The sequence below is a fragment of the Anarhichas minor genome, unplaced genomic scaffold, assembly GCF_050575085.1.
Source record: "Anarhichas minor isolate MPS153535 unplaced genomic scaffold, ASM5057508v1 ptg000026l, whole genome shotgun sequence".
NCBI lineage: Eukaryota > Metazoa > Chordata > Actinopteri > Perciformes > Anarhichadidae > Anarhichas > Anarhichas minor.
The window spans coordinates 4,664,409-4,795,748 of record NW_027466472.1 but is presented as its reverse complement, the minus strand read 5'-3'; the positions used below and the strand labels follow the sequence as shown (position 1 = coordinate 4,795,748).

Sequence of the window (131,340 nt, the reverse complement as noted above, 5' to 3'; positions counted from 1 at the left end):
GTCCCACCAGAGACCGTCGAGCAGGAACATCTCATTGAACAACTTTCGAGAGAAGAGAAGAGCCAGGCATTTGATATGATGATAATGTGAGGAATCAGAATCGACTCGTAGTTTGGATCCTTTCTCCATGCCCAGTGGGTTCCGAAACATCACACAGTTTGAAGTGTCGAGCAAAGTCATTTTAATCAAAGTAGAGCGGTGGAGGAAAACGAAGGGTGAGGAATTGGGGGAAATAATTTAATAATACTGTTCATTCGTTTCTGGGGTTATTTTAAGACTTGGCAGCTTGGCATAGTCCGAGAGTTCTCTGACGCACTCAATGGCCATTAAGAATTTAAAAAACCAGAAGTAGGCCACAGATGACTCGAGCAGAAAGAACATAAGGCCAAACTGCCTCTTCCTCTTTCTGTTCTTCAGGCGTGGGGCAGAGACGGATGAGTCGCTGGTCTTTAAAACACCAGCTCACGGATGTGTAACGGACCACATTGATCCATGATCCGTACGGGTTCCGCCCACGGTTCGGTACGCGTGTGAACACTGTATTAATTACTCAATTCAAGCGTCATAGTGTGGAATAAAGTTTCACCGCAGACAGTTATAGGCCAATATTCAGTCAAAAATGCTTTCTAGTCGCTCATCCCTAATAGTGCTACATTGTGAGCAATACATCTGTGTTGATATCACCGGAGCTACGAGCTAACGGTGGATCCATTCAGTTACATTATGATGCATTCATGCTCTCATTCATTCATGCATTCATGCTCTATTCAGTAAAGATCAGTATTGGGTTAAGGTAAATTATATGTTGTCATGATGTGTTCAAATGTGATCTTGTAAAATGGAGTTTTTGTTCAGAAACTTGACTACATACAGTTGTTTAAAAGAGATTCTTTCACAGCAGTATATAGATATAAGAGATAAAAGACTTCCTAGCACTAGCTCTAAGCAGCTTATAATACATAATTATAACTACAAATGCCCCAAAAAATAGAGAATATAGATGACTATAACAAAGTAAAAGTATAACATATAGAATAATATCGCTCCCTTTATTTTCTGCTAATCCGATCCGTCACTCAAAACCGTGATGCAGTATGAACTGTGAGTTCTGTGATCTCATACCAGCTCAGGATCATGAACAGACCATCAGGGGTTCACCATCAGACCGACTGCTCCAATTTTCCCTCCACCTTTTTCCTTATTTTTGGACTAATAAAGCTAACTGATCAAACCATCTAACACAATTTTTCCTCATAACCTCTCATGTTTAATAAATGTGGTCCTGAGGCGCCGCCTTATGAAACCGTTCCTCAAAAGCTGCTGTGAATTTCAAGTGACATCTGCAGAGGGCATGTGTTGGCTTCCAGCGCATGCCGGCTCAGACGAGCGGCGTTTGTGACAAGAGTTGCTTTGAGGAAACACGGCGATAGAAAAGACCCGTGGGGACATGAGCGTGCTGCAGGATTTATGAAAGAAGAAGAGTTTTTGCTGATACTTACCCTGAGCGTGTTTAATATTATCTCAACATCTGTCCAAAGACGCAGTTAAAGTTCAACTACCAATGAACTGATTTTTAAATTTCATCGTGTGTGTCTTGTCATCAACATCCAGGAGCATAAACAATAGCATATATGGATCTACTGGGCTCTCAGGTGGCGGGTCAATCCCAAATGAATCGAGATGCGATGACATACGTTCGCTGTCAGCTCATGATTTGTATCCGCTCCCTAAATCCATGTTTTACCGCCGTGCCAACTGCTACAAATCTCCGTCCACGTTGCCAGTTTGTCTCATCTTTGCCCCTTCCTGGAACATCCAAAGAGACACAATGTTTACTTTGAGCAGCAGGTTTTTTCCACATGAGCTCCTTTTAGAATCGAGCACAGATGTTAGGCTCCATTTAGTCCGTAATGGGAAGAGCACAGAACACCATCAATAAAACTACGGCTTTTTTTATCCTAACCAGCACAGTGCTGCAGAAAGCTGACGCAACTGTCCTGACCTGCTCTGTAAGTGGCCATATAATGAGATACACACTTATATTAAAATGAATTCTGTCGTATTTTCAAATTATGCTTTACATCCTACTCAAAATGGAGATGCATTAGTACAAGTCGGTGAACTCCAGCTCCTTCCTGTTACAGCTACTTCTACTTTGTGCACTGCAGCTCATAATAATCACCGACTGAATAAAGACACAGGAGATAAAGCGCCTAAATCTGCCAGCAGGAACGTTCACAATGTTCTGTGGAGTCGGAGGCAATTTGCTGATTTGACACAACAGTCCTGCCGAAGAACAAAGTCAACTGCAGCAGGTGTAAAATTGAGAATATAGACGTTTATTAACCTGCAATGCAACATTACCAAGGGGACCATACAACTATGCTGTTTTACATAAAAAATCAGCCAAGAGGAAAAGATTTATAATTCACAATCTATCATGAGTTGATGGAAAGCAAATGTTTCATCTGGATTTAATCAGACAGTATATTACCGTCTCACGAGGAACCTGGCTCCTCAACAGCAAGTCTAACCTTTGGTAGAGTCCCTTTATTCTTTATAGGTATTATACGGTATATGGCTGTGATTGTCAAAACTGAAGGAGCAAAGTCTTTATGACTTGAGCCTCAACATTACCAGAAAACCTCACTATTAAGCTCTGCATCTCAGCTGTGGTAATAAATCTCGACGAAGAAAGTGTTTTAAATTTCATTCTCCTTCTTGAACACAAGTATGAACACTACCTAACGTTGTGATTCACCCTCATTCAATGTCTTGTTCTGACGTCTTCTACCATCTCAGACTCTGTGATTACAGTCTAATTATTGACTAAAGAGAAAAAAAAGCTAATTTGTCAATCGTTGTTTTACAAGACATTAAAGCGGCTAAAATATAACTATATAAGCTCACGTCATGATATCTGACCCACTACTTTTGCAACATCTAATACCATCTATACCATTTGTAAAATCCAATATAATCAAAGCAAATCAACAATAACAGTCTGATTTAGAGCCTGAGGGAGTGGATGAGGAGGGCAAAGTTACACATTTTAACACTTTCTTTATAACTGAGGTTTCACATTAATAGTGATGACTGAGGGCACAAAACAGGCTGCACATTCATGTGCCTCTGCCACCATTTTTTTTTCCATTGGCGCAGATATCTAAACGGGGGAACCTGCAGTCACAAACCTGTCTCTGTAACCTGCTTACTTAATAAATTGGCCTGCAGAACCCCTGCAGTCCCTGAAGTGTTATTTTCAGCCTGGAACCCGTTTGAGAGTGACTCTGTAATGATTTTGTGGGAGGTAGATTTGCAGCGAGCAGCAGTAATGTCGCTCTGCTAATTCAGCCCTTCCCCACCGGCTCCACTCGTAAGGTGAATGACTGAAACACACACGCAGGGTGCACTGCTGCCGACGTTGCTGAAGTGCATGATTTTCATGACGGCAATGCACGCACCGAGCGCCGATGAGAAGACGGGTTAAACACCGAGATGCTGCCTCTTATCACATATTAACACATTTTATGGTTGTCAAACTGTACTTTCACATCCCAATCTGTTGTGTTACAATTTGGATGCGGATGTAGAATATTAATGTTCACCAATAACATATAATGTTTGACCATTTTTCATTTATTTCAGTATGAATTGCCATACTTTTTTGACCTGAAAAGCCGAAACAGAAACTTTAAAGAGGATTTCTTTCTTCTTTTTTTTCTTGCATACACGTAGTTTGATCTGACGTCCACTCATCCATCAACCACAGCATGAAAGGAGCTCGGTAAACACCCTTCCAAGCACTTCACTAAAGCAACATGTTGAAAGATGTCAATTAATTTTATTGATTCACTTTACATCGCTATCCATGAAACTGAGGAACAGGAACCCGTCATCCTCTTGTACACAGCTTGTGGCTGCATAATAATCAAGACAACAACCGCACATGCATTACAAAAACTGTTTTCATCGCAGTCACTTAACCACCCAGTGTGTGTGATGGTTTCACTGTGCGTTCGGCACCGATCCAAGTGATTTATGAGGCTGCCGTTGAGTAAATAGCCGTTCATATCTTCTTTGCTGTTGATAAAGATCGTGTTGGTTGATGGAGTGTTTGTTAATTAGATTATTTGTTGAAAGGTTTTTATTCAATTGTCTTCTTAACGAGACTAAGAGTCTACAGGTTGTTTGAATGCTTACGTCGGCAGGTATAATGTTGAACAAGATCACCACATAAGTTTAACGTGTTGGCATGCTAACAAGTGCAGCTCCTTATCCAATGCGAGGCTCCCAGGGTGCCGTATGCTGTACAGATTGTAAAGCCCTCAGAAGTAAAATTGTAATTTGTGATATTGGGCTTTGCAAGAAAATTTAATTAAATTGAATGTCTGTACACAGTTTCATGGCAGTTCATCCAACAGTTGTGGAGATATTGTAATCCGGCCTAAAGTGGTGGAACATCCAAACGGATGTAACTGTCCATCACACTAAAAGTACTTTTACAGGACAAACATCCGTAGATGCGTAATCCCATCAAAATGGCATTATTGCTAGTGCAGACAGTCCATTACAACAGCAGCGACGGACTAACTGCAATAACTCACAACTGAGTATTGGTGAGTATTTATTTTTGCAAGTTTTACTCCACTTACAAAGCTGAGCCAATTTAACCCCGTGTGCCATTGGGATGAAAAACAATCCCTCCAAGAGAGGTCCATCTGCCTTTTGGACAGCTAACAAGAATCTGGCCTCGACAACATTGGAGGCTGCGATACAGCAGATCAACACAATCCACAAAAGTCCCCTAATCCAGCAGTACATGCTCTAAAGCTGCTTAATGCTTGATTTGAACGTAGGGACAAACCACTTCCTGTTCTGTGGAGACCAGGACAGATTTATCAATTGGCTTCTGCAGCAAAAAATGCTGATTTCTACCCTCGGACACAAGGTACATTTCAGGGATTGAGCATTTTATGATAAAACCTGCTGAAGTCAGCTTTTAAATGACGTGGAGAACAAACTGAACTGTTCAGAGCACAACAGAGAAGAAAAATAACTTTCTCTGAAGTAGATTCTCATGTCTACCCCACATAATGACCCCGGATGAAAATGTTTGCCAACTGCTTTTTTCAACATGATGCATCCAGCTGCAGTGGAGAATGCATCCAATGTGGCTGAAGACATTAAGATGGTAAATTTTACTACAACTCCTCATGCAGTTCCTACCTAGTCTCATATAGCCAAACCCTTTCTTTAGCGCTGTGTCAGCGGTAAAGGAAGGTCTGGCTCCACACATTATTATTCTGCTATAGGGGGGAGAAACGCTCTGGCTCGTTTGTATTTCTTTAAAGCACTCACAATCGTCTTGGGCGGCGCGAAGCACAGGATGCAGCGAGGAGGAGAACGTCTGATGAAAAGGCGGCTAAAGCAGTTCAGACTTCCCAAAGCTTAGTGTTGAGTAGCATCAAACAAGAAGATGTCTGGTCTGAAGATGTCAGACCAGCATAAAATATATAGACACACTGGGAGGACAGATGGTCACTGCCTCAAAACATCATTTGGTGAAGAACAATAAACCCAAAGGGTGATCTGCTGTTGACGAGTTCACGAATTTAAGTAAAATTAGACTTTGCTAAGTAAGCAAAGCTCTTTTGAAGCTATTCCGAGTTGCCTGATTTGTGCTGACTATTAATGTGGTGATGTCATCATCACATCCCTGGTGGGGGTTATTTCAGTCTAAGCGCTTGGAGAAATTTCAATCTCTGCTTTAAAGAAGATTAACGGCTCTTTTTTTTTTCTGTCAAATTTATGTTTCCTGTCCATGGGCTGTTGAATTTCAAAGTAAGGCGGGTCTAATTCAGAGTAGCTTGAATACTGCATATGATGTCTCACTGCAGCTACTGACATAACCAAAGGCTTCTTCTTTTTTTTTTTGTATATATTATCATTAAAAAGCATCCAAAGAAGCTGGTACTTGTTATGATCTGGCAGACCATCAAGGCTTTATGCAAATGTTTTAATTAAGCTAATTAGCATTCCTGTCCATTCCCAGCTGGGGAAACTTGTTCAAAAATGTTGCAGGCCATAAAAATTAATGGTGGGGAAAGAACTCCCATCAGTTCTCAAATGCACATACACGTGCATTCAACTTTCTATATACTTGCTTAAAAAGACAACCACCACATCTGTGTTGGTGCATTGAGTGACAACAGTACGTGAAAATGCTTTTTTAACGTTAATTAGCACAGAGCAGAGTATGGATAGGTGTCGAGCTAAGATCAATACTGTCTGAGGATATCTTTGACTTCATTTAGACACCGTCTTCAAAGTCTGAACTGCTTCTTCTCCCACTCGGCAACAAACACAGAGGTGATGTGACAGAAAAGTAATTCTTACAAGAAACTGCAGAAATTATGAGTCGGTGACTGCAGGAAAATAACAGCCGGGTGCAATTTTGTAGTCCGAAATTACCTGCGGCTCCACAGGAGTTCAAGCGTCCTTGGAAAATGTCCCATGAAATGTGCAGTAACTCTTGAGAGTGGCTTTTTCACTGCAAACCTACCTAACCTTTTATAAAACCCACTGACCTCCTCCAGACAACTGTGAAAACTTCCAATGATTCGTGGACGTCTCCTTGTTCACTGGGAAATGTAATCCTTGCATCCATCTTTGGTGTTTTGAACAAATGACAGAATTTTATACAATTGATTCAGCTAAATGAAAGAGTTTTTTTTTTTTTTTTACCTGACCTAGGGGGCGCTTCTGCATTGCATCATTTTGTAATCTTACTTCCGTTTTAGAGTGGAAGTGCGATTACTTTGATTAGCGCTGTCAGCTTAATTATCCTTTACCTGCCAAAACAATGTTTCTAAGCTTTTAGAAAAACATCTTTTCCTGCAAAAAGTAACCATTTAGATTCCCAATATGTGATCAGTTTATCCAAATACCGCCTATTTGAAAATTCACGGCGATGTTCTTGGAGCTGCTGGATGTATGAACCCGGCCAGTTGGCGTATACAAAAAGCGCATGTGACAGTCTTTCTGTATTTACTCTCACTAACATAAGGGATAGACACAGGTCCAAACTGCATGTTTAAACATCAGGGGTATTAAGAATAATTAGAAATCAAATCAAGAACCACCAATTTGGCAATAGTTAGATGGCTAGCCAGCTAGTAGCTAGATAGCTAGATCCTAGCTAGCAGACAGACAGACAGACAGGTTGGCTTAAATAGCTCTCTAGTTGATTTAAATGATGTGACCACACAAGGCTAACAGTGGGGGTAGCCATCTTGGAACCTGGGGGTTTTCTGGTGACTCTTTCTCAATAGGACAAAGTCGAACTGTTTGCTGTGACTCTGGGAAGGTCTTTTGTTGCTTAGAGAATCAAAAACATGTCAAATACGTGAACGCAACACCACCGAGAAGGAGTGAAGACAAACGGCAAACTATGAGACCTCAAAGATGTGAAGGCTGACTGTCATGACGGTTAGTAATCTCTACCGAGTGGTACAAAACACGATACCGTGTCTGAGTCAGCCATTTTCCACCATCTGGAGCACTTGGTAGTTTTTTGTTTTTTTCAGTCTCTCTGGTGCGCTTGTTCATTCCTCCTTGACATGAACACACTGACAGCAATCTAAAGCTTTAGGGACTTTGATTGTTTCTTTGGATTTTTTTAAAGCCTTGGTTCATTTGCCAAAAGACCGATAGAGAAGCAGCAAAAGGTAAAAAAGGTAAGATTAAGGGGTAGAACTATATTACCTTGGAGTGTTGTACTTGTTCCGGGCAGGTTTTTGTAGATAAGGAGGGGGAGAAAGAGGGAGGAGGAGAGAACAAGGGCAGAGGGTGTGGTGTGGAGGAGAGGCAGCGCTGCAGTGCTGACCACTGCGAGACTCATCCATCCAGAACGTGCTGAGCTGCTCTGCTTCGGGTAACTGGCTTCAACTCAAGTTTGGCGCCCGAATTCTTTGATTGAGAACACCTCCACTCTGCAACATTACTCAACGCAACATAAACTAAGCAGAAAAATCACTGCACATCCTCTCCACTGCCTCCTCTTCCTCCTCCTCTTCACATTCGCACAGGGGCCCTGCTCTCCTTAAAATGACACCTCTTTTAATCAACAGGAGTTGGCAGCTTATCTTTGCTTTGCACATTATTACCAAACAAAAAGGACCAGGTGTTTTGCTGCCAGCAAGGGATTCAATTATTTAAAAGCTGTTCTAGCTCCTGTTGTGTGTATGTGTGTGTGTGTGTGTGTGTGTGTGCACCCTGACTTCATCTTTTATTGAGGCAGCCGGTGAATGACTTGTTACAAACAGCTCACAGGGAAGTACGCTGATGTCTGCCACCGATCCATTTGAGGGAATGACAGACCGTATACCCACCAGACTGCAGGATTGAACTCGAATAACTCTGCCTTCTTAACCTGAAGGCATTTGGACAATTTTCTTAAACCTGAGTACCTGAGTTTGAAGTGCAAGGTCTGAGGAGGTTTACTGCTGCTGTTACACAAATGTGCCTGTAAGCACATACTCTCAAAAAGCAAATATATACCCGCATACATACGTGCGCAAACAAGAATACTCCGACAACTGCAACTGCATCTTACTGTTTTAACGTGCAGCAGAATATACTCGAAACTGCTTGTTGGATAAAGTGTCAAAGCAGAATTTAAAGGCAAAGTAATTCACGTTCAATCTCCATTCTTTTCAAGAAGCACAGTAAAGAGTCACAGCCAGTGAAAAGCTCAATTTATCAGATTATTTTTTTGTTTTTCAAAAATAGACAACATTTGCTTTAAGTACCGTTTTGGTATTAGTTTCGTTCATACTATAAAACGTAAAGTTAATAATTGAGATTGGACGTGAACTGAATTTTAATTCACTCGCATTAACTGACGATGTCTTACAATCTGCTGACACGTCGCAAATATTTCAAACACTGACAACTAGTTGTCAATTGGGTGCAGATAAGTCTTATGACAGTGTCACTCAACTGGCAATCAAAAAACAATCAAACGTTCCAACGTCTGTTGAGAAAAAAGATCAGAGCACCAGCTCTTTAGAACACATGATAATCTCTTTGGGTACTCATGTCAGTCAGTCCTGCTATTTAGTAAAAATATAACCCATACTGACATGTTTATAGCATGCATGATATTTCCTAAAATGATGCCCAACCACCCACCCCCCCCCAAAAAAACTAGTTATATTAGCAGGGTATTGAATTTAATGGTGTCTGCAGATTAAAAACTACCCATTAAAAAGAGTTATTAATGTCCTTCTCTATGCACTTTCAAACGCATGGAGCTGTAACATCTGTGACTGTGCGGCATCAGAGGGGCGCGAGCTGTGGGAAAACCTCACAGCAGTTTTCCATTGCAAGCTGAAACCCCCCTGTGGATTATATGTATACTAAGAGATAAACCTATACGTCTACTATCATCCACAAACAGGTCCACTGTATCCTTACTTTAAATCACTGTTTTTATGACCGACAAAGTAAAAAAAACTGTTCTCTTCTGGCACAATACGCTTCTCAACCTGTTCACGGTGCGCTCAATTTTTGGCACATTGGTGTCAAACCACGAAGATTAAAATCCCGATTGATCGTGAAGTAGGTCTGAAACATCGTAGTGAAAAATAAACACCGTTATCTGTCGTAAATCCACTCTAGTGCCGCTTCGGGAGGGAGCAGCCCGCGGCACATTGATGCGCCCTGGGGTTCCCTCCACTTTGACCGAGCAGCTGTGCAACAACTGACACTCCGTAATGATTTATATCCGCGCTGCAACAGTAAATGTCGGATCAGAAATCTCATCAGTTAGCACAAAATCCGTCGACAACAGCAGCTTGCCGTGGTCGTTAAATCTCTCATAAACGACGGTTCCCCCTGTGCGCGTAAGCGCGCGCGTCGCGCGTAATTGGGTTAAACCCGACCGTTTCTTTGTTTTAATAAAAACATAAAGTAGTCCTACCTCGCTCATGATGGACGGTAAAGTGGAGGTTTTCTCGGCTGCTTCCAGTACGCGAGTTGCGGAGCGAGAAGTTTCAGCAACAGTGGTCTTTACAAGAGTGGCTCGCCGCGGACAGAGGAGCTTTATAAAGTGTTAAGCCCAGCTCCTCCGTGTCATCGCGTCACCAATAAACCAATAGGAGTGCCGTGGGCAAATGTGTCTCCCAAGTTACCACCCAACTCTTTAAAATATTCATACGCTGGGTAAGCCCCTTTTCATCAGAATCAGCCAAACGGAGCTCGTCTCCTCCTGTTGACGGGAGCGCCAGTAGGCATTTCATGCACCAGTCATCATGTCATCAGTAGAAATTGTTATTTCACTAAATTTACCATTGTGAATCCCACCTGAGTGCGTGCACTAGTGCGTGGGTGTGAGCTTCATAACAAAAGCTCTCAAGTAAAATGATGTTCTGCCTTTGTGTCTTTTATTTCAAAAATAGGGATTGCGTTTTACCATTATTACATTTCTTACTTGAAAGAAAAAGTGCTTGTGATTTTCTCAGAAAGAACAGTGTCTATTTCCAGCAGCCTTGTGTAATCCCTTTGCTTCAATCTAACTGCATCCAGCTCTATCCATTCCCTCCTTTTCATCCCCTTCAACATCAATTTGAGACGGCTAATTATCATTTGTCCTAAATCCATACGTCCATTTGTAAAAATTCAATACAGGCGGTGGTGCATTCAGATAGCAAACAGCAACTTGACTCAAGCCAGAGAAACCTCCATCTGGTTCCTGCACATCTAAACGGAAATGGTTTCAGACAAAGACAATCGGCACCGATATTCAAAGCTCTGATGTGGATGTAACATGAAGGCTGTGCAGCTTCCTTATGGAGCTTCGGTGAAGTCCCAATGGAGTCTTGATGGATGGGAGAATTGGAACCCGATTACAAATGAAGCCTAACATCTCTGCTGCTCCGGTCTGACCTGTGTGTCTCTTGGGTGTCTGTCAATGCGCCTGACAAGCTGGAGAGGATTTGCACTGAAGAATAGCTTCGGGGTCCTTGTTCTGCAAAAACAAATAGTCCTCATATCGCTCTGCTCAAGACAGTTTGCGGGAAGGGAGTCGTGTTGGTAGATGCAGCACAATATGTGATGCCTGCAGCGTAGCCGAGCTCGTGTTGTCCTTCACAGCGTATCAGGACGCCTGCGGGACATGATGAAGTTAGAGACGCCGGTCAGATCACGCGTGAGGAAGTGGCTTGAACTCAGTAGTGTGTGGCGTTGGGTTGTTGTACGTCTATCTTCGCAGAAGTATCATTGCACGAGTTCAGACATTTGGACAGCGTAGTAGGGAGACCTCTATGAATTTGGAAACTTCTTTAGTGGAGGGATATTGTGCAGCGATGAGTCCATTCCCAGGACCGACCTTCATAAAGTTGTAGCTTCAGGGTGTTGATCAAGTATGCTCGGTGACGTAACCAAACGCAACTAACAGATACATTGATCAGAGATGAAAAGGAACACAGCTGCTTTTTGTCTTCGAGGTATAGAACTCAGTGAAATATTTCAAGCAGGATGCCACCTGCAGGCAAGACGTGATGTTTAAGTCAGAGGAACAAATGATTGCACATTGTGATAGAGGGGGCACGTGAAGGGAAATGTATGCCGACAGTGTTCGCATTCTATTATCGCTGAATAAAACAATCTGTGATGAGATGAGCGTATAGTGTAAACCAGCAGGGCTCTGGATCCATGATTGATAAGCACAACTCTGCAGTCACTCATGTCAGGTTTGTCCATCATTCATGTGGGACCTGAATTGATTCGCTTCGGGCTCAGTGGATTGTTACATTGCAGTCTCTTTAATGGGAAATGTTGCACTTGCTTATGGATTTCTTTCCCTGTAGAGCACTCGTTATCTTTTTGTGATTTTGCACTTAACAGTCTAAAAAAAGACTCTGCAATGCATGTACAGACCGCAGTTCTTACTCCTGTGGTGTTACAGCCAAACCTCACTCCACACTGTGTAAATGCATCGTGACTGAAAGCTGAATTTGTTATTATGTTGACTGATTATAGCGCATTGTTCTCTGCTCCTTTGATCTCTCTGTGAGGTCTTTTCTATGTGTCTTATGTCACATTCCACCGCGTATGTCCGCTTTGTTGTATTTCCATCAGGGTTTTGCCTCATGAATTATTCTGAAGAAACACCTTTATTCTGCTTTGTTGTGTAGCTTGAGCTGGAGATACTCCTCCCTCGGAGAGTTGCACGGCATCTTCCGTGTGTGTTTGTGCTGACGTGCTGCACACATGTATGTAAATGTTTGTTAACTAGGCCTTTTGGAGACGTTTGGATATCATTTTTCCAAGACTGAAAGTATTTTGCTGTTTCGTTGGGAAGCTCCAAGTACAGAGAGAGAGTCCATGCTCTGTCATTTTAAATGTCACTATAAAAATATCCATAGTTTGTCAGCCGCCATATGTGATGTAATACTGTCTATTGCTTCTGCTCTTTTGTGCTCAGCCAAGGCCTGGAGCCAAAACTGCTTTTTACTATTATTTATTTAAAATGATATATATTATATCAGCAGAAACCCTTTGATATGTACCACCTCGTTTTCAAGCCGGTCCCAAATTTCAAGCTGCACTGAATAAAATGTAACAAGTACAAAAGCGTTGCTGCTGATCATAAAGATTCTGGTATTAATAATTTTGATTCAACCTAATCTCTTCCACCTGAAAAACGAAATGCAAAGGCAATAGTGGATAACAATTGAACTGCTCGGACATATGTTGTTACAGTGGCTTTGTTTTGTGATTGTTTTTCCGCTTCGGTGTAATAACCAGGCGGAAACCTCCAGTCCTGGAAAGTGAAGCCAATGCCGAAGTGCCTTAAACTTGTATTGTCCCTAATGGCCAGCAGGGGGCGACTCCTCTGGTTGCAAAAAGAAGTCTGATTGTATAGAAGTTTATGAGAAAATTACCAGACTTCTCACTTGATTTATTACCTCAGTAAACATTATAAACATGAGTTTATGGTCTCAAACGCAATGCAGCATGATGATCATTTAGTAAATTATGGTCCATTTAGAGTAAAGCAGAGTGTGCTTTAGGCCAGGCTACCTTGTGATTGACAGGTCGCTATCAGAGCTGATTACAGCATCTCTGTCACTTCTCCGCAGTCCAACTATGGTCACTTCCATCTTTTTGCAAAAAAACAAGATGACGACGGCCAAAATCTACGATAACAATGGACATATTGAGGCTTCAAAACCTTAGTCCACAAACCAATGGGTGACGTCTCTGTGACTAAGTCCACTTCTTATACACAGTCTATGGTAATATCGCGAGAGGAGAGACTGAGACAGATCCTGAAAGTGTGTTATCTGACGGCCAACGCATGACAGTTAACAATGTTACTCTTCCATATCTCCTCAGTAAAGTATCTTTATCAAAGGAGAACCAGAGAGCATTTCAGCCACAGATCGTTCTTCCTTTCATCTCTCTCTCCGTCTGAAGAAGCCGCCAGGTTGATTCGCATGAACACAGAGAGGACTTCTCACCGCAGGGCAATGTGGATGGAAATAAAAGCCTCCACTGACCCAGTTGAAACTGTATGAACTGTATATATATCTATCTATCTATCTATCTATACTATATATACTATATATATATATAAATTAAATTGTAATAAATTAACTACAGTATGATATGATCTCAAGAGCCGACTGAGATGGTCCGTTCATGCAGCTATTCTATAAAATAGTGACTATAATGACAGAAATGCATGTGTTTTCACTAGATTAGTCCAAATCTTTCTAAAATAGTTGTACTGGAAAAGTTTCAGAACCTGTTTTTTTGCATTCACATGCGGTCGGATTCGCCGACCCCTTGAATCATCGAGTACAATAGCTGCACCAACATTTGTCTTGGTGACACTGGTGCAGACTCAGTGACAGCTCGCACAGTTTGAACAACGGGAGCTAAGTGTACAGTATAATTCACACTCAGTGAGCACTGCAAGGGACAGATACGTGATGCACAGTCGATGCGCTCGGTACAAAAAAACAGTCCACGCGTACACTTCCACCCTGCAGGATTACATAGTGTATGTGTTCTCACGCACTGTTCCACACAGTTTGATTGTATCTGCAGAGGGAAGTGATTTATCTTTATCGTCATGTTATTTCAGACTCCACACAAGGAAGCTGAGCAGCAATTGCAGACCGCTACCCGCAGTTAACATGACCCCAGATATGTATCACACGACGAAGAACATGCCGGTGGCTTTCAATTACACACAGATAATAGTGTTTGCTTTGACTGGCAACAATAAATAACATCCTTCCACATTGGCTCTATGTGTTGCTGGACGTTCTCTCCAACGCATCTTCGTTTTCCAGTGCTGTAAATGTTGCCTTTGGGATTGGAGTGAGCCACATGTGATCTTGGGGAGGAGGAGATACTTTTCAGCCTGGTTTCATTTGTGCAGTTAATTAACTGATGAATAAATAAAAGTAAGAAATCTGCGAAAGACGTTGAGGAGCGACAGACTTTCAGCTCGGTGCAATATAATGACTTAATGTTTACAAAAAAAATTAAAAAGAAGGGAATATATGGTGCAAAAAAGATGCCACTGAATGCACTGAGATATAAAGGAAAGCAGCTTCCTCCAGGGAAGTTTATGCGCTCAGAAGGAGGAGAACAAACAGATCAGAGCTGCCAGAAGGAAGAAGAAGAGTGAGAGGATCAAAGGTGCCTTTGAGTGAAAAGAAGTCCAGGTAGACTAGGACAGCTGGTGATGGGGAGAAGATAGATAGTGAGCTATAGATCCTACAGAAAAGAGGGACAGAAGAAAGTAAATAGGAGAACTAGAGAGGCCAGGCTATGAAGAAATGGGAGTATTGTGCAAAGGTGCACTGATCTTAGTCAAACTGAGAAAGTGATCTGATTTAGAGTGGTGAAATGAATGTGATGGTATGAGAGCTGCAGGTGGGGAGCTAACTGAGGACGAGGAAAGTGATAGAGGTGCAGAAAGAGAAGAGTAAACTGGAGATGATGAGGAGGATGAGAAGGTGATCACGCTCAGCTACGCTGCCTCGGCTGATCATTTTGTTCCTGAAAGTGAAATAAAAAATATTGTCTTTCTCTCTTTTCAAGAGCAAGAACTTCTGCAGCTCTTTCTGTTGAAAGGCAAAGAGCAACAGTGATGGTGGTTGTGGGTTGTAGGTGGTGTTGTTGTGCAGCTCAGACTGAACAACAGAACATCTTTCTTCCCACAAACAACCCAGCATCCCTACAAATGACGTACAATGTAGGTGTGCCAATGCTGGTAGTAGTGCGGTTAAGATAAAGGTGTGGAGATCGTGGTGGTTGATCAGTACGTTTGTATTGAACGTAAAGATTGTCATTGAACAAAATCTGTGGTGCTGAAGAATTGTCAACAGTAGTTTGTAGAAAGTTCTCAGAGTTTAATTCATCACGTTCTATGAAAATGAAACATGAAAACTGTGTTTTCTGTCCAAATTCTAAGCTAAAGATATATTTACTAATACAAAGGTGCCATATTTCTAGGACCACATCATTTTAAGATGGATGTTGATCAGTTACTCCTTAACTTTCAGTCTGTTAGTTTGTCTGTGATTCAGGGGCCACGACAGAAGAGAGGCCGCCTCATTCCTCTTGTATCGGATTGTTCTGTTTGTAAGCCTTGATCCATTTCAGCACGTCTGATTAAAGTACAACCACACGGCCGGCCAAGTGCAGCTCTTATTATTCTGCTCAGGGCTGCCTGGATGTGTGAGTGCAATGTTAAAATTGCAGGCTGCGTCTGCTGGATTTGCACAAAGGGGTTTATATGGCTCACATATAATTAATATACAGAGCAGTCGAGGCATAAGTCCTTACTACGCCGCCTCTATCATCACATCGTCACACATTGCGTCTCCGTGTTCTTTCAACATTAGAGATTAACAAATGTATGCAGTAATGGAATTTCAAATGGGCAAATGTGCAGGTTTGTCAGTAATTGAGGGATGTTCTATGATGCCGTCTAATTATGTGACACGGGCTGGTGAGCAGGATGTGTTATGAAGATAAAACTACTGCAAAGCAGTGATAAATGGTAAATGGGCTGCATTTATATACCTAAAGTGCTTTACAGTTCACCCGTTCATCCACCGATAATGGCGGGGGCCGCCACGGCAAGCGCTGGCCCGCCCATCGGGAGCAACTTTGGGTTCAGCGTCTTGCTCAAGGACACGTTGACATCCAGACAGGAAGTTAACCGTTTGCCCTTTCAGCTGCCTCCTTTGTACATCCTAGCATTACTACATATCACTGATTTGTGTGTGTGTGTGTGTGTGTGTGTTTCCGCACCTCGCACTCTCCAAACAAACGTTGTGTCAAAAAAAGCCCCGGGACATTCTCCTTGTTTTTCAAAGCTGTGGTTGGCAACTTAATCTAATCCTGTGAGCACGGCCACCTCTGGAGAGCCGGAGACAGCGGCATAATGACATCTCACGCAGGGAAGACCTGACAGCTCCGCCTGCCTGGGATCCTCTTCTTCATGATCTACAGATGTTGTCTCTCTCCCTCCTTCCTCACTCCTCCTTTTGTCTTCTTCTTTATGTCCTTGCTTTATAATCCCCTCCTTCGCGGGACTCCCAACTGCTGTCACACTCCTTCGTCACTGTCCGTTCCTGTGATGCTCCCCGTGTTGGAGTAGAGTTGGCGTCTTGCCGAGGCCGGGTCCCGGAAACGCTGCTCCTCGTCAGAGTGTGCCGAGCCATTTTTATAATAAGTGCTATAGCTGCTGGGCACTGAAAGCCACAGAGCCAATCAGCCTCTGGACACACAGCTCACTGAAGACAAGCTAGGGTCGAGCTAACGAGATGCATACTGTGTGTTTGTGAGAGGAGAAGAAAACACATACGCTACATCAGTACTGGAGGACATAAGAGTGTTCTGTTACAGTAGATCGCATCATTATTTTATCCTATATGTGTTCAAGATCAGAGAGAACAAAAGAAAGTCGGACTATTGAGTTATATCTGACTATTAAATGCCAAAGAAAAGCAAAGAGCTGGATGAGAATATTGATGCCGCTCTCATGTTTGTACAGTGGATATGAAGCTACAACCAGCAGCCCATTAGCTTAGCTTAGCATTAACAGTACTGTCCAAAAGTGACATCTATGTCTCACTAATTAATGCATTATAACCTGTTTGTTTAATTCACAAAAAGACAAACTGGGGTTAGTATGTGTTGGACTTTTTCTTGGTCGGACACAGTGGCTTCCTGGAGTCCTGTCGTCACTGTGAGGTGAGACATAATGGGAATTATTTTATTTTTTTTATCTCCTCAGCCATTGTCGCAAAGATAACCGGATTGCCTATCGTTTTCCTCAGAGCCGAGCAACACAGGACACACAGCATTATGTTTTCCACAGTTACTTAAGTTGATTTCCGCTACACGGGCATAGTTACTGCATAGAAGTTACATTGATACTCTTTGGTAACTGGGGATAGCTACCGGCGGCGCTACCCTCTTCCTGTTTTGGACATTGCACAACCCGTTTTGGTTGTGCAATGGTTCTTTTGTGCCGTAATTGGATCCTTCATTTTCCGGGAGATTGTACCCGGTGGCAGATAGAATTGCATAGTGAAAGCGAGGCTCATAAGGGAACCAATCCAAACATAAATGGGGTCATTATTCAATAGCTATTACATTGTGCAATCAACATTTGCTTAATAATGATAACGTCAAGGCAAAAACGTGTCCATTGCCACTTTAAGAAAAATAGGCAAAAGCACTCCCTGATTATGAAAGTCTATTCTTATCTGACCCTACAATGCTCACGCATGCTGCATATACAGCATGTGCACACAGGCTCATCTTGCTCGCCTCTACACACTATAGGCCGGCACCTTCCTCACCCCTCTACACATGCGTTTCCCCGGCTGTGCAGCTCTCCAGGTCTCCAGCTGCCATGCCCATTGGGGATCTCCAGCAGAGCACAGCCAGTTCATTTCATGTCTCAGCTCTGCACACTGCAGTTATTAGTGCCTAATTACTAGGACTGTTGCCAGTCAGAGGAAAGTGATGTGCTGTGTTCGCGTCAGTCGGCCTGACTGAGAGAGACGGGGACTGAACTGGAACCCGCTGACTTGATGTCGTGAGAGGGAATTTAACGATATTTTGCGTACTGGTGAGGTCTGGATTCAATTTGTCTTGCCTTGTCTGTGCTGCTGATCAATACCAACTGTATTACACGGGCAGCGGGGCCAAACCAATGTGCACCGTCAGCACCTGCACGTAGATGGATCGGTCGGGGGAATATTGGCATCACCGCTTTTTATTCATATTAGGGAAAACACATTAATGGTAATTGAATCCATCTTTAACCAATCCTTCTCATCATGTATATCAGCAGCAAATTAAGGACATTTGCATTGTCATTTGATCACAAAGTCGATGTGAGGGTCGCAGGGTGCCTCAGCTACGCGGAGTCTAGAGAAGCCTCATGTGAAGGACTATGAAAATAAAATGAACAAAGCATTGAAGCTCAGAACAATGCAAAAACTCAGCTACTTCGAGGAAAAGGTCTTGGCAGCTGAGTGGTTCCAGGAAGTTCTAAATTAAACCAGATATAATGTGGTAATTAGTGAGCTTTAGAGGTGTTTGTTGGCTGTTTAGCTTCGAACATATTAGCCAGGCTTTCCCCCTGTTTCCAGTCTTTATGCTAAGCTAAGCTAACCATCTCCTGTCGCTTCATTATTAACAGAAGTGAGGGTGGTATCGATCTTCTCATCTAACTGTCAGCAAGAAAGAATATTTCTACACAATTAAGAATTATCTACCAGATAAACCTGTCTATTTTTTATGTGTGTTGCCGTTCTCAGTTATTGCTTTTGTTTGCTCCATGGCTGTTGATTATTTATATATATTATAATTCCAGTGTCGTTGAGTTATTTGCACAAAGTCAGATGGGAGAAGAGGCTGGTGGCTTTTAAAAGAGACAAGAGAAACTTAAGGGTTATTTACGCCATCATCCTGTACATGAATTACATAAAAATATCAAAGAGAGATTTGTGTCACAATATAGAGCAGTAACAATGTCAATTTCTACAAAATAATTAGTGGAGCACTTTAATGTCAGGAACGTCTATACGCCTTTTACATTACCAGGACCACATTTATGGAGCTGTTAAAAGCAGCTGTTCCATTATGCGAAAGTGTTTTTATCGCCTTGTCAGGCTGCACACCAAACAGCAACTCTTTAAAAACTAAAAACAACCAGAAACAGGCAGACAATCTGTATACTGGAAGAGCTCCATGTTAAAAAAAAACTCAAAATGTCAGGTTGAATCTGAAAGTACAGCGACACATCAGAGAGTTTCATTTGGAGGCAAACACTCTGTTTGGTTTACTGCAGCTTTTATGTCGCTTGAGAGGACAGAGAACAACAGTCTGCTAGCTCAGTGTTCCTTGGATAAAGGGGGATTCTCTGTTTACTCGTATTTCCTCAACAGAGAGTGTAAAAATCAAGCATGCACCAAAAAATAAATAAAAAATCCACTCTGGAGGAGGTGTGCAATTACGTTGTTTCACACCGTCCTCGGCTCAGCTGGGAAAGACAGAGAAGCTGTTCTCTCATTAACTGAATAACGATGTATTTTAGCCAAAGAGCAGAGAGAGAGAGAGAAGCAGTCAACTCAGCAGCCGCGATGAGTCAGTGCTTAATTACCACACAGCCAGAAGACCTTTGTTTCCTCCAACTTCCCAATGACATTATTGTAAACTGGTTCTGAAGATTACTTCAAGCTGTATTTTATGAGACATGAAATTGCTGAACGAAGCAGAAGACCTCGCGAGCAGGACTTCAAAGGGCTCTGGCAGAGCACGAGGGTACATTACTGATGGCCTATCAATACCCATTAGCTCGGAAACCTATTCATCATTCCTCATTCACCCAACAGAGAGACCAAGACAGATGTGGGACGCTGAGACCATCTTTAACACTCTCAAAAAATATGACCTACCTATGACAAAAAGTTATGTTAAATGGATGTTAACCGGTAGGAAACCTAAATATATACAACAAGGATTTTAGTGGTTTATCCTGCAGCAAAGATGCAATTAGTGCAAAGAGACCCGAAAAACACATCACTGCCTGTGTGGTAATGTAGCGTTAATGAGGGCTAGTGTCTCGATAGTCTTGTAAAGAATATAGAGAAATATATTTTAAAGCAAAATAGTAGAATATGAAATACAAGTCCAGCTATATCGGAGAGAAGAAGGCAGGGCTCTCTAGCAGAATAGATTTCCCAGGTCTCTGATTTGTTTGTTTTCGATGTTTGAACTAGAATGCCACCAGTGTGTAATTTCCCTGAATTTACAGCTAAACTTACCACTGCTGAGATTTCCAAATGTTTTGGCCAGGAACCTCATGTTTCCACCCAATTCTTCATGTTGGTCCAGGTCTCTGATTTAGCTGCAGCTTTGATGGATTAGTGTCACCAGATCTCAGGGTGCATAACTAGATCAACGCATTTCAATCTCAGTGGGTAATCCCAATCATCAGTCAACCTCAGAAATCAGGCTACAGTATTATTATTAAGCACTCGGTACTTTAAATCAGCAAGTCACATGATTGTTCATTTTCACATTTATAAAATGTGGTGCATTGCATTGTGGGCAGGAGGTAGTGTAGGATATGATTTTGGACAGAAGTTGTCTTTATTATGTAGCAACGGTCTCTCCTGGTTGAACTGTGAATATTTAGGGATGGTGATACAGTAATGATGGCCAAGTCCTGCAGTTACAAATCTATTTAGTAGTACGTGAACTGGATATTGTGGGTTTATCCCTTCACCAGTCAAATGCACCTTCATCATCTCTCTGCGCTCACCTGCAGCTTCTGTGGCAACATCTGTGCTTCTTCGTTTGGTCTTTGCAGGCTCATGCTGTGGTGTTAGATCTGCAACGATTAGTCGATTTAATCGATCGTACCGAAAATTTATCAGCAACTATTTTGACAATCGATTAAGTTTTTAAAGGAATATGATGGTTATCAAATATGGAATTCTGCTGCTTTTTCTTTGACATTTTAATAAATTGAATAAATATATAAGGTATTGTTGCGGTTATATTTCTATTTTCCGAAGTATTGATCGCTTAAAATAATCTGCAGATTAAATGATGATGAAACGAAGCGAACATTCTCAACAAGTGTTTCAAAAGAATGCAAATATTTGAAACACCTTCATTCATTTCTATGGAGTGTCATTAGCAATATTAACATATGAGTTTGTTAACATCCTCATAGCTTTATTGTAAAGGAAATAAAGTTTGGTCTGCATCTAAAGAGGGAAATGAATACAACTGGTGCCCTTGAGTGCATAAACCTAAAATACAATATCCTATGAGAACATTTTAATAATAAAAGAATGGCGCTCGCCCTCGAGCAAGTGCTTTCCAGATTTCAGCAAGTTTGTCAAACAAGTGCACGATGCATGTCAAAAGCTGTTGGAGTGAAAAATTAGCTGACTTTAAACAAATAAGGCTGCCACTGCAATATTCCAAAATACCATCAGTTATGCAGTGAATACATTTGTCATGTTGCCGCCATTGAACGGTGTGTTTAAACAGATGAACCGCTCAATTGCCTCCTAATAGCCCACATGGTAGTCATTGCACAACTTCATTTGATCATTTAAGAGAAAACAAGAATACCACATTCATGCAGAGAAGAAAGGAGGAAAATGTCTCCTTGATTTCAATGAAAAGAAAAGAATATGTTCATTCATCAGGCCCTGTGGGGCCGGTGGTCAGTATTATTAGTCCAAATCTAAAGGTCTAAAGGTTTCACGTCTTTGGTAAAAAGAGAAAAACGAGATTTGCCTGCCAGAAGAAAATGAGTATGTCAGAAGTGAGAATAAAATGGATGAAACTATTAACAAATGTAATGAAATTCTGTTAAACTACTTTTCAAATCACATATGTCACACATCTTGAATGGCAATCTCAGTTTTATGGCTTACTAAAGGTTCCAGTCCTCACACAGTAGAAAAAAACAGGCCTTCATGCCGAGCACTACCAGCACTCCAGAGCTATAAGTCTGCGGGTGTTTAGAAACGGTTTAAACTTATCTGTGTGTTGCGGAAACATTGAATTTTAGGATGTGGTATCCAGGCAGAGGGCATACAAGGGGATCATCCAGAAATGACTGCTGTGCCGTTTGATAAAACACTGCAGTGGACTAAGCTGTGCTAGCATGTTGTGATGAACTGAAAGCCTCTTAGGGGACCAACTACATTCTCCACTAGCCCTTTTTTTTCTCCACCTGACAGCCGTTCAGGAGCCAAACACACAACCGGTCTGTGCAATAAACTTCAACCCCATCCTCACACTGTAGACATGCAGTAGAAGATAATTGCATAGTTTGTTTAAAAACACTTCCAGGAATTATTCCTAAATTTATGGCATAGAAATAGAAACTCCCAACCTCTTTCCCATACCCACTCCAACACACACACACACACACACACACACACACACACACACACACACACACTTCCTGCAAGGTGCCATGTTCTTGTTGTGATGGCCGCTGATCAGTTACATCATCATGTTGCTCTGCAGAATTTCTGCAGGAAAAATTGGCCTTCACCTTCTGTGTGTGTGTGTGTGTGTGCATGTTAGACACCATTGATTTTTTTTTTTTTCCATCTACTATTTTGGGCGTAAGGCAGATGAAGTGTGGGCGGCTTTCCTCCCTCAGCCTGAGGTGGATTTCTCTCAGAGTAGTAAAATACCCTTCATCTTCCCCTGCCCTCCCCAAGACCTCGCCAAGCAATCGAAAACTACCGAAACTACCTACTAACATAACAATAAAACAAAAGTTGAGCGACAAAGAAAGAGGGCGAGAGATAGAGAGAGAGACATGTTGGAAGCTTTAATTCAAGAAGCAAGATTGTATGTAATGGCTCTTTGGGAGAAGTCCTTTGAATATTTAAGAAGCTCTTAAATTTAGTCTTAATGCTCTGACGGGTGTTTCAGGCAAGTAAAAAAAACATTTTTATCTTCGTATAATCAACGGTATCATAATATTTAGCAGTTTTCACGAGTCGGCACATGGCAGAGAAGACGCCCCTGTGTATCTGTGGGAATTGCTTTACCAGCCAACTGTACAGGTTGTCACATTGAGCAACGAGTCAGTGCTGGACTTCAGGAGAAGTGCTTTCTGTTACCAGAGAGTTGGTACGTAAATCTTTTTGGGTGCCCCGCTCAATGACAGCTGGGTATCATTCATCGGGACAGCACTATCAGGGGATGTGGTCTCGCAGAAGCGCTGACGTGCTGAACTGCTAGACCCTCACCGCCAACGTTGTTGCCATCCGAGCACGGCCATGACAGATGGGCGGGTCGGGACGGGCGGAGAAAAAAAAGTGCCAGAAGAGTTTCATCAGTCGATGTCCCTCTGGGAGAAACTCAAGGACTCTGTGTTCATTAGAGCTTGATCGGGACTGGTATCAGTTCACCTTCCCACCTTGCTAGAAACATAATTTATTCAGCACCTCTCGGTTAACAGTTTAACCATTGTTCTAAATCAGCTATATCAAACTGCAGGTTGAAGATGAGCTAATTGTTACTCCAATTAACCAAGGGTTAAAATGACAACAAACACATTTTTTAAAATGGATGACTATCTGAACACAGGTTCTCCTTTTACCTGTGGTTAGTATAGCTATACTGAAAGTGCAATAGTGCACTTTACGGTGTGCTGATATAGCAATGCTATGAAGCTGTTCAGACATGCCAGTTCAACCTGCTCAAGTTGCACCAAATTAATTAAATAAATGAATGCGGTTTTAGCATTTTAATTAAGGTAATGTACCTGAGACAGGAGTCGAGATCTACCTTTTCAAGTTCAAGCCACATTTTAGGAGAACATCACGGCAACACTTTATTGCTAATCATTCTCATATTTGTTTAGTGGCCATTTAACCAGCAAAATCTGTTACGGGTCAGCAAACTAAACCGCAAGAGTTTTTTATTAGAGAGACTGCATGGGATTGGAAATACCTCTGATAGCTCTACTCAGCCACGCGGCACCACCGACACCCGCTGCACCGAGGCCAGTCAACCGGCCGCGGGGACCCGCATGCAAAAGACAAGCAACTCAATTATTTTCCTTTCTTTTGAATACCGATCGCTGAATAGCTAATCACGCTGGTGATTAGTCTGCAAAATACTTTGCTGAGTTGCATTAAACGGCTAATAAAGAGTACCCTACGCTAACAAGGTTGTGTCAAGGATTTTAGCCTCAATTGCTGCTAATGGCCCTCGACACGTAATACAGTGGCACGGAGTTACTATAGAAGGCCCTTTAATTTAGTAGGAGCCCTGTGGAACGATGCTCTTGAAAGCATCGCCTTTCAATGATGAGAGGACGTGTTAAGTTATTCATCAGTGGGGTTCTACCAGTGCCGGACAAAGCACGGACCTCTTAATTTGCCCTGACCAGTGCCGAGAGGGCCCGTTTAATTCAAGTCAATCAACGCGGTGACGTTCTGAAGCGGCTGAGCTTTTTCATGTGTCGCCGAGGTCTGCTGTGCATTAATGCATATTTATAAAGCTGATGATCAAGTGCTCTCTTATGTTCAATTATCGTATTCATGTTGGAGGAGGAACTGGAGAAGTCCTTGTGGCCCTGCGTATTTAGAAGTCAATGACGAGGGAGAACTGTGTCTTCACCTTTGGCCCACTTGAGTCTTTAAGGTTATACCGTATAGTGCTTAGTGCCCACCCTCCAGTTATCCCCCTCAAATTAACACCGTTAGTTGCGGTCCGTTGGCTCAGCCGTCTCCATGTTGAGAGCCGCACGGAGGCAAAAGATATGCTATGAAGTCCGTATTGGGCACCTTTAATCTATAGGAAGCCTTGTTTGTCTTCACCCATCACAAAATGTAGCCTATTTTTGGAACCAGTGAGCTTGTAGCTACGAGCAACAGACAAAGTACGGAAGTATAAAAAGACGTTTTGGTCTTTTCATGGTGTTTTTTGACAAGAACAAAAATATTGAATATTGCTACCTGTATGCTTTAAAATCGTCTGATAAAGAATGAATTGCAAAGAGGAGGCCATATTAACATATTTATAAATGTGTGGTTTTAATGTCCTTTCTCTGCTCCTCTCTAGCAGTTCAGTTACTGGACTGCTAATGGACCTTAACTAACGGGAAGTTGAAAGCAGAATAACAAGCCACTGGAGACATCATGCTGTACTCCGGAGGGCCATTAGCCAAAGTTTCCATTTATTTATCCATACACCAAAAAAAAAAAAAAGAGTGCAGTGGCTTCTTGCTAATTGCCAACAGAAAACTGTTGAGGATGCTGGGGAGCTGCACCCAAGCAGCAGACTCTCTCGTTGTCCCCAATGGGTTGCGTTCCACTCTGTAATTTTCTGCGATGCGCGCAGTGAGGTAGGAGATACCCGCTGTACTGACAGCCGGTCCCTTGCAGACGGAAGAAGTTTGCGCGTCGACGTAAGAGATCCTGAGTTCCAGAGTGGCGCTGGAGACCGGGCATGTGCAGAGCAACTGCAGTGTCACACGGTGACGCCAGGAGGAGATCGGCTTGTGATGGGGCAGGAGAGGAGCAGAGAAGACAGCGACTGAGTGACAGTGACTCCTGGAGATGGCTACAGCTGTGAAGGGTGAAAGCGAGGGAGCTTGTTACAGTCTCGCTGTTGGAAAGGCAGACACTGACCGGCCCTGGCTGGCTCTCTGAGCTTTAGATGCCTCCAAACGATACGAGCACACCATTTTGTGGAGCGTAACTGACACCCACGGGGTGCCCTAAGTAAGCCCCAGGGAAGGCTATGGTAAAGCTGAAAAACAAAACACTGAAGCAGGTCATGTAATGGGCCTCTCATTTTGCGCCTGTCTTTGTCAGGCCCACTGGAGGAAACCTAATTTATTTAATAGCCCGCTGCTTCAATGCCAGGCGTTTGGTGCACGAAAAACAGAAGGCGGCAACGATGAAAGCGTAGCGGGAGAGAGATAGAGGACAAACACTTTCCTCACATTCGCTGGCGAGATGTGATTTCCAAAGTGAAGATCTGTGTCAGCCATCTGGTGATGGAGAATAGCAGGAAACCATGTCAGCGTGCTATTTTCAATAATGCAGGCGTACATGCTGTCACCACATAACTGACAATTCCAGGGAAGATTTCTGTGAAACGTCAACTTTTTGTTGTGTATTCCATTTGCTTTCTTTTCAGTTCCTATCAATCCATTTATTTTGCTGGAAAGCCAAGATGGAACTGGCTTCGACACAATGTCAGAACAAAACAGAGCTTCACATTTGAAGGGTGCTGTGGTGAGTATTCAGCGTTAAAGCCCTGTGAACAGCGGCACTAGTGTGGCGCTCAAATGTGTCTTTTGGCACATCAGGCTTCAGCCTGGTTCGCAGCGTCTATGGCATCTATCAATCCACTTTGTTTCAGAATGAAAATATCTCAACAACTATTGCATGGATTGCCATGCAGTTATGTCCTCTAGCCCCACCACGAGGTTCACATGTGAGGTTTTGAGTGAAATCTTTCACCAACTATTGGATCCGCTTTCATGAAATTTGATACTGATTCATGTCCTTTAAGGATGAATTTGACTGATGTTAGCATTTGGCTCAAAGCACTGTTGCATCAAAAACAGCCTCGCAGAACTGCCAGCATGGCAGTAGACCTGGGGTGTCAAATTTGGCCGTAATTCATTTTATCTTCTTTGTTCTCAGTTGTCCTTGCAAGTTCTTGTATTTGTCTGATTCAGAGTCTGATTAGTGGCTCTGAATATTATATTCCTTGAGCAAGCTGGCTTCCCATTTACCTCTGTGAAGAAATAGAAAACTTGTCCTTTTTTCTTTCAAAACCTGATACACTGTCCACTTTACTCCTTTTTGACAAAGACATTTTGTTTTTACTGGTGGCTTCTGCATTGACAGTAGGCTTCACCGTGTTGTGTCACATAGCATGTATCTATGCATGTGGGATCTATACTAACGTATCCAGCATAGGGCCCGTTACTCTTATTGGGCTCTAGAGAGGGGTGGCTAGTTTGCTTTGTAGCTCGTCCATCTCTGGAAGTCTCAGACTGAGCGTTGATCCAGGTCGTCCGCTAGTTAGCTAGCTAGCTTGCTAAGTCTACCATGCATTAATGCTACACTGGTTACAGAAAATGAGCCGAACAAAGCTGCCACTCATCTGGCGATAGCGTTGTGCTTTCAAACGTTGTGACAAGAAGAAGTTGATGAAGCAAGTTGTTAAATTTGACTCATTTAATCTCTCTCTACGCTTCGTAACGTTACTCTACTGCTCGTTTTAGTCGTTACTGCGAAACCTCCCCTCATTGAGCCCGCTGCTTGCAGTAAGTCGGACGAATTTACACAGATATACTTCTTTTCTATTTTTATGATTGGACCTTTTGACACCCCTGCAGTAGACTGGTTTATTCCTGACCTCTGGCTCTGACCCCCCCCCCCCCCCTGTTGAAAGGGTTAAGACAATTTCTCCTTCATACGTGATTCCTTATTATATGAAAATATACAACTTCACAGTTGAGTCCACTGCAGACGGCTGCATTTGTTTTCAGCATTGTTTGTATTTGCAGAGATTTAACCGCCATGCCATTCTCGTATGGGCTCAGCTCATCAAGGTTGCCGGCAGCGGTGATATATCACATCTAACGCTGAAAGGGCGAATCAGAATGTGCATTGGCTTTCAGTGAAATGAAAGAGCATTTCCCATTCAACGAAGCATAAGCTGCCGATTGCGTGATTTGGCATTTCTTTCACAGCCGTTGTGGGAGGGGACAAACAATACGAAGATACAGCATCATCCAGAAAAAGCTAGTTTTTGTCAGATATTGTGTATTGTATTATCATTATATGACAATAACCCCAATTTAATAAACTCGCATGGCAGCAGCAGTTTGTAAAAAAAAAAATAATAATCTGGACATATTTTTTCCCCCCAGACACCAGCAATAGGCATGTCATCTTTTTAATGCTCGCCAACTCCTTTTAATAACAGCAATGCTGGTGAAATTATAGAGCGTCTGGCAGATTCATATACCTCCATCTCCACCGCTCTACTCCCCTCCATCCTTTACTATTATTAAATGCAAATGTTATGTCACCCACTTCACACGGAGATACATCTGTTATTTCATGCATTACTGCGGAGAGCCTCACCACCACATCGTTCTCATTGCAGCACCAGTCACATTGTGTTAATTTACACCCCATCCTTTCCTCATTGATACGTTATCTTAAAACCATTTCCTTTCCTTGACTGGGAAATTGATTGAGTTTGAGATGCTACCACGTATGAAACAGAAAAAGAGGCATACCTTGCATGGCTTTCCTGAAAACAGGATTATATGTAAATGATGTAATATGGATATCAATCAACATGCAACAGCTTAGAGAGTCCCTTTAAATCATGCAAGACGAAACCAAGAGTGCAGTCGTTAACCGTAGGATTAAAACAGTTTAAAGCTTTCACACTTTCAAAAGAATACGTTAGATGATCATTCTGGTGTATTACAACTTTTATCTTGTTTACTTATTGGGTAATATGTTATCTTACAGCCAAAGCTGCAAAAAGTTGTAATAAACTGGAATTTTTTGAATGAAAGTACACACTGTAGTTTATATCCTGTTTTGGTCCAAATTACCATGGCCTGCTCAAACTATATAGATGTAAGGCAAGAACATAAAGGAGCACAAAAATGTATTGAAAATTTAAAAAACTTTTTCTTTGTTTATTCTAAAAACAGTTTAAGGATACATTAAAGTTAAAGGCATCACAATATATTTTAGAAATAATGTGCTGCACACATTTAGCTAAAGATTACATAACGATTAGCTTACAACTTTACAAAAATGTCAAACATTATGGTGAGTGGCCCACCTGTAAATACTGTCCTGTACAATAGTGTACATCATTGACACCACATTCTTTTTATATTTCATATCATAATTCAAACTGTGGTAATTCTCCTGACATTCTTGGAGTTTTCCTCTGATAGACACACCTGCGGTGGTGCCATATTGTGTAGAGACAAGCTGCTGGAGGACACCACATCAGGGACCTGGGACACACACACCATTAAATTTAGGTTTTAGTGACAATACATCAGCACTGTAGAATGACAACAAACAGATATTCCTGTCCTGAAACCTGTCTCCTACAGCAGCAGTGACACTGGGGATACGCAGACGTATCTGAGGACGACTGGAGGACAACTATTGCCTTAAAGTCCTCAAACTGTCTTCCACCCTTAGTCCCTCCAGATACGGCAATCCTATTACCGAACTCAAACTCATTACTTCAAAGACAGTGAATCAGAACTGAACTTGTGAACTCAACACAGAGCTCAGAACTGAACTTGTGAACTCAGCACAGAGCCGCTCTACATCAGACGTAATTGGGAAAGAAGGCCACATGCACCAGCACTGAAGGGGAACACTTGTCCCTCCTTCCTCCATTGTTAGATACCAGGACAAAGCACAAGATATCAATACAGAATATATTCATAGCGATATCTATTAAATATAAATCTATAAATCTATTCCTCGATTACAAGAAAGGTTGAAAAAAGTTCAGTTTAGTCCATGCCAGCATGTACAACATGATGATGTCGATGATGATGATGGCGCCACATTAGTGCCCTGTAAACTGAAAAATATAGTGCTGATGACATTGTGTGGCGCTGTGCCAGAAAGCACGTTATTCCACATCCCTGCCTAACATCTAGCTGTCTACTGGGAGAACAGGGGAGGTGCAACAGCACAGCAGTTTGTTCTTGTTCCCATCAACATGGGAGGATGTGGCAGAAACTCCAGCTGCAGAATGAATGGCTGCATTATTCAGTTTCTCTCTCTCTCTCTCTCTCTCTCTCTCTCTCTCTTACCTTGTGAAAGATGACAAAGTCCTCCTGCCTACGAGTTTCCCCGATTAGCTCATTGTTAACTGCATCTGCAGGGTGAAAAACATCAATTTAGCCTGATCTAACCTCGCAGTCCCTCTGACCGGCTATACGGACCACTTTGTACTTAAAGCTGACCTCGGCAAAAATAGAAAGAATCGGGTGATTTAGTGGCTCGTTTGTCTGTTATGTTTACCAAATTGACACAGCGTCCCGAGTTAAACTCTATCTTTTGTTTCTGTCTCAATTTAAAACATATAAATAAGTACAACAGCCAGCTCTGACTGAAATGATTCGTCTTGCATGTGTACTTAATATTTACAGCTAACCATTTTGCAAACCATGCTGAAGGGCTTAAGGAATTTCAGTCGATCTATTTCTATTACTCCAGACATCCGTTGGCTTCTTTACATTTCAATAGAGCATGAATACCCATTAACAGACTCTTGAATCGTGCTTAAATTGCGTAATCCATCACAGTGAACATCAAGCGTTACTGTTTTTTGTCAAAGTATCATTATTATTATTATGGAGAATCAATCTGCGATAAAATGTCATTACAGGGCAATCATAATCTAACTTTGACAAAAGAATGAACACAGACTTTATGTTAAATGTGATGAATTACACAACTCGTGCAACTTTTAAGAACAGACGTAAACATACTGAAAATGTTTTTTAAAGTGACTGGAGCGATATTTAATCATTTATAACATGTATTGACCTGTATCAGAGATCTTTGAAAGTGCAAACTGTCAAATTTGTCTTTTCGAAAGAAGAAGTAAAAAAAAACAGAAGCCCCAGCAGAAAACCTGTGCAGTAATTAAAGTTATTGTTATTGTGTTATTGCCCCAGCTGAACTATTTGTACGCTCAGATGTTCTTCTGTCAACCCTCTCATTGTGATTCAACAGTTGCAGTAGAGTCGTACAGTTATCATGGTGAACTGTGTGTCGCTCTCTCACCTGTGGGGCCCTCGCTCGAATATCCCAGGTTCACGTTCCCTCCCGTCTGCTCAGCAACCGAGCGTCTCCCGCTCACCGATTGGTCGGACCTGCAAATGCCCAAATGAATGTCCAATGGAAAAAGATAACCTTTAGAGAGGCTGTGCAGTTGTGAACAGACAATCTTTCCTTTCTCACAAAGCTGCAGTATATATCAGGGGCCTCTGCATTGTTTTCATCATAAAATGCTTTGACAGATTAAAAAATGAGCGTCATCATCTTTCAGTGCATTTTATGAGACCTCGCCGACGTGCTCCACTCTCACTGCAATGTGCTCAATGGGGAAGTTATAACGCGTGTTTCAGCCGCATGGAAGATCCTGACAACAGTAATGCTTCTTAAATGAGCCAACAACAATTTAAATCTTAATTAAGTTGTTGCAAAATGTAATGACTATTTAATGCATCTAATTCATGTCTCCAATTTTCTTTTATAATGAGAAACAATAAAAGCCCATTCATTCTCAGAAATAAGTTGCCCGTATTAATAGAGATTGCTGAGTCTTCATATTAGTATAAATGGAGCTCAATACAGCCGGGACTCCTTCACAGATTATTGGCAGCTACTTTCTCCTCAAGTCAATCACTTTTACATTATCTTAAAGTTGTGTTTGTTGGTTTGGAAAGTGGAGAAAATCCAAGGTTTTCATTGTTTGAAAATAGCCTCATAAAGCAAAAGGTGTCGAGAAAAAAATAGCTCTTAAATCTTACCTTATTGCCTCCTGTGGGCTCGGTTCTGAAAGAGAATGAGTCATTATGTTTACAGAATTATTATGAGCTGTCAGCCAATAACTGTATTATTCTCACTGCCTTGACCACAGAACCATTGTGCTTGCTCACCACAACAGTGTGAAAGCTGTAAATGTCCCGTTGTTTATTAGCTCTGGATTCCGCACTAATATCATAGCCTCCAGTCAGTTTGCTGTTCAACGGTGAAAGCTGCAGCTGAGTGTTAATGAGTTTTGTAATACCGCTTCATGGTTGTCTTTGCCAAAGGTCCTCCTGGCCACGGCGAAAACACAACAATATAACAGTGGTGCAGATGGCGCTTGCCTCAGGAGACGTATAAACTGCTCCTTTATACAGGGAAAGAAATTGCCTTCGTCATTATATTTTGAATCCCTGCTGTCACGCTGGCCAAAGTCTTTGAGGGTGACTACATTAGATCCCTTCTATTTTCCCCCAAATTACAAAGCATACATTACTCCCCATTGAGGTGGATTACTCAAAGAAGAGCTTAGTGGCTTGGAGCCATGCCACATCCTCACCAAGTTAATTCAACTTATTTTGCTTCATAGAAGCCGTGAAGACGACGGCGAAGACGGTACCATGCGTTTCAGGTACAGAATCGGCTGCCGGAGGAGAAAGGTCACACCTGCTTCGTGATAATCCCTTAGCTCTAAACCATAGCCGTGATTTGCAACAGTTCACAATCAGTCAGGGGGATTACGCTGACTTCTAAATGAGTGACTTAGGGCCTCTTTTTGTTATCGCGCACAAACAGGCCTCCTCCGGCTCCGCGTGCTATAGAACAACGATCCCCTCGGCGATGGCACTCCAGAAGCATCTCTGCAACATCCCTCTTTCCCGGCCAGACTTTTTACAACATCACACCACTTTACCTCCACCAACTTGCCAAGGCATCGACGTCTCTGAGGTGACACAGATTCTAGGCCGGGGTTTTGAGCTCTAAAAGAGTTGCAGTGAAACCGTCTCACTGTGTGGGGGTTTAAAGCCCTTATTACTGAGCCATGCAATTCAGTAATGCCTTAGTCACCTTTAGACTTTACAAACAAACAAAAAAATCAACATGTTTTGTCTTCAAGGAGTAGTTCAACATTTTGGAAATTATGTTCAGGGGCTTTTTTGCAGAGAGTTAAATGAGAAGAGTAACGCCACTCTAGCAATTATTTAGCTTAGCAGTTAGCCTGGTTTTATCTGAAGGAAACAAGATACGCCTAACGCCCCTTAAGCTTACTGACTAACATTTATTGTTTAATCGGTACAAAAACCTCAGTGTAAAAAAGGACAAATGAGTTACAATATGTTAAATAGTGAGTTTTGGAGGTGCTAGTATTCTAAACCACATTTCCCACTGGACAAACAAAAAAAAACACCTAACATCTGGCTTTTGTCTTTAGCGGGAAAGGTTTCAATCTGTATTCATTCCCGGGATAAATGACTCTGCAGTAATCGCAGGTATTCATCAGCTCCAGTTTAGATCGACAGTGATGCAAACATGACACCTGGGAGGATAAGCTAATTTTCACCCCTTTTCCGGCGCAATGCTTTTCGCCCCCGTCGGAAACTTTCGCGACTCGTTTTCATCTCAGCCACAAAATTCCGTAGCTGTTTGGGGCCCTTTTCATTTGGGGCCCGGGTTGTCTACCTCGCCTGATATTAAATTCTGCCCCTGGTGTTTTTTCCTGAACCAGAGTTTATTTCACTGGTGTTTCTGACCGCGAGTAGCTGTGACTTGGGTGTGCGACTCAACTACGTCATGGCAGGAGTATTGCCGAGGCATTCGGTCCGTTTCTGAACGGGCATGTTTTGAACAGGCGCCTCACTTGTTTATTTAACTCTACAGAACAAGCTGTGTCCAAAAGCTTCATGTCAAACATACTGACTCATTTGGCAGGAACTAGGTGTGAGTCAGGACCTTATGTTCCCCAAGGTACGATCTCTGCCAGTGTACCAACAGCCGTAATCCTCTTCACACGCAGGTTGATAGCTTGTCCAGAGTCGCCACATTAAACAACTGTCAACTCATCTGCATGTCTCAACTGACAGGGTTATGATATAAACCCAGGACTGGAACATGGTCCCTTTATTTACCCAAGGGAGACTCAATGCAGTTACCTATTTTTTTGTAACCTATTTTCCTGCAACATCCTGTAACACGTTCATTAAATCATGCGCCAGTAGAGTAAAGACCACCAGTCCATTAAAGGGGAAATACTGTTTCCTGGCTGGTGTTTGATAGAAGACATTATTGAAAGTGCAATAGCACAAAGTTGAAACTTGATGATTATAATTCCTCCACGTCGGTGACAGCCGTGGCCGGAGGCATTATGTTTTTGGGTTGTCCATCTAGTTGTACGTCCATCCTATTTGTGCAAATGCAATATCTCCGGAAAGTCTTGAGGGAAGGTGTTACGTTACGTCTAACAGACATTAGAATTTGGTGGTCAAAGGCCACTGTTAGCACATAAAACACTTTTCGGCCATAATTCAAGAATTCATATGCCAATTATGAAAATTTCCACACACTGGCTTACAGGATAAAATTATGAAGTGATGACATTTTGGACAGACGCAGATGTAAAGTGCAAATTCTAGTTTTATCCCCAAAGAAGGGGAGGACAGATATGTACGTTAAAGCAGAAAGAAACATGCTACTTAATTTCAGTTGGACTCGGTAAAGTGACTGTAATTGGGGCGACAGATGTATCGTCGCACTGTTTAGCTGGTGAAACGTCTCGCTCAGGCTCACCCCTGCAGTGTTTATTCAGGGTGAGCATTAATAGTCCTTCCTCCTGACGATTTGCAGTCATACAGTCCACATACTTATCTAACATTCCTGCTGTTGCTGTCTTCTGAGAAGAAAAGCTTTTTGCGCTGACAACTAATGTTCTGCCTTTGTCACAAAATATAAGCCGTGTCCTTGGTGAAGGCCAGCGTGGGGCAGTGCCGAGTCACAGCGTGCAACCGCCCATCTTCTCCATTATCCTTTAATCACAGTTTCTGGACTGGAAAAGTGTAGGGGGAGGTGACGTTTTTTTTTCTTCTCACCTAAAGCAATTCAAGACAGACAAAAGTGCATACTTGCTTGTCTCCTTCGCCTGTGCCAGAGGACGGTGCAGGTGCAGAGCAGGAGGAGCAGCAGAAGAGCAGAGAGGGAGGCCGTGAGTGCCAGAGGGAGCGTGCAGTCATCTTCCTCCTCCTGCAGCACCTCTGCAACTGAGGAGGAAAAGGTCTCATCGGTGTTTCACTAAAGAAGCGTCGAAGCGGTGTTGTTACCTTGCAATTCAATTACAGATTTGCAGACACAGTGTAATGAACGCTGTGTTCAATCTCCTGTTTTAATATGCGGTGGGGGAATCTGCTCTTCGTGGATTTTAAGAAAATGTTACAACTACAAATGGAACATTACTAAGATAATGATGTAGTATTTGTATTCTGGGCCTAGAGAGGTTTGCTCTTGTGATGCAAACTCATGCAGTGTTGATCTGGCGGCTCTTTTCTCTTTCCTCTCTCCTCTTCAATATTAATGCCCAGTGATGATTCACAGGCGTCCCAAAAAGAGAAAGGAACAGGGGAAAAAAAAGAAAGGACAAAGAGAGAGAAGGAATGTAAAGACAGAGAACTACACTAGGACAGAACAAAGCGCGACGGCGGCGTCCTCTCACCCACTGTCAGACGGACGCTGCTCTTCAGTGGTGTGAGGAGGGCAGACACGGAGGCCAGACAAGCCACATGAGAGCTCTTCACTGCCGTAACGCTGAGGTTGCTGGTTACAGTGAAGAGGCTCTTCCCTGACTCTTCACTGCTGATGTTGTATTCATCCTGGTTCACCTCCACGCCAATCCCCAGAGAGAGAGATAATTAGTTTTGCAGTTATTATGTAAATAATCAAAACAGAGCTGTATTTAAAGAAACAGTACAAATGTTAAAGTATTTTTTTTTTCTCTTCTTGTGATGCAGCCGACGCTGTGACCATGTCTGTTTTTAAACGCCTAACTCTTTGGAGATGACGGATCTGTTTTAGATTTGTTCAGCCAGTAAAATGCTCTATTCAGTGGCAGATCAGTGTGACTGTAGTTCACATTAACACCAATGTGTAATGAAGCTCATTTGGTTTTTGGTACTTAGCACCAAAAAATGTAACTTGAGACAATTATCGTTCCAGATACGATGACAGGATAATCTGTAGGCTTTGTTGGACCCTTTTAAAAGCAGTGCAGTTGTCACTATGACAAACTGACACTCTGACAACGATCTGGAAGAGTTTTTAAGTTATTTTCTCCCAAAAGAAAGCCTAAAAATAATAATTCGCCTGCAAATACACCTCCTCTGCAGAGCCACTCCATTAGAGACTCTACTGATTTTGAATGGATACTTGTGGTTTTGAGCTCAAATGATTACAAAGAGGTCTGTGAATTTTGTCAGAAACAAAAAATCCCTTCTTTGCCTATTGTATTGCCATAAACCAAAATGAGTGCATTATACTGTATTGGGATTACACCTGATAAAACAGTTTTTTCTTGTGTTTTGAGTGCCCAGTCACTTCATTCCTCTGTGTGTGTGTGTGTGTGTGTCTAAATGAAGAGTTGCAACGCTACACCTTGAGCTTGATGAGTGTTCTGTAATATAAAATCCTTTCGTCATTTCTAAATATTACCGTAGTGAGAAGGTTATATGCACTTACCTTTTTGTCATTCACCTGCCATTGCAAAGTGGGTGGAGGGTACCATCCGGCTGCTTGGCATTCAAACGGGACCGACTGCCCCTTAAAAGCCAACTTGTCTTCCCCAACGACTTTCACGCTGCCTTTTTCTGCAATCACAATCACAAACCTATTTCTTCTTCTTCTTATTCATGTAGCCTACTTATGTATATTGCTGTACATGCATGAGTGTGAGTAAGTTTATGAATATCAACGCCGGGCAGGAATCCATGAATCTCTGTTGAAATGCACGTTTTTGCATCCATGCATCTGCACCCAAAGGTGAGCATCACCTCTCCAGTTCTCCCGCTCATATACAAAAGACGGATTTTATTCGTCCCGGGCGAATGATCGCGTGTCTCAAAGTCTCAATTGCCTGACGGATCCATCTCCTCTTTTCCCCTTCATCTCCTTCCCTGCCAGCCAAATAAGCCACTTAAGGCCCTGGGAGATATACAGTATCTCATACGTGAAGTCCATTGTCTGGCAGAATGAAAGGCGCCGAATGCAACAGACGATTGCCACAGACAGAAAGATAATTACAGAAGCTTCGATGCTTTGTGTATGCGAATGACACGTCTGTGTTGATTTAAATTCAAATCCTCAGCTGGTTTGGTACGCTTTATTGGCTCTCCCTTTTCCCCTGCAGGCTTTCATTTGATGCCTGATTTTGTGTCATAAACATCGTACCGTCCCATTCTCAAAGAGTGGACTACGGCTGCTCTTTCAGAATCTCTGCGCCGTTGAATAAAGGTTGGCGAGGAACCAGCAGCCTCATTTGCACTGACTGATGAGGGGCTCCGGGTGATCACGGCAGGTTGATACATCTGAATAGAGAAAGGGACGATATCAGCACTCTCTCCCAAAGCTCCAATTTAAGTGATCCCTGAAATAAGGTGTCATAAGGTTGATTAATCACTGTAGGGGAACTCTGAAGACGTTGTGTGAGGCAGGGAGCCGTCAGCTAACTCTAATTCCAGTGATTTTTCAGCAGGGGTCCTCAGAGAGTAAATTACTGAGGGCAGCATTTAAACACTTGTACATGTCTGTCTGCAGGATTGCTGTGTATGCGCATGAATTTTGTCTTACATTTTAAAAAAATCATGTATGTGTGGGTGTGACTTTATTCCAATGAGGACGGCACTTCTACTCTTCTACTGTTCACTCTCCTCCTCTGATCTACATAGAAGACTTTTCTGCAGCTCTAGCCTTCACTGCAGACGCTTTCTTACTCAACAGTGCATGCAACTGTATTGATTTGCTCAAGTGAGAGGCGTGTGTGTGTGTGTGTGTGTGTGCGTGTGCGTGTGTGTGTGTGTGTGTGTAAGCAGAGAAGGAGCAGCAGGAGGAAGGAAGCAGGAGTGTGTTGTCATATTTACATCATCTTCATGCTGGACAATTAAAGCAGGGGGGGGGGGGGGGAGTGCGGATGATAGTATACAGAGTCGTCCAGGCCGCGGTGGATTTGTGGCTCCTGTCCAACAGTATGTTTGAAGCTGCAGTACACAAATCACGGGCAGAGTTGCTGACTGTTAACTGGGCGTGCCAGGATGCACAATTAATTCAAAGGCTGTGTCAGGCCATAGTGATCCTCTGCATCCAGACCAGAGGGTCTGATTCACCATGCACTACTGTTAATGGCTGCATGTGTCAGTGGGGATTTGTGGCACTGGCAGCAATGGAGGCTCTCTCCGTAATATATCGGAGGCAATGGGTCATTGGTTTTGTATCCTCTCGCCTGTTTACAGAGAGGATGTTTCCGTGCTGATTTTTTATTTTTTTAGCTGAGCTCTCAGTTCAGTTTGTGCGTACTGCAGATGCAAATAAGCTGAATGATAAGGTCAAGAGAAACGCAGGTCCAAGCAGGTCTTGAGGCTTTGTATTGCGTTATAAGTTGTCGTCTAGTTTGAGGTGTGCCACCTCCGTGTGAGCTCAAACTGTGAATAGCATCGAGTGGTCAATATCTTCCCAGAGATGCGTGTGTCAATAATCTTCTGAAATGTGTCATTTTTCATCAAGCAGTCTTTGAACTTGAAACAGCCGTACAAAACTTTGATCCTTCTTTTGAATTAAGTGTCAAAATTGAAATATCCTTCTTTGCCCTCCCCCCCCAAAAAAACCCGGCTGTCCTCCCTCCAGCAAAAAGGAAAAACTGCTTAACCTTTCCTGACCTCCCCACAAATCCTAATCATTTTTTTTTACTGTCCCTAATTTGTGTGGAAATGAAACTGTTCGTGAATGGTACGGCCAATTTAAGTGAATCTGCTCTAACTTGCTTGTTTAGACCTTTTTTGTCTTTCAATCAGGTCAAAATGCTGCAGTGCTCTTCAGCGTGAGTCATCAACCTCATCAGAACTGCAGAGAACTACTGATTCTTACAAAGTCCTGACTCTCAGGAGAGGAGGGGAGATCGGCCTGTAAATCCTGCTCTGCTGCCGGGTCTGACTGGCATGGAGTCCGGCGCTTTTCCGCCTGGTATTTATATCTGAGGGCCAATCAATTCCCATCAACCGACACCATCCACACTGTCATCAACAATGTCACGGAGACCATCAAACATGCCTGGGCACCTGTACCCCACCACACAGGCCTAAATGATATTGACACACACCGTGATTGATCACTGAGGCGCTTGTTCAGCTGCTTTTACAGAAAACTTTCATCCTTAAATCCCCACTTCAAGAAATTTAAAACAAAAGCACTGAATCAGGATGAGCGCCTTGAATGCTGAGGCAAAATACAACATTATTCGTCTCTGACTCTTTGTGTTCTGTCGGCAGAATCAATCAGCTATACAACTTGTAGTCCCTTCATTTACCTCCTTTTTACATGGTGCTTTTTGCCTCGTCAAGGTTAAATTCAGTGTGTTTCTGCACTCTCTCGCGCTGCAATAGTTGTATTTGAGACTTGCCATCTGCTTCGTTTCCTTCACTGCTTTGCGTGTGTGTGTGTGGACAAGACTCTAGTTTGCAAGAATGTGAGTTCTGGCTGCACAGAAAGCCTTTGAAATTCTCTGCAGCTGAAATAAACAGTTCCTTGCTGCCTTCCTGCTACAGTGAATCACACACACATGCGTACACATGCACATAGCACCTCCTCTGAGTCTCTCTCTCTCTCTCTCTCACACTCACACTCACACTCACACACACACACACACACACACACACACACACACACACACACATACGGACATACAGACCTTGTACAAACAGGCTTGCTGTTTTCCTATCGATGCCCTGGAGGTCACAGGTCACTGGTCCCTGGTCGTGCCTCTCTGTGAACTTCAGGACAAACACCCAGCTGTCTCCATGTGAGACGGGGCTTGTCTCGGCCGTCACATTCGGGTTGACGGAGGGCAGGACACCACCATCCTTTGCGATGGTGAGAACCGCTGTGCCGTTCAGCAGCCACACCATAACAGTCCACCGGCTGTTGGAGGCACTGCAGGTAAAACGGACCTCCTCTCCTCGCAGGACAGTTAGTGTTTCAGGCGACAGCTTCATCCGACCTGCGACTACTGAAAACCAAAGAGAGACAGAAATAAAACACATTAGTCCTTCCATGTTGAGCTGAGTATGAAACATATCGATCACCAGAGCAACACTGACTAACACTGCTGCTAACGTACTTGAACGAAGTAGTCTGGCATGTTGGGAAATGCGCTTATTCGCTTTCTTGTTGAGAGTTAGATGAAAAGATGGATACCACTCTCAAGTATGTAGCTATGGAGCAAGTAGCCAGTTAGCTTAGCTTAGCAAAACGTGACAAAGTCCCAAAAGTGACAACGTCTAAAGCTCACTACTTAATGCATGACATCGTTTTTGTTTAATCCATACAACAACAAAAAATATCCAGGCTATGAGACTATTTCATGGACGGACGCTGTGGCTTCCTGGAGTCCAGTGGTATTAAAAAGCAATGTTCGGCCATTCAGTATTAAGCTGGCTTTGCAAACTCACTACTGACCTCATCAGAAAATCACTCGTAGTAGGGAAACACAGATCTATATTCTGAACATAAACAGTTTAACAACAGTCAAATGCTACAGTTCTCTTGAGTGACATTAGCACGTGAATGCAATTTTAGCAAGATAGGAAACATTATTATACTACATTATTTTTGCAATGCACACTGATTACTTCAAAAATGATCTCAAACCACATAAAATGAATGCAATGCGCACATACAGTTAGATTACATTTGTACAGAAATAATAAGTAACACGTTATTGGAGAAGTTGTCACAGATTATCTGAGAAGAGACTTTGCCTTTTATAGTCGGGGATGAATTGAAGGTTGGTGCAGTAAAGGAAACCCATAAATATGGTGGAGAATCAGTGAGCCGTAAGTAGAGGCAATCGCTCAGTTTGCTCAAAGAACACAAGAACTATAGAGGAGCCAGTGTGTCACTTTCAAACACATTTCCCATAACAATTAGGACATGGAGAGAGCGAGTAAAAAAGAAAGAGAGAAAGCCTTTGAGGCATAAAGAGACAAAGAAAGAGAATGAAACAACTCCTTAAAACTGTTTCTTCTTTCTCGGTGATTTGGACGGGTGCATGAATGAGGGCAAGTAGGATTTAGGGAAGAATTACGAACAAAAGTAGGAGAGTGTAAATGAATCTGTAGCTGTTGGCAAAAGGCCACTGCATCATTCTGCAGGCTGAACATTTTAACATGCAGGGAAACCTACAGAGTTTGATAAAGCCTGCAGAATCCTAAATTAAGCATCCGTTCAGGACATTAGGGCTGAGAAATATCGAGGCCAGCCTTTATGGCTTTTTCTTTTCATCGCAATCAGAGAATGGCAGTCTAATGAGCGTCATGTATGCGTGCTCCTATTGGGACCATGAACCAGTAACTCTGAAGCCCCCTGACCACGGTCTTCATCTTACTAAGATAGGCAGCTGTGGACAGAGGTGTTGTAAATTAGCATTTCGTTAGAAACACTATACACAGCGCGTCTGGTCTGTGGCGTTAATGTGTGTTACAATTCTAATGTCCATATCAAATTAACTGAACACATTTTTTTTTGAAGAAAAGTAATTATAAAGGAAAGATAATTAGGCCTTCTAATTAGATTGTGGGTTTAATCTGAACAATGCTGCTACTAAGCACACCACAGCACTGAATGTGGCCGGTAGTACAACCACATCACTGGCCCTTTGTGACACAGCTCCAATCAAACAAGCTGCTGTGTTTGTTTGGAGCTGCACTGAACTCTCACCTTGAATCCTGCACGAAAGCAGGAGCACGAACAGATAGAAGATGTCCATGTTTAATCCGTCGATCCAGTTAATCCATTGTTCGATGCTGAACGGACCGGAGACAAAAGGAATTTAATTATTTCCCAACAGAGGAAGACGGTTGATCATAATCTCAAGTCTTGAGCCATGCTAGCAACAAGGCGTCAGGAGTGGGTTTGTCTTTCTGTTAGTCCACAACTCTGGTCCAGACTGAAATATCTGAACTACTGGATGGATTGCCATGAAATTTGGTCACATATCCATGTAACTCAGGGGGTGAATGGTTCTTTCACATCAGCTTCAGCTGTACTCGTGTTTACTGCTAATTAGTATCTCTTTGAGCTGCTAGCATGTCTGTAGTCTTGTTTAAAAAAAGCCTTTAAAATATAAAACATATATACATATCCTACATCCTCTATAAAAGACAAGAGGACTTTTCCATTGCAATCAAATCCTTTAAGTTCTTCCTGGAAATAAAATTAAATACAATTCAAAAAAATTTGTTTCTATTTTGTTAAATTTAAATTATTTATTATTTTATTCATTCTTAGCTTAACTCATCCTTGTGCATTCATGTCATTTAAACATTAAACTCAGTATTATAAAGTTAATTAAACAATACTTTACATAGATATTTACATAAAATATTTCAGCATTGGGCCGATGTGATCTTGTCTTCTAGTATTCGTTAAAAGCCGAGCAGCTGTATTTTGTACTAGCTGAAGGCGTGACATAGTTTTTGGCTTAACCCTGAATACAACTAATTAATTAATTAATTAAGTTGGACATTTGTAGACAGAGAGACTTTGGAGGATGAAAAAGAATGATTTGAGATTTCTTTCCATTTAATCAATAATCAATAATCGTTTTGAGGTATCCATCACTTTATCTCTGACAGAAAAGATAATAAAAATAAGAAAGTTACCTGAATAGGACTGTAAAGTTACTCCATGGAATGAACTCTCTGATCATTTTACAACAAATCATATTTTAGTAAAAGTAAGAGTTTCAGTTAAATTTAATTCAGGTCAGAGTATGATTACTTATTTAGACACAAAGTTAACCAGTAAAATCACTGAGATCTTGTACATAACAAACTTGCAACGCTGCACCTGTGTCTCAACCATTTATTTCCCACACAGCATAAAGCAGCACCGACTGAGCGAAGTTCAAGTTGAACAGTAAATAACAATAAACACCGCAGTGTTTATCTGACCCACCTCAGTTTGGTGTCTCTGTGGATCAGCGGCAAGTGTCCCACGCGATGGAAACATGTCAACAATGCTGCACCTTCCTCACTCTTGGTGCTCAGCCATGTCACCCAAAACCTGTGCTGTTAAATATTACCAAACTCAGTGCGAACTTTGCCCCGTGCTGCACACTGATGTAAATATAGAGTGACTCAGAGTGCAAACAATACCCCCTTGTAAGTCCCCAGTTCCCAGGGGGCCGTAGACCTCCGCCCTCTTCAAATGAATGGCTGTGGACACGCTGGATGATGTAGCCGTATGGTAAACATGAGAGATGTACACTATGAAGTTCTCAGTGTGCTTTGAGAACTGTTAGCCATGCTAGCGCTGTGGCATTGGATGGCAATGTCAGTCTGTCAGGTTGGTCCACCTCTTTGGTCTAGACTGAAATATCTCAACAACATTCATGTTCCCCAGGAGATGAATCCTAATGACTTTATTGCCTCTAATGCAACTACGAGTTTCCATTTTTGGCTTTTAGTGAAATATTCCAACGAGCCGGAATGTTTTCTGATCCAGTCTTTTTTTACAGTTTATGAGTTGGTAGGCACTCCAGATACCCAAATGGATGTGCACACGCACTGAAAAGTGAGTTTTTTATGATATGTCCCCTTTAAGCCTCAACTACTTTTTGGTTAGGGCTAATTTTAGCAAATGTTAGCATGCTATCAGCTGAAATAAGATGTTAAACATGCTAACCATTATACCTGCTACACATCAGCACGTTAGCGTTAGCATGCAGCCTCACACGGTTGCTAGCATGGCTGTAGACCCTTTGTCTTGTTTTAAGAACTTTTGGCTGGTTAGGCCTTTTAATGTGTTTTCTTTATTTTGGAAATGAGGAACACAGATTTGTCAACACCAGTGATCTGCTTGTTTCTTTAATTAAACATAGTAAATTCCTTCGTACTGAAGTGGTTAGATGACAGCCTATTGTACCCTGTTGACAGCTCTTACATTGTATTGTAAAGTACTTACAATGCCTTGCCAAATATATATTTCTTTGTTATCGTATGCTTCCCTCCTCATTTTCCCGGGACCTCTTTGGACGAGGCATTTGCTTCATCTTCCTGTTTGCCCCTGCGCTGCTCAACATGCACAATGGTCCATTGATCTATAAATATGTCAACAAAAGAAATGGAACCACTGGGGTTTCTTTCTATACCAGTCTACTTTATTGCATTTTCCATTGCATCCAAGACTTAGTCACATGTTTCCCTCTTCATTCAACAAAGTGCATTGATTAGACAGCAGTATTGGCAGAAGTAATTATAGTGGTGGTGGAGTAGTTTGCGGTATGTGCGTAGTCTTTTCTCATGTGGCCATTAGAAGTCTTAGTTTGCATTCATACATTCACTTGGTGGAGGGAGTCAACAAGGCACGACATTGGTAAAACTGCTGAACACACTAGAGAGTAAGAACCTTTGAATCTGAAGTAGGCCACAAGCTGAAGTATGCCACAGTAATGTTTTTTGAAAAGGTCACTGTCTGTGTTAGAAAACTCGACTTTCTAAAAGTAAAACATGAGAAATATGTTTGAGTCTAACAAAATAACTGTTTTGCATTTTACAAAAGCTACTCATTAAAAACAAACTGACACCACTAGGCTACTCATTTTCAGTACAGTCTCTAAATGCAAAATATAAAAATTAAGTCAACATTGCAGTCAAAAGAGAAGAGGGTGGGGGGGGGGGGGCAAATGTGGGTTCGGACTCTTCATTTCGGATGGCGCCTTCAAGCACATGACCGACAGTTTCCAGTGGAGTCCAGTGTGGCCTCGGGGAGAGGTGGAGGGGTTCAAGCGTCATGGGGTCAGGGAGAGACGTAACGGGAGGCTCCTTCAGGCTGAAACACAAGGCGAACAGGAAACAAACATAAAAATAAAAAAAACGAGGTCACACATTTCCCAGTAGACAGTCTGCGGTGGCTGAGACAGCCACCACCACCGCTACGCCTGTGCCACCCAGCGTGCCCGCTCCTCCGGAGGCACATCTGAAGCTCACTTAGCAGCTACCTCTAACAAGGCATGACAGGGGCTCGCAGGGGTTGGGAGACAGCTGAGGGACACGAGCGTCGCCCATTCCTGCAAAAGCTTGCTCTGTGGCCCATAATGCAGCGGGGTCATAGATGCCTGACATGCGCAGAGGGACTAAAAGACATGCTTTGAAGATTAGGATTATTATTATCATCATTAACATCCTCATCATCATCGCTGCCTCAGAGGAACAAAAAAAAAAAAAAAAAGGATGTTTTTGTTGTGGCTCCAGATGATCCCCAGGCATTCTGTGTGCTCACTGAAGCTGTCTGCAGATGGAGCCAGTAGTGGCAGTCCCTTGTAAATAAGCTGCTGCATTATTTAGTTTCCTCTGACTGAACACCTCAAAGTGCAAGTCAACGGAAAAACCAAAAGACAACACAATGCAAACACCAAGGTGAAGCAAGGGGAACGTCAGCATTAGCATGAGATTTATGCATCCCATATGTGAAAGGCAAGAACATTATACGTCGTACTGAATGCTACAGCGCTGCTTCATGGGCACAGTATACAATGTAGATAAAGCAGAGAGGTTTGCGTAATCGCCTGCTATTATTCGGCGGCCTTTGATTTGATAGCGGGGTCAAAGAGGCACATAAAAGCAAAACACAGTTTAATTAATCTGGTTACATAAAATGCCAAATATCAAAGCAACACCAAGGGGACCTATTCATGCTGTGGTGTAACGTTTGCTATTAATTCACATAATGTGTTACTGCCCTCCAGTGGTAAAGCACAAGCACTGACACAAAGCAGTGGAGAAAGTGTCGCGTTTCACCTGGAGAGTAGCAAGTCAGCATCAACAAGGTCATCTGGCTTCAACTACTCGGCCTCTTCCTCCTGTGAAAAAGAAATAATCACGTAAGAATAACAAATAGGAAGAAGTGAAAGATGACAGAAGTAGAAAATTCTCAAGAATGTGTCAAAATCTGTGTTTTGAATTACTTTCTGTAGAATTGTTATGTGATTATAGCATCTGAAGGTTTTGAAAAATCTAATAATTTAGTACAAATTGGTGCAGTCTAGGTTGCTTGTTGTGTCCGCAATTTGTCTCAGTGACCCGAGTCGGATCCAGTGAGTGAGTGCGGCTTTAAGCCTAGTGGATTTAAGCTTAGTTTGTTGCACAAATAAAAGCAACGCTGATTCCTCCGACAGATGGTATAAAAAAAAAGCCAAAAGCTTCTCTTTTCCCTTATTGCTCTCCTAAAATCAGTGATGACTGGGTCTGAATAATCAAGATGCCCGATTAAAGTGTATTTGTGTCCCACACAGATCCACCCTTTTAATAAGAGCGAAACAAGACTTTCTGCAGGCATTTCAAGCACAGGCAGCAGTTCAGATGTAAAAAAAAAAAAAAAAGAATGGATTGAACTCGTTTCTGTGATACTACCTGTGTTTCTTCCAAGTCTTCTTCTTCTTCTTCCTTTGACGTGTTGAAAAAAAGAAAGACAGAAGACAGGGGTTGTGTGAAGCCACGGTCCCGAATGACAGCGAGGTGAGAGGACTTCACGTGTTAGTGTTTGTAGGGATGGTGGGTTATAAATGGAGGAGTAACCCGAGAGAGGTGCGGCCGGTGGCAACGACGGCGGGGACGAGAGAGAAAGAGAGCTAATGACCCACAGAGTTCAGTTTATCCTGGGATGACCTAAGTGAGACAAGAGTGGTGCTTAAGACGGCGCACCATAAAAGATGAGTGCCAAACGCCATCACACAAACAGATCTATGACACCTGAAAACAAAGTAGGCAGCAGTTTATAGCCCAGTGGGTCATCTGATGTAACTAAATATATTTATGTGCTTTTGTTCTCCTAGTGTTGCAAAAACAACAAGAAGTGCTCCATCTCATCCATCCTCTTTGGAACTTGTCGCATCCACTTTGTTTCAAAGCGCTCTTGGCAAAAAGAAACAAAAGGTATGACTTCTTCTTCAAAAAAAAAAAAAAAAAAAGAGAATAAGACATGTCCCCCTGTCAGGTCAGAGTGTCCCCTCTCCGTGCAACACAACATGTCCACGTTATGCTCGTGTGCAAACAGGCAGGGTTGAACAACACATCAAAACTTTCCACCTGTTCTCAAGGCATCAAAACAAAAAGAAGTAAAGATGTCTTGGCAGACTCCGAGAAAAATGGCTGAGTAAATGTTCTTTAATGCAACACTGAACTAACAACAGCTACTGTGTGGTCAGATGCCATCTTGAAGCAAAGCTCATCTGTGAAAATCACAGCTGAGTCACTTGTGTGCACTTGACTTCGCGACACAAAGTTGCCTTGGATGGAAACAGTAGAAATGTTTGCATACACCTGTGTTGTCTTTGTATGCGGTCAGATCATGCATCAAAATCCAAATATGATTCACACGATGCAGAACAGAATATGTACCTCTTGTACTTCAGCCTCTTCTTCTTCCTACGGAAGATAAAACCGTGTTGTGTTTAGTAATTAAATGTCACACAGAAGGAAAGAAGATCAACGTAATTCATGGTCTGTATATGGACTCGCATTTTTGTCACCACACTAAATCCACCTTCCGTTTAATTAACATTTTGTCATATTTCTCATGCTGCACACCATCAGGCATCTCCATGTAAGATAACCGGCAAATCCATGCAGCAACACAGAGAGAGAGAGACTAAATAAAGAGGGAGGACAGTTTAAACCCTACATTTTATACAGCCTTAAAAAAAAAAAACAGGACGCCACAAACAACAACAGAAAGCCTTGTTTGTCTTGCTCCTGCAAGAGAAGTGGGACAACAACACAATAGATGGAGAGGTAGAGAGGAAAGAAGGCGAAGCAAAGCAGTGAAGCATACGTGACAGAAGATCAGGCAGAGGCTGGAATGTTTCAGAGAGGCGGAGCTCTTTTCACACAGCACATCAAACAAAGGGACATTTTAGGATCTGGACTTTTGTTGTTTTGTTGTTGTTTTTTTAATCCTGGGATCTGGTTAAGTCCGAATTCTCTAGGGAATACTGTCAGTGTGAGATACAATGTGTGATCGAACACATAGGTCTGGTTTCATGAGTGTGTGGTGCTCAATGTAGCCGGAGGTCTTCCTATATGTCCAACAAAAAAGATAACTGAATCAATATTCTCTCATCTGGAGAGCATGAGGACGCTTTTTAGAGAGTTTTTTTAGTGAGTCAATCATACTGAAACTGTAAAAGTGTGTGGGTCAAAAACAAGACTTTAAAAAGGGAGCGAGACACTAGTCTCCACCAGCCCCAAGAAGAGATGACACCCCTGTGTGTAAGTGCATGCTGAGATGTGTGTATGTGCTTGAGCTCGTGTGAATGCAAACAGGGATGTAGAAGAACTTTGAGAACATACTGTAAATTCATTGCACACATACTAGAATGCAGTATCAAACTAATGACATATATAAGTAAAGGGACTTTAAATTAGTCAGTATATTGCAGTATTACCTTTCTAAAAAATGATTCTTGTATTGGATATGTTCTTATGACAAGCACTGGAGGTCATGCTTTCAATCGTCACTGCATTTGTGAGTGGAGACGATACACACGCAAAACCTCTTAGTATGGCCAACAGTGTTGTCCTGAATCTTATTCTGAGTCTACTAGTTATCTAGTGAAAGAGAAAATTTGAAGGAATGCTTGATAGTCTGGGAAGTGATGAAGGAAACTGAGGAAGGATTGGGGCGGGTTAAAGAAACATCACGTGAATCTACCTCAAGCTGCCGAAGCTCTTCTTCCTCCTAGAAGTAAATAACAGATAGCAGGTCAGACGGCTGTGTGGGGGAGCAAAAGAGCACCACAGGCATGCGCTATAGAAAAGTCCTCTGACTTAAAATGGAAACTACGTGGGGATGGTTGAGGTTGTCAGGAGGCAGCTACAGAAACTGGGAAGAAATGAGGAACAGGATGTTAGCAGAAAGGAGATGGGAAACAAATGGGAGTAGAGTGATGGAGAGAGAGAGAAGATAGAAGGGGAAAGAAAGAAAGGTGAAGTGAGCACATTAAAGAGTGTACAGATGAGTGGGAACAGCACCCAAGCCCATCCCAACCCAACCGGAGCAGCCTTCCCTGATCTGTGCACCATCAAACCCACACTGCTGATGACTATACGGAGGAGCCGCAGACAGAGATGATCGCCGACGCACAGTTACCTCTGACTGCAAATCATCTTCCTCCTGGAGGGAGCAAACCAAGAGATGGACAAAAGGGCAAAGAGGGGGTCAAAGGCCGTACGGTGCGTGCACGAGGAACAAGACTGCTGCAGGACCTCTGAAACTGATGCATCTAAGTGAATGTGAGTCAGTTGATTTCCATGGACCGGAACACAAGCTGAAGAGACGTGCCAGTTCTTACATGCAGCTACCTGAAGAAGAAGGTGGGGAGACTGTGTGTAGCTTTAATTAAAAATGGCAATAAGAACTGAATAAACCTCACATTACCAGGGCATATAAATGTGTCACGGTAAAAGACCAAACTGTGTAGTTAAAGTGGAATGTAGCATTTTTTAACTGCGGACATGCCGCATAATAGTAGGTAAATGTTGAGTTAAATCAACTATCACTGCCAGAATGTCTTCTTTGTATAGTTTTCCTAGTGGTGTGAGGCTGTTAAATGTGTTTGATGATCATGACATGCATTCTCAACACCAGAGTCTGGCAAACAGCGGCTGAACTGAAGATATTAAGTTTCAGGCATTCAAATGCTTGTGCACAGTCCAAGTGGTGCGTCAATTAAAAAAAGAAATACCCACTACCCTGGTACAGAGAATGGGAGAGTATCCACTAAAACCTGAGTGTTGTACAGTAATTTACAGTCAGAGTGGGTTTGAACCTCTGAATGAGAGTCTTCTATCTAACATACTGGACATTAGAGGTTTGCATTGGATCAACTGAGACTAGCTCACATCATTAAGGAAAGAGGATTATATATTATAACAGATTTCACATGGATACTGATTAAAAACAACAGAAACGTTGTTGTAAATAAGTCGTGTGTGAAATAATACAACTCATTTTAAAAGGGGAGTAGAAACTCTCACTAATAGAAATTCTATTTGAGGTTCTTAAAACCGCCGGCAAACAAAAAATCTGCCCAATTTTTTTTTTTACAATATCATAAATCCAGCTCTGGCGTGAGAATTAAAACAGATTAATTTACAATTCAATAGACACTCGACAAGTGCAGCTCATGTTAGTAATCATTATTTTCAGATCTCCAGAAGCAGACATCGGTGTGTGTTTGTAAACTCCTGATAAACCTACCTGTTCCTCTTCCTCCTCCTCCTCTTCTGCTTGGGCCTGCTGACAGAAGAGATAAGACAGTATTAGAGATGTCAGACTGTGCTTACATGTACGGACTGATCCCCCACACACAGAACTTATACTGCACATTATTCACACTAAAACACAACAGCATCCACAGAGCAGGCTCATTGAACCAGAGACGTGGGGTGTTTGTGGGACCCTACTGACAGACTTGGAACAGGGCGGTTAATAGTGATCGGAGAAGTGCAGTGAAATGCGGGATGGAAGACAAGTGGAAACAACGTCGTCAGCAAAATACAAAGACACATGGAGGAAAATAAAAAAAGAAACTGGACAAAAGGTTGCAGAAATACAACAGTGAAATGGTTAAATGTACAGTGGTGCTGAACAAGAACGGTGAAGAGGAACATTTTTGGTTAATAAACGACTGAATCCTGAAGAGAGAATTGACAAGGAGATGCAGTACGAGGATGACAGGCACTCAAAAAGGAGGCAAACCCTTAATATGGAAGAAAGGGACATTAAAGGGACAGTAGAGATGCTGAGGGAAGGAAAAACAGAGCATTCCAGGAATGATGGGAAGGTGGAGGAGAAGACATTACATTCAAACATTAAAGGGACGGAGGGAGAGGCAAAACTACGGGAGGTTGGATTGCAGTTGAGTGGCAATTACTGTGTCTTCTGTGACCTCGTCTGTTTCTTCCACTGCCTCCTCCTCCTCGTCTGCGGGGGCCTCGTCTCCTTCCGTGACTTCCTCCTCTGCAGTTTCTCCTTCTGCTACCTCCTCCTCATTCCCATTTCGCGCCTCCACCGGAACCTCCTTTTTTTGTGAGGTGAGAACAACAACAAACTGGTGATGGAGGAAAACAAGCGACTTGGAATATTAATGGCATAGTTGTTCAGGCACTGGTTCATCAGCTGGAGAGGTTCAGAGGCTCAAATGGTCGGAGTTAGTCAATCCTGGGAATAAAGCAGAGGAGGGGTAGAAGCGGCGGCGGTTAAAAGAACCAAAAGTTGGCTATGATGCATCATGAATTGAAGAAGACAACAGTTTATGTGCCAGACTATTACAGAATAAACTAACGAGGTATAACGAGTTAATCTGAGAGCTTTTTAGGTCTTTGGACAGAGCCAGGCTAGCTGTTTTCACCTCTCCAGTCTTTGTGCTAAGCTAACATTTACCTTACAGACATGAGAGTGGGCCTTACTTTTCTCAACTCAGTCTCAGCGAATAAGTGCATTTTTCCCAAAATGTTGACCGGTAAAAGCACAACCCGCACTCCTGCTAGAAAGAAAATGCACCTAAAATGACATTGCAGATACTGTGGGGAAACAGAGGTCCAGCAGGGATTTTCATTTGGGAGGAAAGTGACTGGAAGTATGAAAAACACAACATGCTTGTTTTACGTATTGAACAAAACCACAATAATGAAACAAAACATCACATTTTACAATGCAAATCAAACATACTCCACTCTGTTATATACTAGTTGCAGACAGGATTGTAGGAACATGATGCTTCACACCTCTGTGGCAGTCCGGACACAGTGACACAGCGATATGACAACTCAAGTGTGTTGTGTTATTAATTCTCTCTCATGCAGAACTCCAGAAGATTAGTCAGTGGTGATGACTGGGACAGAGAGGAAGTTAAGAGTCTGTTCGAGTCGACGGGTATGGAGAGAAGTTACGCTGGGTGGAGAGGAAAAGTTGAGACACGGGGAAAAAGGAAACACGACGGGGGGAGAACAAAAGTATCGACGGCATTACTATTGATTCCTCAAGGCTCTCCTCGGCATTGGTTTCCTCAGCGTGGGTCCCGTTCTCCACAATGAGCGCCTTGTCAGCCTGCTCTGCTTCCTGGGTCAATAAAAAATTATCAACTTTAACAAAAGTGTGTCAAACAAAAGCAGGGCTTGAACTGTTTAGATCACCAGTCAATATGTCCTCTCTGTATCAATTTCAACAAGTTTAAGGTTAGATATATGCTTCATCAGTTACAGTCCCTATGAGTTTTGTTATAGGCATCAAGATCTGACAACATGATTAAGTACGTTGCGTTGTTCTTCACAGTATTTTTGGACTCTGTAGTATTGCTTTAAAATGCTTGTGCAGCATTCTGGATCTGGTTTAAATGAGTTCTGCTGCCTTGTAATCCCATGTGGGCTGTATGCAGGATGTATGCATGACATGGTAATAAAGAAACATCATCATATATAGTGGTGTTTGATGTTCATTTCAAGCCCTGTGCACGCTTTACAGTTGTTTAATTAGAAACGTATTTTGATATTCCGTGATTTATCAAGCACAAATGCCAAATATATCACCGCAGATTCAATATGTTTCTGTCTTGGACTGTTAGTTTGACAGGAAATGTAATATAAAGGCATCATTATGGGCTCTGGGATACAGTGATGTTGTCTATTTTTCACAATTTTCTAACAAATTATGCTAAACTTGTTGTTTAATAACCTGATGACTGCTTGATTAATTCTGTTGATCGCACAGGTTTAATGGTTCTCGTGAGATTTTTGCCAAATTGCCTAAATTGTATCGTTCTAGTACTTAAAATCCTAAAGGAACATCTTTCTCTGACAGATGTCACATACTGTCTACTACAAACAGCTGGTGATGTATTGCACAAAGACTAATTGTGTTCCACTAACTTTAAACCTGCTATTAAAAAAACAATAAGCTCTTCGGTTAAATACAAAAAACACTATCGCTGCTGTCCCAATACAGCAGATCTGGCGTAGGGGCGAATTCAATTATTTTATTTAGAAGAAAATAGTTCCAACCTTTGACCCAGGAGGAGGAGGCAGCCCCAGGAAGGCATACACCATGTTGTCCTCCTTGGCGTCGAAGAACGTCTCGTAATCCTGCATTCAAAACAAAAGAGAACGTTCTTTAACAACTCACTGCATCTTCCATTCCCACTTCCTCATCATGCAGGTATGTGCAGTGTAGTAGTTACAAATCCAGTAAATCCCTGTTTCTGCGTACATACCCCACAGTAGCCCTCCTCGTTGAAGATCTGAGGGGGCAGCGGGATGCCGTTGGAGGGCTTCTTCTCCTCGGGGACGTTCTGCCTCATCCACATGCGGTTCTCCTCGTTGCAGGCGATGTCCAGCGGAGCGTACTCCACTTTGAGAGCCTCCAGGAAGCCGACCACATCTTGCTGCTTCTTCTTGATCTGGGAGGCAGGAGAACAAATAGTAATACGCGTTATGAAAATTAGCACTGATTGCACAGCGTGTGGGGAAAAGGGCTGTAATATTTAACTTTAAAGATTGTAAATACCAGCGTTTTTTTGTGTTTAATAAGTGTGCACCACCTTTCCCCGTTCCTGTGTCCTACCAAACATATAAACTACGACTTGAGCAATTACTAACTATTTTGATATTTGATTAGTTGTTGAAGTTTTTAATCGAGCACAAATGCCAAATATATCGCTTCAGATTGGATATATTTATATTTTGGACTGTTAGCTTGACAGGAACTGTAACATGAATATATCATTTTAGGGTCCTGGGATAAAGTGAGGGTCTATTTTTCACTATTTTCTAACAAATTAGAATGAGATCTGAATTGTGTAAGACACAAAGTGGACTAGATTCAGTCGTAACATTTCTAAACACAGTGTGGGGCCCCTGCACCTCTCCCAGTATACACTGCATGGAAGACAAACAAACAAACAAAAATCTACTCAAGAGGACAAAACCAAACTTTTACTGCTGCGAGACAAACACTGTTGGCCAGCTGGGCCACCAGGCCGTCAAACTGCTTATTTAGCTTTGCCAAAAGTAGACCCAGAAGATATATTCAGCCCTGCTGTGGTCATCACACATAGTGTTTAAACAAGGTACATCTGATCACAAATACTACGATAAAGGGTTTCTGTGGGCTGAAAGCGTCTCGAGACATGAAGAACGTTCGGAGCCCCCTGTTCTAGAAAGATCTGCATGTGAATCACATCGACCTGCGAGATAATGAAAGTATTGAACCGCTGCAGAGGGGTAAAAAACTAAGCGTCCATCATCTACGTATATGCCAAAACCGCAAGCAAGTGACATTCATGTCGAAGGTTTAGCGCTCAGTGTGTGAGAGAAAGTCCTGCTCGGTTTTAAGAAGTATCTTCAACCGGAGGAAAGTTGATAAGAACACTTACCGCGGTGGATCCCGACGAAGAGGCGAGGAATACTTTGATAACCATGTTTGTTACAATGTGTTGTAGTGGAGTAGGCTATTCAACAAGTAGGCTCTTAAAGGAGCAGGCGGCCTCCTCTATTATTAGAGCTCACCCAGGACGGGGGACATAGCAGCGAGATCACACACACACACACACACACAGACACACACAAAGACACACACTGCTGCTGCTATTTTTGGTCTCCGGGCTCCATTAACGCTGGATTGGCCGGTTGGCCCCTAGGGGCGCAGCGCCACAATGATTGGCAACTTCAGCTGTCTGTCGGCGCAGGGGACAGTGAAGCTGGTCCTCAGCTCGTTACTGAGTGCATATATGGACAGAAATAGCTCTGACCAGCACTATAGGCTGTCCGGCTTTGGTTTCCAAACGCACCAACTCGGGCCCGTGTAGGGGGCCCCAATGAGGGACAAACATAAAGCCTCTATATTTTTTAATACATATATATATATATTGAATATTATTTTATATTGCAACTTTTCTGCAAGAAGTGTTACTCTTACTTTTGAGTTTTTTTAACCATTATTTCCGCCGGTTACGGTGACATCCGTGACAGTTTTCAGTCATTTAAAAAAAGGCCCCGAGCGAACTGTTGGTGAAATAATGTACCGTCAGCCTCATTAGCTACTAGCTAGCTAGCTATCTTAAATATAACCGTCGGGAGAGAAAACGACGAGATTATTTGCAGGTAAAGGTTTTTTTCTCATCAAAATCTAAACAGGGGTAAAACGTTTTTATTGAACTCAGAAAAAACTATTTAAGTTGGTTTATTTACCCCTAAAGCTTTGCTTGTTGTTTATTAAACTGGTAAAATGGTCTTTTTCGTCTTTTCTCAGAGTGGAGAAGCCTATAAAAGAAGTGATGCAGAGCCTGAGGCAGCAGGCCTTTGCTCCCAAAGAGGAGGAGGGTGACGGTGATGCTGTGAGATCCAGCACCGACACCTCCAGGTGGTCCAGTCCCTCCAGGCTGCAATGTGACTCTAACAGATCATACCACACATCTGACTTTGAAGACCAGGATGACCCGCTTACAGACAAGGCCCCAGAAGTCAAGACATCAGACAAGTGGCCAAGATCGAACACACGGGGACGAGAAAAAGGCATTTTTATTTAACATGATTCACTACCTGTGTAATAGAACTTGTGTTGTCCATGTGTAAAACAATATATTGGATGCAATTCACACTATCGTGACTTTTCTCTTCCTTCAGGTAAAAAAGCAGAAGGGCCCAGCAAGCAAAAGACAGACCACACTGCCAGCCACCATTTGCCCAAGTTGCCTCCAATCAAGCCCCTGCAGGTTTCAAAGCCGGGGATCCCGTCTGCCGACTTGAACCGCATCAAGGATCTGAAGAGCCAGGTGTGGGATCTGCAGCAGCAGCTGAGCGAAGCCAGGACCGAGAACAAGCTGCTGAGGAGGCTCCAGCATCGCCACACGGTGGCACTGCAGCACTTCCAAGACTCCGGGGGCTGCCTCTCCCAGGTCGGTTGGTTTGTCTCCCTTTAGTATCACTGCTCAGATTTCTATCATTGCCACAGAAACATGGCCTGTGGTGGGTACTCATCCTTTAAACGAAGAGTTAAATTATCTGTATGAACCACCTACATCTACTCCCATTTAAGACCCAAATAAAAGCTGCTCATTGGTTCCTCTCATCCAGTCAGAAAATCCTTTTTTTCCCCGTATTTCCAATTAATGTTTGTATATTTTTTCAGCTCTACAGCCATTTTCTAATCATTCCCCTTGACGGCGTCCCTATTCCCAGATCCTCGCAACCCACAGCAACGAGGCCCGAGTCCTGCAGGGGTCGCTCCGTGAGACTCGTGCCTGCCGCGACAATCTGGCAAGGCAGCTAAAAACCACAGAAAAAAAGTTGCTGAGCACAAAGGCCAGTCTCCAGCACCTACAGCTGCTCAATGAGGACCACCGCCTGCTGGACAGGGAGGAACTCACCTTCAGGCTGACCCAGGCCTCTGCAGAGCTGGAGGGCAAGGACAAGAGGATACTGGTATGGAGGAGCAGGAGGGTGGGACAGTGGTGGCTGATACTGTAGATCTCCTAGCATCACCCATGGTCACGGCTTAGAAATATAGATTAGACCTCAGCACTAATACACAGGGCATATAAATAGGAACGGGAATGTTTTATGATTTCAGTCACTTTGCGTCTCTTTTAACGCAATATTTTAGGACTTGGAGAAGAATCTTGAATTGTGCCGATCCTCATTCAATCGTCAAATAGTCACTGAACAAAGAAAGATCAGCAAGGCGAGAAAGATGTCCTGCTATCTGCAAGAGCAAATATATCAGCTAAACAAGGAAATTCAAGTAAGTTTAAAAGAGCTTGGGCGATTTTCTTTATTAGACATATCCTAGTCCTTGTTAATGTACAGTATTGTTTATTGTGCAAGCTCCTGTCTTCAGTGATGGGAGCAGCTCAGCATCCCATAAAGACAACCAAACATTCTAAATTGAATTTTCCCGGTGTAGATTTGCAACGGTCACACGGTTGCATTAGCTGCACATGTTAGAGAGGTATTTAATAACAAACTATATTTATATTGTGTCTTTTGTTTCCCCTTTACAGGATAGAGAGAGAGAACTGGAAACACACAATATTTACTCCCACAGGTTCCTAAAAGCACCGTCCAAAAAAGGTGAACAAACACAACAAGCTACTCTAGCTCAGTTTGGTCATGTCACATTTGTTGTGTCTCAGTTTTTTGTTCTGATTTTTAGTCACTGAAAGCAAGATGGTTCAAACAGATGGATTAGTCCTTCTCCCCACTGCGGCTGTGAGTCTTTTTTTACATCAGACCATTTTACTCGTTTGCCTACGTTTACTCAAGTTTAATTGTTGGCAAAGAACCGTGGGGTAACTTTTGATGGCCACTTACCCTTTGAGCAGCATACCAGAAATATCATACATGCTTTTATATCATCACGCCTGGATTACTGTAACTCTCTTTTTACTTGTTTTGACTCCCACACAGTCTCACAATTGAAATTTATCAAGAACTCCGATTTTAGCATCATTGCACTGCCCACTAACTTTATAAAACTATTTAACTTTGTATTAATTATCTACAAGGCCATCCATGTTCTGGCAACATATTCTATTTAAGAGCTTTTAACTCCTTGCAGCCCAAACAGGCACCTAAGATCAGCTGACCAAAACCTTTAAGTTGTTCCACCGGTCAGACTGATAACCAATGGTGACGTTTTCATTTACGGCCGATCGGCTTTGGAACTGACTTTTTTCTCAGTGAGATCAGAAGACTCCACTGCAGCTTAAATCTCACTTTTACAACATAGTCTACACTTAACAATGTTTAGTTTTCCCTTATTGCATCACTTCATAGTTCCTCTTCATACTACTATTTTATGGTGTTTTATTTTATCTTAATTGTCGTTACATGTTTCAATTTTGCTTGTTTTAGTATTATTTGATATGCACTTCCATATATTTAGTTTTGAAGAATTCTTTCTTTTATTTTCATTGTTTTTTGAGTTAATTCTGATATTTGCATCTTAATTTTTTGTACTTAATTAAATATGGACTTATTTATTTTTCTTTGCATTTGCACCTCCATTTGTTATGGGCTCAGTGCATATATTTTTGTTATTTATTATCCAAGTAGTTCAGGATTTTGCTCTCATATTAACAAAGCCTGTATATCATTTCAGTGTTACAATCCAGTGCAGGAGTCTTTGGTACTAGAAGATCCAGAGAAAGACATTTCTTCAAATGTCTCATTAGAAGAGGAAACTGAGACGTGTTCAGGTGAGCACTTATTAATGTTACAGTATAATAAAAGAAACTGACACCACAAGCAATGCACACAGACAAAGTTGTTGGAAGATAAAATACCATAGTGGTACACATCCACCAACAACTCTCTCACACACAAGACGGCAAACACCATTAAGAGCCCACTTAGTATGAGGTCTTTGTAATATGGAGCTAAACATGTGTTTTATTTTAGAGTCATACAGTATTTATTCAAAGAAACTATAAAAAACAAATGTTTTCAGACACCAGTGAGCAGAGTAGTTGTTCAGAAGAGAGCCCAGAATATCAAACAGAGGAAGCAGAGGCCCCACAGGTGACACACCTATACTCTCACACACCTATACTCTCCAGCTGCCACACACAGAGGGAAAGTGGATGAGGAGATTTTGTCTGTAGTGGCAGAAGATTTTCTAATATTTAAGTATTTCTCCGAATAAATGATTGTTTGACCAAAAGCTACACACGGTCCATTGTGATCCATCTACTTTGTTTTAGTCTTTTACAATTTTACTTAAAGGACAACTACCCTATTTGTGAATTACCAAATTATAACATTACAATCTTTTCTTGACGTTTTATTTTCTTTAAAAAAGGCATTTCAAAACCATTGTTTTTGGTCCAATTCAGTCAAAACATTTTCACAATTAACTTAACATCCTCAGAACAAAAAGAACAAAATTCAACATCACCAAAAAAACTATGTTGCAACATGAATCAGCCAAAATGCACCGCATTTTTACACGTTGACCTGAAGCAGCTGAAAATAAAATAACACAAAATAAGGCTTTCATCAACTGAACGTTGAGCAATAAGTTAGAGAACCAGTGTGTTTGACTCAGCAGCCATCTCTAGCTGACGGCATGGAGACCCAGAGAAACCACTTTGTTACAAACCACCAGCCAGCAGGTGATTCCTACTCCACCTGAGGGGAAAGAACAGCCCCGTCAGTGAATTAATGGAGTAGGGAAAGTACAGCATACTGCAACTTACACACACACACACACACACACACACACACACACACACACACACACACACACACACACACACACACACACACACACACACACACACACACACACACACACACACACACACACACACACACACATACATACATACATACATACATACACACACACACACACACACACACACACATACATATCAGTACTGTGTCTGAATCAGTACAAAAACCCAACAACATCTAAACTAAAGTCGTTTTATACTCAATGTATGTTGTATTACAAAAGAAAAACTGTTCCGTCTGTATTTTATAGCTATAGATGAGTTGTTCTGCGTATATGGAATATGAAAAACAAATTGATTACCTGCAACTCCTGTTGGGAAGGCCACAAGGCGCTCCACTGGGGCAATCCATTTACTCGGGACCACCGTGACTGGATCAGAGTAATACTTCCATATCATGGAGACCATCAGAGCAGCCTGGCAAATAAAAGAAACAAAAGTATAAATACCTAAAGGCTGTTTTGTTAGCTTCACTAAACGCATTTGTGCTTCTTCTTACAATCTCCACCTACCTGCAGTATATAAAAGACGATGTTCACCACCCATTTCATCTTGGCTTGTTGCGCTGTTCTGGATTTCACTGCAGAAGTGAGGAAGTACACAGCTGTTAGACACAGATCTTTGTGATGATGCGTCCTTCTTTATAAGAGACGAGAGAGAGGAGGAACAAACACCAGTGTTGGGAGAGGTGCTGACAACAAAGTTTTCGACACAACAGTCTTCTTTAACACTAACCCGGTGCCTTATCACCTGTTAACCGGATTGAATAGCCAGTTTGTTGTACTTCATCGGCGAGTTCCTCTTGATGAACACAAGTAGAGACTACAAGTCTACTACTGTTTTGAGAGCCATAATCAGAGTTAAACTAGTGATTGTTGGTATTCAACATGGAATATATAGCTTGGTACTGGGAGATTTAAAACTGCCAATGTGCAGTTAAGAGAAATAAAATATAAAATCAGAAACGATCTAACATCCTTTTGCTCTGCTGTGCATGTGTATCATATTGACATTCTGATTGAAGCCACTTCCTGTCTGTGCACAAGATAATCCCGAGGCTGTGTGTGAAGGACAGTAACAGGCAGCAGCTGTTCCCACTGAACACTCTGTATGTCATCCTAAACCTCCAGTGGCCGGTGGTTTTGGGTGATCTGTGAACCTTTATAGGGGTGGACTAAATAACAGGAAGACCGATACGAAATGGCCCTGCAATTAACACTCATGTTCTATTTTGTGTTGAGACTGTCACAGAAATGTTGATTTAATAAGAGGTCATAATTTCTAGTGTCGCTGTATGTAGAGGTTATGAATGTTTTTACTTTTTTTTTACTTTTGTCTCTCACCATGTGTTTTCAGCTTGTCTGTCATCTTGTTGATTTTGCGCTCCAACCTGGCATATCTAGCAAACTCATCCATCATGCTGATCGAGGCCTGCTCCTTCTTCATCTGCTGGACTTCAGCCCTCATCTCACTCTCCTGCTCAGCATCTTTCTGCACCATCTTTGTGAGCTTGAAAGAAGAAAAAAAAAAAAGAGTTAAAGAGTTAACAGAAGTAGTTTAACTGCAGTGTGGGCTTTTATGGATGCAGGGGCTCAGACACAGTTCCTCAATAGTCCTGCTGGACAATAAAATGTGGTTATTATTACCCATGTATGTTTAACGACTGGCATGCAGATTTCTACTTTTGGTAAGCTGTTTTTTTTGCAGTTAACGTTACACAGTTTCCCAACGTCACAATCACCTTCCGACATTTGAAGAATTATGCAGCACAAAATGTTCCCCACTTATGTGTAGCAAGTACAGCGGGATCCTGATTAAACCCCACCCTCTGACTGTAGCTAACAGCTATGCTGTTTAAAGCCACCTAACAGCTAGCTATACGTGTAGCTAAAAGCTAAGCTAGTCAACAGTAGTCTGGTGACTGTGAGACGAAGCTAACAGCTAGCTATACGTGTAGATAAAAGCTAAGCTAGTCAACAATAGTCTGCTGACTGTAAGACGAAGCTATCAGCTAGCTATACATGTAGCTAAAAGCTAAGCTAGTCAACAATAGTGTGCTGGCTGTGAGAGGAAGCTACACGAATCAGCCTACACTAACACTCACGATATTGGTTGTCGCTTTAGCATGTGCCTTCAATGCACACACACTTAATATATTCAAGAATCCTACTTACGAAAGAGGATATGGTCGGCAGGAGGCTTTTCATGAGATTGCACAGAAAAACCGACCCCAGCACAAGGAACCACGCATAGCCCGACGCCATGTTTGTTCCTCCTTGTTGCAGCTGTGGAGCTGCAGGACGAGGTTACACAGTGAATGTTGCATAATAATTAGGCCGTTCGGGTTATTCTGGTAATGGCGTTTTTTTAAAAAGCACGTCGTCTTTACAACAGCAACGAACTCCTTTATTTAACATGTTTGTTGTGTAGCATTATGGATTGCAACGGCCAAAAAGGGGTTGATTATTCCAAAATAAGTTGCAGTAAAACATGATTTGGTGAGGTGTGATTTATCTTCAGCGTATATACAACTTTTATATGATATCAGTATGCATGAAGACTTAAAACAGAACAAGAAAAGACAGCACACACAAGGGCTCGGCATGCTTCTTTAGATATATGTTTTTGTTTGTGTCTGTACACTCTTACTTAATATCTCATAACATGTACGTGGTTGTTGTCGGGCATTTCTTGCACGCACAGTGTGATTAAAAAGTGAGAGCTGGCTTGGGCCGACTGATTGGCACACAATCCTGCCCACACAGGTAAGATGTTGTGGTTCAAAAATGTATTGCCTTGGCCCCAAAGCCAATCACTGGAAGCAAGGGGCGGGGGATTACTCGCCCTGCTAGGTTGGTAGGATAAGGGATAAAATATACAGAGAGGGTGATCCAATCCGGTTTGAGCTAGTTCTAGTACTGGTCGGACGTTAATGTGGAGTTACAGACGACTCTGAAGGTGTATGCTGAGGTGTATACAGCTGACCCACATTTCATTTAGTTTCCCAAACGGTGAAAAGGCTGCGTTGTTCTTTTTTTATTTATATACATCTGTCCTACAATCTCAGCAACAATGGGAAGGAAAACTAAAGTAAGTTCAAACGTGTACATTGTGTGACATGTAATATATACCGTATAATTTAGCTTTTTTTATGAATGCATTTCCTTTTTAGCAAACTAATCTTTTTCACAGTGCATGCGCTTTAATGTAACGTTGTAAGGACTCGCGACACCATGTGCATGCATGAGGTCTGCCTTTGCTGTGGTCACGTCTGTCGTGTCGACGCTGTTGATACAGGGAAGTGGCGCCTTTTTACTTAGTGCAGTGCAACGTGCTTTTTCGTCGTCTCCTCGAAAGCGACTACACTTGGCGGTATATTTGCAAAAAAAAAAACTAATCTGGCTGTGGTTAAATAATATGTTGTCTTCACTGTGTACTGACATCAAACAAAGGGGTGCAACCACCGTCGATGAACAGGTTGCCATTTCAAGGAAATGTCTTCCGTAGTTGCCTCTGGCTGTAACTTAAACGTGGGCTGTACGCGTTACTATTTAGGCGGTTATTTGCCCTCGGTACATGTCGAGGTGTTGTCTTAGTATTTACAGCCCACGCTGTTTTTTTACTCCTTTCACAAAGAGTACTGTAAAAGCTGCTGCGCGTCACCATTCGAGATGTCTTTTTCTTTTCTGAGTGTCATGGCAGCTGAAATATCCTCGAAAAGACAGCGACACATCTGGTCGCTTTTTTAAAACCAAAGCCCTTTATTATCGTCGTGTCGGATACGTTTTATTGAAGGTTTGGTCGTTTCTGTAACATAACGCTTCCATACATCAATTCAATGGATCCGCTATCCATTGAATTGATGCATGGCAGCGCGTGTGGAGGTAGAGGAAGGGGGCTCTTCTTCTTCTCTTACCTATAAAGTAGCTACAGACCACCATGCTTACTTAACAAAAACATGTCGATCTCAACGAATGATGCTGTGCTTGGCGGGAAGAAACCAAGAAGTGGCTAAATATCCAAGTTAGAAAACGTGTTATTGCTCCCCTCCCCACTTTAAGGTTGCATAATGTCTTTGTGACTAGGGGGAGGGATAGGTGCCCATCCCCCCCCCATGCGTTACACGCCCACATTAGCTCCATCATGAATGGCTGTTGTTCATGTTTTTTAAATTTCCTTCTCCTTCTCTTTCTCTCTTTCTTTCAGACTACCAGCTCCGAAGCAAGCGACGAGGTTAGTATCCGAGTAATAACTCACAAAACTGGCCGTGGCCCCCCCACTTGCACCCAAATGAACATTTTGTTCTAGTTTCTGTCAAGACAAAGAGACCGTCTTTGTTGGTACTGGATGGCTTTTGATGCGATCTAGTGCAACACAGTTTCAATCGTGCAAGCAAGAAACTCAGGTTCAAAGGACGACAACGTCAATTAGTCTGTTTTAATGTACATTTTATATTCCAAACCTGGTCAGCCTATTGGGTTCAAGGAGCTGCACAGCCTCTAGGGGGCGCTGGTTATTCTAGAGCCCCCAATTGATCTGCCACTTGGAGTGCCCAGATGCTTAGTGGAAATTGCTCGTGTGTGTGTGTGTGTGTGTGTGTGTGTGTGTGTGTGTGTGTGTGTGTGTGTGTGTGTGACTATGGATCCAATGTGAATTTTTGCCTTGTGGGGGCACAAGACAAAAATTCACATTGGATCCATAGTATTTTGCTACAAAATCCCTCATTGCAATATTTCACATTTGCCCCCAAGACGCCAGTAGACAGTTATATATTATTACTGGTGATTTCTCACCATCTGAAATGTCAGACAGCCATTCACTGTAGAGAGCCTCTTATGTATGCATGAAACTAATTTGGCAAATAATACAATTTTGATTTACATGTGCTAGTATTTACATTTTTACGAGGACAAAACTTGAGTTGGAGGGATTATTAAACTAAATTTATTCCCCCACATTCTCTGTCCTCATGTGTCATAACTTCCCTCCTGTGCACATTGAGAAACATTAGTTTCATCAAACATTTTGTAACAGGATGTGTATATTATGTATTAATACTTTCAAATGACTGAACTATTGTGTTTTTATATGTTCTTCAGCAGCCACAGAGAAAATCTTTACGGTTGTCAGGGGTAAGTTCTACAAAGACTGTTCAATAATAACTGTGCATATTCTGCTATTAATATGCTTATTTTGTTGGCGTAATATGTAAATAATTGTATGGTGTGTTTGTGTTACAGAAGGCACAGCCAGAAGCTTTGCCAGAAAAGAAAAAGGTAAAAAAGAGATTTTTATTTAGTGGACAAGAGCACTGTATCCATTTAAAATAGTTTATATCTGTGTTGCGAGCATTTGACCGTGCGTTTTACACTGCCTGCTTGGTTGTTGACATGGTAGGTGGCTCCCAAGATCAAAAAAGCAGCCAAACCAGCAGCAAAGGCCAAGGCTGCTGAGGAGAAGAAAGACGAACCTGAGGTTGAGAAAGAAGAGACTCCTGCAGAAAACGGCGAGGGAAAAGCTGAGGAGGTATTACACGCTTTTGTGTCTTCATGACTCTTGCCATGTGAAATCTGCACCGCAGCAATATTCCAAGAGAACCGAAATAATAAAGCAACGTTTTCTCCATCCTTCAGAAGGCTGCAGCAGCAGAGGACAAAGCTGATGATGATGATGAGGATGAGGAAGAAGACGACAAAGAAGCAGAGTAGTTGTGACACCCCAAGACTCACTTGCCAGGACTCCCTGTACCTCGTTTCTTGTACAATGCAGAGAATATTTTTATCTACTATTTTCATACGACAGTAATGTTTTTAGGCACCCGATTGCAGAAATGCATTTTTAAAAATACTACAAATTCCACTCAGTTTCATGGCCTCTCGGTCATCATGTTGGTTTTTTTTTTTTTTTTCTCGTTTCTCTGGCTTCTTACTTTGCCTTGTTTAGGTCGTAGTATTCTGCATGACATGAAGTTGTGCCTATATCAGGAATTAAATGTTCAACTTCGGGGGAGTTTACCTGAGACATTCCCGAGACGTCTTGAGGGATTTTTGTAACCTGTACTGTTTTGGAATCTAATGCATCGTAATACTATGTGTTTGATAGGGAATAGGATGTTTGAGAGTTGTGAGCTATGCTAAGAAAGTCTTGTTCACAATGTTCACTTTAATCCCGTTCACTAGTACTGGACATGTTTTTGATTTTATATGCTGTCAGTGATGGTACATTTGAGGATGGTTAGACTAATCCGTACTCTCTGTGCTCAAAACAAAATGCCAGACAGAGCTCATTACTCTTGTCATGGTTTGTCCTTTTTTTTTTTTTTTAATTACTGTATTTTCACCTCAGTCTACAAAAATGTATCCCACATATTTGTGGGTATATACATTGCGGTTTTGGGATTTCTCTTCCAATGTACAGTTTCCTTGGTTTTTAAAAAAAGAAGAAAAAATAAATAAAAAATGTTTTGTTTATGAATATAAAATGCCAATTAAAATGGGAATTCCTCTGAAGTGTTACTCATCGATTATGTACTTAATTACATCCTGTGTCCAGTGATTGAGGAAAAGTACTATTTCAGATGTGTTTTTGGTACCTGAAATTAGTCATTGTTGCTGTTTACCACCAGTGAGAGGAAAATAATACAAACTGGGTTCAATTCCAGCTTTGGGGTCATTGTCTTGTTAATATTACACTCTGTCCCCCAAGTTCCAGTCTGGAACGAAAAAATGCTCATGCATAAAAGGACACTAAATGTTTCATTTACATTACAGACCCTTTTTTCCAGTATTCTTTATAAGATAACTACTTGATACTGCTGTGAATGAGGTCAATATATGTAGATAAAAAAAGCTTGGGCATAAACTCAATAGGTGGACCAATTTGAAAATGCCTAATTGGTAATTAATTACATCATACAGTTTTACTGGTCGGTAAAGTTAGAAAAGCAAAGTGAATTGCTAGTTAACAAATAGCATGGGGTTTTACTTATGTAGTTTCCAAAATAAGGTGTTAAATGCATGTTATAATGCAGTGATATCGCACAGTATAAACCATTCGGAAAAATGTTAGCATCATTAAAGCCAGGAATTTGGGGGAAAGTATGTTGCATAAAACCTTGTTCAGCATCAATAGCATGGCTGAAATTAATGTGTGTAGGGCGCCATATAAAATGTGTTCAGCTTGGTCCTGAGGAACCTTCCACTATCTATATTGTGCACAGTATTTCTTTGCTTGATTAAATACATTTAAAATTACTTAATTTAAGAGTATGCATCATGTAAGTAAATGATATACCTACGTGCTCTGGGGCAGGTTGACCTGCAGGATATCTGATAACCAGTGGTAGAAGAAGTATTCAGCAAACCTGCAGTCTAAAAAATACTCTATTAAAAGTACAAGTACTCATTTTATATTACTGGATTATTGATGCATTAGTCTACATCACTTAAATATTACATCTGGTAAAGTTGGGGTTAATTTTACTTTGTTTATATAGTGCAAGCAAGGTGGCTTAATGTAAAAATATACAGCAGGATTCTTTAGTTGTTTTACATGTATTAATAATCTGAATCTACAGAGTACCTACAAAAGCGATTAAATAAATGTTGTAGATTCGAACTATAAAGTAGCATTAAAAAGGTAATCAAGTAAAGTACTTAACTTGAGTATATACTTAGTTACATTGCACCATTGCCAAAAAAAAAAAAAGGATTTATGCACTATAAACTCACGTCTTATTATTGTGCCTTTCGCCCATTAAGGACTGGTTTGATGATTTAAATCAATCAATAAATTGGTACAGCAAATTGGCAGACATTGCGTATGACGTCATGTGCAGAGCTCGCGATCCTGGTATAAAAAATAAAAAAAAGAGGCGGCTGTTCGATCTCTGCGCTGTGTGTAATTAAAAAAAATATATATATATTTTTTAAATTTAATTAAATTTATCAATACTTGACTTGACCATAAAATAATGCTAATGTTGCTAGCCGTCGGGCTAACGTACACGTTCGTCTTTTGTTGAGCGCGCTCCTCCCCACCCCCTTGTTCCTGTGTGTTACTCCGCTGTGGCGGAAGTAAGTCGTATCGCTAGGGCCTCATCCTTCCAATGGCGACTGCAAACAGGCTGAATAGAAAGCGGGAGCAACCGTGGAGGGGGGTCAGAGCTGTGTAACCGAAATTAAATAAATATATATCCTATTCTCTGTAGTCACAAAGTTAAGCCTTGCAAAATTGTTCCACCTCTCCAAAATCACGGCCGATTCAATGGCCAAAAATCGGAACATTTCGCTCCTTGAGTCGGGTAAGCCGCAGAAGTAAAAAACCCAACTGATAGCTTGATTTACATACGATATCGCTCGCGCTAATTGACATCCTAACTGCTGTTTTTTCTCACGCTTTAATGTCTCCGCTGTTTCAATTTCAGAGCTCTATTACTTGATTTCTCGTTTTCTAACAACGGGTCCGTGTCGGAGAGCGGCTGAGGTGAGCTTGGTGGTGCTTTTGACTAGTACCAGTGTGTAGTATTTCAAAATAGTTTGACTAGCTAGTTTATAATGAAGTTAATAGAATCTAATCGGTATCTCTTTTAATCCTACTGCAGGTCCTCGCGAGCGAACTAGAGGAGTATCAGGTGTGTATCCTCTGCTGCTGGTTAACAGCTAACGTTCGCTAACCGTCGGTTTTGGACTTGAGTTGCATGAAACTTGTCTACTTTTTTTTTTTTTTAATACTTCTGGACGTCTCACTCGTTTGACATCACCCGGCTTTTTCGTATTAGCTAGCTGTGTACATGGTGCTTTTCTGTGGTGACTCCGCTTTTACCCCAAAACTTGTGTTTTCGACAGCTCTTACCCGGCAGATTGGACTGGCTGGGAAACGAGCACCCGAGAACATATGAAGATTTGGTGAGATTAAATTTAATATATGTGTTATTAAAGCTCATTGTCTCATTGTTTTTGTCTTGTGACAGACGGGACTCGGTGTCCATGCTTCTTGTTTACGGTCTTTGTTCTTTTTCCTTGCTACTACTGTTGGATTATCTGGAGGTGGGACGGTCGACCTGGTCGCAAGTCGTTCCCACTGTCTTAATTCGTCGGCGTGAACTGTATGGTCGCTCAGAAAACTGTATTTGGATAGAGAGAGGGTTTAATATTATTTAGCCCCGACTGTTGTACCGCAGAAAGGGTGGGTAGTTCGGCTTCTTTGCAACGTCGAGACGGCTCCGCTGGCCAATCAGAGACCGAGATGCGCTGTCTCTGCGTTATTTAGCTGGTGACCTGCGCTGTGATTGGTCCATTAAAAAGAGAAGCCACGCCTCTCGGGATATGAGTTGAGAAGCACATGAAACCACCAACTATACCCTGTCCCACATTTATTCTGACTAAACTGTTCAGGCTACAGTCCCTGGAATATTACACACAACTAAAGACCACACAATGTCATGAATATAGTAGAAGTTAAATAGACAATGTCTCAAATCAAGATGGGTTTCTTGGTTGCTAGTTTTCATATGAAACAAACTTAACCAGACTGATCAGTACAGAATCCTACATTACATACAATTCTACAAAAACTAACATCTGCGTTAGGAAAGCCAACAAACATTGTCATTATTGATACAGCTGTTGTTCCGATTGTTTACAAACACAACAGAAAGTAGTGAGATATGTCGATCACAAGTTCTGACATCCGCAGGTGACTACTTAAAATTACTTGAATTTACCGGTTGTTATTTATTGGTTGTTTGACATTTTAGTGACCTAATTGATTGTCAAAATTGTTGTTTATTCGAACAATTGTTGTCTTCTGTGTTTGGTCACTACTCATGTCACTACTCTGTGTTTTTGTGACCCGTCAGGTTGCAGCCAACAGACATATTGCACCTGACCATTTGCTACAGATATGTAAGCAGATTGGACCCATTCTTGACAAAGACGTGCCATCATGTGTCCCAGGTGTACACTCTCTCCTGGGGTCTGGAAAGCAGTCGATGCTGAGGACAGCAAAAGGTACATCATCTTCAAGTATTTCTGCAAAATGTATAAATGGCTTTTTTTCCCCTTATCCATGTATTGGTGATTCTACGTGCCTCGTACACTGACACACTATTTGTTTTGTTTGTCAGACTGCGACGGTGTGCGGTTCAATGCTTCATCATATGCAGCCCTTCACCGGGGCAGACCCCCGGAGAAGCCTTTCAACTGCAAGAAACCTCCACACCTAGGTACGTCTGGCCTCGCTCAATAAGCATCAAAATACATGAAATAGACAAATAGATATGCTGGACATTGGTACATGTACTTGCTCCCGTCTCCCCATTAACCCTGCATGTTATGTATGTATGTTATGTGTACTGTATACATACTGTGTATTCCTCTTTACCCTGACCGTAGAATTTTGGGTAGAAGGCATTTCGTTAGGCTATTGTTGTCAAATAACAATTTGGTGCGTTGCCACGACTTCGCCAGATTGTTCGCCTTGATGCAGTCTGTTACCCCGCAGTGCTAGTTGCTATTAACATGACAATTGTCTTGATCATAAGTCATCATTTCATCTACAGATTTGCAATCATTGGTGTGTTTTTAATGCTTTACTCCCTCGATTCCCATTTGCTGTGACAGTTATCTACTACAAGAAATGCTGTTGAAGTTATTAAACTGTTGATTAAGCCACCTTTAAGAGGACATGCTCTCCAAAAAAGGCCTCGTAAAATGCTTAAAACAGCTTCATGTTGAGGCAGTGAGAACTTGAAGCAGATGAGAACAGTACGGACCAGATGCATCAGACTTCAGCAGTGATATTGTTGTTGTTTTTTTTAGAGATGGGGATGGCAGTTTTGTTTCATGCAGTTGATGTTTAAATCAAATTGATGTAACCCGGGTTCGATTCCAATCTATGACCCTCTGCTGCGTGTCATACCATCTGTCTCTCTCCCTGTTCTCCTGACATTGTCCTGTTGCTCTAAAGAGGCAATAAATAAAAAATATTCTTTAAACTTAAAAAGGTTTATTGGAAGACGATCCATTTACATGCTTGGTTCAAGCCCAACAATAACAGCTTCTTATATTTAATTTCACCCTGTGACAGTGCCCTTCCACTCCTGATCACATTAGAGTAAATGTATCCCATGCCCACATATTTGTGTTAATCCCAGTCTTGTTTCGTCACTGTTTTCTGATGATTGGCGTCTTTTAATCAACAGTGAAGGTCCATCGAGGGAGAGAGCTGACGGGAGCGCAGCGCTTCAGCTCCGTCAACCCCGTCAGCAACTATGAGCACATGCGGCTGCACAGGCGGATCCTGGGGCATCTGTCTGCAGTGTATTGTATCGCATTCGATCGCACCGGTCTCAGGATCTTCACAGTAAGATGGAGCTTGTCAACATATCGCCCTATTTAGAAATATTCCTCTACTTAATGTGCGGGGATAACCGTGTCGAGTAGAATATTAAAGTAGAAGTTGGTATTTGTCTTTGTCAGGGCTCAGATGACTGTTTGGTGAAGATCTGGTCTTCGTTTGACGGAAGGCTTCATTCGACGTTACGAGGACACTCTGCAGAGATCACAGACTTGGCGGTTAATTACGAGAACACACTGATTGCTGCGGGAAGCTGTGACAAGTCCATCCGTGTGTGGTGCCTTCGTACCTGTGCCCCTGTGGCTGTGCTGCAGGGGCACAGTGGATCCATTACCTCCCTACAGGTAAATGGATCTCTGTCGGGAAAAAGGATCCTTTTTCTATACGAATGTGATTTTATCATCTGAATTAGTTATTATATTTAAAAAATAATTGTATTTATTGGACCATACTTTTGTGATGCGCTTTAAAGATTGGGTAACAGTAACTGTTTTTTTAATAATTCCTAAAATAAAACAACAACAAGAAGAGGAGGTGGTAGCAGGACTGGCAAAGATATGTTTCCGTCAGCCTTTCATTCAATCTTGTCTTTATCGCGATGACAACTTCCCTCAGCCAAGTGTAAAGTCTTTACTGCAAGTGGATAAAAACATACTTCCTGTTACCATTGTTGTCTGTGGTCTGGTCAGGGGGCGTGTTAATATTTAACCCTCCATGTAGGATCCATGTCTTTATTTTAATATAATGTGAGTGGTTTCAGATGGCTCACCTGTGAATGTCTTGTGTTCTCAGTTCTCACCGTTTGCCAAGGGCTCCAAACGCTTCATGCTGTCCACTGGAACTGATGCCACCGTCTGCTTCTGGCAGTGGGACGTCAACAACATCAACTTCAGGTGAGAGCTGCTTTAAATGGGATTTAAAATGGTGACTTAGTGATATTCAGTTGTAGTAATTAAGAAAATAAACACCTGTGAGAAACATACACATCTGCACAAATAAATGGTCAATTAATTTTGATTTAAAGTGTTTTGCTCTTTTTAAAGGAGCAAAGATTGAGAATGGTGTTTTATGGATACATAAAGGAAACATTGACATTGCTGAGCAAACAGTTTAACATGGTAAACTGCAGGCTGTTGGATGTATATAGTAGTTGGATATGACTGTTCTTTTCATGGAAATCAGCAGTAGACATGCAGCAAATGTTGGAAGACAAGTCAAATTGGGTTGACAGTCTTTGTGTCCCAACACTGGCTACTATATTAGTAAAATAAGTGCATTCAAAGAGCCTGCTTTACTTTGACTTTCCATCATTTAGTTGTATAGCAAGCAATCAGGTAAAAGTATAAAACAAATAGAATATTGACTTGAACTAAATGGGTTTTAAGTAATCTTCAATTCCCTCAAAGTGTGTTAATGAGTCTCACCTGACGAAGGAATGTGAGATCAGCACCTTACCCGACTGTTGATCACATCAGTCATCCTGAAGTGGAAATGCCAGTTAGATTGGATGAAACTTGCACTTACTTCTTTGTTGAAGGATATGCCAACAAGTCAATACTAGATGTAAACGTGAGCACTGGTGCTAGGTCTGTAAATGAATTAAACTGCTGGCTGCCAGTAGTCATGTGTAGGACAAGACAATTCTTTAAATCCATCTAAATATCCACTGCAACCAAATATTGTGTATTTTATTGTGCATGTTATTCAGTTAAATGCACTTTTCCTGTTCTGAATAAAATCAGTAAAACATTTTCTTTCTATATTTTCAAGCGATCGGCCACACAAATTCATAGAGCGGCCGAGACCCGGAGTTCAGACTGTGTGCTCCTCATTCAGTCCAGGTATTAGTCACTTTAGGTAGACGCTTATGTTGCATGTTTGTACTGTTTATATTTAATTAATTAATTTATGACAGACAAACTTTTATTTTTTCAGGTGGGATGTTCTTAGCAACAGGAAGTACTGATGACGTCATCCGAATATATTACTTGGGTGGCGGAAGTCCAGAAAAGATATCTGAGCTCCACGAGCACACGGTAAGAACAAAACATAAAGCTTCAGCTGTAGTATCTAGCTTAAGTTATTAAACATTCCACAGTCACTCATGAGTACTATTCTGCTCTCCGTTCAGGACAAAGTCGATAGCATCCAATTCTGCCACTCGGGTGAAAGGTACAGTAGAATCCTTGTACTTAACTCGCCATTGTTTTGTGTTTAATAGTAGATATACTGAATGAAATGTAACGGTGTGTGAAGTGATGGTTCACGGTTTGGTGTCGTCCTGTCTCAGGTTTGTGAGCGGAAGCCGAGACGGAACAGCACGGATCTGGAAGCTCCATCTGCGTCAGCAGTGGAGGTCCGTCCTGCTCAACATGTCCGCCACTCTCCCCGGGTAAGCAGCACTGTGCTGTCGTACAGCAGCGCTTATTCTGAGTGTAGATTCCTTTTGATGTGTCCTCAATATTTGTGTCTCTCAAGAAGAAATAGTGAGACAAGGACTCACACTTTTATAAGCATCAGGAGAAGAGTCTCTGTAGAGAAGTATTTGGAAGATTTGCTTTGTTAGGCACAGTCTTTTGCTCCATTGGTCGCCTCAGAGAGCTGTTGGAGTGTGTACAAGTAAACCAGCTGCTGATGTAAGCTGAGGAATTCTTTTTCCCAATGTTTTATTTATGCGCTTGTCAGATTGTATTAGCCTTAGCACAGCCTTCTCGCCTGTCTGTAAAGCAGTGGTTAACAGATTGCGAAGACATTTCTTCCCGCTATGGTCTGAATGACGTCATTATTCTGATAGCTGAACATCTTTGCCTGCTGATGTAAATGATTTTTTTAAATACTACATTTGTTGCCCAATTTTTACTTTGTTTCTGAATTGTAGGTTAATGAAGGCGTTAATGACGCCCGCTGAAACATGAAACTAACTAAATACGTTTAATCTGAGGAGGGTGAAAACATTGAGTTGGTGCTCCCTGTTGTCATGCTTTGCCTGCTGATGTAAAGCCATCAAACAAAGCCGAGCTGCATAAAGTCACCCAACAGCAATGTGAAGGACGCATGAAAGCTGTGACTGTAAATCAAGGTTATTCCACCAAATATGGATTTCTGAACTCTTCCTAAGTTAAAACAGGAGTATTGTGTTGTTTAAAAATGAATATGAACTTTCTTTGAATTATTCGAGATCTGAAAACACTGCATCTTTTTTGTTATTTTGACCAGTTGTCATTTTCTGCAAATAAATGCTCTAAATTACTATTTTTATTTTAAATTTGGGAGAAATATTGTCGGTAGTTTAAAGAATAAAGGAGATGGATCTTACGGGATGTCAAGCACCTTCTAGTTGTTGCTAAACAGTTGGAGCCTGAACTACACGACATCTGCGACATGAGGACAGGCTACACAAAAAAACAAGCAGCAATGTCATGCAGAAGGAGTGAGAGTCATGGGGAGAGACTGAATCTCCTGGAGGACGAGAACCAGTTTCAACATGTGGAATGAGGCCGCAACGGGAGGGAGGGAGGGAGGGAGGGAGAGAAAGAGAAAACCAAGGGGAAATGAATGGACAACTTCATTTTTATAGCATCAAATACAAGCAACTAATTTTTTTTATTCTCATTTGTGTTCAGTATTGAATCAACTGTATCTCCATTACATAGTATGCTTTGAGAGTTGCATCATGTAGTGTGTGTGTGTGTAATATCTAATTAGATTTTTTTCTCTCTCAGTGTTGAACCAATGAGTGAAGAGGAAAGCTACTTCAAACCCAAAGTCACCATGGTAGCGTGGGATCGCCACGATATTACAGTCATCACGGCTGTGAACAACCATCTCCTCAAAGTGTGGAACTCCTACACAGGACAGCTGCTACATATCCTTAAAGTTCGTGTTTCTCCTCGTAAAATATAGAGCAACGTGGATATCACAACCACCTAATTTAACCTCTTATTTTCAGACCAGAGAGACTAACTTGAACATTGTTTTCAGGGCCATGAGGCTGAGGTGTTTGTCCTAGAGCCGCACCCTTTTGACCCCAGGATCATCCTGTCTGCCGGCCATGACGGGAACGTCTTCATCTGGGATCTGCTGCGAGGGACGAACACACAGCACTACTTCAACATGGTACACTGACACTGAGCACTATCAGGCATTTACATGATGGTCAACACAACAGTTCTGTAACACGATGAACGGACAGTTACAGACCCACCATAACACACACAACATGACAAAGACGGCAATAAGCAAACCAGTAATAAAACAGACCTAGTTCAATGTTTGTCATCAGCTTACCTCGGTCTCACAGTTTGCCTTCAAGGGTTTTTCATCCTCTAACTCTCATTGTTCCTTTCCTTTCTATTTCTGTGCTGTACGACGAGTTTGACTGCCTTATTATTGTGCATTTTTGGTTTTCTCTCCAAAAAGTGTGTTTTAAGAAAAACGTAAGGTCCTGCAGGATCTGAAAAGGGAAAAAAAGCATGTAAGAAAGTTGGTTTCCCTCGCTAACGGGTTTCTGTACCTGGGGTGGTTTTGTTTGTCTTCCAGATTGAGGGCCAGGGTCATGGAGCCGTTTTTGACTGCAAATTTACCCCTGATGGGCATCGTTTTGCTTGCACAGACTCCCATGGCCACCTGCTCATCTTTGGCTTCGGCAGTTCCAAGCCGTATGAGAAGGCAAGGATACCACTCGTTTAAATGTTCACACAAACAATTGTAGTCTGATGAAATCTGTTGTAATGCTGTTTTTAGGGATACTTGTTTTCACTTGATAAATACACTACAGCATTTTCCAGATGTTGTTATAGCCCTTGAAATTTAACACTTTCAAATCTTACTGTATAGTATAAAAATCTGACATTGGACATCTCAAAATAAGTGTCCAAGAAAACATGAACATAACAAAAACCTTAAACTTCCTCTTTCTCCTGGTCGTCACACAGCTTCCAGACCAGGTGTTCTTCCACACGGACTACCGACCGCTGATCCGGGACACCAACGGCTTCGTGCTGGATGAACAGACGCAGCAGGCACCCCATCTCATGCCCCCGCCTTTCTTGGTGGATGTGGATGGAAACCCCCATCCACCAAGGTAGACACGATGACCTTCTATCAGTTACACACCAGTTATTACCTGTGGGATCAGTTGTTTGAATGTTTGTCTCATGCAAATTCTCGATGCCCGAGGCCATTATGAAAAGCAATACTAAGCCGGGTTCAAAATGTTGGCACAAACATTTGTGTTCTATGTAAATGCATGCAATGTTTTTAACAGTTCACATTTTTTAAATGTCTTGACTTGATTTTCAGGTACCAGCGCCTCGTCCCGGGCCGGGAGAACATTGCTGCTGAACACCTGGTTCCTCAGCTGGGATACGTAGCCACCAGTAAGCAACCAGCCAGAAGCACGCCTTAAATTCACTATAATTAGCTAGTTTACAAAAACATAAATTCACTTTTTGATATATACAGTAAGTGACAAATCTCGATTTAAGAACATCTGAACCATATCTTTGATGTCTTCAGTGTTTGACCAGCGTTGACCTCTGCTACCATCCCACTCATGCTCTCTGTTTCCCTGTTTGATGGCGTCTTCAGGTGATGGCGAGGTCGTGGAGCAGGTGATCAGCCAGCAGACTGCAGAGCACGACGAAGTTGCGATAAGACGCAGCAGCCTTCTGGACGAGGCCATCCGAAATCTCCAGCAACAACAAGACCGGCATAGCCAGCCTGGGACAGAGTTGGCTCTGCCGGCGATACCAGAAGGGCCAGCTGAGGCACAGGGCCACGCCTTGGCACCGAGCACGCCACGTAGAGGTATCGATGCGCCACCCGTGTTTTATCGGATATTGATCCAGTGAGCTGTTGGATGCTAGGTATGTGATCCTTCGTTGCAGTGTCTGTGAATGATCGAGCAGACGTGCAGTCACCCCCCAATGTGGGTCTGCGCCGCAGCGGACAGGTGGAGGGCGTCCGGCAGATGCACCAGAATGCTCCTCGCAGCCAGATGGCCACAGAGAGAGACCTGCAGGCCTGGAGGCGCAGGGTGGTGGTGCCCGAAGTGGCACCCAGCAGCTACAGGTACCAGAGATAGCAATGTTAGCTTCACCGTCAACAGCTGGCGTGTGTGACTGGCAATGTCTGTACTGTTGTGGTGTTTTGTATTAGTTTATGTTTCTAAGTGGAAATGGATACTTCTCCCATTTTAGATTACATCAATATTTTAATAATACTCAAAAGAATTCAACACAAACATCCATGTCAAACGTACCCATCAAGCAACAGAGTGGTTTACAAACCTCATGAGATTTTACAGCGTTTATTTTACATGACATTTTGTGTTTGTTCTACTTAAGTTTCATTCATAGTGGATTTTGTTTTTTTAGGATCCAGGAGCGCCTGCGAGCAGCCAGAGGAGATGAGGAGATGGTTCTGTATAATGCAAAGAAGAGACGCATTATCTACAGCAGCTGTCGAGTAGGTTTCAATGTAGGAAGTCTTCAATGGCAATTTGAAACTATGGCTTGTGTACCCGTGTATTGTGAATAATTATCACACAGTCTGTACTGTAATTGGCAGGAAAACGGCATATTCATTAAAGGTGTTGTGTTGGAATGTGTCATTCATATATACTGTCGATAAAATGTATCGTCACTATGCTTCTGTTGGATTGTTAATTTATTTATATATATTGAAATAATTGTCAGCATTTTTTCCCTCTGTTCACAACTTATTTCTGTAAGAATCTTTGCACTGGTTTTGAGTTGGCCCGTCTGTCCCCTCAGGATGATTCAGATGATGATCCTCACACAGCGAAGCGAGCACACGGCCGCAGTGATGCGCTGGAATACATGGACTTGTCCTGCGAAGAGGGAGAGGAGACCGTAAGTTCAGAGGTACACACCGAGCTATCACTTTCTCCGCTCTCCTGTGACTTTGCGGGGGGGAAAAAATGTCATTTACAAGCACCTGTGGTCTTTTTTGGGGGGAGTTCACGCAACTTCCTGTTTTTCATTATTGAATCTGTTCAGGACAATGAATTGGACGGCAGTGAAATGAATTCCTCCAATGATGAGGAGTGGAACAGTGACAGCTCAAGGTATAACGTTTTATAGGCTTAGAATTTGTTTTAACTTGTTTAGAGTGCCAGATAAAAGGGTTTTCCTGAATCACAAGAATGATCATATAGACAGAAGAGTTTTGTCTTTCACGTTAAAATCTTGTATTACTCCTTTGTGTTGTCTTAGGTGGCAATCCCCACCCATCTGGTACCCCAAGCAGGTTAAAACAAATAATTTAACTACGTTTTTCTGCCTGTTTTCATATGTAATTTAGAATTATAATCGTAACTGCTTTTGATTTGACAGCCACACGTCCAGCGAGTACTCGGACTGGACGGCAGACGCCGGCATCAACCTGCAGCCCTCCACCCCCTTGTCCTCACGGAAACGAGTGCAGCGCAGACTCAGCAGCTCTGAAGAGGAGGAGGAAGAGAATGATAATGAGGAGGATGAGGAGAAGCAGCAGCAGAGTGACGAGGAGGAAAAAGCTGGCAAGAAAAGCAAAGAGAAGTCCAAGAAAGAAAAGTACAAGTCGCCCAGGGTGAGTTATCGAACACAGCGCAGTATACGCAGCAGCCAACCGAATGTCTCGCTGTCTGAATCCTAACCGGTTGACTATTGCCCGGACTCTGCGTCTGTCAGGGAGGAAATATAAAGATGAATTTAAAACAGGCTCATATTTACCCTCGTTTTACATCTTCAGCGTCCAAAGGTCCGACCGTCCATCAACAGAGAAGTGTCCAATGAGTTCAGACCCTCACCGTGGATCACCGACGTCATTCCCAGGAAGTCTCCTTTTGTTCCCCAAATGGGCGATGAGGTATTTAAACGAGGCAATTTACAAGAGCATGAGGAAAAAAGCACTCAGTACAGTACAGATTGTTCTTTAATAAACAGCAGCTGTATTGATCTTTTGGTGGTTTAACAGGACGTCATGATCACAATCCTGTTTCTCATCTTGTAAAAAAGTTTACTGTCTAAGCTCTGAATCTCTTGTCTCGTCAGGTGATCTACTTTCGGCAGGGACACGAGGCCTACGTAGAGGCAGTGAACCGAAATGAACTGTACCCCATAAACCTAGACAAACAGCCCTGGAAGAAAATGGAGCTACGGGTAAGACTACGGCAAATAAGAAGATTTGAACATAAAAATGTTCTTGGTAGAATACACAGAACTCTGAAGAACATCATGTACAAAATCTTCACGGATATCATAACAAAAAAAACTTTCTGTTTTTTTTTGTTATTTAAATGTAGGCACATTCCCCCCCTCCCTCCCAATATATTGTGTTTGTTTTTCAAATGTGTTCTAGGACCAAGAGTTTGTGAAGATCACCGGGATCAAATACGAAGTCTGCCCTCCAACCCTTTGCTGTCTGAAGCTGACTCTTATTGACCACGGCACCGGCAAAATATCAGACAAGTCCTTTTCTGTCAAGTAAGCAGTAACTCAACGTGAAGGCGGCATTTAAACTGAATGTATATAACATGGAGGTTATGATTCTAAAATATGTTCTAGTGAAAGCCTACATTTTGGTTGTGGGTTAGTGTCATGATCAGGACAAAACTTTGAGGATAAAAAATCTGTTTTTGGCTCGACATGTTGGCTGTAATGTGTTGGTTCAAATCAATATAATTCAGCTTCAGCTCCACAAAGACAAAGTCTTGAAAGTTTATTGCAGTGTTCTCAGAGTGGGGTCCGGGCACTCTGCCAGGGGGTTCGTGAAAAGTTTTCAGATTCATTAATTTAAATTTATTTCTACATCACATCTGGAATCTATCTATTAGAATCTGCAAATATGTTTAATAGTATCATCAAAGGACGTCATGTAATTAGAAATTATCCACCACGTCTGCGTTTCATGCAGCATATTTGCGCGGGATGAGCAAAGTCTGTATTTACTTGAATTTACTGACATTATTCCTCCGATATGATATCAGGGCTCTGTGTAACACCCAAAAACGCCAATCCAAATCCCAAAATTATGGTCGGTACATAACAAATTAACGACATGGCAGATTTAAACAGGATTAAGATCGAAGACGACATTCGCAATTATTCAAAATGACTAGAGGTCCCAGGTAATTCTGGTCCTGTGCGAATAGGGGTAAAGACCAAATTATTGAGGTCCTAGGTAAATTCTCTATCTTGTAAGGGATCCTCAGCTGAAAAACAACTTGAGAACCTCTGGTTTATTGTACTTCGGCATTAAAGTGACGTATATTTCTCCGACAGGTATCACGACATGCCAGATGTGATCGATTTCCTCGTGTTGAGGCAAAGTTATGACGAGGCGCTCCGTAGAAACTGGCAACCAAGTAAGTCTGTGCATCGTGTTAAAGAAGTTGAATCTTAGTTTTGAGGCCAAGTAGCATCGTCTTCGTATCGGTTTCATCAATTTCAAATATAGAAGAAAGGTGCTCCCAAGTAGTTTATAACTTTGTCTACATTTCAGACTAATAAGTACTGTCTACTCTACAGATTATTCTGAGTTTCTGTGTAGATATAGATAATGTGGATTTTTCCTCCTCCTCCTAAATTGGTTCACATCTTCTCTTGTGCAGACGACCGGTTTCGCTCAGTGATAGATGATGCCTGGTGGTTTGGTAGCATTGTGTGTCAGGAGCCGTACCAGCCCGAGTACCCTGACAGTCTCTTCCAGTGCTTCAAAGTCAGGTGGGCCAACACACGTTATCGTGATACGGGGAGCTGGAGATATGGTGGTTGTGGCGTCGCCATCATTTCCGAATATCAGCTAGTTTCTAGGACACACTGCTTTTGATATTGTCAGTCTAGGACAAGTCTGTCTGCCCCCTAGTGGTTATTAAGAGGCATGACGGTGTCATGTCTGTATCATATTAAAGAGTAATTGCACACTTAAACATGCTTTTTTTTTTTAAGCTATAAACTCAATGATACGACTGTACTTAAATGCATCAATGCTGGTCTAAACATACAAATCTACATTTCATGGTAGAAAATGGCTCAAAACGCCATCTGCACTTTTAAATCAGCTTTCATATTGCAAGGCAAATTCTGGGATGGAGTCGACCGTTTAGGACTAACCTACCTCATGAAATAAAGTAAGTAGGTGTGGTTGCAGTGGGTGGACTATTTAAGGCTCAGACCAGGGGGTGCAATTACACTTTATTCTGAACTAAAACCTAAAAAGGGTATCAGTCAATGTTGTTGGAAGTGTGATGGTTGACTTCGGCAACACTTTTTTGTGTTTTCACCAGATGGGACAACGGGGAAACGGAGAAACTGAGTCCTTGGGATATCGAACCTATTCCAGATGGTGGTAATTCAGACTTTTTACTCGTTTATTTCTGTCACATCCACACACAAACACTGATGTCCGCTCACAAAGTGGGGTCAGTGGGGTTAATGCATATTGAATAAGTTCGTCTCTGCCGTGCAGCCCAGCAGCCAGAGACAGAAGGAGGTGGTATCCCCGTGACTGCAGATGAGATGAATGAACTGATGTACAAGCCTCTGCCTGAAGAGTGGGGGGAGAGGAGCAGAGACACCGAGTGTGAGCGCATCGTCGCCGGCATCGACCAGCTCATCACCGTCGGTGTGTATGCGTGAACACGCTCTCTGTTGTTTGCTCTCAATCGCACACTTCTACTTTCACATGTCTGGTCCCAATCCACTCACGTCAGCGTATCTATAGGTTCCTTTTAACTGCGAAATCATTTCTTCCCATTCGTACTTACCCACCTGCCACTGTGTTTCTGCTATAGCGATTGCAGCTCCCTTCTCTGGTCCTGTGGACTTAGTCCAGTATCCCACCTACTGCACTGTAATCGCCTATCCCACTGACCTGGGCACCATCAGACTGCGACTCAGGAACAGGTTCTACAGGTCAGTCCTTCCTCCTCCCTCCTCCCACCAAAGCAACGGCATGGACGTATTTGCCCAGTTGACTGTCGACCCAGCTCTGTCCTTGAAATTCAAATAATTGATGTTTTGTTTGTGAAGACGCTGTGTATTTACTCCCCTCTGGTGATCCACAGGCACCTCTCAGCATTAATTTGGGATGCCAGGTATATTGCACACAACGCCCGCACTTTCAATGAGCCAAGGAGCAAGATTGCCCACTCTGCAAAACTCATCACAAATGTCCTCCAGAAGTTTGTCAAGTAAGTCAAAATTAAGATGATGTAATGATACTGTAATAACAGGCACAGTGTCATTCACACTAAATTGACACATTCTTCCTACTTTCCCAGTAATCCCAGCTGCACGGATATCATGGAGATTTACAATGCTGTAGAGGAAATGGATGATGATGATGAGGTGAGTCTGATTCCGTCAGCTTGAGTCATTAGTGTTATATTTTTTTGCTCTAACATGCGCTGCTGTGAAAGTTACAATTGGTTGTTCATAGATGAATTACTAAAAATGGAAAACAATCTTTGGGTCACCTTTGCAACTGAAAAAAGTAATCTGGTTGATAACAATAATGTGGTTACTGCCTACAGGAAGAGGATGCAGAAGCACCAGGAACCTCCTCTGGACACAGACTGCGTCAGGTGAATACACGAGATGGGATAGAATAGATAACAAAGGCCTTTGACATTCTATTGATTAACATTGTTTGTTATTAAATCATCAGTCTGAAACACATGATTATCTTGGTAGAATGTTGTAGCAGCTGTAGCATTCATTGCACGTCATGATGATTTCCTCTCTTCCTCTATGGCAGCGCTCTGTCGAGGTGGTGCTTGACAGAGACGCCTGGAAGGAGCAGTGCAAGTCCCTGCTCACCTACATATTTGACTGCGAGGACTCCGAACCGTTCCGACAGCCTGTGGATCCTCAGAACTATCCAGTGCGTTAACGCAACAGACTAAGGGCAAGCGTTCAACATGTTTTGTGTTCCAGTGTTTTGATGAAGTCTAAATGGTGTTTTGTTTGCCTGTCCAGGACTACCACAACATCATTGATACACCAATGGACTTTCACACGGTGAAAAGGACTTTGTTCGAAGACCGCTATGAAAACCCTGTAGAGCTTTGCAAAGACACCCGGCTAATATTTGCAAACGCTAAAGCCTACACACCCAATAAACGCTCCAAGGTAAGTGGAAGAAATGCCACGAGAACTGCTCTTTAATGCAGGACATAATCATATAGTTGTAATGTTTGGAGTTCATTTGGTATAATCTTCTTTGGGTCCATCATTTTGTTTGAGCTTATTTTACTGACCTTTTCTGTTCTATTCTAGATTTACAGTATGACTTTGAGGATCTCTGCCTTCTTCGAGGAGCAAATCAGAACAATCATATCAGAGTACAAAACTGCCATCAAAAGCAGCGATAGGCTCCGCCGCAGTCAGAGGTTCCGCAAGAAAATGCAGCAGCAGGATCAGTCCAACGCCTCATCAAGGTCTGTTTGAGTTATGCATTCCTACAATAATCTGATGGGAAACGGTTCAGGTGTTCCATGTCTGGTGAAAAGTTGCATTCATTTTTATTTATTTTTTTACTCAAGTCAAAAGAAAGCTGCTGTAAAAACTCAGGAAAAAGTGGAGTCGACATCAGTGACCAAATCTACCTCAGCCAAAGTGTCTGTTCCTGAGAGAGCCAGGAGGAGTCGACGCAACAGATCAGGTCACAGCTCCTCGGACGACGACTCCGGCTCCAAAGCTGCTTCGACACCAGGTACAGAAGAGACTCTTAGTAGGTTCCCTAACAGTAGTCTCATCGTTGGTTTCTCTGAACTATTGTCAGCGACGTGGGTGTATGATAAGGAGTAATTCATTCCTCATAACTTTAGTGAAGGCCCAACACCCAACCAGATAAGCCCAAACCAACTTCTCCTCGCTCTCCCTGTTTCTCTCCTCTCCCCTTTCTTAAGCCGATAACATCCAGCTGCCTGAACAGCGCAGACTAGTGGCGACATCTGCTCCCAGATCCTCAACTTAACATTACTGGCGACACTGAATATGTGTAAACAAGATGACTGATAGCAATTCACATACCTGCAAACTTGTCACTTTTCGGTGAAATTCACCGTTTTGAATCAAAATATATCATCCACGTGAATCGTGTAGATCCGTAGAGTTTTTTTTTTTTGGGTGGGGGGGGGGGGGGGGGGGGTCAACTGGCCAACTGGCCAACCAGCGTTTCTCAGATTGGAGTCATACGAGGAGAAAATGTGATGTCGTGATCTTCACAATAAAACATCTTTGATATGACGAGTCTTGGCCAATCAGCGTTCAGATGTCTACAGCGTCTTCATTTCCCTCCGTTGCAGTTTAAGTTACGTTACCGTTCAGACTTGCTGGGTTAAGTTAACGTTCGTCATTATCGCGATTTAGGAGGGAAAAAAAGTAACGTTATGAAACATGCAGCCTCCCCGTGTTCCGGTTCAGTTCACACGGTCACTCATTAACGTTAAACCGGAACACCGGCGCATCTGCTGGCAGGTTGTTTTTTTTAACTCAAAGTAGAATGAGGCGATTTCGTGGTCAGAATAACTTTTAAGATAACGAAACATGAGGCCCAGATACTGATGAGATGATGAGATCAAAGAGCTTCAGGGAGAGGAGGCTGTCTGTAGCGCAGCTTGACGCTGAGCTGTGAGTGGAGCTGGGCCTGGATAAAGGTGGAGGTCTAAACAGACGTGAGTACAGCTTCCTGCTGTCACAGTATTTTAAATACATTGATAAGGCAGGGTATGCTAAATGCAGCCTCTGCTCCAAGGAGATGAACTACAGCTGCTAATGCAGAGGTGTATATAGATCACAGCTATTATTTTACTCTTGATAAGCTACCTTAGCCAGAGTAGATTACCATTTTCATTTAAATAATTTAACTGGATTGAATGCATATTAATTGCAAATAGAAGATGGGCCACAATTCTAACAGCTTTACAGTAACAGTTAATATGAAGCCATACAGTAACAGGGTTCAATGAAAACGAATCACTTTATTTTGTACAGGCGATGGTTCTCGCTACTCTTGCATATCTTTGTTTTTATGACTAAAACTTTTGAAAATGAGACCTCGGTCTCAATTGATTTTGTCTAAATAAAGGTTAATAATAATAATATTGATTTAAAAGAAAAAAAAAAAAAAGAAGCTAACTAGCCAGCTGTTCAACTAGAGCTGAAATACTGATTAATCACTGATTACTTGTCACCTTTTTCACCTCATGAGTTTGCAGGTATGAATTCAATAACATACAAAACTTAACATGCACAACTATGTCCAAACTTCACTCTTCCTCTTATGAAACTAGTTGGATGTTGTGCAGCAAAAACAAACGCAATCATTTGTGAAGTCTGATATTGTAGCTAACGGGTATAGACAAGTAGTGTCATTGTAGGAATCACTTTGACTCTTGACACTTCTGATGGACGTGCTCTTCTTAGTTCTGGTGGTGGAATGAACTCTTAACTGAAGTCAGGACAGCAAAGTCGCTGCACACTTTTCACCAACTCTGTAGTTCTCCAACACGCTTCTAGCAGTTTATTTGGGATGGTTACATTTCCAATTATCTGGCTCTGGTTCCTTCACTTATTGTAAGTCGCCTTGGACAAAGGCAAAGACAAATAAATGTATAAAATGTATATTTTTAAATGTATTTCAGAGTCTGACAGTGAGAGCGAGCTGAGTGAGGTGGAGAAACGTCGTGGCTCGTCAAGGCACCATCAACTCAGACAGAAAGCAAGAGTTACTAGAAGCAACCGTGCCAAGCAGAGGAAAAAAGGTCAGGAGTCAAATCCAGGTTTCAATCATGCCGCCTGTTAGTGGGGCATTCTTAAGTTGTCTGCTAACTGTGGTTGTTGTTGTTGCAGAGAGCGATAGTGAAGAAGAGGACAGTGAAGGTGAGGATGGAGAGATGTCCTCCCAGTCTTCACGTCGCCGCTACCCCAGCAGGAGTAAGAACAGCAGGAGCGAGACCAGCAGGAGCACACGTCTGACCAGAAACAGTGCTGGTGCAGACAGGAAGCGCACAGGTAAACACTACAACAACCGTCTTAAGCCTCGCTATTAGTGAACCACAACATACCACCATTAGCCCTCGTGTTAAACATCCCTCCGCATGGCTTGTTTTCAGAGGGCAGAGCAGAGATGAACGGTCACGGCGGCAGATCGTCTCGCAGGGAGAGACGTCACCACCGGGACTCTGACAGGGAAGAGGAGATCACGGTTCGCAGCTCATTCAAGAGAAAGACGGCGAGGGCGGCTGTGAATAAGATGAAACTCCTTGAAGCATTAGACGAGGAATTTGAGGAGCAGGACGAGGAGGAAAAGCCGAGAAGGAGCAGCAGCCGCCTTCGCCACACAGGCCGGAGCAGCAAACGCACCGCGGTGATCCAGAGCAGCTCAGATTCTGATGAACAGCCATCAAGACGGGGTATACAAAGCTCTTCTTTTAACATTTAAATTCAGAAGGAGTTGCTCTTAGATCTCGTAAACGCAAACAGTCCTTTAAACATGTGTTAAACATATTTGTATTTTATGTTTTGGGCAGCTTACAAGATATATTTTCTAAATTCTGCCCTTGTTTCTCTTTCTAGCTTCTCGGACAACAAAGGAATCGGGTTGCGAATCCAAGGACGAGGACGATGGCAATGACAGTGAGGCTTCATCCTCCTCCCAGAATCTGCAGAATGGAGACTCGAGATCCAGAAAACGGAGGACATCAAGACAAGCTGCTAAGAATAAGGGAAATGGTGAGAAATGTCATCGATCATTATTCATTTTTGATTTCTAGTTGCCACTTGCTTGGAATTGTGATGAACTCTAACAGTTGGATTTCCTTCCCCTCTTTTCCTCTGCAGTTACTTTGTCCCATGTGAATGGACACAGTGCAAAACATCACAAGTCTGACAGCAACTCTGAGCAAGAGGAGGCTGCAGAGGAGAGTTCTGGAGAAGCTGAAGTTTCTGTGTCTCAGAAACCGTCTAGAAGCACAGCAACCACTCAAGCCAGGAAGAAGAGGATTACAAGTGAGGAGGAGGAGGAGGAGGAGGAGGAGGAGGAGGAGGAGGAGGAAGAAGAAGAAGAAGAGGAGGAAGAAGAAGAAGAAGAAGAGCACACTGATCGCAGGACCACACGACACAAAGTTCCCGTCAGCTCGGATGAAGAAGAGAAAGTCAACAGATCTCAGAAACACTCGCACCAAAACGGAAGAAATGTGGAGGAAGCGATCCACAAGGACTCTAAGAAAAAGTGTAAAGTTTCACCGTCAAAAAGCCAAGATAAACAAAAATCTGCCTCAACTAATAAACTGGATGGTGCTGAATCAGAGGAACTCAGTGATTCTCCAAAGAGATCCAGCCCTCGCAAGAAAAAGCTGAAAAAAGATGAGGAACACAAAGCAGAAAGCAATCACTCCAGTGAGGAGTCGGAGGATGAAACCAAGTCAAAGAGGCCAACGAGAAACAAGACCAAATCTAAACGGCCTCGTGGCGACACCGCCGCCTCGGAGAGTTCTGAGCAGGAATACAGACCCAAGAGGAAGTCGAGGAGGAAATGCTCCACCGGCTCATCAGACGAAGAGTCGAATAATTCAGACAATGCATCAAATAGACGGCGGAATCTCCGAGCCCTACCAAAAAAGAAATACATCAGTGACAACAGTCCCTCTGAGGAAGACTCTGCTTCTGCAAGCCAGCGTAAACAGGGAAACGGTAACAAAACAGCCACAGCGTCTAGAGAGGGCAGGTATAATACGAGAGAGTCAAACAGAACCTCACCTAATGAAGCCAGGAATCAGCCGTCTTCCACCAGAAAACGTATTTACACCTCAGACTCTGAAGATGGGGAGGAGGAAGGAAAGAAGGAGCCAGTGTCTAAGAACAATAAAAACAGCAAGTCCGGCTCCTCAAAGCGTCCCAAAAGGGAATCAAAACAAAAGGAGGGTAACAGCAACGAGGAAGACGCCTCTTCCCAATCCGGTTCCAGCGAGGAGGCCGAGCAGGAAGATGTCGGTCGTTCAAGGAGCGGGAAGAATGCGAGGCGGCCGAAACACAAACGAAAGGAGAGCTACAGCAGCAGCAATCGCAGCTCCGACTCGGAGAGCGCGCATTCGTCTTCAGCCTCTGAAAACTCATGTGCCAGCTCAGGGTCCCACAGCAGTCCAAAGAGGAGGAGTCACGGACAGCCCGGGGTCGGGGAAAGGACTGCCGGCCGCCAGCTGAGGCGGCGCCGCCAACGGTCCGCTTCAGAGGAGGAGAACAGCGACGAGTTGTACAGCAAAGCGCAGCAAAAGACCCGCGTGAACACTCGCAACCGGGGCAAGCGGACAGTCAGTTATCACGACAGCGAGTAGAAGGACGCAGCAGCTGGAGGAGAGAGGGAGACGGACATTAACTGGAGACCTTTAAAGACCTCGATGGCCACGTTATGGTAGTAGCACTGGAGTCCTCGAGAGAAAATGCTGTGAATCTGTTTCATTCAGGGATATTTATATTTTCTATGAAAAACATGTTTATAGATGTAATACAAATTCAAGCATTTTTGAAAAAGCTGGTTTTCACAAGGCTACAGAGCAACAACACCACCGCCCATACTGCTTGTTGTGATTTTGGCCAGCAGAGTAAACCATTCTGGGGAATCGTGTCAGCTTGGGTGCTAATCTAATATACCTCTGTTAAAAGGCTTGCACTAAGATACACTGTAATGAGGTATTTCATACACTAGTTTTGCATTAGAAACTCAGGGGTCAAATAAGTTTACTGTAGTCTCAGACATGCAGTTGTTTTTTGAGCTAAAGTACGGACAAGAAACGATTCCAGGTTGGCAGATGTCCGAGCACACACTCACTGGGACGAATTCATGTTCACACTTTGACTACAGCACTCCTTTGTAAATCCACACACTTAATGCTTGACATGAGCCAAATGAACGAATATGTATTTCCCCCCCCCCCCCCCCCCCCCCCCCCATACCATTTCATTTTTTTTATTGATTAGTTTTGTTGTTTTCTAGTAAATAGATGTAAATAGTTGATTGAGATTGTCTGAAAGGTTTGTTGATCAGTCGGTATCAAAATGTTTATTTAAATTTGAGCTTTTTTATTTTTCTTTCTTTTTTACATTTACCTACATTGTCTTGCCATATGTCACAAATTGGTACCTTTTTGCCAAGTACATGGAAACAAAAGTACTTACTGCAAAAATACTGTGATTTCTCATATTGGGAAGACCTTTTTATTGTTCTGCGTTGTCTACTTTCAGTATTAAATTGATTTTCAGAGATGACTTAAGACATTTTGCCAGTCACATGGTTTGGTTTGGTTTATGGGGAGGTTTATAAATACAGTCGCTTTGACATTTTGCTTAATGTTTTTCATACTACACCTTTAATAAATCGCTCTCACAGGAAAACTGTTAATGCAATGTGGTTGTGGAGTGCAATGAATGAGTTATTCCTCATATTAATAAAGACATCATTTCAAGGTGTATTCTGTGTTTCACTTAATCTTATCTATGGACATCATGAATATTCAGTAATTAGATGGCACCCATCTCGCTCAGTTTATTCATTGGAGGTATAAATTTAACAGACAGTAAGAAATACAATAACAGGTATTATTTGTGAAATCCTGGCTTGTAGAGATCTAATTCAATTTCGACACATAATCCAAGTTTAGGACGAAAGTATTGTATTTCTGTCCCAAGGAGTTTATATCAAGAATTAAAGGAATAGTTCAATATTTTAAGAAATGTTTATAGGGAGTATAGTTCCCAATAGATTATAATCATTCATTTAAATGGTATTCACTACTCTATTTTCGAGTCTCCATTTTTAAGATTTAACTTGATTTAGATCGTAATAAATTTAATTGAACAGAGACAATCATGTTGTGTAGTTTTGCCGCTCTGTCTCTGAATGCTTCATGGCAGACCCCCATTAAAATGTTTCGAGGCAATCCCGGAAGACAAAACTATTGATTTCTTGATAAATAATTGATCAGCTTCCAGATGAAATAAAACCCCGATTAGCATTTCATTTGCTTTCTTTATTATATTAATAGTGTTATTTGCTCTTTTGTCATCCGAATATGTTGTATAGTTAAATATAATTTTCATACAACATTCATGTAAAGGTGAGATTTAATGTATTTGGTGTTTTTGATGCACGACATTAACCTGCTTTTATTGTGTAGGGGCTTCAAAAACAAGTAACCACCGTCGCTTCTATGTGACGTCATCACGTAATGGTTTTCAGTAGCCAGTCGCACTTTCGACACATGTCAGTTGTACGGTTTTTTATTATTATTACTCATTAAAAATTAGGAAAATGCAATACTTTAACAAAAATAATATGCAGCGTGTTACAATATTATATTTGTTATGAAGATTACTTTTTTTAAATATGTATTTTTACAATTTCTATTTTTTTTCACGAAAGTACCACCTGCTACAGTCGCTTAGCTTGGCTTAGATGGTCATTGAGCTAACATGTGAGTGTCTGTTGGCTTGACAGGTACGACTATTGACACATAACAACAGTTCAGTTAGGCTTAAATTAAAGATAAAGTTTGAATACATTAACGTTATTTACATTAGTTGTTGTACATTTCCGGCTTTTGAAAACAGGCTCACATTGACGCTAAAGTTTAGCATGTCCTCTGTCAGCCACTGTCAGTAGACATCACCAGGAAGGAGCAGATATAGTACAACATGTCTGCGTGTAAAAGGTTACTTTACGTTGTGAAGCACCGGAGCTTGTGGACGCATGTTCGGAGAAATGTCACAACGTGGTCTCCTGTTGGAGCTGCTTTCAACGCCAAACATCAAAAACGACCGAACTTGTTCGAGAAAAACGTGGTTTGTATTTGTCTTTAAATATGTCTGCTAAGTTTACAACACCTTTACATCAGTGCGTGCAGCTTTACTGAAATAATGTAAATAGAGAGTGCATCAGTCATGACATTCCCAGTGTGTGTGTGTGTGTGTGTGTGTGTGTGTGTGTGTGTGTGTGTGTGTGTGTGACCTCCTGGTTGCAGGGTTTGTTTGGGGTGCCAGAGCTGAGCTGTCCTGCAGGCTTCCAGGCTGTCACAGACCGAGCTCTGAAGAACACGGAGCGTCTGGTGGAGAACGCCTGTTCTTGTTCTCCAGGCGTTGAGACGGTTGAGTCTTTTGACCAACTCTCTGATGGTTTGTGTAAAGTGGCTGATCTGGTGAGTTTAAACCCCCCCCCCCCCCCCCAAAAAAAAAGCACACTTCTGAAACTGTGCTGCTGCTACCTACAACTCATGTATTCTGCATCATCTGCTTAATTGTATTATCTGAAGAGTTGAAAGCCAACTGTCATTGTTCTTGCTTTTACAGGCAGACTTTGTGAAAGTGGCACATCCAGATCCAGCGTTTCGCGAGGCTGCAGAGAAGGCCTGCATAGAGATCGGCACGGTTGTGGAGAAGTAAGTGGCACCTTAACAAAGATCTGCACACTACAAATACGCACCCCAGCACATCTAGCTTATGATCTATGATCAACTTGTACAACAGTAAGAAAACGCCGGTCGTTAAAAGACATTAAACAGCTTCAGTACTCGATAGATGTTCACTTGATGATGTTCATGTTCGCTGGTTGTGTGTTTCAGGCTGAACACCAACGTTGAGCTTTGCAAGAGCCTAAAAATATTGCTGGACAGCCCGGATATTGTGACTAAACTGGACGCTGATACGAGGTCATTTTTACCGTCATCTTATTTAGTATCTGGATAAATGATTTGTTGTTTATCTCTTCCCATAAATACATCAATGTCTAGTAGTGTATGATGGTAAGTGATTGATTTATTTCTGCCTTTTCTAGACGAGTGGCAGAGCTGTTCCTGTTCGACTTTGAAATCAGTGGAATTCATCTGGATGACAAACTGGTGAGGTGGTCATAATATAGACAAGTAATCAATAATGTGTAAAGACAACGTGTTTCTCCTTTTATGCAGTGGGATTTTACTGAACTTGGTGCTTTTTTTTTTTCCTCTGCAGAGGAAAGAGGCCGTCGCTCTCCACGTGAAGCTGTTGGATCTAAACAACGAGTTTCTGGTCGGCTCTCACCTGCCGAACAGAATTGCGAGGTCTGCGATTCCCGAGCATCTACACCTGCACTTTGCAGACGAAGGAAGCTTCATCCAAATTGGGGGATTGCACGCAGACTCCCCCGATGACTTGGTGTGTGCTTTATTTGCTCCGGGTCACCACAAAACCTTTCTCGCTTCTGCTCAGCAGGTGGCACTGTTGCCGTATATTAGATTAAGGGACTTTTTTAAATTATAGTGGTCAATACTTTCCTGATTAATGATAAAATGAAAGCTTTCGAAACACAAAAAGGAAAGTTTGAAAGCATTTTTTAATGAAATATTGGCTCCTCCCTCCTGGAGGTGCCTATAAAATTGTCCAAATAATCTCTCTCTTACAGTTACGAACTTTCATTTTAAAGATTTACGTTATACAGTTACAAGAAAACTCTTTATTTATATTAACCGTTTTTCTCTAATCTTAATGTCATCATAGTTGTGCCGATGTCTCTCATGAAGGAGGTTAAAAGCTCCGTCCAGACAAAAATTAAAGTAGAGAGATATGATACATTATCGTCTACACATGACCATCCAAAGATCTCTCATCTGTAACTCTGGATTAGCAGATTGCATTCGTTTGTTGATATCTCGCTTAATATTATGTTGTGTCATGAATTTTGCTCTTCATTCTCTCTTCCACCTGCAGGTGCGAGAAATAGCGTACATGATTTACCTTCATCCAAACGCAGATCTGATGGAGTGTCTGGAAGAGCTGCTGAAATGCAGATACAAACTGGCCAAACTGGTCGGCTACGAGTCCTACGGACACAGAGCCCTGAAGGGAACGATGGCCAAGACACCAGGTGGATATACGTCGCGTTGCTTCAGCATCATTATAGATTCTAAGTTGCTCTTATAGTGCGTTAGGCAACTACTTTTTAGATATTTGAACATGCTGCAACTTCATCTTTCTCTCTGTTTGTAGAGGCGGTGATGAGCTTTCTTCATTTGTTAACGGAGAAGCTGTCAGACAGGTACCGTCCACTCCTAAAAGTGTTTGTCAAAGATGTAAAGCTCAGTATTCTGTGACATGGTTTTTATGATGACCGGATATTTATTTTATATATTGTCTTGTAAGACGATGTGACGCCCCTCCCGCTGTCTTGGAGGCTGTTATGGCCAACCTCATCAGACATGTGTGAGGGTTGACAGCTGGGCCTTCCAGGCTGTGAAAGCTGTACCGTGTGCTCCGTCTGTCTCTCGTCTTTCTTACAACTCTCATCCATAAAACGACTAATCAACTAAAGAAATCTTAGTTGACTTCGACCAAATATGACCGATAGGATGACTAATCTCCACACATCCGTGCACTGCTTCTTTCATTGCTGGTCTGCTCACTCTGCTTGGTTGGAGTTGGGCTCTGTTGTGGCTGTCTGCATCTGCACTGCACATGTTCCAGTAGTACATGTGTTTGTGTCTTTTGTGGGTTTGTAACCTTTTAAAAACATTAGTTAAGGACCGTAAAATACATCAGCCAGGTCTTGTACGTTGACTTGCTTTGAGCCTGGAGTGTCTGACGATGCTGAGTTTGTGGTGGAATTTGGTTTGACGGGCGAGGAACCAGAATGTTTGGTGTGGAAGTTGTTACAGTTAATGTTGTATTTGCAGCTTTGGTACTAAGTGCTACAGCTCACGCTTTGTTTTGTTCCCGTGAGCCAGTTTTAGTACCTCCTTTCATTGCCGCTCACGCCCTCTGTTTAATAGTTTGTTTTTAAGAAAGTCTCTTGGTCTCTTGTCTTCCCTCTGTGTCACATTCCCTGAGCCGGCATCCGTAATCTTCAACAGCCCAAAAATATGCAAGTCAGGTGCACCTGAGACTGTAAATTACCCACAGGTTCGAATGTGAGCACGTTGACCCGGCAGCCGGTCCAGGGTGTTCCCCTGCCTTCAGCCAAATGCATGCTGGGATAGGCTTCTATTCCCCCCCCCCCCCCCACCCTTTGACCCTGGAGAGATACATAGGTACAGACTGGAATGACTGCCTCAAGGCAATGAGCTCATAACCGTTTCTCTTTTTCATCTCACAGAACAGCCACAGACTTTACGATGATGAGGAACATGAAGAAAAAACTCAACCCTCGAAATTCTGTGAGTGATTTTTCTTTTTCTTTTGTTTCGCAACATATTCCTACACATTTAGCTTAATCAGTATTATTTGCCCAATGGTTTAAAGCATTTTGTTTCTATATTAGATTCACTATAATTCAGTGTAGTCTATCGCATGTCAATAAAATACTGCTGGTGTTGTCTCATAGGAGCTCATGCCTTGGGACCATCCGTACCTCAGTGGTGTGTTGCGTGCTGAAAGGTGAGTAGTATCTGACGCCTGCTGTCATTTGATAAAGTCGTCTTGATCAGTATCTTTGAGATGTTTGTAATTCCATATTGCTCCGAGGTGTGAGCTGTTGTTGGCTCATCCTCGGGTGTCGGGCGTTATAAAAGGTGTTAGGAGAGAAGTATGGCAGTTGTCCAAGTGTTCTCTCAGACTCCTTTCTAATCCAGGACAATAATATCTGGTATAATCTCCCTCTTCAGCCTGTTGTCACTTTTCAGTGTTTGTAGCTGTGGCATTTTGGGGAATTCATGTTTAGGCCCTGAACCCCAGTGTTTGTTTACATGAGACACACGGCTACATCATGGTGGTCAAACTGTTGCTCCTACACATTTTGTCTCTTCTATTTCTCTGGCTGTCATGTGTTGTTATGATGTTATTCTGATTTTTTTTATTTGATGACCAATGCACCAAATATGATTATTGCGAGTAATTAGCAAATAGAAATAGCATGTATTTATGTGGCCTTAAAACATGTTTGATGTACTCGTTGATTTGAGGGAGTTTATAATGTTGAACGTCTCCTGTGACCGACGATGGTTCTGAAACGGTACAATTAATCGTTTAGTTATTTATTAAAGCCAAACATTCACGGTTTGCCGCTCCATAACTGTGTAAATGGAAGAAAGTGTTTTGGTGTTGGACTGTTCTCTGGACACGAGGAAACAATGGAACACATCTGGATCAGTAGAATACAAAAGTGTTAGTTGCAGCCGTTACCAACAGCTGCTTTTATGTTGTAATAGTTTTGATCTTGTTACTGAAACACTTGATTTGATCCAGTACAGAGATATGAGGAAGAGAGATGGGGGAACAGAAGTCAACAGAGGTCCCGGGGACGTTCATGGTCTTAGCGCCCTGTTACTCAAACTCCTTTCTCATTTCAAACTCATTTGAACAGCGATCATCTGCCATTGAGTGTCTCCAACTTGAGCAGATATCTCTGTCCTTAATGAACTGCACATTTCCCTCCCAGCAGTCTCCAGAGACCAATAACACGACAGGCCAAACGTTCCGGAGAAGTTTTAGATAAATCTTTATTGCAGACGTTATGGATCCCTCGTGTGTCCTTCTGGATTTAAGCTGCCAACAAATCGCCTGCGTATCTGTGTGCTGGTGACTGTTCCCGGGGCTTCTGAGGAGGAGTGGATCTGCTCACTGGTCCTCCTCTCCGTCGTGCCGCCCCTTCATTTCTAATCTTCTCCTGTTTGGTGGTTTTTGGGCTCCGCTAGTTAGCAGAACATTCCTAAAGAAAGGATTGCATCAAAGAGCCGTTCCCCCTCTGAGCTGCTTCTGTTTTCTGCCTCGCACATTTTTAACACGCGTTGATCCAAAAGCTGTTGATCTCTCCCACAAAAAAACACTCGTCAGTCTCTCTCTCTCATGACTTTTTCTCCCAATCGCTCACTCAATCATTTTCTCTTTATCTCTGCTTGTCCATCAGTGTTCAGACCGCATTGAAAGGAGGTCCAGATTGTGTTTGTGCGGTAAACAGAGCCGCGCTCGGCAGCCGCAGTCTGTCAGTCGTCACTGATAACACACTACATGTGGTGTTGAAGCTAAACGAGCGTTTACAGCAGCATGAACACATCCGTTTTAAACATGGGGGTACCCTCTCCTCACGATGGTCTCTTTGTCCTACCAGTTATCACAAGTGAGGAATGCTCGGGCGAGTTTTAGCCAGACTTGCTCAGCCTGCAAGGAGACCTCTGCAGAAATGATGCTCATTGTCATTCTTTTATCTGTTTAAATAGTCCGACACTTTCATACACGGAGTAAACTTGAGCCAAGTCTTTTTATTTTCAAATGCATTTTGTTGTGGTTTGTTTTGCTCGTGGCAGGTACAACATAGAGCCCAGTCTGTACACTCCATATTTGTCTCTGGGCGCCTGCATGGAGGGTTTGAACAACCTCTTCTCCCAGCTGTACGGCGTGTCCCTGATGTCCGAACACGCCAGTGCTGGAGAGGTCTGGAGCGAGGACGTCCGCAAACTGGTAAATCTGACTAATGCAGCCACATGTCTGGGATTGTGTTGGATCAATGCCTCTTTCTAAAATGTTGGTGTTTGAAGTCTGTTCTATGTCTCGTGTTAAAACAAAGACGGCTTTCTACCATGTGGTAGCAAAGGTGTATATTTCAAAGATCAAAGTTTTTCAATACTATGTGTTTTAATATGTCTTTATGTGTGTGTGTTCCCAGGCTGTGGTACATGAGACAGAGGGATTAATGGGATATATCTACTGTGACTTTTTCCACCGGCAGGATAAACCTCATCAGGTGTGCATACACACATCTACAATGTCTTCACAGGTTGTTGATGGTTTCTCCTCAGGAGATAGGCCTCTCCATAGTTTTTAATTCAGCTTTCAGATCAAATATTCTTTATCTGCATAACAGAATAAAAGCCCCTTTCACTGACGTAAGGCAACGTGGAACCTTGGAACTGACAAAATGAACAATGAAGACATTGTTGTAATCTGTGACATGCTCTTGTGTTATTTTCTTAATTTAATCAGTGATAAAATATGCAACTACGTGATTTTTCTTTCCTCCTCCTCCTCCTCCTCCTCTCAGGACTGTCACTTCACCATCCGCGGCGGCCGCCGGTGCCCGGAAACGGGTCAGTACCAGCTCCCAGTCGTGGTGCTGATGTTGAGTCTGCCCCACCCGACCAAGAGAGCCCCCACCCTGCTCACCCCCGGCATGATGGAGAACCTCTTCCATGAGATGGGACACGCCATGCACTCCATGCTGGGACGCACCCGCTACCAGCATGTGACGGGTGAGCTGCGAGCACAGATCGGAGACTGAAACCATGTGCAACTTACAAAACTTATTTTTGAAATATTACATCTCTGTAGAAATGATAAATGACCAAGTAAGACAAGGATATATGAGCATTGTACACGTGTGTCATTCAAACTGTTTACCTGGCAGAAGATTTGACATTTTATGAGCTGGGTATCTGAAAATTATGTCAAAAGCAGGAATTGTGTTAAGTTATGAAGTCTAAGTTATTCATAACAGAGTGGCGAATTAAAAATGGAGGGTAAATGTGATAGACGAGCCCAGAGCTTTAGATCATGCTTGGCAGGTAAAGCTGTCATTCAATACAGTTTCTCCTGTCAGTTAAAGCTGATGGATGTCTTCTTCGGTAATAGAAGATCCCAAAACTATTTATTTTACACTAATAACAGTATCCATGAACTCAACTTCAGGCTGTTTTCTTGATGGACACCATGTTTACAGCTGTTTAGACATGCTACTTTAATTACTATTGTGTCTGAAAGCTCACGGCAGTCACATCACCTGTAACTTTAATCATATCTTTTTTTTCCCTCTAAATCTCTCTTTCTATCAGATGTTGTTCTTGACATTCTGTTAAAACGACGCACAGTACCGAGCACAGTCGGGTCGATTCTGGAGTGATTTGGTCAGACCTCCTTGTGTTTTAGTTTTTGTGTTCTTGTCTCTGAGCTCTGACGTCCTCTCCTCCAGGAACCAGATGTGCGACTGACTTCGCTGAAGTCCCGTCCATCCTCATGGAGTACTTTGCCACCGACTACAGAGTCATCAGCCAGTTTGCGCGCCATTATGAAACTGGACAGGTACAACGAAACCCTCAGATTCACCATCACCTCGAACCACTGAAATATTACTCAATAGTTGTAGAGAGATATTCAATACATCAGGATTATACTAACATTAACACCTTCATTTTAGCTGTGACATTATTTATAAAGATTGAGTGACATCTGCAGTTATCGTGACTAAAAGGATGCACTAGGATGAGATGAAATGATGTCTTTCTGTCTGGTTTCTTCTGTCTGTGTCATTGTCTACTCAGCGTCTCCCTCAGAGTTTGGTGGCTCGCCTGTGTGAGTCAAAGAAGGTGTGCGGAGCCGCTGACACCCAGCTGCAGGTATGATGACCAACCACACACACACACACACACACACACACACGCATCACTTCCGATTATATCTAAAAGTATGTTTCACTTTCACAAGAACACACAACTGCAGAAAGACTGCTCGCTGTGTGATCAACAATCCATCAAGTACAAAAGCCTCCGGTCCGTTTTTTAATGTGTCTCGTCATAAACATTTAACAGCATCTTGTGGTTGAAAGGCCTGCACAGGCTTTGTATCATTAAACCGACACAGAGTTTAATTATTAAACCATATTACCTTAGTTTTCCTTGTTGAAGGCTGCTGGTTTGTCTTTTAGCTGTTTTAACGAACAGGGATTCCACTTAAACTACTTTAATATTGTTATTAATGGTTGATGAAAACTGTATTCATTTTCTTAGCAGAAAATAAATACAGTTCTTTCTGTTTTTTTTTCTTGTGCAGATTTTCTATGCGGTGTTGGACCAGATCTACCACGGCCAGCCTCAGAACCAGACCACCACAGAGATCCTGGAGGAGATGCAGCAGAAATTCTACGGCTTGCCTTACGCGCCCAATACGGTACATCTCCAGCTGAGTGGCTCGTCTCTAATACCGTGTCTTTAGATCGATTACAGTCTTTGGGGTTTGATAATTTGGGGAAAGTTCTGTGCTTTGGTTCCCTAAAGACAAACTTGGACGAGGACTCCTTTCAGCTTTCTACTCTTTCTCCTTCTCTTTCCTTTCTCCCTGGTTTCATATCTCTTACCAAGGCACAGCAGCGTTTAACGGATTAAAGCCTTTTTTTTTTTTTTTGAAGCCCTGCTAAAATCACAAAGCGGAGGTAAACTCTGAATGAGCTCTCCCTGGGGGAAATATTTGAAACTCTTCCTCCCAGTCCTTTAATGAAAAAAGCTCTCTATTTCCCCCACTTTTGCAGCTGTGGGCGAGTGGGTGAGGCAAAGGAGGGAGAAGTCATAAAGCATTTACTCCGGGCTGTAATTATGTGGGGTGCCATCAGGAATAGAGATTACAGAACTTCTGTATATTCTCCCAAAACTTCAGAGTCCAGGGCAGCGTCCTCCCACTCTTCTGCTCGTGTCCTGCTTTGTAGCTCCCTCTCCCCAGAGGTTGTGCTTGATGTCATATAGTCTCTTCAACGTTTCAAACCCCACACTGAAAGATCTAACAGACACCTCGCCCCCGTGTGCACAGCCAACCACAGCAGGATCCTTTTTCCTCATTTGAACTCGGCAGAAACTGAAGGATGATTGCGGCGCTTTAAGTTTCATGTATTGGATCATCGTTGGATCAGAGCGAGTGAAAACAGATTTGTTTAGACCCTTCAATGACAGACTCTACTTAAGCTTGTTTCTTTTAAAAAATGTGCCCTCTGTTTCTTTCTCTCTCTCTCTCCTCGTGGAAAGGCAAAGTTTCCACAGCAACGTGAACTTTTGAGTGGCTAATAGGTTACGGAAGAGCGCGGATTGTAAACATTAGGATGATGCTGACATGTGTATAGTTTATAGAGCAGGGCTATCATTTCCCACTGTGTGCAGAGAGAGAAAGAGGATCAGCTGTAAGTAACACACACCACATGCTCACCCTTGAGCCGAAGATAATATTTGGAAATAAATGGCAGAAAGCAAGATGTTCTGCTCGCTGTGTTGACATTTCTTTAATCTGCTATTCTTGGCTTGAATGCTTCATGATCTCCCCCCCCCCCTTTTTTGTTTTTTAATGAGCAGTGTTTTTAATGCACACTCAAGCACATTTAATCCACACTTTCCTGTGGAAATGTGAACGCACCACGAGTTGAGTTTAGACGGAACAAAACGTGTCTTTTATCTCACTTACAAGAGGAACGGAGTTAAAAGCCTGCGCTGACTTTGTCTCCTTCTTGAACGTCGGGATCAAAAGGACATCTCGCTGACATGTCGTCCACTTGCACTCGCACACTAACGTTGACATTAATCATTTGATGTGAGGCAATGGGGCGGTTTGGAAACAGAGAGGAAGTCTGAAGATCATTTATGTGGCACGTTTGAAGTGTTTACAGCGTAAAACCAAACAGCTCTTCAATAGATTTGTATTTGTTTCCAGTATATGAGGACATACAGGGAAGCCAAAGAGTCTCCAAATGAAAGGCTGGATTTAAGACTTGAGCAACAAAAAGTCCAAATATGAATATTTATTAATGTTGCTTTCATGAATCAGAATAATTGATGCACAATTTTGTTTTGTCAGTTGTGTGAATTAGCTTCAAGCCGCTATAACAGACTTCTCATCTACATGACTGAAGGCGCCGCTGCGTTCAGCTGACACAGCAAACTTTAGCGTTAGCTTGCCCGCGGCCTCTCTGAGCCAGAGCGGCCCCTCAGGAGAGCGTTCCCCTCTTATTAGAAGCCACCGCAGCCCAGAGCAGCTCGTCCAGTCAACACTTTCAAGCTTAATCGTTTCTAACGCTGCTGGATCGCCCAGCTGTTTTTAACGTTTATTACACTTTGAGATCCAGTAACATCAGTTTGAAGGTATTTTTGTAGCATGAACGTTAAATACAGGATTTTAAGTTTGTTGTTTTTTGGCTTTTTCGTGATATTATTTTAATTCAGTCCTTGTTTCACTCCAATGACTTTAAACTGCTTTATAAACACAAGGTTAATACATTTTTTATCAGAATAATAAAGTCGGTATAATTCAAAACTGATGAAACAGACTTTTTAATTAATTCTTTATAATGTGTTAATATTATAAATACACAATGCCTTTATATAAAGTATGAACTCAGGTCTCCCTTGGAAATTAGATCTCAATGAGACCGCTCTAGTTATTATGTTTATATTAACAAAGGATCGCGTGTAAGTTGAAAAGATTAGCTGGTACTGATGAGCCCACAGAGAACCGGACTGCTGGTCCCCTCAGATATTTAGCTTCTTTCAGCTCAGTGTTTTGGTATTGCACCACAACGTTTTTGTGCCAGGAGCTCAACGCCGTTTGGTTCTCTTTGCATTCCTTTAAAGACAAATTCAATAAACGTGTCTCTCCTCACACGACCTCTCTTCCAAACCAACTGGACCAGAGTGTGGGCCCAAACTGGAGCATGCGCAGTCGGCACGGTCACATACGTCGTGCTGCACATTGCCGTTGCAGAAATTATGAATCTCAACTCAAGGCATTCTCATTAAACATCCTTTGCATTAGACAATTATTTCCCTTGAGTATAAATCATAAAGCTGTTTAAAGTGGCGGGAGGCGTCTGCAGTCTGTTATGATTCTGTTAACTGTGTCTTCTCTAAATGGCTGAATGTTTGAGTGTTTGCCAGCCGAATTCCCCCAGAGTCCCCGTTTGCAGAGATCATAAAAAAGGCTCGTCTTTATAGATGTGCGGAGGGCCGCTCCCAAACCCCCCCCCCCCCGCAGAAGAGAGGAGAAGGGGGCTTTCTACCATTTAGGAATTTCCATGATTTGGCCTTTTTAAAGAAGGAGCTGTCAGGTTGTGATTTAATGTTTTGTTACCGAGGTTTATTGGAGGAAAAGGTGTATTTATGCCAACAGCATAATGGCATCAATAAAGACGATGGAGGTGGCTTAAAAGATGAAACAAGCGTTTGAATAGTTGTATGATTCAATTTAGTTGTAGTGCCAAAACTAAGTACGGTTTTTTTGTTTCGTTTTTCAATTTCACTGTACGGAGATGTTTCTCTCCCCAGTTGAAGTCTCATCTGTAGTTAATATTTAGTTTTACTGGGATAGTTCGCTGCGGTCATGGAACAGCTTCAACCGTTGTTTTTTACGAGCAGAAACATTTTAAGCCTTTTACGGCTGTGATGTCGTCCTCTTCCACGCTGCTCCCTCACCGCACACACCGATCATACTTTACTGCCAGAGGTCTGCTGTCACATCCACTCTGGTAGAAGTAGAACCTGCTGACGTGCAGATTCTTTTTAAGATGCCCTGTCTGAAGGTGATAATGTTGTGGCTACATTTTTTTAATTTTTTTAATTTTTTTATTTCCTCCACAGGCGTGGCAGCTGAGATTCAGCCACCTGATTGGCTACGGGGCCAAGTACTACTCCTACCTCATGTCCCGCGCCGTGGCCTCAATGGTGTGGAAACAGTGCTTCGTTCAGGACCCTTTAAACAGGTGAGACAGCTGCTCATGGTTAAAACATTCAATAACAAAATATCAAATTAAGCATGCAGAAATGGGAGGGAAAATGTTCAACTTCCCTCGAACAAGAATGTGAATATCCTCGACTTCTTATCCAAACACTGTTTTACTCTTTTGAGTCACTCGTTACCTTGTGCTCCTGGTGGGAGAGGCACACGGATGATGTAAAAGCATTCGTAGCGCTGAGACGAATGCCTTCCGACAGGCCGTCTTCCCCTGTTTACCGTTAAAGTCTCCGTCGTCTGACATTGAACATGACGTTAATATGAAACTCACGCCGACTTGGCAGGTTTGTGATATAATTCACAGAAGTGTTTGCCTTTGGACAAAGCACAAACGCTTTGTTTGAAAAACGAACCATCTGCCGTGGAGCCCCGCAGCGTTCCCCCCCCCCCTGCCTCTCGTTTGTTTTCCTTTGCTGTCTTCCCTTTCCCTCTGAGATTGCTTTAGTTCCACCTGTAGTTGTCAGATCTCTTGTTTCCTGTCACCGGTGTGTTGTGAACAGGCAGCTTAGGAGACTCGGCCCCTGGGCTCCGAGTGGCAGTGGTGGAGCTTGTTGGCGGCAGAATTCAGGTGTCTGTAACCTCATCTCTTTCTCTCTTCTGTGTTTGTCTTTCTCTTTGTCAGGGACATGGGTGAGCGTTACCGTCGGCAGATGCTGGCCCATGGAGGAGCCAAGGAGCCCATGCTGATGGTGGAAGGTAACTTTACCATGTCCAACACTTTTTTTTCCCCAAGATGTTTAAAGAATCTTTTTAGATTTACCCATAAAATTCAACAAAGCTCATTATTTTAGGACCAGTTTATCTGAACATGTTTGGGTTACATCAGACTTCTAAGCCTCAGTTCTGCTAATATTTTTGGGCTCCCGGCTCACCTTTTGACCCCATCGCCTTAAGATAACAGTCGCCCCACCTCGTGCAAGACACCTTCTCTTCTCCAGGCAGATTTAGCTCATTTGTACCATCTTAAAAAATGTTTTAAGATTCCCCAGAGTTCATCTCCAGGTTTCCTTCGGTTTAGGAATTAAAGTGTCAATCCATTGGCTAAAATGACTGTAACATTATGCTGTTGGATTTGTTTCGACAGCCTGGAGGGTCAACTGCTCTAAAATGTGTTTTTTTCCAGCAGTCTGTGAGGCAGAAAGTCATCCTTGAAAGACGACATACTGATTACGAGTTAGAATGTGCGTCAGTGGGAAACACGTATAAAAGTAACCTTCTTTTATTTACCAGTTATTTTTCAAATGTGTAAAAGGGTTATAAAATATTATAGAGGAAGAAGAAATAAATAAATTACATGATAAATAGATGAATAAAAAACGATACATGAAAACAGTAAAGATTGTTATATATTCGAGTACCATGAGACAACTGTGAACCCACGAAGAATTATCAATCTACAGCATAAACATGAAAATATGTATTTATATATTAAGTAAGATTGACCAGAGTACTTGGTGTCCATTACAGTCCGTAAGCCTCACCAGTAACGATGGTATTGAACATCACCTGAGGGGAATCGTAGCTTGAGTTCATTAGTCGGGTCGGGTGTTGATGCTGTTGTGGTTTGGCTCGCTCTGTGCTTGAGCTCCCACAATGGCACATATTTACCGATCTGACACACCTCCCAATGTTTCTCATCTTTGTTTACAACATCAACCCAGAGACGCAGCCAGTCCTGCTGCGGTATAAATTGTCGAGTCAGCTCCCTCTGGCAACCATACGCTATTCATGCTAGTCCAAAAGAAATCATAGCTCAAAGACATTATGCTGCTTTTCTTTTTTTAAACAGACAAAATCCAGAAGGCAGGAAATACAGACATGGATGATTATGGGTTTGAACCATAAAAAAAACGCTGACTCTGCAGGGTTAAAACACAGACCGGTACATTCAACTTTGCGTTTAACCAACATTTTTCAGCCATGCCAGCAGTGCGGCTCTAGAGACGGCATTGTCAGTCAGTTGGTCTACCACGTCGGTGACGACTGAAACTTCTCAACTGTTGGACGGATTGCCGTGAATTCTTTTGTTCCTCCCTGAACTTTAGTAACTTTGGTGGGAACTTTTCAACCAATAAATCAGTTAATAAACACATAACAGACATTCAGGGCTGGTCCTCTGTCAGGGGTATCCTCCCCTGCCACACATTCTTTGTTTTATTTTTAATTAATCTATTTTCATCACTGAACTAGCTCCATCATCAAGTCAAAATCTCAGTTTGTCAAATAATTTGTATTGCGATCAAATACCTGCAAAGCTAAAGGCATTCCCATCGGTCTCAGCTGTACGTTGTGTTTTAGCGCTAAGTAGCAAATGTTAGCATGCTAACACGCTAAACTACGATAGTGATCATGAACTATATACCTGCTACACATCGGCATGTTATCATTGTGACGTTGTGTGTAGCCAAACATGTGAGCGAGCGTGTACATCCTCACAGAGCCGCGAGCATGGCTGTAGACTTGTGTTTGGATATCTTCCGGTGCGTCTGTTTGTAACCGTCAAACTGACTGTTAATCAGGTTATGTCATTTTCAGCAGAAGAAGTAGTATCTTCCAATAGACATGACGGGGCAAAACAAACGACTTCCTCCTGTTTCTCTTCCCTTCCTCCTCCCACCACTTCCTCCTCCCCTACTTCAGCAGTCACTGTGGCATGTCTGGACAGGACAACAGAGGAGAGGGATTAGTAAGATCAGGTGACATTTGGGAGTGGACTGTAAATTTCTCCCTCAGGGTCACCTCCTCGCTCCTCCTCCAGATTGTCCCTTTGACAGCTCCGACTAAGGGCTGCGCCCAGCTTCTGAAATTACCGCCACCAACCGATCAAGTCCTTGTTATTAGATCTACTGTCCAATTAACTGTTGTTGAACTGTCAATATTTGCGTTTATGGCTCCCTTTTGAAGTGAGCGCTACTCTAATTATAGGCCAAGGCCCATGTGTGCGGAATAGTTATCCGGGTCATATTGATCCCTCCGGCTGTCATTCCCAGCCATAAGTCATCGTACAAGCCTTCTGCAAAAATGTCTGCTTGGGGGAATAACACCAACACAAAATGATTTCATTTTGCAACAAAAAATAGATTCAGAGCCTTGAAGTGGTTAGATGCCATTTCTAGTCTCGCATGTTTGGCAAATTTCCATAATACATATTGTTTTGTCCACTCTGTGCACCTGCGTTTATGATAATCATCTGAAACCCATTTCTTTCTTTTTTTTAAATCATAATATCTATTCCATGTCTGGAGAAACGCTCAAACGTATTTAAAGAGACTCATTCAGCCGCCTCAGCTGGCTACATATGTCCTCGTGATTTACATTGAGATCATGAAAACCACAGTCAGAGTTATAAAAGGACATCGGTGCATGTGCTGAAACATTTAGCTCTTTACTACTCTTCACTGCGGGGTTGAGAGGTTCATAGCAACCATCTTGAATTCCTATTCGGGAACGGAAAACGGGTTTGAATAAGAACAGCCCTTTTTACGTCAAACGCAGTATTTAGGCCAGAAGAGAGCACGAGACTAGAAGAAGGACGCAGACTCCAGATCCGACCCACTACGCATAATTCTTTCAAACAAAGAGCCCTGTACACATGGTGGTGTGTAACATTTCGCTGCGATCCCCTTCGGCGAGGTGGTGGACGGGGGCACCCGGGGAACCGGAGCAGACCCGGGCGAGGCTGGTCTAGAGGCCAGTCTTTATCTGCTTGGCTCCCTCCCCACCGCTGGATGTTTCCCAGGAAAGACCAATGTTGAAACGTAAACCCAGAGCGGCAGCGCAAGGTACCGAGTGAAATGAGTCCGAGGAAAAAGTGAGAGTAAGAGGGAAGAACAAGGCGAGAGAGGGAAAGGTGATCGACTGACTGAACTGAACCTCGGCTCCTGCCACAGAGAGGGCTTTCATGGCCCAGACTGTTCCCAGAGCCCCGACCGCCGAGCTCAGAAAATGGATCTACTCCGGCTCAGTAGCTGAGCTCTTTGTCTGAGGGCAGCGTGGCTGAATAGTTCATACGACCGCTTGCACAGTCGCTAATAAAACCCCCAAGAGCACGGTGGTCCGCACGGTCCCACAGCACTGTTGTGACAATGATGTTTAGTTCGGCCTGAACCAGAGGAGAGAAACTTCACAGCGAAGATGTGAAGCTGCAGAATTCATAATTTATAGCCCTTACATAAAAGCAGACATGATTTGTGATGAAAATGATCCTCCAGGTCTAGAGGGAAGTGTCTCCTCCGTGATTTAGCCTTTTGATGACTCCAGCGCTGTGAAGACAATAGTAATACAAGTTTTAAAGGCGACGTATCATGAAAGACTCGCTTTTTCAGTGCTTGTGTCTTCCAACCCACAAACCGTGAAATAAGACAACCTAGTCAGGTTTCTTTGTTGGCTTCCTGTATCTGTCACATGCAGGCTCATTAGAATATACAGCCCACGGCTTGAGAACTACCTTTGCAGTGATTCATCATATTTAGCCAATCAGAGCAAACGTGGCTTTTTAATGAGGGAGGCGTAAAGAGGCGAGCGCTAAAACTGAGCTTTTCAGACAGAGAGCGGGTTCAGGTTCATTCAGACAGAAAGTTGTTGAAGCTTTTGTGTGATGGAAATCTCACCAAAAGGATGATTTTTAAAATAATTTCACCATGTTGACTTAGTTTAGCATGTTAGCATTCTAACATTTGCAAAAACAAAGTACCGCTACGTATTGGACAGTAAAGTATTGGACAGACCAACATCACTAGTTGCGCTTCTTGCATGGCTATACATTAGCATAAAGACCTAAGGTACATGCGTTTCTCAGTTGCAATAATCAGATTTAGCATTTTGTCACAGATTAATTTTCTGCACGTTTAAGTGTGGAACATTTTCCCACATTAAAGCGCTGGTGTACTGAGTTTTGTACGGTTTATCCTCAATACCATTGCAGGGTTTTCTTTTGTGAAGGCACTTAGCCAACAAAGAGCCTCCCTGTGCAGCGTTTGTCATCACCCTTGTCTCGCTTTACTTTCTGGGCCTGTCTTAAGTGCTGTTTGTAGAAAAAGCTTCCTGAACTTCAAAGGAGTAATTACAGAGGCAGTGAGCCAAAGTTTGCCTCCAGGTTTGACAGAAGTAACTGCTTTTCACACCTCGACATGTTTCAAATGGTTACAAGCAGCAGCTGAACGGCTTCTGAGGCAGCCAGGAACACGTTTTGAAAATGTGTGATCGGCAACTCTTAAAGTGACTTAAAGCTCCGCGCGCTAGTCGTTGTACGAGTGTTTTTTTTCCGTACGCATACATGGAATGTGACGCTACAGAGGCTCAAGTTACTGCACTCTGCAGTTTGTTCCCTTTTTTTTTTTTTTAAATGCACAAATGTGGCGTACTGCTGCTCCCCCTGCGAGTGGGTTTAATTGGCCAATAAAAGCAACCAATTAAATCATGAAAGAAGTGAGCACAGCCAAGCCCAAGAGACCGGGATCAATGGCTCTTATACAACAGCTCAGCCCTCCGATTGGTTAAAGACACTTTCCAACCACGCTGATTAGTGCTCTAATAGCAGAACAGCCGTATTCTGCTATTGGTGCACTAAAAGTGTGAAAGAGCTTCCTACACATACTTCAAGAGAGCCAATAAATCAATATGTGTTTTTGTAGAAAAGATGCACGACTCCAGAGGTTGTTGTTTACTTTGACTAACGAGCCTTCAACCCCATGTTCAAGATTTCCCACCAAAAATGGGTTTACTGTTCAGTGAATCTGTTCTTAAAAGAATGTATCTCAGCAGACACTTTACCACCAAAACTGGGCGGTAACTCAGATGTTTGATGATTTCAACCAGCAGTAGCTGCAGGCTGGGCAACATTTCTACTGAGTTCTTGTCCCCAGAGCCGTCATTACCGAGGCTCAGAGCCACACAGAGGTCTTCATCTGACTGATAGCCATCGCCCACCACCCTTTAAGATTACTCTGTGTATGTTCTCCTGTGAGAGATGAAGCTCTGTTTACTGGCAAGATATTTAACTTTCAAGTGTAAGTGTAACTGTAGAAAGATATTAGGGCAAGTTGCAGCTTCAGGGTCAGAGGGAGTAAACGGCAACGGATTTAAATATTCACTAAAACGTCCATGTTGAGTCATTTTGTTATTAAAGCAGGTGGCTAAAATGAGTTTCCATTTCTCAGTGGAAAGAATCGCTCTGCTCTGTATTGAGAGAATAGCTATTTCAGACTAGAAGAGGCCGTGAACGTGTGATTTCAACGTTCCCACACCAGCTCAGGAAGATCGGGCAGGAATAGAGAGCGAGTGCTGCACTTCGCTTCCCAACAAGTACTCTTGAGCGAGGCGCTCAACCGCCAACAGCTCCAGTGGGGCTGCTCAGCGGCCAAACTGCAAAGCAGGGATACAGTTGTTAAGAAAGATCCACTGTTTGTTTTTTTGTTTCACACTTTTTTTTTGTTGTGTGTCTTTTAACACCTGCCCAAACTCTGCTGGCCAAGTTGGCCCCGAGATGACTGTAATGGGTAGAAGCCCGGGTCCTCAATGGCCGTGTCAGCGTCATTATGAATGGAAATGGAAACTCTTAAATACGAGATGACTCACAAGGCAAAGCCTCTGTCCTAAGGCTCTCCTAACAAAGGACACAAAGCAAAGCCTATGTTTGGTTTGGCTCTGCGTTTCCTCGGTGCGTCGCCAAGAGTGAGTTTCAGAGGTCTGCCCACTGTGATGCTGTCAACTCATACAGTATCTGTTCAGAGGTACTGCTGCTGTAAACCAGAATACATTAAACATGGATTCATAATGGCAGGCAGTGATGGTTAGGAAAAGCCTTAAGTTGCATACGGGTGATAAACCCTCTGGTGGTGTTCCCTCTGTGGACTGCACAGCTCCACCATTAACCTCTGTGGTGCCTCCATTTACTTCAGTGCTCACCTGTTTACAGCATGCTGATGGTGCCCTGTCGGTGTGTTATGTCCGACTCAGCACCACCTCCTTGTGTGTATCTATAAAAGCCGCTTCTCCCATCAGATACTTCTCCACGATGTTGTTATGACTTTGAGGTTATCGGTGCATTCCTCTCAACCTCTCCCAGGGATGTGGGCTGAGAACAGACTCACTCCTCACGGCTCATTGTTGCGCCTCTCTTCATCTCCTGGCGCTGACACCCGCAGCTGTTGGTGATGAGAAGCCGGCGAGGGTGCTATTGTTTACCCGACTTACCTCTTTCATGATCACGCCTCCCTTTCTCTCTCTCTCTCGCTCTCGCTCTCTTCATCCTCTCCTCCACCTCTCTCATCACTGCTGTCATGTAAACGTTGCTTGTTAAACACAGTAAACTGGAGCAGACATTCCACTAGTTGTCGGAGGCACCACAAGGTAGTAACTCTTATCATTACTTGCTATACTATGACTTTTTGTCTCACATACTATATGCTCTGCCCTTTTCCTCATGTTTTGTTGCATACTGTACTATGAAGAGGTGCAGTGGATACAACAGAACGTCCTGCAGCCCTTTTTAATTAGGACTGTCATTTATGGTTAGAAATCATCACTTTCATGTGGCTGCCTAGTTTCCAGGTACCCAGGGTCCTTTGCGGTCGTGGTGCATTGGGTACCCCTGTGTGCTGGTATCATCTTGCAGCCAAGGGGTAGGGAGCGACCGGTGGGTAAGAGGAGATGATAATCCCTTCTCTGGTACTCTTATACAAGGCGATTCTCTCAGGATGGCAGCAAGGTAGACTCCCCAGTGTGTGTGTGTGTGTGTGTGTGTGGGATTGACCGGCCATGTCTTGCTGTGTGTGTCCATGTGTTAAGGATCGCTGTGTAAAAACTCTTTCGCGTGTCCATTCATGCGTGCCTGTGCAGACATGCTTGTGTTTGAGTGAGTGTGCGTTGGAGGTGACCCGTGCAGGAAGGGAGAGGGGAGGGGGGGGGTATTTACATTGGCAGCTACACAAGGGGAAATGAACTGACTTCAAAGCGGGCGTGCAGCTGAATTGTAAAGCAAGCGAGGGAGTCCTCCACGCATGAGCTGGCAGACAGGTTCTCAAAACACAGACAGACATTCCCAGGGCTCGCTCACGGGCTGCACACACACATAGTTGCTCTGCAGCGCTAGTCATAGTCTGGTGTATCCAGAGTGTGTGTGTGTGTGTGTTGGTGTGTGAGCTCAGTATCGCCCCTGTGACATGTACAGCATACTGTTTTGGTTTTGGTAAAGGCTGAAATTGAAGATGTTGAGAACTTCATCGCCGTGTTTTACGAGATGCTCTCTGTTGGATCATATCAACATCTGAGGCCCGTTAGAGAAACAAGCTGTGGAGAGATACCTTTGAGTGTCTGTTTACACTTCTTCTCAGTAAAGAGAGAACGTATGAAGTACTACATACTGTATTTAAGGATTAGATTTAATATTATACTTTGCACTGATTGCACATCAAATAACGAGATCCACATGTTAAGAATATAACCTTCCTTTAAAACACATCATACTTGTGAGGATGATGTTGCAGAATTAGAGCAGAAGTCTCAGGAGCAGCAGCCGGTATCCATGAACTTAATTAGATTCAAGCTTAATTTGGGATAAAAATAGTCCTTGCTTCAAAGGATTTCTTAAAAATGCTCCCATTAGCCTTTTTCTTTTTTTTTTGCTCTCTTTTGTAAAACCACTGCAGTAAATTCAGCTTAAATGTTCCAGAAAGCTGCACTTTTCCTGTCAGAATGAGGTGAGATGATTGGAAATAGAAAACCGGTTTATCCCAGAGCCCCAACAGTATTGTTTCCTTCCCAGAGACAGATGTGCATTAAACACACACACACACACACACCTTAAAACCTGCTGCTTTATGTGTTTGTGTGACAGGGATGCTGCAGAGACAGCCCACCATGGAGGACTTTGTGGATGCGTTGGTGTCTGAGCTTAACCCGAACTTTGAAACCTTCATCATGGACTCTGAAAGCTGAACGATGCCTCTGGCGCCATGGAAGCGGACTTGGACCTTTACAAAGACGTGATACACTAATGATGCACACAGATGTGGCAGCAGCTTGCGCGCTCATTCTTACGAAGCATCTTTACTTTGTCTGTAAATTAATTAACATTTTATAAATTGCTGGTCTCCCTTATAGTCACATTGACTTGTTTTGATGTATTTGGTTAATATCATAAAACGATCTTGAGTTTGTACATACTGTACCTTTTATCACCTTTAAGTAGCACTGAGCGTTGTTAAAAATGAACAGACAAAATGTGCTCTGTAATGTAACAAACCCCCATAAATTTCACTAAGTTCCCTAATTTTGTGGTTATTATTTATCTGCCTTTAACTTATTTATTTAATGCCATTTTCAGCTCACATAGCAGCAGAGTATTATATGTTCCTGATTAAATCAGTGTGAGGAGCAATGCTTAATCTGTTCTTCCTGTCATGCGGTCATTGTTTAGACTTTACATTAACAACGCTCCATCTGTTTTGTCTGTCAGGAGTTTTGAGGAGGAGGAGGAGGAAGAGGAGGATTAGTGTTTGGTGAATTTCTCTCTCTCTGACCTCAAGAGCACCACTTTGTGTTTTGAATTTCCAGGAAAAAACACTCCAATGATGTCATCAGGATTATGTCAGTTTGGGGTTCGGGACAGATTCAGTGTTTTTGGAGCTTAAACCAAACTGCAGATAAAAAGGTCACGATACATCAGCCATAGAGTTAATTGTGAAACGTATTGTTTAAATCTGTATTACATGAATCCCTCAACTCTGGAAGTGCATCGCTGAATCGCTTGATTTTATGAATTCATTCAAGAATTGAGAAAATACGACAAGGACAAGTAAGCAGTCTGATAGGGGATCCGTCAACAGCTCTTGTTGAGTCCAGGGTGGTTGAAGGGTGGAACACGAGCCAAAGAAATCCATGTCATCCTGGAAAGAGAGCAGGAAGAGGATCACAGAGTGATTAGTAACAAATCTATCTGGAGCCTACCAGGGGCCAGCTGAAAGCAGGATAGTCTTGTCTACATCAAAGAAGTTGTGGTGTCTCTTGTTTCTTTGACCAGCTGCTCTTAAAGCCACAGTATGTAAAAATGTCATGTTATGGTATGAAGTAAAGATCACTTTAAAGAAATCATAGTAAAGTATTCCATAAAAAAGTGATGGTATAGTATTCCATGGAAATTTCTGAAAATGACTTTTTTTTACTATAATAGGATTTTTTCATTGTTTTTATCAACTGGTATACTTTTACTGTTTTCGACAAACTATGATTTTTTTTTTATTAACTTTTTTGTCATTCTATACGATGACTTTTTAGTTACTTTTTTACCTTGACCTTTTTTGACATGCTATGACAATTTTTTGTGAATATATACTTGAACGTTTTTATGACTGACTTTTTCAAGACCATGATTAAACCATGACTTTTTTCGAGTGCTGTGACTTTTTTTGGACATATACTATCGTTTTATAATTTCTGTTTTTTTTGACGTACTATACTATGACTTTTTTCGATGTACTATACTATGACTTTTTTCGACATGCTATACTATGACTTTTTTCGACATGCTATACTGTGACTTTTTACGACATGCTATACTATGACTTTTATTATGAAATGCTATTCTATGACTTTTATTATGAAATGCTATTATTTGACTTTACGAAATACTATGACTTTTTTCGACATGCTATACTGTGACTTTTATTATGAAATGCTATTATCTGACTTTTTACGAAATACTATGACTTTTTTTATGAAATGCTATTATCTGACTTTACGAAATACTATGACTTTTTTCGACATGCTATACTGTGACTTTTATTATGAAATGCTATTATCTGACTTTTTACGAAATACTATGACTTTTCGACATGCTATACTATGACTTTTATTATGAAATGCTATTATCTGACTTTTTACGAAATACTATGACTTTTTTCGACACCCTATACTATGACTTTTATTATGAAATGCTATTATCTGACTTTTGACGAAATACTATGACTTTTTTCGACATGCTATACTGTGACCTTTTTCGACATGCTATACTATGACTTTTATTATGAAATGCTATTTGACTTTTTACGAAATACTATGACTTTTTTCGACATGCTATACTGTGACCTTTTTCGACATGCTATACTGTGACTTTTTACGACATGCTATACTATGACTTTTATTATGAAATGCTATTCTATGACTTATTATGAAATGCTATTATCTGACGTTTTTCGACATTCTGACTTTTTTCGACATGCTATACTGTGACCTTTTTCGACATGCTATACTGTGACTTTTTTCGACATGCTATACTATGACTTTTATTATGAAATGCTATTATCTGACTTTTTACGAAATACTATGACTTTTTTCGACATGCTATACTATGACTTTTATTATGAAATGCTATTATCTGACTTTTTACGAAATACTATGACTTTTTTTGACATGCTATACTGTGACTTTTTTCGACATGCTATACTATGACTTATGAAATGCTATTATCTGACTTTTTACGAAATACTATGACTTTTTTCGACATGCTATACTGTGACCTTTTTCGACATGCTATACTATGACTTTTATTATGAAATGCTATTTGACTTTTTACGAAATACTATGACTTTTTTTATGAAATGCTATTATCTGACTTTACGAAATACTATGACTTTTTTCGACATGCTATACTGTGACTTTTATTATGAAATGCTATTATCTGACTTTTTACGAAATACTATGACTTTTCGACATGCTATACTATGACTTTTATTATGAAATGCTATTATCTGACTTTTTACGAAATACTATGACTTTTTTCGACACGCTATACTATGACTTTTATTATGAAATGCTATTATCTGACTTTTGACGAAATACTATGACTTTTTTCGACATGCTATACTGTGACCTTTTTCGACATGCTATACTGTGACTTTTTACGACATGCTATACTATGACTTTTATTATGAAATGCTATTCTATGACTTTTATTATGAAATGCTATTATCTGACGTTTTTCGACATTCTGACTTTTTTCGACATGCTATACTGTGACCTTTTTCGACATGCTATACTGTGACTTTTTACGACATGCTATACTATGACTTTTATTATGAAATGCTATTCTATGACTTTTATTATGAAATGCTATTATCTGACGTTTTTCGACATTCTGACTTTTTTCGACATGCTATACTGTGACCTTTTTCGACATGCTATACTGTGACTTTTTTTCGACATGCTATACTATGACTTTTATTATGAAATGCTATTATCTGACTTTTTACGAAATACTATGACTTTTTTCGACATGCTATACTGTGACTTTTTTCGACACGCTATACTATGACTTTTATTATGAAATGCTATTATCTGACTTTTTACGAAATACTATGACTTTTTTCAACATGCTATACTGTGACTTTTTTCGACACGCTATACTATGACTTTTATTATGAAATGCTATTTGACTTTTTACGAAATACTATGACTTTTTTCGACATGCTATACTATGACTTTTATTATGAAATACTATTATCTGACTTTTTCGACATGCTATACTGTGACTTTTTTCTACATGACTATGACTTTTATTATGAAATGCTATTTGACTTTTTACGAAATACTATGACTTTTTTCGACATGCTATACTATGACTTTTATTATGAAATGCTATTATGTGACTTTTTACGAAATACTATGACTTTTTTTGACATGCTATACTGTGACTTTTTTCGACATGCTATACTGACTTTTCGACATGCTATACTATGACTTTTTTATGATTTTTTTCGACATGCTATACTATGACTTTTATTATGAAATGCTATTATCTGACTTTTTTCGACATGCTATACTAAGACTTTTTTATTGCTTTTTTCGACATACTATGCTATGACTTTTGATGACATATACTATGACTTTTTTATTTTTTCGACATGCTATACTGTGACTTTTAAACAACATGCTATACTATGACTTTTTCAACATACTATACTATTAATTTTTCGACATGCTATACTGACTTTTTGGAAATACTATACTGTGACTTTACTATACTGTCTTACATAAATCCCCCAACCCTATGGAATTGCAATACTAAATTGCTTGATTTAAAGACTTATTAAAGAACTGAGAAAATAAATTCCTGGGTCTGTAAACTTGTTCGTGGTTTATTTACAAAAACAATATTTGGAAGTGACCAATCACAACCAACAGCACTATAACTGTGGGAAGTAAAGCAAACATATTGTCAGTCATGTCTATGTTACAAAAATATTGACCTATTTAATATTTTACAGTATCTACAACAAATCTATCACTTTGACATTCCTTGTTTTAACTTGCTCCATATCATCAAGATTGTCTTCGATGTGCAACATAATACCCTTTGACATTTTTCTTCACACCTCAAATTTGTTACCTTTACACACAAAAGCTCCACAATACCACCTGCTCGGTCAGTGGTACAGTTTATGTTCTCCTACATGTAAATATGAAAGACATTCTCAAGGCAGAGCAGAGGCTCACTTTGATTCACTGTGATTGACGGTAAGAAGTCGATACTCCTTGACGTTTGAACTTCATTCGATTTCACCCTCTGGGCCAGTGAGTTCACATTCAGTGTGGGTGTGCATGTGTGTGTATCTCTATCCCCTTTGCCCTCATGCTTTGATTTTCCTCAGCAGTGCTTTTGTTTGTAACTATGCACATATTTTATTTGGACCCCTTGACAAGGGACGCTGAGGTCAGCGGCATTTCAAAGAGGCGGTGCGAGAGTGGCTTGAGAGTGGCTGCTGCTCATCGGTATGGGGGGGGGGGGGGGGACTAGAGAGTAATCTCATCCGGGATCTGGCCGCGGCTGTTGAGTCCAGGGTGGAACACGAGCCAAAGAAATCCATGTCATCCTGGAAAGAGAGCAGGGAGAGGATCACAGACACACAGTGATTAGTAACAAATCTATCTAGAGCCTATCAGGGGCCGACTGGAAGCAGGATAGTCTACATCAAAGAAGTTGTGGTGTCTCTTGTTTCTTTGACCAGCTGCTCTTAAAGCCACAGTATGTAAAAAATGTCATGGTATAACATAAAGATCACTTTAATATTTCATAAATAGTCTTTTGTTGAGTGGGAGAGGCCGCCTTTTCTTCTTTGCAGTTCGCTCTCACATACCTTTGCTTGACACTAAATAATAAATAATACGAAGATCATTCATCAGTTCGCTTTGAGGCAGCTAATTTGAAGTGCCATGGGAGTGTCTTAACACACACATTCATGAGGAAAGCTGATTCATATCCAGGCGAGTTATGAGCAAACTCAGTAGAAATGTGTGTGCCATTTGGTAAAAGGAAGTCACGCTTCATTAATAGCTAATCTTACGTTTCCGGTGTTTTGCATGAGAGTAATATGACACCTCACCTTCCTGACTTGATGCATCTGTCACAGCTTCGCTGTAGCTCTTTCTGGTCATCTCAGGTGAATTCTCCCTTGGCTTGCACCCCTCCTCTTCATCGCCATCCTCTTCTTCCACCTCCAGTCTCCCTGCAGGTTCAGCGGTGCACTGAGGCCACCCAGAACACTCTGCAGGCTCCAAACTCCGTCTCATCCCACCAGCCTCTTTGCAGTGGGACTCAGGACGTCCTCCCAGCTGCATCGGGATGCTCTCCCCATCCCGATGTGTATTTCTGGGGAGCATAATAAAAGAAAGCTGTGGTTATCACCATGAATCACTGTTCACAGCCACACCCAGTGTGGCTTCACTTTTATGCACAGTGCCCTCGGTGTGTTCGCAACACTTCAAAGAATCTAATTAACCCCATTAAATGACGTCTGCAGCACCTTGAATAGCAAGAGAAATGAGAAAGCTGTTACCAGCATGAGTGTAGGTGTTAGCTGATCTTCCTTTTACTCTCAGCGTGTGAACACGATTATGCTCCTTACTTTACGTGATTTATGGTACAGTATAATATTCTACACAGCTGGGACCAGCTAAGCTTCAATAATCATCTCCGTGACTATATTTACCTTGCAAAGGCATGCAGTTGTGTACGATTGTGTTTGTTGGGTTGTTAATGTTGAGTTTGCCTACTAGCCGGCTGTAAAGGTCAGTCAGCCCAGCGTGATGCAAACATTGCAGGGTTTTGTAGTCATTTCCCTCCGGGCTGAACATTTTTGGCAGTCGTGTTTCCAGGCAGTTTAGATATAGGCGTTAATGAGCATATACATATTCCTCACCCGTCGCTGAGGCTCATCTGGGACTGGAAGGGACTGTTGTCCAGGCTGCGGCCCAGACTGCAGCTCTCATCACAGCACAGAGACGGGATCACGTGGACTGGACCTGGACACACACACACACACACATGTACAACTTTACAAAAACCCACCTGCCATCACCTCCTAAAGGCACGATGAGACCCACTACACAGTTTACCACTGGAGTTAGAATACAATGCTTTCCTTACACTCATCAGTTGTTTGATCGGCTTCGGCTGTTGTATAAAATGTCTTCGGTCGGAACCACAACCTACCACAGGTTTGTCCGGGGCCCAGGTGACACTGGCAGCAGGGTCTCTGGGGAAGGTCTTGGAGCCAGCGGGGGTCCAGGCAGGACAGCTCTGCTCCACCGTAGGGACAATCCTGGGACCTCAGAGAGGCAGCTGAGGAAACAACAAGCCACGTCTCAGCTCTTCTACTAATACCACTTGAAATATAATATTGTATCCTGCATGAAAGCTTTATAAATGCTTTATTAATAGTTATTAAATTGTTTACTGATGCTTAATAGAACAGTTACAAGCCATGGAAAAGAATAACTTTTGGGTTGCCAGGTTTACTGGACAGACCGAAGAACCTTTTAAGTATTTTGTAATGCTTTCGCGCATTTATAACTGCTTTATTACCAAGCAGAAGGGACAGTCAAAGAAGTGTTTCACAACCTAGGACACACAAATGTAACCCTTGATAAAAACATGCCTTAATAGAAGTTGGTACCCTTTTACTTTTACAGAAGAAATGCTTCATTCTTATTAGTAATAACTGGATTTTTGTGTTTTTGTAATTGCTGCCGTCAGGTGAAATCCTCCCAGCTACAGTCGTGCCGTTTATCTGACTAAACGTACATTCTCTCTTGTGTGTTGGGAAATGCCTCACTACCCTCGGGTCCACGAGGCCGATTAAAATTCTTTTGAATCATTTAAAAAGCAACAGTGTCAGCGTTTGGAAGCAGCTTGGGTAAAGGGTGGGGTGAATGTTTGGACTGAGTGAAAAACATTTAACTTGTGCATTCACCTTACACCGTCACGGTGAGAAAAACACAGAGAGCTGGTAACGCCTTAGTAACTTCTACCTTCAGGCGAGCTTTCGGGGGAAACGTGATGTCATTAACTCTTTGCCCCGGGACGTTTCACATACTCAAAACGCTTTTGGCCTCCGGAATGCTGCTCATTATACAAGTTACTACAAATATGCAACATCAGGGTTTAATGGGGCTTAACACTGGTGACCAAATCTGACAGACGAACTGGCACTCTGTTTGTGTTGTTAACAAAAGAGCGATGAAATCACGCTCATCCAGCTATAAATACTCCTCATCATTTACCTTATTAAGGGCTCTTTAAGTGGCACCCATATTTTAACATGCACATATTTAGCTCTTGAATGTGAATCCACCTTAAGGCCTGTGCATTGCACTGCATACCTTCTTTTTTTTAAAGCACCAATCATTAGTAAATTGTTTTGAAGAATCCCCTCAACCTCCTGCTCTTCTTGGCATCTATTAAACACACGGCCCTGATTCTGAAAACTCTTTTTCAGCCATGCACACGTGCAGATGTGACTCACCACTGGGCTTCTTCTCCAGCAGCTGTCTCTTGCAGTAGATAACACACAGGACCAGCAGGGCCAGCAGCACGGTGGCCAGAGCGCTGCAGATGACCGCGGCCAGGGCCATGTCCCGCGGGCTGGTCACCACCGAGGGCAGCGGCACCAGGTTCACGCGCCCGCTGCCTGTGAGGAAGACGGAGGGAGATGAAGGTGAAATACGGCTGAACCGCAGGGCGTAAAATGTCCATTCAGTCTTTGATTGACCACATGGCAGCGTATATATGCACCTTATTTCAAAGTGATGAGTGTTTCTGAGCAAACACACAAACACCCTATCTCTCAAAATAGCAGTTATTGGATAACACGTGACGAGGAGCCGCTACTTCACGTTATCCGACGCTCCTCAGCCAATCAGAATCGGGTAACGTGAGACAAATTATTTCCCTTGCGCCTCGAGCCAGTCGCCCCTTTGCTTAAGTCTAATGAAATACGCAGAGGAGTTCAAAGAGAAAACGCCTGTGGTGGGTTCGCCCTTTATCTGCCTCTGTCTCGCTTCCCCACAGAAGATGATTTACAGACATCCCCCCCCCCACACCCCCAGGCTCTCCCTCACATGCCAGTCACACAGCCCTGAAGTCAAGAGGCAGACATGCTAGTCAGGCTTCTGCAATGGTTCAGATATTAGTGTGTAAGCGGGTTTGTTTTTACACTTCTGTCGCACATGCACTGATTTCATGACTGAGTTCTCATCCTGCCCCGAGGGGGAAACGTGATATCCCGGCTGGCTCCGCCTTCAGGACCCTTTACACACTCATGTAGAGACTTTCGGCTTCAAGAACGCTGCTCATCACACACGTTACCACAAACACAGAACATTGGGGTTTAATATCAACGTAAGACAGATGAACTGGCACTCTTGTTTAAAAGAAAATTGTCATCTGCTTCGTGTAATTATCCTTTCGAGCACTAAGTCAGAGGTAAAGAGAGGAGAAGAAACAGCAGCACACCTGAAGTCTCTAGTTGAGTGACATTTCTCTCTGAGCTCATGTAGCTGAACATAACTGTCTGTGATTATTACCAGCAAATCAAATAATACCTGATCACTGTCTGTATGATGGCAGAGGAAACATTAAAGGCATGCTGGTCTGACACTGTGAAGCAGACAGAGCAGTTAACAATGTGTGGGGCAAGAAAAGAAGTTGTGAGAGATTGTTGATGAATATGGCAAATATAATGAATGGCTTTTTGTTTGAGAAAATCTTTTTTCAGTGAGCCCTGCTGTTTGCTTTTCAGCACATTAATCATAAAGGGAACTGGTTTCCACCTTTTCACATCCAAGAGCTCTTTGTTACGCCCTGTAAACACGACTTCAGCTTTGGGCAGTTGTTTTATTCAGCCAGATAGGGGATACGGGTATTTTAACATTCCTTCTAAGGGAAGAAAAAAAAACCTCAAAGCAGCACTTAGTAGCTTAGTTTGACCCAGAGAGCAAAATAAAAGGGCATTTTTAAATAAGCACAAAGCACATAATGTCAAAAACATGACTTAGAACTTGTCATTTAAACATATCGGCAACTTCTACAGATCCTAAAATCACTGCAACTGCTCTCAATCATTTACAGTTTACATAAGAGCATTTGTATTTAGACACAGAGGCACCTTCTCACATTTAAAAATATTACGCTGTATGTAAAAAATAAATGTATTACCACAAACAATGTTAAATACCTCACAAGGACACAGTGTAACACCATATTTCATCTTCACGTCTGAGACTCATAATGAATTGTCATGGCAGGGATTACTTAATAATAATGGTCATAAACAAAGGCACTGCACTGTATTGCTAATCTGTAAATACATTCTAACCATTGTGTTTGCATTTGGTCTTCACTGTCAAGGTGAGCATCAACACAAAGCAGCCCGTTATCAGAGCAGCTGCAGCACACACAGATAAACACTGGTCCATTGAAGAGGCCTCACCTGCTGATATTATCTCCTCACAAACCAGACCAATAAACCGCAGCCTGTCATACACTCCCTGCCTGTTCACTTAATGGGACACCGCATACTCCAAATAAAAAGGAGCACCTCTCTACACCTCAGAGGGATCTTTGACTTCAGTACAAACTCTTTTTAAGGAGGTTCTTTAGGAGAACCGATCCGTTCTGTACGCAGAACTCTGAATACCAGAAAGGAGAAAATAAACATTTGATTCTTATTCTGTTTAATGTAAAGACATTTAAAAAGGTTCAAACTTGAATTTATGCCAAGAACTTTACTCTAGTTGCAAATATATTCTAAACAGAAGCTCTCTCTGAACGTTTAGTGCATTTCTTGGCAGTATTATTAAACGAGGTACAGCATATTAAATCATAATTTAATAGAGAATCTGGATACGTCCGCTAGAAATGATTTATAATGTCATGACTCCCAAGGTGTTGCGTTTGTGATAAAACGTTTTATGATCATCATATAAACGCACCATCATTGCTGTGAGGTTGTGGTTTGGTATTTGCATGATAATTCCATTAGGAACAGCAGTGAGGATAAACTGATCCGCGATCAGATCGTCATTCCAGCTGCTGACATCTGAGTATGAGACAAATTTAAAGGCTGTAGTTTGAATCGCTGGCAGGCAATCGTAGTTAGGAATGTTTGCTGTGCCTCGCCAGCCTGATGTGTTTTCTTGCCGTCTGTGGTGAGAACTGGTTGCATGAACCTTTGAAGTCAGTGAGCGCGCTGCACGAGTGAAGACAGATTATGTTTTCTTCAAGTAACTAGGACAGAGGTTTACTGGATTATGGTCACGATCTCTTTTAGTTGCATGCAAAAAAAGGATAAGCAGCAAATAACTGAATGTCTTGAAAAGAAGGGAAATCCTGGATGAAATATAACTGATGTTTTGTGGCTGCACTTTAAACTCACACCACTGTTTCTCTTTGAAGGATAAACTGGCCGTCTACCTTGTGGTAGATCCAGTTGGAAATAGTAATAAGGACAATTTAACAGAGAAGGTGAACCAAAACATTTAAACTGCGGCTCGTGAAACCGAAACAACGTGCCGAAAGACAATAAAATCTTCTGCAAAGCCTAGTGAAACTGCTGAGTCAGGTGATATTATTTCTGTGGGTTCGTCAGCACAAGCGACATCTGTCTGCACGCCTGTGTGTGTGTGTGACAGCATGGTCCAGTCAGCTCTCCTAGATCTACCGTGACACTGAAGAACTCCTAGCAGATGAAACACATTAAAGAGGCTGAAGGAATCCATAAAACACAATCTCCTTTTCCCCTCAGTTCCAAAAAGCCACTGTGGGAAAGGGAGGAGAGGAAAGGGGGGGGGGGGTTGTAAAATTGACAGTCCTCCCCAGACGGCGACTGCCTCCCCTGCACAGATGCACCGTAGCTCCGGGCCAGTGTGGCCTATTAGAATGTTCTGCCCTTCAAGTTTTCACCACCCTCCTCAAGATAACACTGGAGGGAGGGAGCGGGACTCTCAAGCATTTGGAAATGCTCCACGGAGAGAGTCCCTGCAGGACCGAGTAACTACCAGCTATGTTCTCAGACACAATGGCCATTTTGTTTCGCAGGCCTCCTCTAGTATCAAAAAGGGAAGCTGCACACTCCCTATGGTGTTTACTCTGGTGCTAAAACTAATACTATTGAGACATGTTTTGTCTAGAAATATCAATAGAAGTATTGTTCGAGGAAGTCGGCTCATTTCATCCAAACTCAGTGCCAAAAACGAGTGACATTCTGAGCCATCATAATCCAGTGTTATGTTAGTGGTATCCATTTCAGCTTTTCAACTGCTCAGCTTGTAAATCCAAGCATTTATTTGCACATACAGCATTGCTGCTTGACTCCGTGAGACTTAGTGAATGAACTATGGCTTGCTCCACCCTTTATAGTCTGTAGTTCTGATTACACCAAAGGCCTTGTGCTGGCATGTTTTGTGTGTGTGTGTGCGCAGGCTTTGTTGTGGCACTGCAACCTGGCTTTTGGTTCTGATAGCATTGGGCTATGAGTTTAATAGTGTGCTGTAGCCGCTGATGTTTGCTCTTAGACTATTGTATCCCCGCTTGTTTCATCTTAAAACATGGCCTATTGTGGGCTGGGATGAATAGCCTGTATTCATGGGAACATTTTAACAGAATGTCCCACTGATGTCAGGCCAACTGTTAGAAGAGGTAAAAGAACGTAAAGGTGCTTACAGTGAGGCTCATAAGGAGGCGGAGGGTCCCCACAGGGTATACACTCCATGTCCTGAAAACCACTTAATTTTGTCTTCCTGTAATATCTGTTGAAGACACAAAATGACACGTTTTAATGTTCAAACATGCACAAACTCAGTTCATAGTGTTGTTACATATTAAAGGTATTACATATCCGACTATTATTGTTAACAACTGTCTGGTGGCGATGTGTGTCTGTCCTCTTACCCCGGCAGACAGTCGCCACACACGGCGTTGCTGGTGGTGGAACAGTTGCCCTTCTGGAAGCGGTTGATGAGTCCACAGTCCAGGCAGGGCTTGCACTTCTGCAGGCTCCGGTCCTCCTTGAAGCGACTGCTCCGGCAGGGCACGCACCGGGCATCCTCTCCATAACCAAAGCCACATTCCTGGGGGGATTAACAGGAGGAATACACCGGTTAAGAGGTGGGGTCGGTGGTTTGGAGAGCTGTGCAGCTGGTGAAAAGAAGGGCTTGAATGCGGACTACCGGGGGTCTGGAATTAAAGAATGATCTTGGCCCGCGGGATCAAACGACAACAATGGCCTGCCTTCTTTTGAGAGTCCATCTTACACTGGCAATAATCTCCCTGACTCTCTTAGCATGAATGAGCGGCCTTCCGCTGCAAGACCCAGAAAGGCCAGGCATTTGAATGATAAAGGCCCCAGGGGACACCCACTGTTGTATTATTGCAAGTTTATTGCTGCGTTTTTTTGTGCGACTCCCTCTCCGAGCAGACTCCGTGAGAGTCCCGTTGATTGAGAGGCTGGCAGGCGAAGGAAAGGCTTCAGTGAGGGGGCAAGGATTATGGAGCGGTATATGGAGAAAATGAGATGAATACTCTTTTTGTCAACAATTGAAAAGTGCACTTAAAAAGCACAGCTTCCTACTACCGTGTGACTGATCTAATGCCGAACCTTCTTTTGATGATTTCTTCACCTGAAACGAGCAAAAATAAAAGATAGTTAAAAAAAAAAAAAAAACTTTTTATTGTTTTCTTTGACTAAAATATATAGTCTGGATAGAAGATAACATATGTATTGTGTTTGTTTATATGAGTTATCGGTATTTCCCAGTCGCATTAACTCTTTTTCACATTTATAACTTACGGTGAAAGGAACCAAATATCAACACTAAAATGAACCCCAAATGTATTAATAATATAATTATGTATTGCCGATGTCTTTCCTAATTGGTTCTCTGTCACACCCCTAAAAGTTATGTTGAAAGACTGGTGACCTCACTGACTAACTGACATTTACATGACAGCTGATATTACTGTACTGCAGTGGTGGGCCGTCAGGGCCTGCAAGGCCTTCTCTGCTGGCCTAAACAGAATCAGAAGCTATATCTATTTTATAATTTAATATTTTTCTTAAATACAGTACATGTATTATAATTTATAAACATATTTTTCCCATTATCTTATTTTCTCATTGCACAGCTACTGTCTTCCTCAGTTGCTCTGCTTCCAGTGCAGCTTGTTTTTAGTAGAGCTTTTATCCAATCAGATTTCACCTCTGTGTCTCTAGGTAAGAACAGAGGCCCGAGGCCTGCAGACTCACAAGTGAATCCATGTGCAGTTTAAGTGAATGGGGACGATATTGTTGATTGTCATAGTCTTCAACCAATCAGATCTTTAGTTTGACATGTTGGGCGTATTCTTTGACGTGTCAGAGCCTGCTAGCCGGCCTATAGCTACGTCAGCATTACGTGCAGCTCAGTTTCCATGTGCAGCTCTGCAGTGAGGTACAGCGTGTGCTGTGATTGGTCAGTGGGCGAGCACGTGACTATCGTGAAACGAAACTTAACAGCAGAGGCTTAGTCGGCGTTGTGAATCACATCACGTGATGCAGCTCAGCCAATCAAATATGGGCATTCTGACAAGTTTCCTGACTCCAGTGAGATGTACCACACACCGTGACACAGGGTGCTGAGAAGAGGAAAGACATTGCAGAGCAGTACGTCTGATGTTTTAGTTGTGAAAGTAAAATCATAAGACAAACTCTCTGGGCCGCGGCTTGTCATTAAGGAATCATGGTGGGTCCCATAGCCAGACCAGCTGAGAACCACTGTCCTACATGAGCACAGAAAACATTATATTTTCCTGAATTTAAGCTTCTGCATTTTCCAAATCCTCTACTATTATTCAAAGGTATTGTAAGCCTCGTACCGAACGGTTTAATACGAATCCGTATATAGTTACAGTCTTAAAAACGAATAATAGCTGTGGCGCCATCATGTGGTTATAATGTGGTATTTTAGCTGCAGGACAGCAGTGAAGGCCTAGGTATAAAATGCACGGCCCGCCACTGCTGTACTGTAATATCTGAGTGAAAAGACCCTGCAGGGATGACATCATACATTGATCATTCATTATCAGCTCCATAGCAGCTGCCCTCCTGTTGTCCAGCGTTGCCACACTGCAATCCAAAGCCAGAAGGATAGACGGGGGGGGGGGGGGGTGCTCATATATCATTAAAGTGAAGGCCAGCTCCAAACAGGGCTTCTCTCATCGCCCGTGTCCCATTTCACCGCCGGGGCATGCAGTCCTGCTGGAATGTGGGCACGAGTGTCTGATATGGGAGTTAGGTTTTGGGGAAGCAGGCTGGCAAGAAATAAAAAGGGAGAGGCAAAGATGCGATCGTGCGATGGCACCACAGAGTCGGGACAGAAGATGAGGATTTCAGCCCTTCCAGCCAAACACATGTGAGGCCTGACATTGAACCCTTTGGGCCAGGGCCTGGCCCGAGGTGGACAAGCTAGGGCTGGACTACTGCAGCTGTTGTTATGAGCTTTCCATAAAAGGCCTTGCTCTCCAGCAGAGCAGGGAACAGTGGAGGTGTGGGGGGGGGGAAGAGACAGAAAGAGCGAGAAACAGAAAGGGGGTGGCTGATGAGTGATAAAAAGGGGAAAGGCGGAATAAAGAAGACTCGGCCGCCCACTGTTGCCTGTCTGAGGGGAAAGAAGCTCAGACTGAGCCAGGGGAGGCTGGAAAACTACCACGGCACTCAACCGTAATACTAGTCCTTAAGAAAGGGCTGCAGGCCCGGCCACTGCAGGGCACCTCACAGAAGTCCTGTGACCCACTTCCACATGAAGGAAGGGGCCCGGCGATGATTCGTCTCATCTAACCCAAGCACTGGCACAAGCTCTGCCTGTGGGGCACCACATGGCAGGATGGGGGCTGATGCCACGTAGACACGAGCAGGTCAGAGCGCTGAAACAAAAGCAAACGAGAGCCAACTTCTGCCTCTTTGATCCGGGCAGCACAGATCAGCGAGGAGGGATCTCTTTGTTCTTTCATCCCTGCTTACAAAGCGGTGCAGAGCCGACATCCTGCACTGACTGAGCCTAGTTCAGCAGCTGAGAGGAAGACAATACTCCGTGGTGATCGGTGATGTTTATGTTATTATATGAAAGCACAATGTATACGCTTTTTCCTATACATAACTCCAAAAAAACATATTTATTCAAATGGATGGGATAAAACTACATATTTGGGAAGAACGGATGTTGTCAAGAAAAAAATATTAACGTCAAAGTCATCCCAAAAAAAAAAAAAAGCAGATGCTTAACATCCTATTTCCCTCCTATCTCCTGATCTAGTTTGGCTGAGAATGCCAAGCATAACAGCAGCGTGGAGGGGAGGGGAGCGGCGTGAGAGAGGAGAGCTGGCTGGGACCTGAAGCATGTTCAGACGGAGAGATATTTCTGAGATTAGGAGGGAATCAGAAGGGGGGCGGGGGGGGCGGCCAGTCATCTGATCTGGTAATGAAACAGCGCTGAAAACAATGCATGCTAGTTAAAGCTGTGTTCAGTCTGGGACAAAACACACTCTTGCTCTTTTTGTTTCCCTCTCTCTATTACACTTTTTACTGTCTGGGTTCTTTAGACACTATAGCGCAGAAGCAGCTCTGATTTTGACCCCTCCATTGTCTCTCTCGTTAGCCAGCAGTAACCCCTTTGCCCTGCGATCGTGGCTGAAGGAAATGTTACACTCTTGCTACATACTACAAGACGTCGACACATCAAAGTTGTGTTCCTGCCTCTTTTTTTTTCATTTGCCACTGGCAGTTTTCCAGCATGTACTGGAAGGCAATTCCCTCCTTCTTCGTCATCCTCGACAACACAAGAGACGAGGCAACTTACTATGAATGAAACCTAGAATGAAATATGTCTGTAAAAAAGAACAACTGGTTTTAATGGACGTCCCCTCTGTGTGGGTGGTTCTTTTCGCTACAGTTGGTGTGAAGGGGCTAATTGATGTTTGTCAGCTCGCCTAAGAGCGGCTTCCAGAGGCAAACTTCCAGAGCAAACTGGGGCACATTCCTCTGGGATCTCTATGGCAGCTGCACAGAGTGACTCCAAAAGTCTGCTTCCCTCCCAACGTCCAGCCATGCCTTTCAGAATACGGACAGATTGTCTTGGTTACGCAGCGCTCAGATCAGAAGTTGTTTCTCTGGGAAACTTTCTCTGAGTGCAGGCCTGGGGTCGCCACTGTGAGAGCCGGCATCCCGCTACCTTCAGAGAAAGAATGAGGCAGCCAATTATTAACCAGGACCCCAGGGTGGCTCGCAGCATTCAGGCCTGTTGAGCTGGCAGGAGGAACACGAGGACTACTGAAGCGCATTACCAACCACAAAGTGCATGTCTGTGTGCACTGAGATTAAAGGCAACTGGACTTAAATGCATGTGTGCAACAGATGTCAAGGTTTTTTTTTCACCAGTACTCAAAGATGTAGAGGAGTGTACACCCAACTTAAAGTCAGGTTACCCGCCTTTTTATTTATGGAATACTCAAAGCTGACATTTTATTAATGTAAACGTATGCGTTACTGAAACTAGGTTGTCAAAATGTACTACTAAAGCCATTTAGCTTCCAGTCTTTTCTTGTTTTCTTAGGCCCATCAATATCTTTCAACTATATGAACAGCAGGTATATCCTAACATGCATTCAGTTGCTAGTTTATGAGGTACCCTCAGCTAGTCTGATACAACAGCCCTGCTGTAGATCGGACCTTTACGAAGGTTATAATGTTCAGCATTCTTTAAACTGTTTTGGTTCAACTTCATGGTCGTTTTGTGGGCTGTTGAACTGTATCGCATTACACTGAAGTGTGTCTCAAATATTTAGTCTACCACTGTCGGTATAAATGGGGTGTCATAGTGTTTGTTGATCTGTGCATTACTTAAAACATATTGAAAGACCCGTCAATCACTGTGGGAGTAACACCAGGTTCCAATCAGACGTTTTACATTTTGGTGATTCCTCCTTTTGTGTGTCTGTGTGCCTTTAAACTTTAAAAAAGGAGAAGAAATCTGCCAAATTGGTTGATACTGTTCAACTTACTGTTTAACTTACCTCCAGTATAATTTAACTTGTGTTCAAAAGTGCAATCAATCACGCCTTTTTTGATACTGCAGAGGCAATGTGGCTGCTGGGTCCTTACCTTTAAACAGCTTTTGTTGTGTACCATAGTTACAGTTAAATCAATCAAAAATGTGAAAAGGGTTTCTTAATAATAATATGTTTGCCTGCCACAAACTGATTCAGTTATTACACTTCGCTCACCTGTCCGTCAATGCCTACACTTGCAAAAGGAGGTGCACGGCGGCTGCCTGCCAGAGGAAAGTCTTAGCGAGCACCATAGAGGCCTGTTTGTACAAAGCACACAAAAAGCTGTGGCTAAGGTGCTGGAAAAAGCTGTATTCCCAGTCGACAGAGCAGCAAGCTTAGGCATGGCTTGCTTCAAACAGTGAAGACAATAAGTTGGACCGGGTGCAATGGGGAAAAACAATGGAAGCCATTCAGCTGCAGAAGGTCAAAAGCATGGGTGTGACTGATTAAAGAGGGGTCGGTGTTTTACAAAAGCTAATAACGGCTTGGCTGTTCTCTGCATGAAAGAGAGGAAGTAATAAATAATGTTGGTTCCCTGGATGAGATAAACTTTTCTAAACAGTGATATCCATTCTTTTCATGAACCCAACGGTTTCAGAGTTTTTGTTTGTTACCGCAGGAATAATCCATTCCACTTCTCTTCAGTTTAAGGAAGTCGATTCAACAGACCTGTTATGGATCCCTTGTGCTGCTACATATGTTTTACTTTTAGTGGCTGTACGGGAAATGCTCCTGAGTGAGCACAGAACTTCAGACAGACCTTCTCTTGTTTTTAAACTACATTTAATTCATGTAAGATAATAAAAACACAATAAGTCCAAAACTATTTTGCTCCAACCTTTGATAGCTCCTGTCCCGCATCACACTGCTTGCAGGGTTTACAGTTCCCAAAGCGGTCCCTGTACTCCTGTTCTCTGCATTCTCTGGTCTGCTCCTCGGCCCCCACAGGAATCTGAGGAGGACAGTCATTTAGTGAAAGTTAGAGATTCTTGTACATCATCACCACTTTTCATCTAGAACAGAAAAAAAGCAGACTGAATCAACAGCTGTGCAACATAATCTCTCTTCAAGTTGTTAAAGGGGATCAACCCCTGCCTTTGACTCTACCTTGAGAACAAGTCTGATACTCGTGGGATGAGATAAGATGAAACTTTAATGAGCCCCGTGGGTAAACCGCAGCAGAATCGAAGTCCCAAAGCAACAATACCGGGATTGCCAAAACCAGAGATGAGAACGTAGATAGCGAACACAATCGGGACAATGCAGCGCACAAAAGTAAAATGATACTCAACATTGTCAGAGTATCGCCAGCAAAGACTCCACAGATCCCACAGTGTGAACCTTTTAAACACTGGCATGCTCAAGTTCATGTGTGCAAGTTTGTGAAAAAACTAATAGTTTGTAGCATCTGCAGCTCACTTTTGGAGAATTATTACATTTTCGGGGTTTGCTCAGTTTTCATGGAGAATTTTTTTTTTTTTTATTATTATTTATTAAAAGCGAGTATGTGCAACTTGAATTAAGTTTTTTTTTTTTGTTGACCCACTGTATCATATAGGTCAGAAATAAACTTTTACACTAAAAGAAAACTGAGTAGAAGTGAAAATGAAATAGAGCAGATCATGTACTCGCTTACCAGAGTTGAATATATGAGCTGCACCGTTAGTAGTGAGAAGGTATGGTGAAGAATCCAGACCATTTTGATGAGCCACTTGTTGCCTGCAGCTGAAAAAAAGGACACATCAGAAGACTGAGATTAAGTATATTATTATATCGTCTCCTCTCTATAATACACGCTTAATAACTATATTTGGTTGGGTCAACTTTTTTAAGATAAAACGATTTTGTTTGTTTTGATTATTACCACCAATACAGGCATGTTCCTGTTTGTTTAACCTCTTAAACCTCACTGACTGATGGCTCAGTCAATACTATCCTCAATACAAAAGTTTCCAAAGACATCAAACATGTCAGTCTGAAGTTTAGGAAAATGTCAATAAAATGATGTGCAACACATCTTATATATTTCCATTTGGATGTCATCTAAATACTGAGTCGTGGGTTATGCTATTCCACTCACTGTAAACATCAACGTAGCTCGGATGAAGACTTATATCCATCTATACATATGATACTGTCACACAGTGTGGAATAAGATGATATTTTCAATATTAAGGCTACAGTAAAAGGGAAATTGGACTTGGGGGAGGTTAAACACTTTTAAAACCAAATATTTGTAAAACAAAGCATTATATGTTGTATAGTACTACTTTAGAAAATCACCACACGCACGTGCAAATTGTAGCAGGGTTGCAGCAAATTGATGCTGGTTGAATTAAAGTCACATCCGGAGCTGAGACGTTTAAAGCTGTCTGAGCACTTTAAAGCTCAGCCAGCTTCCACAGCTTTAAATGAGGAAGACTCTCTCATGGCACCATTACATATAAATGTCTTAAAGTCTCAAAAACCTATAATATTGCCACCATGTCCCCAAAAATCATTAAAATATCCGTGCAATAGGCTAACGTGTAAAGCGACTGAGAGTCGGCAAACTGTAGTTTACCAACTCGTGACTTTAAAGCGACATCATCGTCGGTGTTCTCTGGTGTCGCTATAATAATACTATCCATGCAATATTAAGTTAGAGACTAGAGGTGTATGCCTTGTAACGTTATTCTGAAATGCACCAAAGGCTTGGTCCATGTCGTTACGTGTGGATGTCTAAAAACTTTTAAAAAGCGCTTCTTACCTGTTAAAAATAAAGAGACCCTGTTGTTCAAAGTACTGGTTCTGAAAAGTCAAAAAGCTTACCGGTGAGAGGTGTGGTGGTGTGTTTCCCGCACCGGTCCGCTCACCATGTCAGCG

The 131,340-nt window shown here is 42.3% G+C and overlaps 7 protein-coding genes across 8 annotated transcripts; 3 read left to right on the top strand and 4 right to left on the bottom strand.

Moving 5' to 3' along the window:
* Positions 1 to 29,011: 29,011 nt before the first annotated feature.
* Positions 29,012 to 41,682, bottom strand: igsf5b (immunoglobulin superfamily, member 5b). Its single transcript, XM_076099850.1, has 9 exons — positions 41,634 to 41,682; positions 39,607 to 39,921; positions 36,390 to 36,517; positions 35,371 to 35,536; positions 34,787 to 34,921; positions 31,673 to 31,697; positions 30,924 to 31,012; positions 29,945 to 30,009; positions 29,012 to 29,122 (listed from the first exon to the last, which is right to left on the bottom strand). Exons 1-9 carry the CDS (start codon positions 41,680 to 41,682, stop codon positions 29,012 to 29,014), a joined length of 1,083 nt encoding a protein of 360 aa, XP_075955965.1.
* A 2,153-nt stretch (positions 41,683 to 43,835) lies between these two features.
* sh3bgr (SH3 domain binding glutamate-rich protein) lies at positions 43,836 to 54,456 on the bottom strand. The gene is made up of 10 exons (XM_076099971.1): positions 54,346 to 54,456; positions 53,185 to 53,370; positions 52,976 to 53,056; positions 51,948 to 52,037; positions 50,851 to 50,997; positions 50,175 to 50,213; positions 49,065 to 49,088; positions 47,315 to 47,341; positions 45,716 to 45,777; positions 43,836 to 44,747 (listed from the first exon to the last, which is right to left on the bottom strand). Exons 1-9 carry the CDS (start codon positions 54,388 to 54,390, stop codon positions 45,760 to 45,762), a joined length of 657 nt encoding a protein of 218 aa, XP_075956086.1. The 5' UTR covers positions 54,391 to 54,456; the 3' UTR covers positions 43,836 to 44,747; positions 45,716 to 45,759.
* A 168-nt stretch (positions 54,457 to 54,624) lies between these two features.
* LOC142959303 (uncharacterized) lies at positions 54,625 to 58,289 on the top strand. The gene is made up of 8 exons (XM_076100548.1): positions 54,625 to 54,773; positions 55,221 to 55,483; positions 55,595 to 55,866; positions 56,150 to 56,392; positions 56,574 to 56,711; positions 56,971 to 57,040; positions 57,123 to 57,239; positions 58,054 to 58,289. The coding sequence occupies exons 1-8, from the start codon at positions 54,625 to 54,627 to the stop codon at positions 58,206 to 58,208; spliced, it is 1,407 nt and encodes a 468-aa protein (XP_075956663.1). The 3' UTR covers positions 58,209 to 58,289.
* A 51-nt stretch (positions 58,290 to 58,340) lies between these two features.
* On the bottom strand, positions 58,341 to 61,539 carry get1 (guided entry of tail-anchored proteins factor 1). The gene is made up of 5 exons (XM_076099972.1): positions 61,380 to 61,539; positions 60,549 to 60,714; positions 59,718 to 59,785; positions 59,508 to 59,622; positions 58,341 to 59,098 (listed from the first exon to the last, which is right to left on the bottom strand). The coding sequence occupies exons 1-5, from the start codon at positions 61,467 to 61,469 to the stop codon at positions 59,025 to 59,027; spliced, it is 513 nt and encodes a 170-aa protein (XP_075956087.1). The 5' UTR covers positions 61,470 to 61,539; the 3' UTR covers positions 58,341 to 59,024.
* A 5,762-nt stretch (positions 61,540 to 67,301) lies between these two features.
* brwd1 (bromodomain and WD repeat domain containing 1) lies at positions 67,302 to 88,509 on the top strand. 2 transcript variants are annotated; one of them, XM_076099969.1, is made up of 44 exons: positions 67,302 to 67,507; positions 67,631 to 67,689; positions 67,808 to 67,837; positions 68,052 to 68,111; positions 69,065 to 69,215; positions 69,332 to 69,430; positions 70,409 to 70,569; positions 70,686 to 70,907; positions 71,356 to 71,456; positions 72,334 to 72,404; positions 72,499 to 72,599; positions 72,695 to 72,735; positions 72,854 to 72,955; positions 74,286 to 74,439; positions 74,545 to 74,679; positions 75,103 to 75,231; positions 75,498 to 75,646; positions 75,865 to 75,941; positions 76,153 to 76,371; positions 76,452 to 76,635; positions 76,941 to 77,031; positions 77,340 to 77,438; positions 77,586 to 77,653; positions 77,922 to 78,156; positions 78,319 to 78,435; positions 78,621 to 78,728; positions 78,928 to 79,052; positions 79,851 to 79,933; positions 80,180 to 80,291; positions 80,855 to 80,916; positions 81,037 to 81,192; positions 81,362 to 81,482; positions 81,635 to 81,760; positions 81,851 to 81,917; positions 82,103 to 82,153; positions 82,327 to 82,452; positions 82,548 to 82,700; positions 82,848 to 83,008; positions 83,114 to 83,283; positions 85,217 to 85,336; positions 85,425 to 85,586; positions 85,688 to 85,987; positions 86,151 to 86,306; positions 86,415 to 88,509. In XM_076099969.1, exons 1-44 carry the CDS (start codon positions 67,471 to 67,473, stop codon positions 87,905 to 87,907), a joined length of 6,744 nt encoding a protein of 2,247 aa, XP_075956084.1. In that variant the 5' UTR covers positions 67,302 to 67,470; the 3' UTR covers positions 87,908 to 88,509. The 2 variants fall into 2 exon arrangements, with proteins under 2 accessions (XP_075956084.1, XP_075956083.1); XM_076099968.1 differs by having other exon boundaries at positions 67,303 to 67,507; positions 77,340 to 77,450.
* A 1,455-nt stretch (positions 88,510 to 89,964) lies between these two features.
* On the top strand, positions 89,965 to 111,333 carry LOC142959232 (mitochondrial intermediate peptidase-like). The gene is made up of 19 exons (XM_076100462.1): positions 89,965 to 90,410; positions 90,590 to 90,763; positions 90,915 to 91,003; positions 91,187 to 91,273; positions 91,399 to 91,462; positions 91,575 to 91,757; positions 92,310 to 92,466; positions 92,589 to 92,637; positions 93,691 to 93,751; positions 93,919 to 93,971; positions 95,837 to 95,990; positions 96,196 to 96,273; positions 96,571 to 96,778; positions 97,495 to 97,604; positions 97,844 to 97,918; positions 98,352 to 98,468; positions 101,909 to 102,030; positions 102,685 to 102,758; positions 110,899 to 111,333. The coding sequence occupies exons 1-19, from the start codon at positions 90,264 to 90,266 to the stop codon at positions 110,997 to 110,999; spliced, it is 2,103 nt and encodes a 700-aa protein (XP_075956577.1). The 5' UTR covers positions 89,965 to 90,263; the 3' UTR covers positions 111,000 to 111,333.
* A 4,592-nt stretch (positions 111,334 to 115,925) lies between these two features.
* LOC142959302 (tumor necrosis factor receptor superfamily member 19-like) lies at positions 115,926 to 130,308 on the bottom strand. The gene is made up of 9 exons (XM_076100547.1): positions 130,112 to 130,308; positions 129,314 to 129,427; positions 123,286 to 123,464; positions 123,058 to 123,143; positions 118,862 to 119,026; positions 117,550 to 117,678; positions 117,257 to 117,359; positions 116,441 to 116,706; positions 115,926 to 115,930 (listed from the first exon to the last, which is right to left on the bottom strand). The coding sequence occupies exons 1-9, from the start codon at positions 130,172 to 130,174 to the stop codon at positions 115,926 to 115,928; spliced, it is 1,110 nt and encodes a 369-aa protein (XP_075956662.1). The 5' UTR covers positions 130,175 to 130,308.
* Positions 130,309 to 131,340: the final 1,032 nt, after the last annotated feature.

Coding starts and splice junctions, on each gene's coding strand:
- LOC142959303 (XM_076100548.1), top strand. CDS start 54,625: ATGATTGGCAACTTCAGCTGTCTGTCGGCGCAGGGGACAGTGAAGCTG. Junction 56,712..56,970: donor AGCTAAACAAGGAAATTCAA/GTAAGTTTAAAA, acceptor TCCCCTTTACAG/GATAGAGAGAGAGAACTGGA. Junction 57,240..58,053: donor ACGTTTACTCAAGTTTAATT/GTTGGCAAAGAA, acceptor ATATTAACAAAG/CCTGTATATCATTTCAGTGT.
- sh3bgr (XM_076099971.1), bottom strand. CDS start 54,390: ATGGTTATCAAAGTATTCCTCGCCTCTTCGTCGGGATCCACCGCG. Junction 52,038..52,975: donor CTCCTCCTCCTGGGTCAAAG/GTTGGAACTATT, acceptor TTATTGACCCAG/GAAGCAGAGCAGGCTGACAA. Junction 49,089..50,174: donor AGGAGGAGGAAGAGGAACAG/GTAGGTTTATCA, acceptor TGCTCCCTCCAG/GAGGAAGATGATTTGCAGTC.
- get1 (XM_076099972.1), bottom strand. CDS start 61,469: ATGGCGTCGGGCTATGCGTGGTTCCTTGTGCTGGGGTCGGTTTTTCTG. Junction 60,715..61,379: donor TGCCGACCATATCCTCTTTC/GTAAGTAGGATT, acceptor TCTTCTTTCAAG/CTCACAAAGATGGTGCAGAA. Junction 59,099..59,507: donor CTTCCCAACAGGAGTTGCAG/GTAATCAATTTG, acceptor CTTTCCCCTCAG/GTGGAGTAGGAATCACCTGC.
- LOC142959302 (XM_076100547.1), bottom strand. CDS start 130,174: ATGGTCTGGATTCTTCACCATACCTTCTCACTACTAACGGTGCAGCTC. Junction 123,465..129,313: donor CGGGACAGGAGCTATCAAAG/GTTGGAGCAAAA, acceptor TAATCCCCCCAG/GAATGTGGCTTTGGTTATGG. Junction 117,679..118,861: donor GCTGGAGAAGAAGCCCAGTG/GTGAGTCACATC, acceptor TTGTTTCCTCAG/CTGCCTCTCTGAGGTCCCAG.
- igsf5b (XM_076099850.1), bottom strand. CDS start 41,682: ATGGACATCTTCTATCTGTTCGTGCTCCTGCTTTCGTGCAGGATTCAA. Junction 35,537..36,389: donor GGCAGGTGAATGACAAAAAG/GTAAGTGCATAT, acceptor ATTGGCGTGGAG/GTGAACCAGGATGAATACAA. Junction 31,013..31,672: donor AGCCCACAGGAGGCAATAAG/GTAAGATTTAAG, acceptor GGGCATTTGCAG/GTCCGACCAATCGGTGAGCG.
- brwd1 (XM_076099968.1), top strand. CDS start 67,471: ATGGCCAAAAATCGGAACATTTCGCTCCTTGAGTCGG. Junction 72,405..72,498: donor GTGCTCCTCATTCAGTCCAG/GTATTAGTCACT, acceptor TTATTTTTTCAG/GTGGGATGTTCTTAGCAACA. Junction 78,436..78,620: donor TTCCCCAAATGGGCGATGAG/GTATTTAAACGA, acceptor TTGTCTCGTCAG/GTGATCTACTTTCGGCAGGG.
- LOC142959232 (XM_076100462.1), top strand. CDS start 90,264: ATGTCTGCGTGTAAAAGGTTACTTTACGTTGTGAAGCACCGGAGCTTG. Junction 96,779..97,494: donor CCGCTACCAGCATGTGACGG/GTGAGCTGCGAG, acceptor CCTCTCCTCCAG/GAACCAGATGTGCGACTGAC. Junction 97,605..97,843: donor GCCATTATGAAACTGGACAG/GTACAACGAAAC, acceptor TTGTCTACTCAG/CGTCTCCCTCAGAGTTTGGT.